This window comes from Tenrec ecaudatus, chromosome 3 (assembly GCF_050624435.1).
Source record: "Tenrec ecaudatus isolate mTenEca1 chromosome 3, mTenEca1.hap1, whole genome shotgun sequence".
In the NCBI taxonomy this organism is placed as follows: domain Eukaryota; kingdom Metazoa; phylum Chordata; class Mammalia; order Afrosoricida; family Tenrecidae; genus Tenrec; species Tenrec ecaudatus.
Window position 1 is genome coordinate 4938317 of NC_134532.1, and position 144179 is coordinate 5082495.

Below are 144179 nucleotides of genomic sequence, written 5' to 3' on the forward strand. Positions count from 1 at the left end.
GTGATAGTGTATCAATCATAAGTCTACTTTTGCTGTATAGCATAGGTATTGTTACATTGTATTCTCATTATCATTCATTCATTTCTAGAAATTTCCTAATCTCCTCTTTAATCTGGGCCAGTACCCAGAAAATAGCTATTCATCATCCAATTGTTTGATCTTGTTTTTCTGCTTGTCCTTTTCTTTATCTTCTGCTTTATGGAATTGTGATTCAAGAGAGACCTCTGGGTAATTTCTACGTGTTTGAATTACTCGGACTCAACTTGTGTCCCAGCACACGGTCTATTTTGGAAAATGAGCATGTGCACTTAAAAAGAACGAGGGGTGCTTTTGTTTTGTTTTTTGTGTTTGGATGAAGAGCTCTATAAATGTCTATCAAGTCCAGTCACCTAATTGTAGTGTTTAGCTCTGTAGCCTCCTTGCTGAGTTTCTTTCCCAGTGACTTACCTTTCTCTGATAGCAGTGTATTAAAGTCAACTACTGTAATTTTTGAATCTGTGATTTTTCCCCATCTTTTGAATAGTTTGATAAATTTTGTTCATTTCTCGTTATATGTTTATTATGCTCACTGGCTCCTGGTATATTCATCCTTTGAGCACTATATAGTGGCCTTCCTGAATTCTTGTTATGGTTTGTACCTTGAGGTCAATTTTGTAGGTGATTAGGATTGCAACCCCTTCTTTTTAAAATTTGCCATTTGACTGGTATGTTTTTTGCCAGCCTTTTATTCTTGATCTATTTTTGTCTGTGAGTTTAGGATATGTCTCTTGCAAGAAATAGATTGATAGGTTGATTTTTGAGTCAATCTGCTAACCTTTGTCTTTTAATTGGTGAGTTGAGTTATTATCAGCATCTGTGGATTTATTGCTGCAATCTGTACCTTTAGTTTTGGGTGTTTTCCTATCTCCCTTCATATCAATAGCTGTGTTTGTGTGGGGAGTTTCATTTTTGCATTATTTTCCCTCTGAGGCCATGCTATATTGGTAATTGTTTTTGGCATGTTGGCTTCTGGGTGGAATTTGGCTATATGGTGGTTTCCTGCTTGTGCTTGGGGGACGTTGGTCTTCTGACCATAGTGAGTTGTCAAAGATTTTCCGCAGGGTCGGGTGTCTTATGGCATGTTCTTTGAGTTTCTCCTTGCCCTGGAAGACTCTTACCTCACTGTCTATCTTAATAGATAGTTTGGCAGGGTAGAGGATTCTCAAGGTGGCACTGTTTTCTTTCGGCTTTTGAAGCTGTGACTCTACTCTCTCCTCCTCTTCATGGTAACTGCTGATAGATCTGAGCATATTGTTGCCTGAACACCATTGTATATAACTGCCTTTTTTTCTCTTGCTGCTCTTACAATTTTTTATTTTCCTCAAAGTTGGATAATTTAACTATTATAAGTCTTGGTGGTAAGCGCTTCCTGGGGTTTAGTCTACTTGGTGTTCTATCTGCTTCCTGTACAGTTGTCTGATTCTCATTCATTACGGCGGGAAGTTGCTTCCAGAAATTCCCTTGCTAATTTAGCTGTTGACTTCTTTGTGTGCGAGTAGACCAATTATTCGAATATTGTTCTTATTCATAGCATCTGCCATTGATCTCGGGGTTTTTTCTGCCTCTTTGATTATCTTGTTTGACTCCTGTTTGTTGAAGGCAACTGGATTATGCTTGATATTGATTCTACACCTCTTCTAGTCTGCTGCTGAGGTCTGTGATCTTGTGTTTTGTTTCTGTTACTTCATCCATTAATTCTTGTATTTCTCTTCAGTGCGTGGACTTCATCCCATCCATTTTGGAGTTCATCTCCTCTATCACTGCATCCTTATTCTGCATTGCTTCTCTCATATCCTGCATTGCTCCAAGTAGCATTCTGAAGATTCTTTGGGTGGCAGATCCATGTCTGAGTCTTCTATGAGCATTGTTAACTTTATGACTTCTTCCACTGTTGCATTTTGTGTGTCTTGTTCTCTTGTTGAGGGTATTGAGGTGTGTTGCTATTTGCATGTAATTTTGGAAGAACTGGGCACAATGTTTCTGGGAAACCAAGGGCCCTGAGTTCATTGTCAGTGTGACTGGTAAAAGTGTTTTTAAGGATTAACAAAAGTACTATGGTGGTGGGTAAAGTACTGTGGTGGTGGGTCAGATTGCTATTTAGGCAGGGTGCTGAAGTGTCTCAGAGGCCTGTGGTGGTGGGGGTCTCAGAGTCTGGGCTGAGATAAGCTACTATAGTTATGCCACTGGCTGGTTGGTGTGGGGCAACAGTGTGAGCACAGATCTGGTTTGAGCTGTCAGGCCACAATTTTCAGCCTTTTAAAGACACTGTGGAGCCCCAAACTAGTTGAGCCAGTTTTAGGTTTAGTTTGTGATTATCATTCCCTGTTGACTTTTCCCATTTGTTATGCTTTGAAAATTAGCCTTCTGGCTACCTTGTTATGTTAATGTTATGCTAATGAAAGAGTTCTGCAGGCTTGCATTCAAAGTTTCTCAAAGGACAACAGCCTGAAATTGAAAGCATTGAATAATTTAAAGTTTTTTCCCTTTTTATAATGAATGAGTAGGGTGCCCTGGTATTAAGACTGTGCCTTCCTGTCCCACAGGGAAGGGGGACCAGCTTAACAATGTGGGTTTGGGGCTGACTGAATCTGAATTGGCCCCCTGCTGGATTCCTTTGTTACTCCTGGTTGTGCTCTGGGGAACTGCGTTTTGTCACAGGTAAATATACCAGAGGCTCTTCAATTGCTATAAATTATTGCATAATTATCTATCATTACCCACACTGACAGGTATGAAGCTGGGGAGAGGCAGAAAGGGAATGGTCAATGTAGTCACTCTGTTCCTAGTTGGGGAGGAGGCTTGCAAAGCCCTAGACTTCAGTCACAGGGTGGATAGTAGTAAGCAGAACTCTAGTGTGAGGTCTTGTGACTAGCTCTTGGAGGATCTCTGTGAATCTGGGATTATGGCCACTTTTAGACAGCAGCCTGGGAAATCACTGCTCCTTGCGAGTCTAGGGCACAGAAAGATGTGGTAGATGCTGTACTGCTTGACCTGGTAAGAGGTTAGTGCAGCCTGCAGCTAGATGCAGTGCATTTCAGCCAGTTCTCAAATTGTTTAGTGGGTGAAAATCAAAGGTAAATGTCTGAACCTGACCATAGTACACTGAATCTACTTTTAACACCCAGCCTCCCAATATTGGCCTCCTTGCCGCTTAATTTTTTTGGTCTAAGAGCAGGAGTGCTGGCCAGGTGATTCTACCTCCACACCATCTTGACTTCCTCTAGCATTGTGTTTAATATTAGTAAAGAGAATATAGTTTGTTGGGCATAAAAACATCTTACCAAAATAAGGAATACATAAAGCACATTTAAATCATACCAAGAGTAAAGATCTTGACAATGAAATAAAATAACTAAAATGGACATATTAAAAAAGTGAATATTTCAAACTATAATAACAAACTTCATGATATATAGGGATCTATGGATATTCATAATACCGGTATATTATACAATAAAGTGAAATTACACGGTATGACTTTTTGATCCATAATCTTCTAAACTTCTACCAAATGACTGGGAGGGAACATTCAAATGAAGTGAAGAAAACTATAATTTAAGGACTGGGTGATTTTACCATTATACTGAGTATAAAGTGGGCCATTTCAGAAGAAAGAACAAATCTCACAACCAACAGAAAAAGCAGCCACGTTCATCTGGGATACCTGTGTGGTGAACTGGTAGAAGCAGAGAACATGAAACAGGAACCATGTCAGAAACAGAGATTATGAGAAAAAGCAGCAGGGTTCCCAGCCCACAGAACAAGTAATTTGTGTGCTTCGAGGTAGGATTCTGCTTTATAGAGTGGGGTACCCTTTGAGTACTATCAAAGACTTGGGTACCTGCAAGTCTAATGATCAAAGATCAGTCTGGCTGATGCACGGTGCCATGAACCAAAGAGCTGTGTCCTTACCATTCTGTAACATGCTAACGTATCTAATAAACACCGATAATTGTGAATATTATCTGTGAGTTCTGTGTGTGTCCGTAGCAACAGATTATGGACACCAGAGTAGCACAATGTTGTTGACGGGACAATTGGTGTAAAAATAGCATAAACGAAGTTGAAAGGTGGAGGCATATCTGAGATCTGCCTCATAGGAATCATCCTTGAGCAGATGTGAGATGGATTTTTCTTTCCCTTGGTGTACCCAGAGGAGGTAAGACATGGCCAGCATGCCATTTCCTCAATTCAAAATAGTAATATAATGAAATATAGCAAGAAGGTATTTGTGTTATGAAGAATACCAAGATAACTTCTCTGATAGAGACTAGTGAAACCGCCAAGATGTAGTCCTTAGTCACCCTTCAAGTCTGGACATTCACTTACCTATATTGTTCAAATATAAGTCCAACAATACACAGGTCTTTCAGGGGGATAGTAACTAGGGAGGTACTTTCTCTATTGAATAACCAACCATTTGAAGTAAAACTAAATGACAATGTTTAGAAGGGTTAGAAAAGAAGGTCGAATGAAAACTAAAACATTATGGAGAGAGTGAGATAAGTAATGTTACAGTAAGCCTGTAGTCCATGAGACCCAACAAAATAGCTATGGATTGTTGTAACATGTTCTGCTCTATAACGCTTCACTCAATTCACAATATAAATTTTTTAAAAGATATTTGTGTTACACCTAGAAAAGCTTAAGAAAAAAATAAATTCTTTGTGAGAATGATGAAAAATTGATTGCGATTTTTATATAGAGGAAATCTAACTAAATATTCTCAGTCTATACTGGAAAACAAAATCAAAGTAAAAAGACATTGAAGATTTAAAAATATTTTTAAAATATTACATTGACAGATATATTTAAAATACTCCTAGGTTAGAGGAAATGCACCCATTTCAATGACTCGTTTAACCATTCCCAAATATTATATAAAGCAATGCATATTTCAAATAAGCACTAAAGATAAAGGCTACAGTAAAAGGACCAAGAAAATCTTCATGTTGTAAAGTTGATAAAAACTGCTTTTCAGAACTATCATCCAGTTACGTGAATTTACCTTTAACAGTAACTCTTTGATGTCCATTTTGCTTGTTATTCCACTTGTATCATTCAAAATTCATTTCATCCTTTTCTAAGCTCTTTTTGCCTGTTATATTTCATTTTTAGTATTTTAATTCACTTTCACATTACCAAGATATAGTCCATTTCATGCTACATATGGCTCAAATGACCACAGCAAAGGAGGAGTCACTACATGTTGTATCTGTAAAATTGGAGCGAGAGTGCATGAGCTCTTTATTTTTCCCTCTGGCGATGTGTTTCATTCATTTATTCCTGGCACCCCTACTATTGGAGAATCACTGACTTTTATATCAGTGTCTTAGCTGAGGGGATGTAGCCTTCTCAACTCCAAATAAAAATGGAACATAGGCTAGGGTTTGGATTTCTTGGACTAACTATTTTATAGACAAATATGGGCTTTCTTGTTAAATATTGGATGAGGTAGCATATTTCTAATACCCACTTTTAATAAAAGTGTTTGTTTTCTACGGTCCTGACTATACGGAGTTTTGATTCAGTCTTTTACTCATGATGAACCCATGTGGCAGAGGAAGACTGGCACTCAGGGTTTTCATAACCTTTTAGAAATAGAACACCCAGTCTTTCGCCAACTGAGCCATGACGTGTGTTATTTTTCACTAGGGCTACTGAAATGTCTCTTAATGTACCCATCCACCTTCCACTCTTGCCTGGCCCCAATTTATTCTCCATGAAAATGACAAAGGAAGTCTCTTATTTTGTTCATTGCTATAACAATACTGATATCACAATATTTTCCATACTAGCAGGACCTGGAGGCTGGGATACATGATGAGGGCCTTCTCATCTTTTTCACCAATTTTTATGCCATTTCATCATACATTATTGCCTTCTGTCATTTTCTGAATGGTACTGAGCATTTTTTTTCTACTTCTAGAACTCTTTCCATGCTATCTATCCTGTCTGCTTACAATACTCCTTTAATTCTCAGGATACTTATTCTCAGCCTTGAGATATCAACTTAAATATCTATTCTGCCTATCCTGAAGCATACCCTCCTTTCTCTCTCCCATAATATTTATTATAACTTTATTGTGCATATATGCTTCACTAAGTGTATGTTTCATAAAATCAAGAACTATATCTTCTGTGTGCACTTCTTATAGGACTTGGAATATAGGAGGCATTCATTCAGTAAATATTTGTTGGAATGATTTGTTAATAAAAGGCAGTTGAAAACATTCATGTAAAATTTTTATTATCTTTTCATTCCATTTTACACAAAATTTTCAGACTGCTCTCACATGTATCAGAAACTTGACAGTTGAAGAATCTCTGTTAATTTTGAATTTATAAGGACTGTACATTTTAGAGGAATATGGGGGAACACAAACTATGAAAAAACTATAAAAAGTCACTAAATAGCTCATGTAATATAAATACATAAATGTATATAACATACACACGTGTCATACAATAGTATACATGTATTACACACATTTATGCATATGTCCATATATGTATAAAATGCATACATGTTATATGTAATTTTAATCAGGTGTTAAATTTGTGTGAATTATATATAAGAAACATCTCATTAACGAAATATCTCTATGTCTATAGGTTATATAATTGTATATCATATGTGAATTACAATTAAATTCTACTCTTCAAAACAAATTTTGAAATAGATGAAACTTTTAGGTAGTTGTTACATTAGCAATATCTTTCCCAGGTGTTCATCAGCCCTTTTTCACTTTGGTTGGCCTGATCCTGAATCATCTTCTGTTTGTTTGTTTTCCCCTATGTTTCCTATATTTGGTACAATGTTGAAAGCATTCACACTCTTAGATAACCCATTAACTATACATTGTAACGTTTAGCTTCTTCATGTTCATGACAGATGGCTACACGAAGAATTTTTAAAAGTTAAAATTTGTGTTAGCCTAAAAATGGTAATATGTACATATTTATCTCCCAAGCCTCAATATAAAAGTCCACAAACTTTATAGCAGCCGAACAAATTGATGTTGAATTAGGTATGTATTAGAGACTCGGTGCTAAATTAAGCTCAAAAGGCTCTGTTTAAGGTCATGTCACTGCTATGACTGTGATAGCAATGCAAAAAAATTTCCAAAGTCATGGTGGCAAATTTATAAAGCATCACTCTTGGTCATGAAAATAAGCCATTTTTATGACCCTAAGTAAAAGTAAGAGTTCTTCCCTAGAGCAGAGCTGATTTTGTGTGAGTTAAACCTTTTTGTGTGTTTTGTTCTTTCCCCCAAACTATTATTTTAGAACAGAATAACAGTTGGTCAAAGTTCAACTATGTGGCCATTACTGCAAGCTGGCAAATTCAAGTTTCAATATAACAAACACAGTAAAATGAAACGGAAGGTCCGCTTTTGTTCTGTGCACGTTGCCAGCTTTCACAACCTAACCGCCATTTGTTCAGACTCACAGCACTGAATGTGAACAGTCGGTTTCCGTTGGGATTTTCTTACCGGAAGGATCCAACAGCATTAAATAAAATGCTCAGCAAAACTTGGGAGAGAAAGAGGTATTTCTTTTGCATGTGCCTGCGTTCTGCGTAAATCAGCACAATAGGACGATGACTTGGGATGGCAGTGGGAGTCTTCTTTCTTTCCCACGAATCATCAACCTGAACACCTGTGCCAATGTGCACATTTCTTTAACTATTAGGTGGTGGTTCATGGGGAAGTTGAAAATATAGCATCTCACCTACTTGAGTAGAACAAGACTCGAAGAGCAAATTGCAGATTTGAGTTACTGATTCTGTCAGCTCTGTGAGATAGCTATTATTCCAAGTTTCCACTTGAACATCTGACCTAAATTCTGCAATTCACATCCCTGTACATATGAAAATGCAAATACAAGTTGATGTGACTGTTCAGACAGCACTGGCCAGCACTGAGATACCTGTTTCTTTCCATTGCCAGGGGCTTAGGCGGAGAGCAAATGTTTTGAGAACAATGAGGGCAACGTATGTACAAATGTGCTCAACACCATGGATGTATGTGTAGATGGTGATATGAGTTGTATGAGCCCCTAATAAAGCGATTTAAAAAATAAAATACTAAAAAAAAAATAAGTACAGCTGGAGCCAAGCTGATCTGGTTATTAATCCTAGTTTGTTCACTTCCTCTCTGTGTGATCACAGACAAATGATTAACCTGATTACAGTCACTTTTCCTATTTGTCAGATAGAATGGGTGACTGGAGATCCCCTCACAGAGGGGTTTAGGAGAGGAGATGGGTCAGTCAGGGTGCGATGTAGTACCGATGAAGAACACAGCTTTCCCCCAGATCCTGGATGCTTCCTCCCACCAACTACCATGATCTGAATTCTACCTTGTAGGACTGGATAGGGCAGAGATTGTACACTGGTGCATATGAGGGCTGGAGACACAGGGAATCCAGGGTGGATGAAACCATCAGGACCAGAGGTGTGAGGGGCGATACTGGGAGAGTAGAGGGTGAGTGAGTTGGAAAGGGGGAACTGATGACAAGGATCCACATGTGACCTCTTCCCTGGGAGATGGACGACAGAGAAGGGGGGTGAAGGGAGATGCCAGATAGGGCAAGATATGACAAAATAACAATCATCTATAAATTATCAAGGACTCATGAGGGAGGAGGGAGCGGGAAGGAAAGGGGAAAAGGAAGAGGACCTGATGCAAAGGGCTTAAGTGGAGAGCAAATGCTTTGAAAATGATTAGGGCATCGCCCCTCACACCCTTGGTCCTGAAGGTATCATCCACCCTGGATTCCTTGTGCCTCCAGCCCTCATATGTACCAGTGTACAACCTCTGCCCTATCCAGCCCTGCAAGGTAGAATTCGGATCATGGTAGTTGGGGGAGGAAGCATCCAGGATCTGGGGGAAAGCTGTGTTCTTCATCGGTACTACCTCGCACCCTGATTACCTCCTAAACCCCTCTATGAGGGGATCTCCAGTGGCCGACACTTGGGCCTTGGGTCTCCACTCTGCAGTTCCCCCTTCATTCAATATGGTATGTATATATATATATACATAAAAGGGGGAACTGATTACAAGGATCCACATGTGACCTCCTCCCTGGGAGAGGGATGGCAGAGAAGGGCGGGAGGTGCAGGGGGCAGGGAGACTCCGGATAGGGCAAGATATGACAAAATAACGATGTATAAATTACCATGGACACATGAGGGACGGGGGAGCGGGGAGGGAGGGAAAAAAAGGGGACCTGATGCAAAGGGCTTAAGTGAAGAGCAAATGCTCTGAGAATGATTGGGGCAGGGAATGTATGGATGTTCTTTATACAACTGATATATGTATATGTATGGATTGTGATAAGAGTTGTATGAGTCCCTAATAAAATGTAAAAAAAAATGAAAAAAAAATCAAAATCACAGCCATGGAGTCTATTTTGACTCATGAAGACCCTACAAGACATGGTAGAACTGCTCCTGTGGGTTTCTGAGATTGTCACTTTTTATGGGGGTATAAAGCCTCATCCTTTCCTATAAAGCTGTTGGTGGTTTTAGACTGCTAACCTCAAGCAACTCATGAGCAGAGAGGGCAACAGGGCCGGCTCCAATCAGAGCCAATCTGAACACCTCCCTGGAAGTATATTATGCTAGATAAGGTTCTCTAGAGAAACAAAAATAGGAAACATATATATATATATATATATGTATATGTATATGTGTGTGTATTTATATATGTATGTTATATATATGTATATATACATATACATAAAGACATACATATACAGCACAAAGGAATATAATAGCTAATTAGTCCACACAGCAGTATATGTGGCTCAGTTCAACTCACTTACACGGAACAATTAATAGTAGCAGCCCAACACATAACCTATTACACCATCAGGGCCTCAGGCAATGGAAATAAAAAGATACCATCGAAGTGTTAGTCACAGTGCTTACCACACAGTAAGAGCTCAATACTTGCGTTGTTAAGCTAGGAGATCTGCCATATCATTTCTCAAACGTTTAGACATCAGATATAATCATTTGAAAAATGCAAATTAAAAAACTTATATTGCATAAGCCCAAATAACCTAATAAGATCTCCAATTGTATATTCTATTCATTATTTGCCTCGTGCCTTTTAGTTTATTTAAATTATATTAAAAATTACTTAAAATTATTTTTAAAATAATTTTATTGAGGGAGCTTACAGCTCTTATCACAAACTATACATCCATCCATTGTGTCAAGCACATTTGTACATATGTTGCCATCATCATTTTCAAAACATTTTCTTTCTACTTGAACCCTTGGTATCAGCTCCTCATTTTTCTCCTCCCTCCCTGACCCTTCCTGCCTCATGAACCCTTGATAATTTATATTATTTTAGTTTTGTTCATATCTTAAACAGACTGATATCTCCCTTCACCCACTTTTCTGTTATTCGTCCCCCTGGGGATGGGGAGAGGGAGTTTTCCCCCTTTCTACCCCCCCATATTCTCCCTACCCTCCTGGTATTGTTACTCTTATTATTGGTCCTGAGGGATTTATCTGCCCTGGATTCTCTGTGTTACAAGCTCTTTTCTCTACCAATGTACATGCTCTGGTTTAGCTGGGTTTGTAAGGTAGAACTGGGATCATGATAGTTGGGGGAGGGGGGACAGAGGAGGAGGAAACATTAAAGAACTAGAGGAAATTTGTATGATTCATTGGTGCTATACTATACCCTGACTGGCTGGTCTCTTCCTTGTGACCCTTCTGTAAGGGATTGTCCAATTGTCTACAGAAGGGCCTTGGGTCTCCACTCTGCCCTACCCCTCATTCACATTGATATGATTTTTTTAGTTCTGGGTCTTTATCTGGCCTGATACCTGATTCCATCGACACATCATGATCACACAGGCTGGTGTGCTTCTTCCAAGTGGACTTTGTTGCTTCTCCGCTAGATGGCATTTATCTTCAAGCTTTAAGACCCCAGGTGTTATATCTTTTGATATCCTGGCACCATCAGCTTCTTCATCAAATTTGCTTAGGCACCCATTTGTCTTCAGCGCTCTTGTAGGGAAGGTGAACATCACAGAATATGGGGGTTATTAGAATAAAATGTTCTTGTGTTGAGGAAGTGCTTGAGCAGAGACTCAATGTCCATCTGATACCTTAATAATTAACATATAAATATATGTACATAGATCTTTTTGCCTGTAATTATATATAAATATATTTACAGGTGTACATGCCTGTATTTAGAACTCTATAATGTCCTTTGCCGCCTAGTTGATTCCTCTATTTCCTTTTACTTTCCTCTTCTCCCACTATCATGTTTGACCTTCATTCAGCTTTCATTAATTTCTCTTGGCTACATTGTCTTGATTACGTCCCACCAGGCAACCTACATCCTTCTCACCAACAATTTTATTTCACTTGTTGCGTCCTTGTCCCTGGGTTTGTTGACTTCCCCTCTTCCTTTCCCCTGCCTTCACCTCTCCTGTGTTCCACAGAATTATCACTCCCATTGCGTTCTCCTCTGGATTCTTTATCCTGCCTATAGTATCTATATAGACACGAAAAAAAAACAGTGAAAAACACCAAATCACAACAACAACAAGGAAAAGCCTATAAATAGCTCCGAGTCTGTTTGTTGACCTTTATGAGTGTTTTCTGGTTAAGTCTGAAAACATTTTAAAGAGTTGAAATTCAGTACAGAGAGCTCTGTGGAGGTGTTCAATGAGAGAAACACTAATTTAGGTCCTTTGCTGAGGTGACAGGACCACAGCAGGGATCTGAGCAATCGTGCAGAGAGAATGGAGTGAGGAGCTTTAAAGGGAGTGAGGGAAGAATGAAAACAGGAAGAATATTGAGTAGAACATCTTTCTTTGTTCCAGCGAACAATGGAGAAGTCAGCCTTCGTGAAAAAATGGAAAAGAAGCATCTGAAGTGTTATTAAGACGAAAAGTCTGGTTATTGCAAAACATTATTTCATAACATTGGGAAAATTCTGACATTTTCAAAATTGTGGAATTCTGAAATTTTGAAAATTCTGACATTTTCAAAAATGTCAGAAACTACCCTGAAGGGTCTTTGGGGAATAATAAAATGAAGGTAGCAATCCTGCAGTGCACTCAAAGCCATTATGTAAATAAATAAAAGAGAATTTCCAATAAAGGTGAGAGCGGTATGGGGTGGTGCTGACCATGGAAGGGGATTGTGTAACCCACGGAGAAGCAGGCTTAGGGAATGGCTTCTTAACCGTCACTGTTCGAGGCCCTTTGCTCTTCCTTTTCAAAAGAAGTCATCCATTTCTTTGAAGGCAGGCCATTTTGTCAAGTGTTCTATTTAAATATTGATTTTAGAACAATTCCTTGATTTGATAGTACACTCCCAAGATTGGCAACATGCCAAATTATATTTTTCCTGTAGTCTTTGTCATATTTTATACCAAATATATCATTTTTTTCTACCAAAGACAAAATTTTAAAATGCCGAAATAGAAAGCTGCGTAGAACACACAATTCCTGACAGTAAAGATGCATTGGCTAGAGCTATTGTGGAGGATATCTGAGATATAACTCAAGATATTTTTTTTTAAATTGACACACAGGTGTCTGGAAAGCCATGCGTCTTTTTAAAAATTGGAACATTTGAAGGATGGATAAAGAAGTTTAAAAGAATTGTATATAAATTTAGCTTTTCTTACGTATGAGAAAAGTTTGCCTTCTGTTTCTGATCTCTATCATACCACATCTTACATGGCCTCTAATGTTTACAATTTCATGATCCAAAGTTGGGAGAAAAGAAGCTGTTTAAGAAAATGCTTTCTTTGTTGTTCCTACTTGTATATTAAAACCTAGAGAAGTATATGGAACATAGAGATCAATAAATATTTGTAACGTAAATTGTAAACATTGAGTTGTAAATAAATCAAATCTGCAAGTTGAGTGCTAACAAGAGCAGAAAATCTTGAGGCAAAGATCGGATTGGGGCAGCCAATCTGAATTCAGAACCTCAATTTTGATAACAGGAAATAATTTGATTTGTATGAAAATAAATTATCCTTTTAACTAAAAAAGAACAAATTAAAAAATTCTAGCTCCTTAATTGAATGTATTGTTTTGTGACTGTTGGTGATGTGTGTATATTCTTTTGAATCTTTCTCAGTGACATACTCTGGTCTAGACAAGCCTCTTTGGGGTAAATTGCCACTTACAACTACAAGTGAAGTAAGTACATTCAAAACCTGAAATGGCCTCTGTTGGTGTTGTTGTTTTTAAATCATTTTATTGGGGCTCTGACAGCTCTTATCACAATCCATACATCCATCCATTGTGTCAAGCGCATTTGTGCAGATGCTGCCATCATCAGTTTCAAAACATTTTCTTTCTACTTGAGCTCTTGGTATCAGCTCATTTTCCCCTTCCCCACCCTCCTGAACCCTTGATACTGTATCAATTTTTCCATGTCTTACACCACATGTTTATTTTTAACTAATTTGAATTTGAATCATTTCAGAAACTATACCGACAGTCTCAAAAAATATTTTAAGATGCTCTTAAAAACTCATTAAAATTATGAAAGATCAACAAAGAGAAGATATGACAGCAAAAGAACACTGAGCTAAAAAAGCTTTAAAAAATTCCAAAAACATAAAGCATGAGATTAAGAAAATTTTTAGAAAAACAAAGTTGAAATGCTTTCAAAAGAGTTAGAATAACAGAAAATTACAGAAGTGTATTCATATAGGCAAATGCAATGGGTTTGGAGGAAGATGGTAAAGAGTCCATTGTTCCCATAAACAGTTTTCTCTATTCCTGCACACGGAATACATAAAAACTGAATAATTATAGAATACATAATTGTGGTGAAATAAAATTGCTTAAAGATAGAAAAAGAGAAGGCTCTTCTTATCATTCACTACTTGTCTATCAGTATGTCATACTGTGGTGACTTGTGTGTGGCTGTGATGGGGGATGCTATGTCACTGGTGTTTCAAATGCCAGCAGGGTCGTCCAAACGGAATAGGTTTCAGTTGAGTTTCCAGCTAAGAACAGAGTATGCAGAATGAATTGGCTGCCCTCTTCAGAGGAAGTAACCTCTCAAATCCTTATGCATAACATAGAAACGTCGTCAGATATTGAAAGCCTAAGGAATGGAAGCAGAACACTGTTGGAGCTAGGGCCCGAGGATGGGCCCTTGGAATCAGAGGGCCCTCGACATGTGACTGAGGAGGAGCTGCTTTTTCAAAGTAGCGTAGACCATGGTGAAGTGAATGGAGTAAATCCACTGGGAGTAAAGCCTTTGGGATCTTCGATTCTTGATGGGGTACAACTCAAAATGAGAAGATACAGCTGAAAAATCTCCTAATAGTCATAACTTAGAATGTAGGAAGTATGAACCTAGGAAGATTATAAATTGTCCAAAATGAAATGGAATAAATAAAAACTATATCCTAGGCATTAGTGAGCTGAAATGGACTTATATTGGTCATTTTTAATCAGAAAATCATATGAAGCAATCACATTATTCTCAAAAAGAGCATCTCAAGATAGATCTTGAAACACAATACTGTCTATGATAAAATTATACCTATCCACCTGCAAGGAAATCCAATCAGGACAAGTATTAGTCAAATTTAGGCAGCAGTCACAGGAGCTAGTAATTAAGAAGTTGGAGAATTCAATAAGTGACTTTAGTAAGAAATTGATCAAATGTAATCAAAATGAATTGATCATTAGTGGCCCCTGAAATGCAAATAAAGAAGAAGGAACAGTAGTTGGAAAATATTGTCTTGGTAATCGAAACGAAGCTGGAGATAGAATTTATTAATAGCAAATACGTTTTTGAATAATACAAAAGCCTACTATATTGTCTGTGGGGAAAGACTATAGAGAAGTTCACTGTCAGCAGTTAGAACCAGCCCAGGGGGGCTGACTATGGAACAAACCATTAATTACTCATATGTAAGTTCAGGTTGATGTTGAAGAAAATCAAAATGAACCCACAAGAGCCCAAATATGATCTTGAATCCATCTCTTCTAAAGTTCAAGAATATCTCAAGAATAGACTTGCTGCATTGAATACTAATCAGAGAAGACCAAATGGGCTATGGAAGAACATAATTCATTGGAAAAGCAAAAAGTCAATAAAAAGGACAGATGATAAAGAAAAGATCAACGTGGATGTCATCCTCAAGTGACTAAAGCAAATGGAAGAAAAGATGAGGTCAAAGAGCTGGACAGAAAATTTCCAGTGGCAGCTCAAGAAGACACATTCAAATATTAAAATGAATGCAAAGACCCAGGGTTATGAAACAAGCAAGGAAGAACACACTCAACATATCTGAAACGGAAAGAACCAAAGAAAAAATTCAAGCTCAAGTTGCAATAATGAGAGGATCTATGGATGAAATATTGTACACAGGAAACATCAAAAGAAGATGGAAAGAATACGCAGAGACACTCTACCAAAAGTAACCAGTCGATATTGAACTATTTGCAGAAGCAACATCTGAGCAAGTACCAATGGAACTGAAGGAAGGAGTTCAACCTGCACTGAAGGAATTAGGCAAAATCAAGCCTCCAGGAATAATGGAATACCAATTAAAATATTTCAACAAGCTGATGAAGCACTGGAAGCACTTGATTTTCTAAATCGTTTTATTAGGGACTCATACAACTCTTTTTACAATCCATACATACATAATTTGTGTCCAGCACATTTGTACATATGTTGCCATCATCATTCTCAAAACACCTGCTTTCTACTTGAGCCCTTGGTTTCAGCTCCTCATTTTCCCCTCTCTCCCAGCTCACCCCTCTCCCTGAACCCTTGATAATTTATAAATAATAATTATTTTATTTGATCTTACACCATCCGACATCTCCCTCACCCAGTTCTCTGCTGTCCGTCCTCCAGGGAGAAGGTTACATGTAGACCTTGTCATCTGTTTCCCCTCTCTCCCTCACCCTCCCTCCACCTTCCAAATATCGCCACTCTCAGCACTGTTCTTGAGGGGCTCATCTGTCCTGGAGTCCCCATATTTCCAGTTTCTATCTGTGCCAGTGTACATCTCCCGGTCCAGCTGGTTATGCAAGGTAGAATTGGGATCATGATAGTAAAGGGAGGAAGCATTCAAGAACTAGAGGAAAATTGTATGTTTCATCGTTGCTACACTACAATCTGCCTGGTTCATCACCTCCCCACAGCCCTTCTGCAAGGAGATGTCCAATTTCCCCCAGATGGATCTTGGGTCCCCATTCTGCACTCCCCCTCATTCACAATGCTGTGATACACATACATGTATATATTGTCTTTGATGCCTGATACCTGATCCCTTCGATGCCTTGTCATCTCACAAGCTGGTGTGCATTTTCCATGTGGGCTTTGTTGTTTTTCAATTGGATGGCCCCTTGTTTATCTTCCAGCCTATGGGACCCCAGATTCGATATATTTTGACAACTGGGTACCATCAGCTTTCTTCACCGCACTTGCCCATGCACCCGCTTTGTCTTCAGCATTCACGTCAGGGTAGGCTGGTGTGCTTCTTCCTTGTGGACTTTGTTGTTTCTTAGCTAGATGGTCACCTGATTGTCTTCAAGCCTTTAAGACCCCTGATGCTATATCATCTGATAGTCCGGCATCATCAGCTTTGTTTGCAACTTTTGCTTATGCACCCACTTTGTCCTCAGTGTTCTAGGCGGGACAGGCCGGTGTGCTTCTTCCATGTGGGTTTTGTTGTCTCTCATCTAGATGGCTGCTTGTTTATCTTCAGGTCTTTAAGACTTCAGGTTCTATATCTTTTTGTAGCTGGGCACTATCAGCTTTCTTCACCACATTTGCTTGTGCATCCATTTTCTTCAGTGACCTCAGGTGTTATATTTTTTGGTAGTCGGGCACCATCAGCTTTCTTCATCACATTTTCCTGTGCACCCATTGTCATCAGCAATCGTTCCAGGCAAGTGAGCATTCAGACTGCCGAATTGTTAGAACAAAGTGTTCTTGTGTTGAGGGAGTACTTGAGCAGGGGCCCATTGTCCATCTGTTCCCTTAATACTAAACCTATAAATAAATGTACATAGATCTATTTCCCCCTCCTTGTGTATAAATATATTTACATCTTTATATGTCTGTATTTCAATCTCTATGACTACCCTTTGCCTCCTAGTTCTTTCCTCTGTTTCTTTGTACTTTCCTCTTGTCCCACTATCATGTTCTGCCTTCATTTGGGTTTTAGGAATTCCTCTCAGTTACATTGTCCTTGATGCAGCCCTGCCAGATCTCCCACATCCTCCTTGAGACTGATTTTGGATCACTTGTTATTCCCTTGTCCCTGGTCTTGTTAATGCCATCTTCCCCCCTCCCCTTCCCCTTCACCCATGTTCCCCTGGAACTGTCACCCCATTGTTCTCTCTTCTGGCTTCTTTATTCTTCCTATCCCTTCCAGGTAGACATGCTATATACTATCACAACATTGAGTACCATGAAGCAACATCAGAAAGTAAAAAAATAGCGACAACAACAACAACAACACACACATAAACGTATGAATAGTTCAGGGTCTGTTTGTTTTCCTTCACAGGGGCTTTCCAGTCAAGTCTGATGGGGTGCCATGCCCTGGCACCGCCTCTATCCCTGGGGACTTCATTGCTCTGCTTCCCCCGCTACTCTGCTGCATGCCACCAGGGGCTGGCTTCAGCATGGTGAGCTCATGGTGGGCACAATTCCCACAGTGTGTCTCTAGTGGTGTCCCCAATGGTGCTATGGGTCAATGAGGAACGCTGTGTCCCACGGTGGGGCCGGCCCTGTGGTCATCTCTGTGCATTGCTTTTCTGAGCAAGAACATTGTCCTCAGGGTTTGGTGAGCCAGGATGTGCGTCACTCTTTTCTTTTTTTCCCCCTTATGCCCATTCATTGGCTCCTGTGTGCTCTGAACAGACCAGCTCCTCTTCCCCTCTTCTTGAGCTGTGGTGTCAGTGCTGTCCTCTGTAGTGAATTCTTCTTGCGGGGAGGGTGGTGCTGTCCACCTAGTTGGTAATGGGGCCGGCCCCTCAGGCCTATCGGTTGGTTCCCTGCTTCATGTCAGTGTGTTGCGTTCTTGTCTTGTCTTGGTTGAAGTCTTGTCTCTCTTTCCCTGTGGAAAAACGATCAACACCCTACCCCCTGTGTGGGTTAGTGCCCTATTACCCTGGCTACCCATACCTTTTTCCATCCTCCCTTTTAATGGGCTACAATATGTATCCCATATGTATCCCTGAGTTTAGTCTGGTCCCTGCCATATTACCTGGGCCTCACTCCAGGGATGTATGTATACAGCATCTTCTTCCCTATGCCCCTTTTGAATTTTTTTTTTTGAGCTTACCTCAGCAGACTCATGCAGTACTTGTCCTTTTGTGCTTGGCTTACTTAGCATAATTGGAAGCACTTAATTGTCTACATTAGGAAACTTGGAAATCTGCTACTTGGCCAACTGACTAGATAAGATTAATATTTGTATCAATTCTAATAAAATGCTCAAATTGGACAACCATGTTATTGATATCACATACTAGCAAAATGTTGCTGAATATTATCCAACAATAGATACAATGACAAGGAGTTCTTAGAGATTCAGGACAAATTCAGAAGAAAACCAAGCATACCATTGCCCACTTCAGACGGATCTTGGTTGAAAGCAGAGAATATCAGAAAGAGAGTTTATGTTCGTGTGTGTGTGTGTGTGTGTGTGTGTGTACTATGCTAAGGCATTTGACTGCTTGGATCATGACAAAGTATGCATTGACTTGAAAAGAATGGGAAACCCACACCACTTTGTTGTGCTCATGTGAAAAGTATACATGAATCAAGAGATAATTGTGTAAAAAAGAATAAGGGAAGAGTAAGTGTTTATAATCAGGAAATGTGTGTGTTGGTTTTATAGTCTCTGAACATGAGGAGGTATCCCCCCAAAAAAACCAGAATGGTGCTGGCCAGAGCAGAGCTTCTGTAGCATGCATTTTTCCTGCTATGAGAGCATTGAGCAACTTGCTGAGTTAATGCACCCAGTGGCATCGCCTGGGAAGGTTCTCTCTGGTCACAGTGAAATTTTTCATAAAAGCCATCTCAATCAAGTCTCATTTTTTGGGATGGGCGATTTAAGAGAACAGCAGTGCAGCTGTGACATTTTGTGTCCTGCTCGGGAAAAGTGCTGTGACATGGTTGTGATGTTGAACACAGTTTACAAGGACAGAACTATGGGGAAAACTCGACTGTACAAGTGTTTTTTTCATTTTAATAAAGATGAAATGTCGATTGATGACAAACCTCATTCTGAACATCCATCAACTTCCAAAATGGACAAAAATGTCAACACTCGGTGCATTTGAAGTTCTTTACACCAGGTCAGACTGTTAATCAAGCTTTCTATTTAGAGGTTCTGGAAAGATTACATAAAAGTGTACAACAAATAGGCGACTGGTTTTGCCACCACGATAATGCACCTGCTCACACAGCCACCTCAGTGCCCCAGTTTTGGCACAAAAAACAAACCACACAAAAAAACAGCATTCATCACTTGCCCCACATACCTTTACTCATGAATGCTGAGAGACATGAAAGGACAGGGATTTGACATGGAAGAGGTGAAGGAAAAAATCAGGGAGGTGCTGTCAGCCAAATGATTCCAAAAATGGAATCACAGATTTGACAAATGTGTATTAAAATATTAAGTGTAATGGAGAGTACTTTGAAGGTAATAGGGTTTTTTGTTTAAAAAAATGCAAATACAATACTTTGAAAAAAATCACTTTTGGGGGATGAAGGGTATCCCCTTGTACTTACTTAATCTATAGGCCCAAAAAATCATCAGAGAAGCTGGATTATATGAAAAAGAATGTAGCATCAGGATTCAAGGAAGGCTTATTAACAACCTGGGATACACAGATGACACAGTCTTGCTGGCTGAAAGTGAGGAAGACTTGAAGCACTTTATAATGATGATCAAGGATTGCAGTCTTCAGTGTGTATTGCAACTCAATGTAAAGAAAGCCAGAATCTTCACAACTGTATCAATAGGTAACATCATCATTAATGGAGAAAAGGTTAACGTTGTCAAGGATTTTGTCTTGCTTGGACCCACAATCAATGCTCCCGGAAAGAGCAGTCAAGAGATGGAGCAATGCACTGCATTGAGTATAGCTACTGCACAAGGTCTTTTTAGAATGTCAAATAGCAAGGCTGTTACTTTGAGGACTTAGATGAGTCTGACCCAAGCGATGGTATTTCTTTCTTTCTTTGCATAATTATGGGTGTTTATTAGGGAAATTAGCAGGTTACCACAACCCAGGATCAGAAAACATTGAAGGTACAGTCTTGCGTCTATAGTAATACCTCTTCGCAGCCAACAACCGATGCCCCTCTGGTCTCAGCACACAGTCCCTTGGCCTCTGCCTCATTCTGTAGCCAGGGAATCCACCAGCTGCTCTGCCTCACACTTTCATGGTCTCTAACCTTAGTGCTGTACTACCTGGTCTCTTGGCAATTCAGACTCCATGGTATTTTCTATTGCCTCATAATGCACATGAAAGTTGAATATTAATATGGAAGAATCATTGTGTTTGAATTGTGGTACTGAAAAAGAATATTGAAAATACTATAGACTTCCCAAAAGATGAAAAGATCTATCTTCGAAGGCGTATGGCTACAATGGTCTTTAAAGACTTTGTCTTATATTTACATAACATGTTGTCAAGAGAGACCAGTCCCAAGAAAGACATCATGTTTAGTAGAAGGGTAGTGAAAAAAGAGGGATGTCCTGAGGAGATGGATTGATACTGTGACTGCAACAATGGGATCAGCAATAGGAACAATTGAGAGGATGGCCTGGACCAAACAGTGTTTTATTCTGTTGTACATAGAGTCACTATGGGTCAGAACAGACTAGATGGCACCTAACCGCAATAATTAATGCTTTTGGGTGGGAACTTGTAAATAGGGTGTGCGAAACACTAACAGAGGGGATTGGTCAATTTAGCCACTCCTCTACTTATAAGAAAGGTATCTTAGGAGCAGAGAGAAAACAATCCAGTGACCACTGGTATTGAAGAGACACCAGCACAGCACAGGTGAGATCCCTGCCACAAATGATAGGGGATCAGAGACACAGAGGCTGCATCATCTAAATCCTGAGACAGCACAGAGGAGCAGTACTGAGACCATGTTGCCAAATGGAGGTTGGGCTTCCTAGACAATGGAGGCGGAGGCCAAGGGAGTATGTAGCTGAGAAGCCAAAGACCAAAGACATATGTCTGCCAACATGGCTACGAAGAGGCACTGAAGACAAAAGAACAGTATCCTTATCATTTTGTTACCTGGTGTAGCTGCCTTAATAACCCCCCATAAAAATGAATATTATCATGATTTCCAACAAATTATAGAACACAGTAATTGGAGGGAAGGGATGGTTGACATCAGAACAGGGTAAAGAGGCATGGAGTGGGGCGACATGTCAGATTCCTGCCTTGTGGCCATAGGCCTGGAGCAGGTATGAAGTTGGATTCTCCTTCTCCCTTGCACAGCCAGGAGATTAGACTCAGCTCCCATGTTATTAATATGCAACCACCCCAGCCCCCCCCCCGCCCCGCACACACACACCTCATGCCATCAGTCGTTCTGACTCATAGTAGAACTTTCCCTGTGGGTTTCCAAGACTGTTAATCTTGACAGGTTAGAAAACTTCATCTTTCACTCTTGGTGGTTTAGCATTGTGGACCTCGGGGTTAGCAGCCAATATGTACCCAGTACACCACAGCTTCTGCCATTTACACAGTGGTATGTTAAATTCTTTCCCAAATGATAGAAAACAAAGCTTTGTAGGTTTCACAATAGGTGTCAGGAGAATTGCCCTAGGAAATGTAATGCTGAAAGATCAACTTTAAGACAGGTCCTGGGAAATTTACTAAAATACTATCATAAAGAATGAATTCCATAAGTGCCCAAACTAGAAGAGCGAATTGCATACAAAGAAGAGCGAATTGCATACTAGAAGAGCGAATTGCAAACTGCAGGCTGACTTCTGTAATCTCAGCCACAGTTTTCCATGTCAAATGATGGTCTCATAGGTTGACCGATGTCTATAAGGTGTATCTGAGTGAAGGGGCGGTCCTCAGCTTTAGCCCGCATCTCTAACCCCTTCTTTCTCCTTCCCACTGAGCATAGAATGACACCTCCCCTCCCCACTCAAAGGCTCACAGAAACTTTCTCCCCCTCTCTTCACTGTTCACAGGTGCCACAGCCAATAAGGGGTGGGGTGGAGGAGCATGGGATCCTTTTAAGTAACATTTATTTACTTCTGTCCTAACTGTTTAGTAGGGCAGGAGTCTTTTTGTCCCTCTCTCTGACTTCCTTCACCTCTCTTGCAGTGGAATGTCCCTCTACCTCTTTCTTCACCCTGCTCCTCTTTTTTTTTTTTTAATCATTTTATGGGGGCTCCTACAATTCTTATCACTATCCATACATACATCCATTGTGTCAAGCGCTCCTCTTTTGGCACACTCTGGACCCCTCTTGTCCTGCCTGGTCATTTTTTGGCACTCTGCTTGCTTTCAGCCAGTTTCTCTGTCTCTGCCCTGCCTACTGGCACCTCAGCATGCTGGTCAGAGGTTCCACCTGTTTCTTTAACTCTTTACTTGCCAACCCCTATTACAGTACTATATTGAGTCTGTATTAAAACCTGTTCTTCCCTTCTTTTCTACATCTGCGGCTCTTGTGGTCTCTGCACCTTTTAAATAAGCTCTCTCTTGTTCTTCCCTCCGGCTCTGGTCTGTCTCATTTATTCTAAAACCTTTTACTTCATGTCATTTGAGCTCTGTATGTCTCATTACCCCCAAATAAAGTCTATTCATTAAGATCCTGTTCTGTCTCTGTCTCTGGTTGCTGAAAATAAAAAACAAAAACCATTTCAAAACTGGGAGAAGTGTTTGGGAGGAGGCAACAGATATAGGCTCTAATATTTTTATTAGACTGTTTGTTAATTGTTCATAAATATGCCAGGTTGCTAAGGCAAGAGCCAGTGATGGTAAAGATCATGATGTGTCTGAAAGGTTTCTTGATGCTGAAATCTACACACAACAATAATAAAAAAATTGAACAAGGAAACGCACAAAATTCACGAATGAATAAGTTGAACATAAAGGTGGACAGTAGATCCAGTCAAATCTACAATCCCTGCTTGTGTGACAATTGAGGTAGAAAACAGCAGGCAAATATAACGAAGCCTGAAAAAGGGAGCATAATAATTTTTAAAAATTTATTGTGAAAGGAAGGAATTCAGGACGAAAATGTAAGTGCGCTAGGATTTTAGCTGTCTTAGGAGAGAAAATCATAATACATTTCTCTATATCTGATAAATTAGAAAAAGACCCATTTGCTTCCAAAGGAATCTCTGGGTATTGTGAATGTTGACACAGCTGTTAGCTGCACGATAAATTTTGGCAGGAGCAAATCTCCAGAATTTTACCCATTATTGCTTTATCTACAGTCATAATTTCATTTTCTCTAATTAAATTCTAAAATCTCTGAGGGAATTATCCACATGTTCAACTCTGAGTCAAAGAATTCTGCTCAATTTTGAGAAGAAAAAAATAGTTCAAGTGTTCAATTTGAACCAAATAAATCTTTATCACAATTAAACACTTCCCTCGGGAAAAAGTTAATAGTAAGCTCTGCAATTTGTTCATTTGAGTCACAAGTATAAAACTGATTTATCAACTTTGGTCTGGAAACCAACATCAAGACAAGTGGGGATGGAGGCAAGGAAGGGAGGTGGTCCTTCAGAGCATCCACTGGCACATCCACTCCCCAATCTGTTCCTGCTGCTATCTTTAAGCTTCAACATCCCACCTGAAACTTGATTTTTTTGCCCATATACATATATGTTTTTGCTGGAGAGCCAAGGTGATAAAAATTCTTGGCGCTCAACTATCTAACTTCTTCAGTTGTCAAGTAGGAAAATCTCTGTACAGCAAGTCCATCATGAATAAAACTCACCGAAGGAGAGAATTTGAGATTCCTCATCTGTGCGGAAGAGAGGGACACATGCAAAAGATAGGTGTCTCCTCTCCTTAAAAACAGTTATTAAGCCAGGTGAACTGGTCCATAGGTAACGGATCCTTGTTTATCATCTGTTTTCTGTGAAAAGTTAACTGGCTTTGTATTAAAGCCTATTTCTTTCGAGTGTCTGGTTTGAGCAGCTCTAGTAGACTTAGATGTAGTAGCCCTTAAAGAGTGATTGATACTACTGGGGGAGGTCCTCAACTCAGTCGTCTTGTGGCTGCTTGGAATTCTAGAACCAATGCATGTGTTCCACATGGAACTCCCAGAGGCATATTAGTAGAAAAACAGCAACAGCTTTAGGTTATATTTGTCTAAATTTTAATGAGCTCCACCACCTATAGCTTTCTGTTGTAGTATTCACCTGAATTTCTAGTTTATCTCCTTTCTAGGCCATATTTGGCCAATGAATTGTGAACGGAAGTGCAAGGCTCATCAGAACTTTCTGTTAGGCATGCTGATGGAAATTTTTTTAAAAAGCATTTTATTGGAGGCTTGTACAACTCTTATCACAATCCACACATAAATCCATTGTGTGGAGCACTTTTGTACATTTGTTTCTCTCATCATTCTCAAAACATTTGCTTTCTGCTTAAGGCCCTGATATTTGCTCCTCATTTTCCCCCTCTCCCGGCTCCCTCCTACCCCTGCTCCCCGCTCCGCCATGAACCCTTGATAATTTATAAATTATTTTTAGTGTGTCATATCTTACACCATCTGACAACTCCCTTCCCCACTTCTCTGCTGTCCATCCACCAGGGTGGAGGTTATATATAGATCCTTGTAATCAGTTCCCCCCTTCTCCCCCACTTTCCCTCCTCCCTGTGGTATTGCCACTCTCACCATAGGTCCTGAGGGGTTCAATTGCCCTGGGTTCCCTGTGTTTCCAGTTCTTATCTGTACCAGTGTACATCCTCTTGTCTAGCCAGGTTTGTAAGGTAGAATTGGGATGATGATAGGTGGAGGAAAGGGGGGACAAGGAGGAAGCATTTAGGAACTAGAGAAAAATTGTATGCTTCATCATTGCTATACTACACTCTGACTGGCTTGTCTCCTCCCTGCAACCCTTCTGCAAGGGGATGTCCAATGCCCACAGATTGGCCTTGGCTCCCCCACAATGCACTCCCCCTCAATCACAATGCTATGATTTTGTTTTTGTCTTTGATCCCTTAGACACCTCGTATTCTCACAGGCTGGTGTGCTTTTTTTCCATGTGGGCTTTGTTGTTTCTCGGGTAGATGGATGCTTGTTTATCTTCAAGCATTTAAGACCCCAGACTCTATATCTTTTGATAGCCAGGCACCATCAGCTTTCTTCACCACATTTGCTTATGCACCCGTTGTCTTCGGTGACTGTGCCAGGAAGGTGAGCAACTCAGACTGCAAAATTGTTAGAACAAAGTGTTCTTGTGTTGTGGGAGTACTTGAGTAGGGGCCCACTGTGCTGATGGAAATATTTTCAATGTTTTTCCCTCCATCAGCCTGAGTCTCAGAAGGAGCAAAGGCTTCCTGACAACATGACATAGACATGTGATAGAGCTATTTATGTTGTCTAAAACTGGTGTTTGCAATGGAGAAGTCGTGGATCTTCCATGGTCTATCATGCTATCCCCAGTGTGGTCAGTCACCAAGGCCATGTTTTTCAATCGCTCATTTTTCTTTGTTTCCAGATTTCCCATTCCAATCATTAGTGATTTTTAATACATCTTGATCTTGATTTCATGTTTGATTAATATTCACAATACACAATTCAATCCATAACACTCTCCTATGGTCTTTTCCAAAAATCCATCAAATTCACCAAACCTCCAAGACTTCTTAATGAAGTCATGCAATATGTCAATAAATTTTATAACAAATACATTTGATATTGAAAATCTTTACAAAGTAGATGTACATGGAATTTTTTAAAAGATTTATCTTTTATGAAGGACTTTCTATTAATGAACTAATTAAACATGAAGTAGTTCTCAACGAGGCGATTTTGTTCCTCAGAGGATATTTGTAATGCCTGGAAAAAAAAAAAGTTAACCATTGGGGGTAAAGGAGTTTTGCTATCAGCATCTAGTAGGCCAAGGCCAACGAAACTGGCAAACATTCCACAAAGTAACAAGATAGTTCTCTACAGCTGATGATTGTCCAACCGAGAATTTATTATTTATTTATTTAGAGCTCAGATTGGGAAAGCCTAGGCAGAAAGCTGGCGAAGGAATCTGAGATGGCATTGGGAATTTGTCACTCGAGGCCCGGTTATGACACTCCTTTTTTAAAAAGCCCATTTTTAGCTATTTTGCTCTTATGTGTTGTAATCACTAAAGGAAATGACACAACACTAACAGCAAATAATATTGCTACAATAACCACTAAAACGCTTGGGAAAGTCTTGCATATTAACTCTTCCCTGTGACTTGGCTGAGAAAAAAAGGATGAAGTTCTGTACCTTTTGAAGGAGAAACTGTACATAGTTTATGTTTGCTCTTAGAAGAGCCTTAATTGCTTTTAATCATGGTGTATTCTCACAAAGATTGAGATGCCAACTGAAGTAAAGTTAAAATAATATAGTGCTCTGAGATTTTTAAATAGCTGACCTCAATTTTTAATACTCCAGAGGGTCTGAAAGGAGGACACAAAACAAGATCTCTTGTTCTCCTAAACAGAAATTGAGTAAATAACACAGAATACTTTATGAACCAAATAATATCTAGTTCCTGGAGCTAAAGAAAATGTTGGCACATCTTGCCAACCCACAGCTGCTTTAGTCTCATTTAGTGACTGGTTTCGTTCTCAGTATCCCAGCTTGCCTTTTGAAACATACCACACATAGTCCACAGTATATCACTAAAGCAAATGACAGCTGGTGGGTAGGGGTAGGAGGTGGGCGGGGGTGGGGGTGGGGGTGGGCTCCTTACAGTTTCAACTCTTTATCTCAATAAGTTTCGAAATCTTAACAACTTTTGGTAGGAAACACACATTAGCTTTTTATTTTTTTTTAAAGTGCCTAGGGATTCCTAAGTGTTAACATTATTGGGCCTATTTTTATCAATGAACTAAATGTACTTTGACTCATGGTGTATAAAAGTACCTTCCTAAGATTAAGGGAGAAAATCATTGAGCTAGTTTCACTATTTGCGAGGTTCTGTGAGAAAGGATTCTGTGACTTTATTCACTTACCGTGTCCGTTTTCAGACTGTGAAGCAGTCTGCCAACTAGCCTGAGTCAGGCCTTTCTTACACCAGAATCCCACCCCAGGAGACTATGAAGCTTAAAATTTAGGGAAGATGTCATATTTTGATTTAACACAGCTATGTGTGAATGAGAACGTGGCCAAAAGGTGAAATTATTACAGATTATTGTAGACACATTGAAAGATGCTGACAACCCAAAGGTACAGTTGAGAAAAAGCTCTTTGAATAATTGCCAAAGAAATCGTGTCTTTAGGAAACTTTGTTTAAACTGCTTTAAGAAATGGTTTTATGCAACGCAGAGCACATGGTCATGCCTCCAAAAGCAAGCTCACTGCTATCAAATCAATTCTGACTTATAAAGACCCTATAGGAGGGGGGCAGAACTAATGTAAACCTGCTTCGTGTGTAACAGGGCAATAAATGGCAACAATAAAGACTATCTTTTCCATCAGATGAAGATTATTTGTATCTCTATGGGAATTGACCTCTACCCTACATGGTTATAAAACACATCTCTCAATAGACTCCCAAGTCAGCATTAAATGAAATCCGGGTGTATCTCATTGTATTGGGCTTTGCTTCCTTGTGCTTCACAGATAGGAGGCTTTCACAACGTCACGGTGTGTAGCAGCACTGCATTGAATGCCGCGGATGCGAACCACTGACCCTGTAGTGAGCAGCTCAACATATAACCCCCCAATCCACCAGAGCTCCTTATCAATCTTTAAGGAAGCAGGAGTCTTCAAGTGACTCCCATGAAGAGGTTTCCAATGATTGAGTTTGTGGTGAACAGCTCAATTTCTGACTGGTTTTAACCCAGTAAAACACAAACTCACATCAAAAAAATTTGTTTTGTACTGCTATGGAGTCAATGCTGACTTATGTCAACCCTACAGGACAGAACTGTCCCTAAGAGATCCTATTAACCATCAGAGATCCCGAAATAAAGTAACATCTAGATAAGTTATTCATTAGATGAAATGAAATGCATACAATTACAATAAAGAGGCTGTTACACAAATTCAGAAATTATAAATACTTTGAGGGTAAGCCTAAGACATTTTATTAGGTTCCTTGAGTGTCTAAGTCTTTAAGGAGCCTGCTCATTTAGTAGTTATGCATTGGGCTGCTAACAACAAAGTCAGAGGTTCCAAACCACCAGTTTCAGAAATGCATAGGGGCAGTTTCAGGCTGTCCTATAGGCCCACTGTGACTCAGAGTTGACTCAATGGGATGAGTGAGTGTGTGTCCAATAAGCACAATATACATTAATTTAAAAAAGAAAATTATAAGTACAATTGTAACATGCACTCCAAGCAAAGGAAGCCAAAATCTAATCTTTTTTAGTCTATAATATCCTTGTTTAATTTCCATACTCCTAAAAGAATTTTATATATTCACCAAAGCATATCATATATATCATTAATTATTATATATATAATGTATATATAGTGTGTAATATATATAATATGTATATATATCCAAATACAATCCAATAACATTCCTATTTGTTTCTTTTCTTTTTATTTTATTTTTTGTCATGAACAAAGGTGGCTAATATATTCTGTAACATAACTGGTAAAAATTAAATAATAATAATTTATTAAAAGGAATGCTTCTATATATATATATATATATATATACGAGAGAGAGAGAGAGAGAAATGTTTTATCTTATCTTTAGGATATTTATTTTTAAAAATCTATCACATATCTACCATAGCAAATTTTCTGTTTGTAATTTGTTATTAAGTATAAATAAGTCATATAATCTGTTATGTCAACCAAACCACAGCACAATCTCAGTGAATTCAAAATACAAGTCTTAAATATGAGAAAACAACTATGGTAGTTATATAATTGTTTGTCAATTTGAGAGAATTAAAAGTGAAGGGGTGGAATTGAGCCTGTCAATAAGGTCATAGCCAATGAGGCCTCTGTGGGAGCATAGCCTTATCCTGAGGATTCTAAAAACTTCTGTATTCCTCCTTGGAGGTGGGAGACTCTCAGTCTGCTCAGTCCCTGCGAGACATTCTTGGTGACAAGCCACATGGAGACAGGCTGATGGCAGCCAGAGACTTGGAGTTGGAGAAGTCACATAGAGATCCCTGCCAGCACTGAGATGTTTATACTGCCATTGGATTCACAAGACTTCCCAACCACTGGCCTGTGATTTCCCTGTATTCAGCATCATGGCATGTGTTTCATGAGTATCAAAAGGAATTCATAGATTGGTATCGGACATGTGGGCTAGTACCGGACTTAGAGCCTTGATCTGGGCTGGGCCAGGATATTTTCCCAATATTCAGTTGCTCCTACACATAAAGCTCTTTCTTATACACATAAGACTGTCTATGAATTTGTTTCTCTAATCTACCAGACTAACTCAATAATAGAATTATATGGGAGCTGAAAATCTGTGCACTTGGTTTATGGAAGACTTTATGTATTGGGAGCCCTAGTAGCACAGAGGTTACACATTGGGCTGTGATCTGAAAGGTCAGCAGTTTGAAACCACTAGCCGGTCCTTGGGACAAAGACAAGAATTTCTACTCCAATTTTAGAAACTCACAGAGTAAGTACTATCCAGTCCTATGGGGTCACTATGAGTTCAATGGTAGTGGTAGTGAGTTTCCTTGGTTTCATTATGGTATGTTGTCTCCACTTAAATTCAGCCATAATTGAGATCTTTCTGATCATTGATTATCAACTGCTGAGACTCCCCTGTCAAGCTGAGAGGTGGGCAACCTCTCCATCAGAAACTTTCATGGGCATATCCTTATGGAATTGAGGTACTAGGATCTCATGGCCAAGGTGATTGGAGGGCTCTAGAAACAATCCTGTAACTTTCCTAATTTATAATAGAGTATATATCTCAATCACATTTCTTTTTCTATTTTTTATAGTCTTCCTGCAACTCTGATGAATTGATCTGCCATAAATCATGATTTTTTAATGAATTCCTTTGTTTTACATGGTTTGTAATTTAGCCACATGGCTGCGAATTCTTTGGACACCATTATGGCCTTGAATTGTGGTGCTGGAGAAGAATATTAAACATACCACAAACTGCTAGAAGGACAACCTTATACGTCTTAGAAAAAATATGGCCAGAAGCAATGATGGCAAGGCTTCTATCTTACATACCATGGACATGTTTTCATGAGAGAGCAGTCCCTGGGAAAAGCACCATACTTTGTAGAATGGTGGAGCACTGGAAAGAGGAAGGCCCTCGAGGGGATAGATTGACAAGGCAACTGCCACAATGGACTCAGGATGGCACAGGACCAGACAGGATTTTGTTTGGTTGTGCGGAAGGTGGCTATAAGTCAGAAACACCTGGATGGTACCCAACAACAGCAACAGCATGGTCTCATGCTGACGATCTCCCTCATTGGACTGATCTGTTTTGTTTTTCTCTTGTCCTGGTCCTGTTTAAGAGTGAATAAAGGGGTCTCTATCAAATATATTTGAATTTGAGGTTTTTTAATCTCTAGGACAAGGAGTCATACCGTAGTGGGTTATAAGTTATGTTTCTAAATGAAAGTCAGCAGTTCAAAACGACCAGACACTATAGGGGAGAAAGAGAAACGTTTCTGCTTCCAAAAATATTTAAATCCTCAGAAATACACAGGGGGCATTATTATTATTATTTGGTTTTTAAAATGAAGATATATAATTACAGTTCATCTCAAAAAATGAAATCAACAACAATATCCTATTAAAATCTCCTCTTTTTGTACTTTCCTTTTCTTTTTTTCTCCAGATTCTTCATCCCTCAAACCTAAATAGTATTTTGAGTGTCATAATATTTTTTTAAGAGGAGGAAAAGTAAAATGGAAATGGAATTAGACTTTTCGGTGACAAACGAGCTCATCTCAAACAAGCAAACAAAGAGAAACACACAAGGGCGGTTTTTTCTTGGTGCTATAATGTCCCTATAGGGTCAGAATGGACTTGATGTCAATGAGTTGGGTTGAGCTGATTCTTTAAAACTGACTTCAAATAAAAGATTGAGGGGGACAATGGCACCAATGTAGAATCACCTACCTGGAGACCTCATTGTTTGACCAGGAGATCAACAGGTGAGGAGGCCAACTCTGTGAAATAGGATGCAAGACTTAGACTCTCGGGGTTTTTTTCAGACATCCCTCTCTGGTTATTGCCCACAGAAAGCTCAGCAGAGCTCAAAGTGGCATCCTCTTCTTGTGCCCATTCCCGTCTTTCCTCTCCCATCCTGTAGCTGGGTCAATGTGGTGTGGGACTGCAAGACTTCTACCCTCACCTCACTCGCACTGGCCAGTGTGATGAAATATCCCCAAACAGACTGTCCCCCAAATGTAGCCCATGGCCCCACATCCTCATGGACTTCTGGAAGCCTGCCTGCTAGAGCCTGTGGTGGTAAATGAGCAGAGCTCCCATAACTGCAGTCCCTTACCAGAGTCCCACTCCCTCTCCTATTTGCAAGGGGACAACTCCAAATAGATAGTCCCTCCCATCCCCCAGCTAACTAGGAAAGGGTCTGGCCACAGTAAGACAGAAACAACCTGAACCTGCATCAGGCTCTAAGAATTTATTAGATTTGTTCCTAACAAAGACACAGTTAAACTACTCTCTCTCACACCAGCACCACCCCCACACACTACCCTATAAAAGGGGAGGAAAGGAAAATATCAAGCACAGATAATAGGAGATGACAGTGACTGAGCTACATTTAGATTTGAATAACACAGAATGTCAATGAACTAAATGTACCAATCAAAAGACAAAGAGTAGCTGACTGAATTAGACAAAATCCACGAACCTGCTGCTTTCAAGAGACACAGCTCAAACTCACAGACAAAAATAGTCTGAAAATCAAAGGTTGGCAAAATACGTACCAAGTTAATGGCAAACAAAAAAGTAGGAGTGGCAATATTAATCTCTGAAAAAATAGACTTCAAGGTACATGATATATTGAGAGTCAAGAATGGGCATTATATAGTTCACAAGGGATCAGTAGACTAAGAACTCATAAGCATAATGAATATATATGTGCTCAAACAAAAGACCCTTGAAATTAATCAATCAAATTGAATATTAAGAATTTGAATATCTCCATGGTAACAGAATAAATGGATAAGGTCATCAAGAAACCTCCGTTTAAAATAAAAAGCTCTGGTCCAAATGGATTCACAGGAGAATTCTACCAAGTACTCAGAGAAGAGATGACACCAATCCAACACAAAGTCTTCCTACACAAAGAAAATGACACCACACATCTATACATCATTCTATGAAGCTAACATAACCCTGATACACAAACTGTGCAAACACCCAACAAGGATAGAGAAGTAAGATCTGTATCTCTCATGAACAAAGATGCAAAATCTTGGTCAATAGAATCCAACAACATATCAAACAAATAATACATCATGACCAAGTGGGATTTATACCAGGTATGCAGGGTTGGTTCAACATTTAGAAAACAATTAACATAATCCACCACATTAACAAGAAAAAAGGATAGAACCATATGATCATATCAATTGATGTAGAAAAAGCATTTGACAATATCCAACACCCATTCCTAATAAAAACTCTCAAGAAAACAGGATTAGAAGAGAAAATCTTCAGTACAACAAAGGCCATATATGAAAAATCAATAGCCGATATTACACTCAAGGGAGATAACCTGAAAACATTTGGAGGGTTCCCTGAATGAGGGAACCTGAGAAGGATATCTCCTATCTCCACTTTTATTCAACATTGTGCTGGAGGTCCTAGCCAGCACCAGAAGACAATGGCAAGAAATTAGGGGAGTACAATTGGGTAAAGAAGAAGTGAAACTTTCATTTATTTGCAGACAATATGGTTCTATGCATTAAGAATCTCAAAGTGTCCACAATAAGATTGCTGGAAACAATAGAGGATTTTAGTAGAGTAGCAGGATACAAGATTAACAAACAGAAATCAATTGGATTCCTTTATATCAGTGATCGAATACAGAAAAAGATATCAAAGAAGCAATATGATTCATAATAGCAATACAAAAGCTGAAATAACCAATTAAAAACACCTAACCAAAAAAAAAATCAAAAGACCTGTACAAAGAAAACTACAGAGCATTGCTACAAGAAACCAAAGGGGATCTGCACAAGTGGAAGAACCGCCTCTGTCTGTGTATAGGAAAACTCATTATCGTGAAAATATCAATACTACCTAAAACAAGCTACAAATTCAATGCAATCGCAATCCAAATTCCAGCATCGTTCTTTAAAAAAATTGAAAAATCGACTACCAACTTCATATGGAGAGGGAAGGGGCCAAGGATAGGCAAAGAACTCCTTAAGAAGAACAAAGTAGGTCTCCCTACACTACCTGACCTGAGAGCCTACTATACAGCCACAGTTGTCAAAACAGCCTGGTACCGGTATAATGATAGATACACAAACCAATGGATCAGGACAGAAAACCCAGAAATAAAAAGATCTGCATGCAGACAACTGATTTTTAACAAAGGCTTAAAAACCATTCGATGGGAAGCAGACACCTGCTTTAATAAATGGTGTTGGAAAATCTGGATATCTGCCTGTAGAAGAAGGATACAAGACCCATATCTCATCCTATGAATAAAAACAAACTCAAGATAGATCAAAGATTTAAGTGTGAAACCTAAGCTATCAGCATCATCAATGAGAAAATTGGGATAAATCTAAGTGTCCCAGTGCAGAGAAGACACGGCTATCACAGAAAACAAAGGAAACCCATTCCATGGAGCACAAAGTAAATGAGTGGGACACAATAGAACACTGTATACACTGAAACACTTTGCTAAAAGAGTAAAACACAGAGCCTACAGACTGGAAATTATATTGAGTAATGCCATAACAGACAAAGGACTAACCACTAAAATCTGCAGTATTTTACAAACCTACAACAAGAAAAAAAAATTAACAACCCTCTGATAAGAGTGACCAAGGACCTAGACATATGATTCACAAAAGATGATACTCAAATGACTAATAAACACATGAGTAAATGTTCCCATCTTCTAGCCATCTGGGAAACATAAGTGAAAACAATCAAAACTTCAGCCCAATTTAAAAAATCAACAACTGAGAACAACAAATGCTGGAGAGATTGGGACTCTTAGCCACGGTTGGTGGGTGTGTAAATATGTACAGCCACTGCGGATAGTGCTATGGTGATACCTAAAACCATTGAAATACCATAGGATCCAGCAATACCATTCCCGAGTATAAACCCAAAAGAGATAAGGAACAAAGCATGAGCAGACATGTGTTCCCCCACGTTCATTACAGCACAGTTCACAATAGCAAGAAGCTGGACACAGCTCAAATTCCCATCAGTAGAAGATTGGATAAAAAAAACCCTCTGGTATACACGCACGATGGAATACTATGCATCCTAAAAATCAGTGATGAAACTCTTCAAGACGCTGAGGGATCTGGAAGACACTATGCTGGGTGAAGTTAGTCAATCACACAAGGACAAATGCTGCATGAGTCCACTGCTGTAGGTACAAGCAGCAGCACAGACACAAGCTCAGGCTTGTACGGCATCCGCTCTTCTGGCTGGGGGGGCGGATAGCCAGGTAGAGAGCCTGACCGGTGCCAATGAACCAGACCCCATCCCTGATAGGTAAGGATTTTGAAAGTCACTTGGCTAGAGGGCACCTCATAGCGGCTGTCAGCAAATGGTCAAGGGATAGGAGGGGATGTTGTCCACCGAGAGGCTGCCATGCAAATCTATGATGAGGTTCCCCAGACAGGTAGACTGTCCTATCAGAGGGATGAGGCATGCGGACAGAAACACATCTCAGGAAAGAGGGATGGTAGCAAACATGTCTGGGGAACACAAATGCATATTAGTTGGTAGGAAAAGAGGAAGGCTGACCTCCAGCTTAGGGGAAAAATGACTGAAAATGCTTTCAGAGACACTAGGGACAGAGTGTCTTTGGCACATGCAAGGATTCTCTTTTCTTGACTGTTTTCTTGACATTTGTACCTATTGCAAACACCTGGGTGAGTTTTAATCATTACAATTTTGCTCAATATGTTACTGTTAGTTGCCCACGAGTCCGCACCTACCCTTGTATGACCAAAATAGGACTGTGTTTCATAAAGTGTTTTTGGAAGCGAGTTTCAGGTCTGGTGTCCATGGAAACTCTGGATGATTTTAAACCAATAACTTTTCAGCTTGTAGTGGAGCATTTAACTATACAACCCATGGACCCTAAGGGAAAACTAAGTTTCCCCAAAGCAGTTAACCTGATACGTAAAAATAAAACTAGCTTCAGTGGAGCCTGGAATTCCTACCATTAATAGCACGCGCTTGGGTCAAGATGTTTTATTTCCATTAAACAGTGTTAATATGCTACTTCAATAAGACAAGATGAACACAGAAGTCACTTAAAAGCCAGTGGTACATCAGCCAAGTACTCAGATCTGAAAACTTTTGTTGGAGAAGATTTTCACTATGAGGCCTGCTTATGAGGGAGTGGGAGCTGGGAAGATTGTAAAAATCCAAGGGAATTTAGGTGAAAGTTGGGACTTAGAAAAGTTAGAAAGTAGTAGGAATCTCTGGGAACAGGAGGGGATATTTAGTCTTATATAGAAAAAATAAAAAGAACGGGCATTTGGAAGATAAACATTCCCAAGAGCAAACCAAGCAAATAAGGTTGCTAAAAGTAGTATTTGAATATGAATGTGAAAAAATTATAATTTAAAAATTACTCCATTCAAATTGTATGAAATAAGATCAAAAGGCACAATTGTTGTTTCATTTTGCATTGGTATTTCCTGCCTTTAATCAAGTCTTTATTATAATACCATTAATAATTAAAAGAAATTATGTAATATCAAAATAATTTTTAAAATATCATCAAATTGGTATTCAATCATCCTTTATCAGAAAACAAAAAATAAGGAACACTGTAATAATAACAGATTTGACAAAACAGGAAACATTATTATAAACATTCTTAAATTGAAATATTATATTTTAGGGAAAAATATGGGAAATTGCTTTTCTAAGAAGGATAGGGTATGTGCAGGTGAGCAGGTAATAAAAAATATTTTTACAGATTTGAAACCAGTATGCGTGTATTTATAATAAAATGATCTTGGATATTCTTATAGTAACACGAGAACCCAATATATAAATGCAATATGTCAAGTCCTCCAGTCTAATAAAACAACACTTGGTAGAGCATGTTTAAGGTGGAAAATTAATATTCATTGTCCAACTTCAATGTTTCATTCTTATCCATGTACTTTGCTGAAGAGAACTGGCTAGGGGCTTGTTTTTACTTACTTTTTTAATATCTCTTATAGTGAAATAAACCAGATAACACATCTAGATACATTCAATATTTAAAACTATTGTCAATAACTTTTAATAATCATAAAGGACATGAAAATTATGGTATATTCTTCTCTTAAGTAGAAATATTTTTTAAAACAACATCCTTTTTTTAAAAAAAGATGCTCTATAATACATTTTAAAATAGGTAACTTTTAAAAATAGGAAACTTCATAGTTCAGAACAATTTAATTTGTAAATCAGTAGGCATGAACAGCTTGGTGATGCTTTTATGTAAAACACTCCTAAATGCAAAGTTGGTGGTTCAAACCCACCAGACACTCCACAGGAAAAATATGAGGCTGGTTACTTCCCTAAAGATGTACAACCTCAGACACCTTACACAGAGTCACTAGGAGTCTGAATTGACTGTATGGCAGTGGGTGTGTTAGACACAAATTGATCCAAAATTGAAAGAGTAAACCTAATAGTATATGAGACTAAGCAAAAGAATATATTGCTACTCTTCAAACAGAACGTGTTTCAATATGTCTCTGTGATCTGATGTGAACTGTACTAGAGTTATCTCAATTCTCTGAGCCTCATCAGAGTGTTAAACACAAAGTCCACTCAAACAATACTTTCTAAAGATATCTGCTGGGGCAGTTACAGTCAAAGCAGAGAATTCAGCTCAGATAATATCTCATTGCCATTGAGTCATGCTGACTCATAGTGATCCTAGCGGGCAAGGTAAACTGGTCCTGGGAGTTTCTAAGACTGTGACTTCGATTACAGAGGTTGGTGGTATTGAATTTCCACCTAACCCACCAGGGTTTCTTTCAAACAGGATAGCAACTCTTTTTTGAGTTTACAAAGGGGTAATCTTTTTTTAAATCATTTTATTAGGGGCTCACAGAACTCTTATCGCAATCCATACATGCATCAATTGTGTAAAGCATATTTGTACATTCATTGCCCTCATCATTCTCAAAACATTTGCTCTCCACTTAAGCCCCTGGCATCAGCTCCTAATTTTTCCCTCCCTCCAGACTTCCCCTCCCTCATGTACCCCAGGAAATTTACAAATTATTATTTAGTCATATCTTGCACTGTCCAATGTCTCTCTTCACCCATTTCTCTGCGGTCCATCCCCTAGGGAGGAGGTTATATGTAGATCCCTGTAATTGGTTCCCCCTTTCCAACCTACCCTCCCTCCACCTTCCTGGTATTGCCACTCGCAGCACTGATCCTGAAAGGATCATCCACTCTGAATTCCCAAAGGGGTAATCTTGATGGGTTTCATCTAAGGATACAGGAGGATTAAAAGAGCATAATATAAAAGCTTTTAAAATCTGCATTGGTTGGGGAAAAAGACAGAAAAGTTGTTCCCAGGAGTTATTTTCCAATTACAGCAAAGCACCTGCTTACTCTTGGAGGGTAGTAATGTGTCCTCTGAGAATTTTGGGGGGGAAACCCTACCCAACTTCCAGTCCTGACCTTGCCCAGCCAGATTTTCTTTGTTCCCCAAACTCAAAGAACATTGGAAAATAACAGGATTTGAGTCCCTGAAGAATGTCCAAGCTCCTTCCTTTTGATGAGTAAATCGAGACAGATGGAAGCATGTCCTTCAGAAGTGCATGTTAGGCCTTGACGGAGAATAAACAAGTGTCAGATTTTGATATTCTTGTGTAACAAACATTTCTCTGATCTTGTAGCAATGCATTTCTACTTACTCTCATATAAATAATTTTATCTTTAGTAGTAAAACAGATTTCTGAAAGGGAATATAAAATATGATTCTTGCCACTTACAGAGGGATAATTTTGGAAGTATATATATATAAATCATCTTATCGGGGACTTATAGAGTACTTATCACAATCCATACAACCATCCATTGTGTCAAGCAGATTTATACATTTGTTGCCCTCATCATTCTCAAAACATTTGCTTTCTACTTGAGCCCTTGGTATCAGCTCCTCATTTTCCCCTTCCATCCTTACCCTCCCTCCCTCATGAACCCTTGATAATTTATAAATTATTATTATTTTGTCACATCTTACACCATCCAACATCTCCCTTCATCCATTTTTCAGTTGTCCATCCCCCAGAGAGCAGGTTATATGTAAATCCTTGTAATCAGTTCCCCCTTTCTACCCCCCCTTTGCTCCATCCTCCAGGTATCACCACTCTCACCACTGCTGGATTTCCTGTGTTTCCAGTTCCTATCTGTACCGGTGTACATCCTCGAGTCCAGCCAGATTTGTAAGGTAGAATTGGGGTCATGATAGTGGCGGAGAGGAAGCATTTAAGAACTAGAGGAAAGTTGTATGTTTCATCGTTGCTACACTGCACCCTGACTGGCTCATATCCTCCCCAAAGCCCTTCTGTAAGGAGATATCCATTTGTCTACAGATGGGCTTTAGGTCCCCACTCCGCACTCTCCCTCATTTTCAGTTTTATGATTTTTTTTCTTTGATGCCTGGTATCTGATCCCTTTGACATCTCGGGATCACACAGGCTGGTGTGCTTCTTCCTTGTGGGCTTTTTTGCTTCTGAGATAGATGACTGCTTGTTTACCTTTAAGCCTTTAAGACTCCAGATGCGATATCTTTTGATAGCCGGCTGGGCACCATTGGTTTTCTTCACCACATTTGTTTATGCACCCGCTTTGTCTTCAGCGATTATGTTGGGAAGGTGAGCATCATGGAGTGCCAGTTTAATAGAACAAAGTGTTCTTGAATTGAGGGAGTACTTGAGTGGAGGCCCAATGTCCATCTGCCTCTTTAATACTAAACCTATAAATATATGCACATAGATCTATTTCCACATCATAATTTATAAATATATTTACATATGTACATGTCTGTAATTAGACCTCTATAAGTGTCCTTTGCCTCTTTGTTCTTTCCTCTGTTTCCTTTTACTTTCCTCTTGTCCCACTATCATACTCAACTCTCATTTGAGTTCCAGTAATTTCATTGGTTACATTGGTTACATTGCACTTGATCAAGCCTTACCAGGCCTCTTACACTCTTTTCACCACTAATTTTGGGTCACTTGTTGTTCCCTTGTCCCTGGATTGGTCCCTACCCCTACCCCCATTTCCTTTCTCTCACCTCCCCTTCTCCCGTATCGCCCTGGAACATTGGTCCCATTCTTTTCATCTCCAAATTATTTGTCCCACCTATCTTTCTAGATAGACATGAAGGCACATTAATAAGCTCAAAAACCAGGCAAAGCCAAATAAAACAACAAAAGAAGTCAAAACCAACAAAATTAACAACAGCAAAAATAACACACAAAATAACAATAACAAAAAGAAAGCCACTGACAAAAAATGTAGAAGCCTATAAATAGTTCGAGGTCTGTTTATTGGCCTTTACAAGTGTTTTCCAGTCGAGTCTGATGGGGTGTCGCACTCTGTCTCCCAAGTCTATTTTTGGTATTCCCTGGGGGTTTCATCAGTCTGCTTCCCCTGCTGTTCTGCTGCATGCCCTCAGTGCCTCACCCCAGTGTGATGGGGCCAGACTGTGGACTATTCCTGCACTGTGTCTCCAGTGCTGTCCCCTGCAGCACCATGGTTCAGCGAGGGACTCCTTGTCCTGTGGTGGGGCCTGCCCTCCAGTCCTCCCCCATACATTGTCTGCTCGGAGCTGGAACATTGTCCTCAGGGATGGGTGGGCCAGGATGTCCTCTCCTTCTCCATCCCTTTGCATTTCTCCTGTGGGTTCTAATCAGATACACCCCTCTCCCCAAGCTGTAGCCCCAGTGTTGTCCTCTGAAGTGCATTCTTCTGGTGGGGTATGTGTGTGTATGTGTGTCAACATAGTCAGGATTGGGACTGGTCACATGGACTTCTTTATTGGTTCCCTGATACATGGCACTATGTTGTATCCATTTCTTGGCGCATCTGGTTTGAGGCCTGGTCTCTCTCTCCTTCCCCTGTGGAGATATAAACAATAACTCCCCATGGGTGGATTAGTGCCCTACTTCCCCTACCCATGTTTTCTCTCTCTCTCTCTCTCTCTCTGTCTGTTTCTTTCCCCCCCTTGTATTAGTTGGCTGCTGTTATGTATACCTGGATTGGGTTTGGCCCCTGGCATAGTTGCTGGACCTCACCCCAGGGATGCCCATACACTACATCTTTTGATAGCTGGGCACCATCAGCTTTCTTCACCATATTTGCTTATGCACCCACTTAGTACTTAGCAATTGTGTTGGAAAGGTGAGTATCATGGAATTCCAGGTTAATAGAACAAAGTGTTCTTGCATTGAGGGAGTAACTGTGTGGAGGCCTAATGTCCATCTGCTACCTTTATACTAAACCTATAAATATATGCATATAGATCTATTTTCCATCATCATGTATAAATATATTTACATATATACAAGCTAGATTTAGACCTCTATAAATTCCCTTTGCCTCCTAGTTCTTTCCTCTATTTCCTTTTACTTTCCTTTTGGCCCACTATCATGCTCAGCCTTCATTTGGGTTTCAGTAATTTCTTTCGGTTACATTGCCCTTAATCAAGCCCTCCCAGTCCTCTCACCACCCCCTTGCCACTGGTCTTGGATCACTTGTTCCCTTGTCCCTGGGTTGATCAACACCACTTCCCTTCCCCCCACCTCCCCCTCTCCCATGTACCCCTCTCCCATCTGTCCCATTGTTTTCTCCTCCAGATTGTTTATCCAGCCTATCTTGTCTAGAAAGATCTGCAGAGATAATAATATGCACAAAAACAAGACAGGAAAATAAAGCAACAAAATAAAACAGAACAATGACAACAACAACAAAAACCAATCACCAATAAAAAGAAAAACCTGAAAATAGTTCAAGGTCTGTTTGTTGACCTTTAGGAGTGTTTTCTGGTCTGGTCTGTTGGGGTGCCACACCCTGTCCCCAAAGTTCATTTTTGGTACTCACTCAGGACTTTCTTGTTCTGTCCCACTGCTGTTCTTTTGCATGCCCTTAGTGTTTTGCCTCAGTGTGATGGGGTCAGATTGGGTGCCATTCCCACGCTGTGTCTCCAGTGTTGTCCCCTGTAAGGTTATAGGTCAGTAAGGGATGTCGTGTCTCATAGTGGGGCCGGCCATATGGTCTTCTCTGTGCATTGGCTGCTCTGAGCGGGGATATTGTCCTCAAGGCTGTGTTCCAGTCTCTCTTCCACCCCCTTCATTTGCTCCCCGTGTGCTTTGATCAGGCATGTCCCTCTCCCTGAGCTGTAGCTTCAGTGCTGTCATCTGAAGTAAATTCTTCTGGGAGGAGGGGCAGTTGTCCACGCAGTTGGGATTGGGGCTGGGCCCTCAGATCTCTGGACTGGTTCCCTACTTCATGCTGGTATGTTGCATTCATGTCTTGGAGCACTGGGTTGTAGTCTGGTCCCTCTATCCCTGTGGAGATATAAACATTACCCTCCCCTTGGGTGGGTTAGTGCCCTATTCCCCCACTTTCATTTTTTTCTTTATTCCCCCTTCTTTTTTAGTTGGCTACCATATGTACCCCTGAATTTGGTCTGGGCCCTGCCACACGACCTGGACCTCACACCATGAATGTTTGTATACATAGCTTTTTCCCAAAGCCCCTTTTGCTTTTTTTAAGCTTACCTCAGTAGACTCAATAGACTAGTCCTCAGTAGACTCAATAGACTTGTCCTTTGGTGCTTGGCTTACTTCACTTAGCATGATATCCTCCAGCTCTTCCCATGCGGCGATATGCTTCATGCGTTCATCACTGCTTGTTAGGGATGCGTAATACTCCATTGTATGTATGTACCACAGTTTTTTAATCCATTCATCTATTGCTGGAAATCTGGGTTATTTTCAACTCTTTGCAATTGTGAACTGTGACAGGATGGACATTGGAGCACAGATGTCTGGCCGTGGTTTGTTTCTTGCTTCTTCTGGGTATATGCCCAGTAGGGGAATTGCTGGGTCGTGTGGTAGCTCAATTTAAATCTGTTTTTGATATCGCCAAATTGGTTTCCGAAGTGGCTGTAAATACCTACAGGTCCACCAGCAGTGCATGAGAGTTCCTATCTCACCACAGCCCCTACAACACTTGTTGCTTTCTGATTTTTTGATTTGGTCTATCTTTGAGGGTAGTAGGTGGTATCTCATAGTTGTTTTAATTTGCATTTCTCTTATGGCTAATGATCAGGAACATTTTCTCATATGTTTATTGGCCATTCAGGTTTCTTCCCTATGAAACTTCTTTTCAAGTCCTTTGCCAACCTCCTCAGTGGGCAGTTAGTTTTTTTTCTTTTTGTTAGCTTGCAAAATATTGGAGATTTTAGTAATTATGTCTTTGTCTGATGTGTCATTGTTAAAAATGTTTTCCCAGTTGGTGGGCTCTCTTATTACTCTCTTGGTGGTTTCTTCCGATGTACACAATGATTTGTCTTCAGTATATCCCACATCAATTTTGGACTCCTCTGTATTTGTGTCCTTCCCTATTTCTGATAGCCTATGTATTCCCAGGTTTGTCCCAATTCCCTCACTAATGGCCCTAATTGTGTGGGGTTTTACCTCAAGGTCTGTGATTCACTTTGAGTTTATTTTTGTGCATGGAGTGAGATAAGGGTCTTGCTTCATTTTTTGCCAGTAGATATCCATTTTTTCCAGCACTATTTATTGAAGAGGGCATCCACTTCCCATTTGATATTTTGGGGGGCTTTATCAAAAAATCATTGTCTGTATGCTGATGTTTTTATTTTTGTGTCTTCAGCTTTTTTTCCATTGATCTGAATATCTGTAGTCATACAAGTACCACACTCTTTTAACCACTGTGGCCATATAATCCATGCTAAACTCAGGTAGAGCAAGTCTTCCCACTTTGTCCTTCTTCTTGAGGAATTCTCTGCTCATTCTGGGCTTCTTCCCTCTCCATATGAATTTGTTAATCAGTTTTTCCAATTCTTTGAAGAAGGGTGCTGGTATTCACATTGGGATAGCATTAAACTTATATAGTGCCTTAGGCAGAACTGACTTCTTTACTATACTGAGTCTTCCAACCCATGAGCATGGTATATTCTTCCATTTGTTGGGGTCATTCTTGGTTTCTTGTAATTGTATTCTATAATATTACTCACACTAGTCGTTCATATTTTTAGTCAGGTATCTCCCTAGATATTTCAATTTGTGCTTGGCTTTTTAAAAGGGTACTATCTTTTTAATCGCCTCTTCCTTGATCTTGTCTGATGTGTATAGCAGACCATAGACTTCTGTTTGTTGATCTTGTATCCTGCCACTCTGCTATATTCCTCTATTGCTTCCAACACTCCACTTATAGAGTTTAGAGGTTTTTCAATGTATAGAATCATATCGTCTGCGAATAATGATAATTTAGCCTCCTCCTTCTGCAGATGAATACTTTTCACAAATACATTTTATAAACAAATGATTTTATCATTGTCTAATTAATATCTAGAAAACGTTCTCAATTTTATTTCAGAGCCACATATATGTACTGAAATAATAATATATGGCTTGAGAGTCACCGTTTGCTGGCCTCTGGTATAGGCAAATCCTTGTGGTATTCTAGTGAGTCTTAATGATGAAAAGATAACTTTGAAATCATACCATATTATAATGCCATTGATATATTAAAAATTCTTGCTGAAACAATATCCCATAGAATCATATCACCTGTGAATGATAGTTTTGCCTCTTTCTTCCCCAGATGAATGCCTTTAATGTCTTTTCTTTGTCTCGTGTTATTAGCTAGGACCTCCAGTATGATGCTAAATAGGAGTGGGTACAAGGGGCATCCTTGTCTGGTCCCCTTTCTCAGTGGAATTGTTTTCATCTTTTCTCAATTGACAACCATATTGGATGTTGGCTTTTCATATATAGCTTGTACAATATTGAGGAATTTTCTGTCCATTCCTATCTTCTTGAGTATCTTAAACAGGAATGATGTTGGATGTTTTCAAATGCTTTTACTGCATCTATCGATATTATCACGTGGATATTATAATTAGTCCTGTCAATGTGGCAAATAATACTAAGGGTCTTTCTTGAGTTGAACCATTCCTGCATAGCTGGTATGAATCCCACTTGATCACGGTGAATTATTTTTAATACACATTTGTTGTCTATTGGCCAGTGTTTTGTTAAGTATTTTTGCATCGATATTCATTAGCGATATTGATCTGTAGTTCTCAATTCTTGTGGGATCTTTCCCTGCTTTAGATAACAGACTTATACTAGCTTCATAGAAAGAGTTTGGGAGTGTTCCATGTTTTTCTATGTTCTGGAAGAGTTTGTGTAGGATTGGTGTCAGTTCTTCCCAGTATGCTTGTTAGAATTCTGTGAAGCCAACTGACCTGGGGAATTTTTGTTGGTAATCCCTTGATAACCCTGTCAATCTCTTCCATTGCTATGGGTCAGCTGAGGTTGTTGATGTCCATCTGGCATAGTCTAGGGAGGGATTGTTTTTCCAATTATGTGTCCATGTCTTCCAAGTTGTTGAATTCTTAGAGTACAGGCCTTCATAGCACTGTGTAATTATCCTTTTGATTTCATTAGGGTCCATTGTAATTTCCCCCGTTTCATCCCTCATCCTTGTAATTGACATGTGTCCCTTCTTTTTTTTTTTTTTTAGGTTTGCCAGCAGTCTATCAATTCTTTTAATCCTATCAAAGAACCAACTTTTACTGCATTTTCCCATAGTTTTCTTGTTTTCCCTCTCCTGCATTTCAAGTCTGATTTTCATTATTTCTTTTGCTATTAGTAGGGTTGTTCTGATGACTCTACTCTAATTAGCGTAAGTTTGGTGCCACCATATCAACCAGAAATCGCTCTTCTTTTGTAAGTGTGCCTTTATCGCTATCAGCCTTCCTCTGATAAATGTCTTTGCTGTATACCAAAGGCTTTGGTACAACATATTTTCATTCTTCTTGGTTTCTAGAAACTTCCTGATTTCATCTCTGCTCTGGAGCAATACCCACTCCTTTTGCAATAGATAATTATTCATCCTCCAATTGTTTGCCCTTATTTTCTTCACCATCTTTCTGTTGATTTCCAGCCCTATGGCACATTGATCAGAGAGAGACGTATTTATAATCTATATGTAGCTGAATTTACTCAGGTTTGACTGTGTCCCAGTATGTGGTAGATCTTTGAGTATGTGCCATGGGGGCTTGAATAGAATGAACTTTTTCTGCACTTGGGTGGAAAGCTCTGAAAATATCTGTCAGGTCAAGTCGTCCAATTGTGCTGCTTAGATCTGTAGCCTCCTTGTTGAGTTTTTCTTCCCAGTGATCTGTCTTTTTCAGAGAGAGGTATATTAAAGTCACCTAATATAATTGTTGAGCCTATAATTTCTTTTTCATCCTTTAGAGTGTTTGATTTATGAAATTCACCAGTCTCTCGTTGTGTATGTATATATTTATTATGCTCACTGGTTCCTGGTCTACTGTTCCCTTGAGCATTATATAGCGTCTCTCCTCGTCTCTTTTTATGGCTTGTACATTGAGATCAATTTTGTCGGGTATTAAGATCGCTACCCCTGCTTTTTTTGCATTGCTGTTTGCTTGGTATATTTTTCTCTAGCCTGTTTCTGTCTGCAAACTCTAGATGTGTCTCCTGTAGGTAGCAGATGGATGGGTTATGTTTTCTGAGCCAGTCTGTTCCCCATTTCCCCAACAATAAGACAGTGTCTTATATTAATTTTTGGTTCCAAAGATGCACTAGGTCTTATTTTCAGGGTTTGTCTTATTTTTGCATGAAGAAGAATACGGTACACATTTATTGTTGAACAAAATAAAAAAGGAATTGTATCACCTGAATACGGTATGGTAGTAGTTGTCATCACAAACCAGCATAGCCAGACAAACTGTGAATCCTCCAGTATCAAGGATTTCTTGCTACTACCATTATTTCCATGTACTACAATCTATGGTACATTGACTCATTTATTCAATGACAGTCATGTCATCATCTTCTGGAACATCAACATAACCATCCAAACCCTGAACTTGTTTTTCTTTCAGAATCAGTGGACCAAATCTCTCATGTTTAGCAATAGCACTCTGCTTAAATGAGTACTTCTTGTCAGCGTAGCCTGCTCGTGGTGCATTTGCAATGCAACTCTCAGTGATTTTCTCCCATGAACTCTTCACCCAACTCACAACCTCTTGCAGTTTAGGTTTCATAAAGTTTCTATGCTGAATTCTCCATTTTATTTTCAATGTAGTCATTAATTTCTATGGGCAAATTGTCCTTGAATGGCTTGTTTATTGCAATATCAAGAGTTGAGGTAGGCCGTCATTCCTGCAGGAATCATTATTTGATCTATTTTTTCTTTCATGAAGAAGTGTCCTCATGCCTTTAGCGTGGTGAGTGCTGGCTGCATCGCAGACCAGCAGACCTCTTTGGCTCCCTCGCATAACAAGCGGCAGCATTACATTGACCCACTTCCTTATAACCGCTTGTGTGACCCGGGCTTTTTCCATTTCAAGAATAAAAATGCCCCAAACACGTTCAATCTTTTCTTTCTTGCCCTTAGGAATGATTAAAGGTGGGATTATAGTGCCATGCAGATGAATTGCTAAAATACAGGAAACACGTCCACTTTGTAAGCAGTGAAGGGGATGTGCAATGAGGAGGCACCACACTGTTCAATTGTTGTTTGAGATGATTGGACCATAAACACTGCAGTGTCATCCATCACAATCATGTTGGAAAGACTGTATTTAGAGAAGTCAGCATTCTCAATAAAGGACTTGAATGCTAGTGCTCGCTTAATAACTTGAGCATCTACCAGCCTATACAATGTTGTGGATCTTCCTGAAGACAGTTAACTTTGCTGAAGGAAATGATCCAGCCAGTGTTGTGATGCTTTGAAGTCTTCGGGGGCTATGTCAAACTGTGGTGCCATTGCAAGGGCAAATTCTTGAATCTGAGCCCTATTCACAACCAAAGCCTTTGCTCTCCTGTCAAGAATCCATCCACAGATCAGGTCTATCAGCTCGGAAAATAATGGTTGCTGACAAGATCCACACTTGTGCTTTTTAGCATTTCGCTTGTCCACTTGTTCAATGAGGTTACTGTACTCTGCTCGCCATTTTCAGGCCAATTGGATATTCAACATCTCTTTACATAAAGCAGTAAGATTTTGGCCCTAAGAGTCTTCCACAATTCCTTTCTTGTACTCCATGGAGTAGCTTTTTCTTTTTGCGCTCATGTCTAGGGGTAAAAAAAAAATGACACTGGGGTATCAGGGTTGGGGGGAAGGGGATCACTTAAAATGACACAGGAGGATCAGAGGAGGGAACCAAAATGACACAGGAGAATCATGGGGGGGGGATTGCCATTCTGCCACCCTTCTGATCCTCCTGTATCATTTTAAGTGATACCTCGTGCCATTTTAAGTGATTGCCCTCCCTCCATCCCTATGACAGTGGACACTTTCACCAGACAACCCCCCACCCCTTTACCAGACATTTTCTCCCTACCTCAGTCACCTCTGTGTGTCCACAAAATGTGCCTGACTCCTGCCCTGCATGACTCGTTGTCTAATTGTGAGTTAGCCCCACTCCATCAGGGCAGAGCAAGCAGCAGGTGGCAGCTTATCCTGGTGGTGTTGCGGGCTATCTGATTAAAAGAGACCTCACACTTCCTGTCTGATCTGGCCAGCTGCACTGCAACCAACATTGAGCTGTGCAGCAGCGCCCGCCTCTATAGTCCAGATTCCAGAGTTATGGCAGCTTCAGGGGGCTTATTATAGGGGAGGTCTTATTTTGGGGGGTGTCTTATATTTCAGTTCTTATATTGGGGAGGTCTTATATTTCAGCGAGAGGCAAAACTGTAAGTAGGTCTTATTTTAGGGGATGTATTACTTTTGGAGAAACACAGTAGCATCTCCCTTTTCATGCCTGAGGCCATTGATATTCAGTGTCATTACATCTATCTGTGGACTGAGTGATGTCATCTTGTGCCTATTGTGCTGGGTGTTTTCCTACCTACCTATCTTATCAGTTTGTGTTGTGTGTGTGTGTGATTCATTCTAGCCTTCTTTCCACTATTAAGCCAATGCTATGTTGGCGGCTGCTTTCTTTTTGTCACCCCATGGGTGGGGTTGTTTATGTGATGGTCTCTTATTTTCACTTGGTCAGTGTTGATCTTCTGCCCATACTGGATCTGCAAAGATATTTTGTAGGGCTGGGTTGCTTTTTCCTTGTCTGGGAAGACTCTCACTTCTTCATCTATCTTAATAGACGTGTTAGTCTGGGTATTTTACAGAAACAAATCTACAGAAAATCATATGTAAAGGAGATTTTTAAAAGGGTAAGTGCATATCAAGAAAACACCCCAACCCCATGCTAACCAAGTCCACAAGTCCAACATTAGCCCATATGTCTGAAACCCACCCACAAAGTCCTCTTCCACCTCACAAAACACATGCAGTCATCCCAAATGCAGGAGGAAAACCGGATCAGTGCTGGCAGAGGTCTCTACACGGGTGCTCCAGCACCCAGGGCTGCATCAGGGTAGGTCCATGTGGCTTCTCCTCAGGGATGTCTTGCAAGAAGTGAGCCTTGCCCCCTGAACCATAGATGGCTAAGCCAGCTGCACTCTGTTACAACCATCACAAAGCAAAAAACCTGAGAACCAGAAAGGAGAGGCTCACCAAGCCATCTATCTGTCTGTCTTCAATTAACATCATGTGTTTATTGGCCAGGTAGGCACAATAAATAATAACTGTCTCAATCCACCCCTTGCCAACTTGGCACCTGAACACAATTCTTTAATCTAACTATTCTAGTTAAGTAACAACTACACCTTAATCTTATGGATATATCCCTCACCTAGGAAAGTTTTTAAGCCAACCACTTCATGCTGTTATCCCCCCAATTTGGGGTATCCAATTTCTACACTGCCCACTTACAACAACCCAGAGCTCTGAAGGGACAATCATGTTTGTTGACAGGAAGAATCTTCATTCCAATTGGAACCTTGTGAAGTCCGCCTCCATAAGCAAAGTCAAATCCAGACAGGCCATCCATAAAGTGAGCAACAATGTGCACTAGTTCACAGGTTCAAAACTATCTTCATTTGGTCAGATTCTGGTCAACTCATGTAGGCTGCCTCGCTTAGCCTCCACAGGGTGCCCATTAATCGTCTTGCCTTTAGACCATGGGTTCTCACCAATACTCAACAAGCTTAGCCCCCTCGTGATAGGTCATGAACTTTAGACCAGTCAATCTGCTCATCTTCTCCTCCCCACCCCCTATAAACCAAGTCCACAGGTGTCAGCAGGCAAACTCAACCCGCCTCTTTATGGTACATTTCTCCCACTTCCACTCAACAAGTAGATCCAGGTGGTCACCTAGCAAGCATCTCAGCCCCAGAGAGGAGTTTTCTTCATGGTTCCAGATTTTTTTTCCAGCTTCTGACAAAGTCTACTGGTTCCTGAGTACTCCAAAGCACTGGGTGAGGCATATCTTTTCAAAGCTTTCTTTGCAGGAGTGGCCTGAACCTATCTAAAGATCAAATATTTATAGCTGAGAGCAAGTGGGTTTACAAACTTTCTATTTTCATACTTCCCATATTTTCCCAGAAAACAACTGAGTAAAGAGTGTGGCTTTATTTGACCTCTGGCTAGACAAAGAAAAAAACCTACCACGAGGGAGAAGTCAAATAAACATCTAGTCTCCATCTCATGATTTGCGTCTCCAATATTCTACTCCCAAGGTACCACATTGTGTCAGTCTGGGTATTTTAGAGAAACAAATCCACAGACACTCATATGTATAAAAGAGAGTTTTATATAAAAGGGTAAGTGCACATCAAGAAAACATCCCAACCCAGTGCTACTCAAGCCCATAAATCCAACCTTAGCCCGTATGTCAAACACCAATCCATAAAGTCCTTCTCCATCTCACAAAACACACACAGCGATGTCAACTGCAGAAGGAAAGCCAAATCAGTGAACATGTAAGCATCTTAGCACCAGACTGGGTCTTCACACAGCTGCTCCAGCACCCAGGGCTGCATTGGGGTAGGTCCATGTGGCTTCTCCTTAGAGATGTCTTGCGGGAAGTGCCAGCTGAAGCAGGGAACTGGATAAGGCAGCTGCACCTTGGTCTGACCATCAAAGAGCAAGAGACCCGAGAACTAGAAAGGTGAGGCTCACTGAGCCATTTATCCCGCCACCCTTCAATTAGCTCCACGTGTGTTTATTTGCCTCCTCAAGTTTATTGGCAAAGTCCAGTAATTTTCCTATTTCATCCCTTACATCTTGTAATTCCCTTTGATGTGTTGCCTTCATCTCCACTATCATTTCGTCATTTTTCTCTATTGCTTCCCTTATATCCTGTATGACTCCAAGCAGCATTCTGAAAATTTCTTTTGTGGCAGGTCAATATCTGCTTTTTCTATGCACATCGTTAGGTTCATGACTTCTTCCAGCATTTTCTTCTGGTTCTCCTGCTTTTTGTTGAGGCCATTGGGACTCGTTGTTTTTTACATGTTGTTTTAGAGGAGCCCGATGACATCTTCCAGATTCTAAGAGTGTGGGGCTCTCTCTTGTGGGACTCATGAGTACTTCTACGAACTACCTTTAGGTAGCTGTCCTAGCGGGGAGGGGGGCAGGGGTCAGCCTACTGCTGTATCATCCCATGGTTTCATTCTTACCCTAGCCGAACAGTGTTTGGTTATTTACAATATGAGTTAGATAGTCCTCCCAGGGGACGCTGGGTGGGTGGGTGTGGGCCCACGAGGGTGGCGTTTCACTTGCTGATCTCTAAGTAAGCCAGAGTGGTTTGTCTCAGAGTGCTTGGAGCACCTCGGGTGGCATGTGGTGTTTACCTCTGCCAGGGGAGTGCCACAGAGAGTGTGTGGGTGCACCTTCCTAGTTGTAGGGCACCATAGATGGCAGGCGGTATTACCCTAGTCAGAGTGATTGCCATGGAGTTTGTGTGAAGGTTCAACAGTGGGCAGGAGTTCTCCCAGTCACTTAGGGCCTCGAGGTATAGGCTGGAGTTCTTCCAGAGGTTTGAAGGGGAGACTGCCCCCCCCTTCCGAAACCTGGGGTATGTAAGAGGTCGGGCATGATTTCCCCAGCTGCGTGTAAAGCCAACAATTGTAGGTGGAAGCACCCACATTTGGGCCGTCAGAGGTGCCCTAGGCAGAGGGGAGTGCTCTGCAGGATGGTGGTGGCTTGTGAGAGGAATTAGAGTATGAGGACAAGAAAAAGAGAGATAGTATAAAATAAAGACAAGATAGAGATAGTATAAAATAAAGACAAGATAGAGATAGTATAAAATAAAGACAAGATAGAGATCGTATAAAATAAAGACAAGATAGAGATAGTATAAAATAAAGACAAGAGCAAAAATAAACACATGGACCCAAAATGCAAAGAGAAAACTTTAAAAACATAAACAGTCAGAAACAACAACCAAAAAAGGAAAACGGAATCTGCTGAGACTGTGGCAGGAAAGAGAGAACACATAGCAAAGAGGAGAAAAGAAGAAAAAGTGAAAAAAGAAAGAAAACAAAGGGGGAAAATGAAGAAAAAATAAAGAGATAGCTGAGCCCTGTGCCATGCTGTGTGTAGCATGGCCTTGTGCCGTGTGTAGCACTGCCTCATACTGTGTGTGGCACTGTCAAAGGGGGCAGGCTCTAGCTCTCCCCACTGGGTGGGCAATTGCCCTAGGCAGAGGGAGGAAACCCACGGCGGCATGTGGAAGGAAAGAGAGGGAGAGGAAAGAAACCGAAAAGAAGAAAGAAAGGAGAAGAGAAAACGGAGAGATAGAAGAAAGAAAAAGAAAAGGAGGAATAAGTGGGAAACACCACAACTGTGCTTGCTAAGATTGACTGTGATGGGAAAGAGCGAATAAAAAAAATAAAGAATAAAGAGATAGCTGATCCCTGATTGCCTGAATGTGGGGCCAGAGGGGTTTAAACCCTGCCCCAAGATGGCAAGTTGGTGTGCCCTTTTAATGCAGGCACCCAGTGGTGCTGGGTGGAATTGCCCTTCCTGGTCTTGGCAAAAGGGACTCCACTTTAAATCCGGTGCCTTCAGCTCGGCTCTTAGAATTTACCTCTCATCCATCTTCCTCTCACTGACCTCCCGCCTCCCCTGCTCAACCCCAAACACCTGGAACCAGCTCGTCCTGGAGCCAGAATGTTTTCTGAAGATAAGTACACCCCTCTCTACCCATCCTGGACGTATAGATAAAATTAACAACCCCTTCCCTGCTGAAGCCCAGGTGTGCACACATCCGCCCCAGCTTTGATCCTTCCCAGCTGTGCCTGCCAGCAGGGGTATAAAAACGCAGCCTATATTCCCCAAGGCGCGGTTTCAATAGCTCAATTCCTTGAGTTGCTGATTCCGCCCACAAGCCTCTCAATAAAGCCTGCTTCTAAACTTTGCCGATTGGATCTTTGATTCTGTTTCCTGCCCCAGAATTCCTTAAAGCCCTACTTGGTGAGATCACCTTAGAGGTCCGATGGAGGTTTCCTCAGCAGCACGGAGCGCTGTAGAGGGCTGTCACAGCTGCTTTGTGTGGTGTGCAGCCCTCCCACAGAGGGCAGGCTGGAGTTCCCCCTGCTATTTGGGTTCAGTTGCTCTATGTAGAGGGTAGTAGCCTCGAAGCCAGGAGTGGCGCATGATAGGAAAGAGTGGGAAAGAAGCGGTAAAGGAGAGAGAAAGAGAAAAAGAGCAACAAAAAAAAAAACAACCCTGGACCCATTAAAACCTACTACGGTGGGAAAGATAGAAGGGTGAGATTATAAAAACAGAAGAAGAACGAAGAACGTAGTAAATAAGGAGATAACTGAGGCTTGATCACCTGACCTTGTGGCTGTAGGAGTTCCAATTCTGCCTCAAGGTAACCTAACGGGGTGGTGTGCCTGCTTGGTTAGGATCCCACAGATGCTGGGTGGAATTACCCTTGAAGGTAAGATCACAGCAGAGGCCAGGTGGTGGCTCCCACAGTGGTGTTGAGCACTGGAATTCACAGCCGTGCTGTCTGTAGCACTGCAGCCCGGGAGGGAGGGGGTGTTCCTTCACCCCCATGTAAAGCTCCAGGACAAGCAGGACCTCCCCAGCTGTGTATAGAATCTCTAAGAGGGAAGCTGGCCTTGTCCTAGCTAGACTACTGATGCCCTAATAGCTCAGAAGCCCCCCCCCCCCTTCCCTGCCCCCTGCCCAGCTGGAATTGAATTGAGTTATGCTGAAACTAAGGCTTGCTCTTTGTTATGTTGAAAGCCTGTGGGCTATGTAGCTAACTTCTGGCCTTCCTTAGCATGGGCTCCCCTATTATGCTAATGTATGTTAAAGGACTCCTTCTACCTGTTGCCTGGGAGTTGAACAATGAGCCTGGGATTTTCAGTTTTTACCAAGAAAATCATTTTTCTCTCTTTTTTTATATTGAGTTTATGGAGTACCCTGATTTGGGGGCTGTCACGCTGACCCCCAGAAGGGGAGATCAAGCTTATCAGAGAGGTTGTTTTCTCCTCAGCCAACTGGAACTGAATTCGCCCCCTGGACTATGACGATCCACTTATTTTCCACCACAACTAGACCTGACTCAGGTCCTAAGTTTTCTTCTTTTTCAATTGTTCCAAATCGATGGCTGGCTGCTGACTCTGATCCCCAGGCTATGAGCTGAAGGAAGCCAACAGCTTGGGGAGCTCTGGCGTGGGGTCCTGTGACTAGCCATCAGAGGTTCTCATGTCTGGGATTATGTGTCCTTTAGGGTGTCACCCTGAAGAAATCGCTACTCGGTGCCAAACTAGGGTGCAGGTATTTCTTCAGCTAGAGACAGCATGCTGAACCTAGAGTGATTTACTGCATCCTTGGTTCACTTTGTGAGTGGAAATTTAAAAAGTAGGCTTCAGGACAGGTACTGGTACTGATTCTAATTTCAGAACTGTGCCTCCCAGTACCCTTCACCTTACCTCCCAATTTGCTGGTCTGGAAGCAGGAGCTCTGGGTGGGTGAATCTAACTAGATGCCATCTGCTTCCGCCCCCATTTTTCGGCTGATTATTTTTTAAATACTGTAGGGTTTATACTGGTAATTTTGCAAATAATCCACCATCTTTATTTAGAATGTGTGACAGGCTTTGATGCTTTTGCAAACGGTGTGCCTCTCGATGTATCTGGGCCTTGCCATGTGGTTGGGACAGCCCTCTGTTAACAAGCAGCAACAGTTGAAAATCAAGTATCATTGTCATCAGTAATCAGTCAGACTAGTTAAAATGGCACAAAACGTGGTTTATTAAAGGCGTTGGTATGATATAGATTGAATTCTGCCCCTCAAAGCATATGTTGAGATCTTAACACCTAAATGCATGGATTTAATCCTGTTTGGAAATAGGATTTTCTTTGGTGTGTTAATTAGACTGTAACTGTGTAGGGTGGGTATTTACTCCAATCACTTCTGTGTTACAAAAAAGAGCAGATTACTCTCAGAGAGACATGGACATGGAAGGAAGACAAGGCAGTGACTACAACCTCACAGTGCTAAGGATTTCTGCCTATCAGAAGTTAAAAAAAGGAAGCATTGTAACGACAGCACACAGAGTTTCGTTTCGTTGTCTGTCGGGTCACTCTGCGTCAGAACAACAAGTTGAAATAGATAATAAGGATCTCTCCACAAAGTCAGACCCTGAGTTTGAGCTTCTAGATTGACAAAATCAATCTCTAATTTTTAAAGCCATAGACTTAAGTTATCTGTGGTACAGCAGGCCTAGGGACCTGAGAGACGCAGTACCTCTGGTTTATACTGTTCTATTACATGGCATGAAAGGTTTTTTAAAAGCTGAGTAGAACAGGACTTGGAACTGTTCTGTAATCAGATATTGAGATTCGCATGGTTTAATATTAGAGAACAATATTATGAAGAGTTTTGAGCAGTATGTTTTTAAAATCCCTTTTAACTATGTTTACAGGGCTCAAGTTTATTGTATGTACTTCATCAGATTCATTTATTGTTATGTATTCATCCACACGACCTCAAGTCCAAAAAGGATTTGAGGTTGGTGTACTTCGGGAAGACCAAATACACATAAATACCTCCAGTGCTCCAGTCACGTGTCATTCATTCATAGCCACGTGTCATTCATTCATAGGTACTACTTTAGCTCCATGCGCATTGATGTAGGTGAGAAGAATTTTGGCTCTCTGTTCTATTACATCGATAAGTTTTTCCATTCCTTGTCTACCTCCTTGGCTCTCCCAGTAAACCTTATCAAGAAACAGAGATTGAAGTAGTTTCTGCCGTAAGTGCTGGCTCTTCAACACAGAAACTGCAGATTCAGGAAACCTGAAAAGATACGATGATAGTACTCTCTTAGTAATGACTTGGAAATAGAATGCCTTACCCAACTTCTCTGGCCTTCCTTAATCTGGCATAAATTGCATGATCAATCGTGTTGTTGTTTTTCTGAAAACCCAAACATTTTAGTCACTGTCACAACTCTAAAACGCTCGGAGAGCATGGATCAACTGAACTAAATTGTCTACACCATTTACAACTTGACGTACTAATATCTCACAGAAGATCGTTAAGTGTAGGCCAAAAAAGGGGGGGGGGCGTTTAGGACTAGAAAGGATTCTGTTCTTCTGGCAAAATTATTTTAAAAATCTTAAATTTCATTTTGCCCATATGAGCCTCTTTCAGCTGTCAAGTAAAATAGTGTTCTCCTAAATGTCAAGGTGAGGTTTCATGCAATGAAATGCTCAGGAGGATGGTGATTTCAGGAAAGTAATCATCCTGAATAGAAGCGAGACTTACTGTGAAATAATCTTTAATGTAGTAAAAGTGTAAGTCATCATTTGAAAATACCCGTTGGTTCAGATTTTACTTAGTAATTCTAAGGATTTGGAAGCATCAATTAAATAATAATGGTTTTTAAATTGTTTTCAAAGATATTTAGCACAACTCAGACTTTTGAGCCAGGGCATTTCACCATGAATGCTCAGGATTTTTGATTAATTACCTTATTAGAGTGTGCTGAAGTTGCTTCAGCTCTTCATTTACTAAGTATAAAACCAGGGGTCTATCATATATAGTAAATAAAGGACTTAGCAAAATTTCTTGTTTAAATCATAATTAATATTTTCATATGTCCCCAATTTGCCTTCTCCCAACTTTCCTTAAAATGCTTATGAAAACACACCAGAATAAATCAGATTTAATAATTTTAAGTGAAGTCACTTGTTCCTTAAGAAGTAAAACAAGAACATACGCTTGTTAAAGTGTATGTTTGGCCAAGCATCTCAGGCTCTCATAAGCACCTTTCCCAAATTGTGATGTGGCCAGGTGGGAGTAATAGACAGACACATGGAATTCAAGCTGCAGACACATTGAAGAAAATACAGAGGCCACATATCTGGAAATGTTCAATAAGTGTGGAATTAATATTATGAGCTGCTCTATACTCTCTAAAGACATGTCCAAGATCCCTGCCATCGAGTTGATTTTTACCTCCTAGCAACTCTACAGGGCAGAACTAACTGTCCCTCCGAGTTTCTGAGATTATAACTTTTTCATGGAAATAGAAAGCCTCATCTTTCTCCCATAATGCAGCTGGTGGTTTTGAACTACTAACCTTGGGGCTAGCAGCCCAACACATAACCACTATGCCACCAGAGCTCCTATTCAGTGGCTATAGAATAATTAAACAATATAATTTATTTATTTAATAAATTAAGCATTTTCCAGTGTGAAGTACTTACCATGATTTGTGAATTCCAAACTGCGACATTTGAGGCTATCTTTAGTGACTATGTCTTTTTATAAAGACCAAAAAAATTCTAGGGACATTTTTACTCTGTATTATATATTTACATTACACTGGTAAATTCAATGCATTGATCAGGATTAGTCAAGTCTTCATTTTTACTTTTCAGTGTGCGAGTTATACATTCAAAGAAAAATTAAAGTAAAGCCCATGACTTGTTCTAATGCAAAAGTATTTCAAATAGCAAATAAAACATTTCCATATTTATATGAAGTTATAGGATAAATACAGGTGCCCTGGTGGCATAGGAGTTATGTGTTGGGCTGCTAACTGCAAGGTCAGCAGTTCAAATCCACCAGCTGCTCCTCGGGAGATAGACGGGGCTTTCTACTCCAGTAAAGAGTCACAGCCTTGGAAACTCACAGGGAGTAGGTCTACCCTGTCCTTTAGGGTCACTATGAATCAGCATTGCCTGGATGGCAGGTAGTTGGGTTTGGTTTGGGGTGTGGATGGGACAGTGGACTGTATTCTCCAGAAATTATTACATCTAAGTAAAAATGTAGGGGCCCAAGAATATGTACTTAGTAGCAACTCATAAACGTAGGTCTTAGGTATCAAATGTTCCTACATATTAAACCCTCTCAGCTTATACATCTAAAAAGAGAAACGTGCCATGTTCTGCCTTAATCCATAGGACATGCAAGGAAGAAGTGCCAACAAGACAAGACATTGAAAAACCCCATGAAACCGGGACTCAGGAAACTCTCAGCACAGTTTTACTTCTAATGTTAAAAGTGCATAAAATCAACATTAGCTAATTTATCATTCCAACTCATTAAAATATATCTATAATGCTTATAGAAAGAATACTGAAATATTCTGCCAGAATATTAATGAGAATCATATGAATACTCTAGGAACACCACAAGTTAATTTAGAAAGAGTATTTCCTTTTGATTTCAAAGAGCTGGATGTTAATGTCAGTTCTAGACTGAATTGTGCTTCCCAACAAGTCATGCCATTCCACTCATCTGGTTAGTAACTCATCTCTCCATATGTTGAAAGAAACCTATCCCCAATTCCTTAGTCAATCTGATTTTTGACTAAGCCACGAAATGTAGAAGGTGGCCTAGTGTAGGCCTGTGATAGAGGTAGGGATCCAGCCACAATCCCCATAGCTGGCTCCTAGTCCACTGCAGGGTTCTGCTGTCACCAGCTTCATTGTTGCACTAGTAACCATGGCATTTTAACATCTAGGATGAAGGACTACTCCTTCCGTCGCACATTGACCCCATCTCTGCTCTGTATTTCCTTCTGAGCCCTCCCAAAACTTTGAAGGTCTCCCCTGAATTTTGATTTCTAAATGCTCAAAACCCTCCGACCTGAATAAATAGCAGCCTTTGAGATTGGCCCACCAGACTGGCTCTCCTTTTCCTCTTCATTTCCTAAAATTCACAGAAGTTTATTCTGCTCTTGGGTGTCCTGCCGTGTCATTAACTGTCTAAGATTTCTACCTGCAGCCTATGCAAGGCCTTCAGAAGGAAACCAGTACCACTTGTACTTCTTGCTCTGCCAGGACCCCTGCAATCTTTCACCCTGACCCGAGGGCTGCAGAGCAGTGGGTGTGACATGTAAAGGATGATTTAAATGTTGGCAAAGATACTGTGCTTGAACTCTGGTTCTGTTCCATTTGGGTTTGTTCCCTTAGGTCACCATAGAAGACGGTACTACAACATCAAACTTACTCTTTGATGCCTTCTAATAATTTGAAGTTTAAGTTGTCTTCACTTCGGTCAAAGAAGCCCTTATTGTCCACGAAGACCAAGTGCCGTGGGTCATGCTTCCGCTGGATGATGTGTGCTAGAGCCACAGAGTCTTGGTCTTTGCATTTTGACCTCAGTCCACTCTGTACACAGGCATCTTCTTTGCGTGGTCTGAATCCACAGCAGTTTGTATCTAAGCGATTGTAAATCTGAAAACGAAAAACAAAACTAAAATCCTGGATGCTGAACAGAAATAAAACTTAGGAAAGCTAGAAGATGTCCAACTAATTTTAGAATAGCTGACTTGCTAAAACGGAATGGGGCCAAGCTCATCTAATTACAGGTTACGGTCAGAATAAGCCCAAGGTTCTCATCCCTCAGACTCAGCTATGGTTATAAGCATTTCCAGCTTCAAAGTCATGTCATCCAAGTTAGGCATCTCCACCCTTAATATTCAAAGTTCCCACTGACCTCGCATGTAGACACGTGGCCAAAAGAGCCTCTACCTCCATTCCTGATGGAAGAGACATTGGAGTGCTTTCATATAGCCATGAGGCTGGATCTTGTTTTCTCTATAACAGAGTCTTTTAGGGTGTGTTATAGAAAAATTGAGGCATCTCAGTACGAGTGCCCGGAATCCCCCAACCCCTCATCTTCAGTATTATAGAGCCTAACCTAAACGTAACACAGAACTAGTATATTACAAATAGGTAAGGTCAGGGATTGATACCCAAAACACTGCGATCGTAGGGTCTGCCGACTTATTCTGAATAAGTAAGCAGAATGGGGAGAATTGTTGAACTGATTGGGACTTCCCATGAATGATGGGATAGCGATTGCATAGAATAGAGAACATATCATGGAAATGATCCTGTTTACTTTGCACGCTTGGTTGAAAATTTAAGGAACAAAATTGTATGTACTCTAGCCCCAATGCAGGCAGCTGGGAGACACTTGAAACATGGAAATTTTGATCAATATTTTGGAGATTGACTGCACATTCTAGGAAGGAACTACGTCACAAAAACTTTCCCAGGTAAATAGAAATGCATCCATTTCAAACCAGGCACGGTGATCTCAGAGAGGCTAAATAAGCTGCTCTGCTCGGGGTAAAATACTGGTCAATAGCAAAGTTAAAATGTAGACACTGATATGATTGATGAAAAGAACTCTTGTTTGATGTGTTCTTCTCACTAAGTCATGCTGGATTGCTCAAAGATGGGTGGGTTAATGGGTGGGTTGATCAAAGATTATACATAAGTATATGATTGACTTCCCATTTGTTTCCTCTGTAACCCCCTTGGGGTTGCCAGTGTAGGAAGCAGGAACTAAGAAAGGCATGCAGAAAAAGCAATGCCAAAAATGTAACCTACTCTGAGATGATGTTTATTCATTCACCCAACAAACATCGTCTATGCCGCACGGCTGAGCTAGGCACCAAGGCCAGTGTTGATGTTCCTTCCCACCAACACGTCAAAGTGGTCATTGAATTTTATCTCCCTATTACAGCAAACCTCTTGGACTGGGAAAATAAGTTTCCTCTCTGCTTTCTGCATGTCAGTAGACTCCATTTCAACTAGCCAGCTTTGAGAAATACGGAATGTGAAATCATTTTGCATAATCCACTCTGTGTGGTTTGTACAGAATACCCACGTTTAGTAGCTGCGGCTAAGGAGACACACGGCTCAGACACACTGCTGGTGTAGAAGCAATAGTGGAAGGCCTCAATCAGGACTGGTTCTAAGCAGCTTCCTCATGAAACTGGAAATCTAACCCTTTCTTTATCCAAATAGTCATATAGGCTAACCCCCTGAAGCAGTACCCGCTGGTTAAAGCTCCACATAGATAGGCTAGGACCCCAAGAGTGAGCAAGGCCATCCCAAGCAAACCAGTAGACACATAAAGCATATAAGAAGTATAAATGAAAAATGATCAGTAAATGCACTGAGTATCTTATCCACAAATAATTCCATTCATGGTATACCGGATCATTGACTGGTTTAGAATAAAGAAATCAAGTGCCATAAAGGAAACTGTATCTGATTTGTGTTTAGGTCACAGAGAACCTGAAAACACCTCTGCTAGAAGCTGACTCCTATCCAGCCTCTTCTCCTTTTCTATGCTTTCACCTACTAATCCTCAACGAATCACCACGTCATTTTGCCATAATCATATTTTATATTATTACAATAACACTTATGTCTAGAAAGAAGAACTTAATTCTATTTAAATTTGACTATAAGATCATGGTCTGCTGTGTTGGAGATCCATACTTAGAATTTACCCCTTCAGGACAAATTCCTAACCACCTCTTAAATAAATACTCAGCATGCTAAGCCCTTTCTTCCTTGTTGACTTAGCCTTAGGGAAATGTTCAAGGACACATAGCTACACTTGTGTTATCTCCTCAGCAAATCCTTAAATCCCAACTGCTATATTAACATTCACTCATCAACACGTTAGAATTTAGACCCTAACTTTCAGCTCTTCTGAATATACTCAACTTTTAAAAATGAAATGAAAGCAGTAAAGGGTAGAGGTCAAAAAGGCCAATTGAGGTCATCTTTTTATTGCCCAAGCAGCATCAGATTGCTTCTTTCTAAGTATTTGTTAAGTGCTTGGTCTGATCTAATTTTGAACCACCCGAGAGTCTGAAGTGCTTTCACCTCCTCCCTGACAGACTGGGGTGTCATTCAAGTCTCTCAGCCTTATTAGTAAGACTAGGGTGTGTGCTTAGCTGTGCATCTCTTCCAGAAAATGCTTCTCACTCAATTTACTCAGATACACATACATACTTTGGGATATGCTAACAAGACACCAAGTGTGACGAAATCTCTATGCATGGGTCTGTGCATCTATAGATTGTAAGGCCTCAAGTAAACTGAGGGTCACTTTTGTTCTTATCTTCCAACAGTATTAAATGATGTCTTTGTATTATTACCCGTATCTAACGATAACTCAAGTAGCTCTTAAATCTTTTTCTCTGAATGTTGTTTATATTCTGCCTTTTGGGTATACTCAAATAAGTTGGCAATGAAGCCAAACTCATCTCCCTTAAATTTAATGTAATTCTGCTTAGCCGTGGATTTATGTCTATTTTGAACATATTTCTGCCTACTTTTAAGATAATTTGCCTATTTTTAAAGCCTAAAACTGCATGTCATAGATAGCAATGAATTCAGAATACAGCTTTAGTATACTTGTTTATATTATAGTAATATATGCATGAAAACAATTAACATTCACATTTTTTCTACATATTACATGATTAAGCATTGCAGTGTGCATCTACATGCCAAGATTGTTAAGTATTTATACTAAATATATACATTTGGGGGTGTATTTGATTTAGGTAAATCAATGGAAATGAGTGCTAATCATTATTGCTACAACTTGTTCAAATTTGCATATTTTCATTCTTTTAAACTAGGAAACATTTTTGTAAAATTGATCTGCATTTGATTATTACTGCCAACCACAATTTTCCATAAAATCACCCTTTCCTCTTTTAGGAAAACGTATGTTTTCTCTGTTTACCTAACTAAAATTATACTCAGAAACATTCAGGTGGTCTAGCCAAAATTTTTTGTTGGTTGAGATAATTTTAGATATATTTCTTTCTACTTTTTTATGCCGTTTTCCTTTTGGTAATGTTAGTCATCTCTGTAGGAAAAAATATCTTGGAAGTGACTCAGGTTGTGTTCATAATGCCTAACTAACCAAGGAGGCCTCTACTGCTTGATGCTAGTTCCCCACTGCGCATTTGCAATCTGCAGACACACATTGCTTTCTTCCTCCCATGAATACCTCTCTACGGCTTCAAAAGAGTGATTCTACCAAAGCAACTTAAGATGGTCCTTCCTAGCTCCTGTTTCCTCCTCAAACCGGTATAAATAAATGAGCAATTTCAGGCAATCTGAACAACTCAACTGTCCATTCCCATGGAGTCAATGTTGACTTACAACAGCCTTACAGAAGTCCCGAGGCTGTTCATCGTTATGGGAGCAGATAGCTCATCTCTCTCCTGAAGAATAGTTGGCGACTTCTGAACCCCTGCCCTTTGTGATTATTGGTCTAACACTGACCTTACAGTGTGCCATGAGAACCCTGACTGTCTGAACACAGACACAAAAACATCCTAAAGGTGCTGTGCACACTGATCATGAAACACCTGATAGCTTTCCCATTGGGAATACTTAGAAACCCTAAATGTAATGCTTTGCATATACTACTTCATTCAATCTCACAACAACTTAAAAAAGTAGGTACCATCACTAGCCTCAATTGACAAAGGAGAAAACTGAGGTTGAAAAATGATTAGTTGAGTTCCCCAAGATCTTCAGTTCATAAATGAAAGAATTTAGGATTCCAGCCCTGGATCCCTCATGTCCGATTATGTTTTGGGCTGATAACCAGAAACTACCACTAGAGAAAGGTGAGGCTGAGACTTTCTGCTCCCATTAAAAAAAAATTGTCTCGGAAACCCACAGGAGCTGTTTGCCCTGCCCTAGAGGGTCACTGTGAGTCAGAATGGACACATGGCAGTGTGTTTTTAAGAACTCAGGTGTCTATGGCTCAAGTATCCATTCTCTTTTCCATTCTTACAGTACTGCTGACGGGTAGCCTCTACGGCTATACTACAAAAACGGTCAGCACATTTATGCAACAAGTTGTATAATATTGCACTCAATAACATGTTAGCACGCTAACCGAAAGGTTAGAAGCTGAAGTTCACCCTACACACAGCAGAGAAAGAAAGCTATAGTGATCTACTACTGAAAAATCAACTACAGAAAGCTGCGCAAGGCACAGTTCTACTCTGAGAGGTCACCACGATTTAGGCAACTTCATGACACCCGCTTGTTCATTCTTTACCTTTGCTTTGTTTTCATTTTTAATAAGATTTCTGCAAAAAAAAAACCTTCAGTATAAAAGTTCAAGAGAAAATTCACGGAGGCAACGTTATTGTAGTCAGATTTGAAGAGGTAGACAGAAGAGAGGAACTCAAAAGACTTGGTGTTCTAAATGCTTACTTTGGATACTTGTGCTTAATTTTTCATGGACTGGTGTGGACTGGCATCAGCCCTGGGAACACATTTTGAGAGGCACTGGATTAGATGATGGTGTTGACAGACAGGGCACAAAGTCAGAGCAAATATGAATAAGATCATAGAGGCTGAAGCCCAACGGAATGAACTGAACCCTACCTCAAAACTACCTGTCCCTTTGGACTTAGGACTGATGGGAGAAGAAAAGGATGGCTACCCCAAACTGTGGAAATGATGGTCACTGGACCTTGGGTGGGATGCCTGGCTTAGTGGTTGTCCAATGAAAGGGGTCTCGAATCACCATATATTTAGTACCACAAAGCTTTAATTACATTGATATAACAGCTACCCTGTTTCCCTGAAAGTAAGACATCCCCCGAAAATAAGACCTACTTACACTTTTGCCTCTCGCTGAAATATAAGGCATCCCCTGAAAATAAGACCTCCCAGAGAATAAGGGTTTGGATTGTTACGATGATGTTTCAGAAGATGATGACATGATCTATGAGTAAATGTACCATAGATTGTTGTACATGGAAATAATGGTGGTAACAAGAAATTCCTGACACTGTAGGATTCACAGTTTGTCTGGTTATGCTGGTTTGTGATGACAACTACTACCGGGCCATATTCAGGTAATACAATTCCTTTTTTATTTTGTTCAACAATAAATGTGTACCGTATTCTTCTTCATGGAAAAATAAGACATTCCCTGAAAATAAGACCTAGTGCATCGTTGGGAGTAAAATTTAATGTAAGACACTCTGTTATTTTCAGGGAAACAGGGCATTAATCTTCTAGGCAAGTATCTGCCCTTGTAAGAAGTAGTACAGGGAATTTTTCCCTAGTACCACCCCCCACGCTCAATGTAAACACAGCTCAATCAATCAAGAAACCAAACTCTACAAAGCAACAACTCATAGATTGCAGCTTGCAGTTGTACTACACAAACTCCTCATATCAACAGTACCTTAAATTATATGAAATTGCATAAATTATTGATGTTATCAATGTAATTGTTTTATATGCCAAGGGGATTACTAACAATGTTTTTCTTTTGTTTCTTTTTTATTATTATTTTGGGAGTCTTTTGTGTTGGTTTTTGTTCTTATTGGTTTTGTTTTTGTCATATAATGGCCACCAAAATAAATCAGAGTTGTTAATAAGTCATAGACAATCAGATGGATTCTGGACTGCCACTTAATTCTAGCCCTAATCCAAGAACAGTTAGTTCTTATAATATGGCCCTGCTTTATATTTGCCTTCATGAAGAGAGCACTGAAAATTCAGGTGCAACAGTGTAGTGCAGAAAGCAGATGGGGGCCATCTATCAATTGAATGATGCCTGGGGTCTTAAAGGCCTGTATTCAAACAAGCAGCCATCTAAGTGAAGTATCAACTAAGCCCACCTAGAAAAAGCACACCGGCCTGTGTGAGCCAAAGATGATGATAACAAAATCCAACTATGATGAAAAAAAGGATCAGAGATTAAATTGTGAACCCTCACAATTAAGAAGGCCATGGAGGAGATTGGGAGCCCCAAATCCACCTTCAGAGTGGGCCTCTTGAAGATCCCTTCTAGTACAGGTGAGGGACCTGACCAACTTTATTATCAGACAGAGATTGTCATAAATTTAATTATGGTGGAGTGAACCATGGTATGTTACTAGGTGGGTTGACCTCCCTCTTGACCCAACCTGAATTTTCTCTAAGCTCTAATATTTTCCATGTCTTCCATGACAGAAATTTCTTCTCTGGTATTATATATATATATATATATATATATATATATATATATATATATATTTTGCTTTAGAGTAACAACTTTTAAAAATCATTTTTATTGGAGGATCATAGAACTTTTATCACCATCCATCCATCCATCCATCCATCCATCCATCCATCCATCCATCCATTGTGCCATGCACATCTGTACATTTGTAGCCATCATCATTTTCAAAACATTTTCTTTCTACTTGAGCCCTTGGTATCAGCTGCTCATTTTTTCTACTTCCTCCCCCACCCTCCATCCCTCATGAACACTTGATAATTTATTTTAAAAAGTTTTTGTGTCTTATACTGACAGATATCTCTCTTCACCCACTTTTCTGTTGTCCATCCCCTTGGGAAGTGGTTATACATAGGTCATTGTGATCGGTTCCCTTTAAATCCCCCCAACTTCCCCTTTCCTTCCTGGAATGGCTACTCTCAATATTGGCACTGAAGGGGTTGTCTGTCCTGGATTCCCTGTGTTTCCAGTTCTTATCCGTACCCGTGTACATGCTCTGGTCTAGCAAAATTTGTAAGGTAGTATTGGTATCATGATAGTGGGGAGGGGGAGAGGGAACATTAAAGAACTAGAAGAAAATTGTACATTTCATTGGTGCTATACTGCACCCTGACTGGCTAATCTCCTCCACATGACCCTTCTATAAGGGGATGTCCACTTGCCTACAGGTAGGCTTTGAGTTCTCACTCTGCACTACCCCTCATTCACAATTATATGATTTTTTGTTCTGGGTCTTTGATGCCTGATACCTGATTCCATCGATATGTCATGATCACACAGGCTGGTATGCTCCTTCCAAGTGAACTTTGTTGCTTCTCAGATAGATGACTGCTTGTTTATCTTCAAGCCTTTAAGACCCCAAAAACTTTATCTTTTGATAGTCAGGCACCATCAGCTTTCTTCACCACATTTGCTTATGTACCTGCTTTTTGTCAGCAATCATTTCAGGAAGGTGAGCATCATGGAATGCCAGGTTAATAGAACAAACTCTTCTTGTATTGAGGGAGTATTTGAGTAGAGACCCAAGGTTCATCTGCTACTTTAATACTTGACATATAAGTATATGTACATAGATCTATTTCCCCATCGTCATATGTAAGTATATTAATATATTTTCATGTTCTGTATTTAGACCTCTATAAATACCCTTTGCCTCCTAGTTGTTTCCTCTATTTCCTTTTACTTTCCTCTTGTCCCAATATCATGCTCGGCCTTCATTTGGGTTTCAATAATTCCTCTGAATTACATTGCCCTTCATCAAGCTATACCAGGCCTCTTACACCCTCCTCACCATTGATCTTGGATCACTTGTTGCTCCCTTGTCCCTGGGTTTGTTAGCACCCACTTCCTTTCCCTGCCCCCCGCTTTCCCCTCTCCCATGTCCCCCTAGAACTGTTGGTCCCATTGTTTTCTCCTCCAGATTGTTTACCTTGCCTATTTTACTAGATAGACATGCAGAGATAATAATATGCACAAAAAACAAAATAGAACAAAACAAAGCAACAACAGAAAATAGAACAACAGTGAAAAGAAAAGCCTGTAAATAGTTCAAGGTCTGTTTGTTCGCCTTTAGGAGTGTTTTATGGTCCAATCTCATGGGGTACCACCCCCTGGCCCCAAAGTCTAGTTTTGCTATTCCCTGGGGACTTCGTTGCTCTGTTTCCGTTACTGTTCTGTTACACACCTAAGCGTTGTACCTCCGTGTAAGGTCAGATTGGGCACAATTCCTGAACTGTGTCTCCAGTGTTTTCCCCTGTAACACAATCGGTCAGTGAAGGATGTTGTGTCGGTTGGTGGGGCCAACCCTATAGTCCTCTCTGTGCATTGGCTCTGAGCAGGAATAGCATCCTCAGGGCTTGGTGGGCCAGAATGTGCTCTACTCTCTCTTCCTCACCCTTCATTTGCTCCTGTGTGTCTCTTCCTGAGCTGTAGCTTCAGTGCTGTCCTCTGAAGTGAATTCTTCTGGGGGAAGGAGGGGCTGTCCACGTAGTTGGAATTGAGGCTGGCCCCTCAGACCTCTCTATTAGTTCCCTGCTTCATGCTGGTACAATTTTTAAACTATTGTTGGTTGTCTTTTCTTTATTACTTTTTTATTTTTATACTTTTTGTTTCTTCTTTCTATTTCATTTTGGTTTTTTTTCTTGTTTCTCTTAGGTTTCCCAGCTTATAAAGAACAGAAGGAATGGGTGATTAGAGACAATAAATAGCTATCAGGGATGGGGGGGGCGCTGGTGGGTGCATGGAGGTTGAGGGAAATTGGGGAGAAAACAATGATTGCATGTAAGATGAGAGAGTCCTGAAACTGCTTGTGATGATGTATATACGACTTTTTTTAGAAGTGGTTTAGCTAGGGAAGCCTTTCATATGTTAATATGTAAAAAAAAAAAAACTACTAAAATAAAAAGAGAAGAAACCAAACTTGACCAATGGTTACCACCAGTGAAGGAGAAAGAGGTTTTAGGGGGCATTGAGTTTATGTTAATCATGGTAAAGTAATTTGGCAAAGAATATCAATAATGGTTGTACAACATGAAGAGCATAATCAATGGTGCTGAATTATACATGTAGAACTTGTTAATGTTTTAGTGTGTATATTTTGTCATGATTTAAAAATAATTACCCAAATAACAGTGAGTACAAGGAAGAAGAAAACATTCTAAAATTGATTGTGGTGATCTTTGTACAATTCATTGATCTGATTGAACTACTGAATTGCATGATATGTGAATGAAGTTTCAATAAAACTGTTAAAAAAGATGATAGAGGCTATGTATCCCTCTACAGCTCCCTAATGTGCACATGGATAACCGTGTGCACATGGATAACTGTGTGCACATGGATAACTGCATCCATCTAACAGTAGGAGTAAATCTAGGCACACATATGTGTCCGGGTTTCCAGTTTGGTAAAAAGGAATCTTAAGGTTATCAACATCTCTTAAAAGTTGTTTTGATTGTTTAAAAACCGTACTTTTAGGAAGCAGACTACACTTTTAAAGAGAACGCTAAAGGTAAGCAGTAAAACATGTCATCTGTGGAATCTAAAAATTCACCATAGGGACTCACGCAATGCCTTACAAAGAGCAGACATTGAATAACTGTTACTGAGTGAACTGAGTGAACATGGAACCACCTCTGTTTGCTTACTTACAAAACTCTTTCAAAACACTGCCTTTTATTGGGAAGAGTCCAATGAGCAAAAGCATGGTAGCAGAGCAAGACAAGAGTCTTTTATATGTGTATCCACTGAATGGAGGGTAAACAAGAGAACGGCCAATGGTGGTTATCTACTTTGAGTAGGCTTGTTTCCAAAGTTATAGTCTCACTAGCCATGAATTCTTAGCTGCTGCTGAGAGTCTGTCACCTGGCTTTGCATGGAACAGGCATTCAATAAATACTAAATAGGCAGATGTGGAGAAATAACAAATAGAAACTCTTTTCCAGAATTCTCAGTTCTCCAGATGACTTTTGGAATCTTGGTTACTTCATTGAGTACCACCTTTGTTCATTGAAAATACATGCAGAAACAATAATTCCCATTTTCATCATTTATCTCAAATTATTTTTAAAAGAAAAAAAAGACACAAAAGGAATTATTACCATTACCAGTCTCACCCCAAGCCCAGAGAGAATAAGAAACCCAAGGACTTATTTATTTATCAGCTAAAAACTCTTTTTGAAAAACCTTATTATGCAACTGTTTCATGACTTAAATCAATATATGGCTGATATGTTATCAAAGAATTTAGAAGTAGAAGTGTGTCATCTGATGGACATGGGAAAACAAAACAGATCACAGAGAAAAACAACCTGACACAAATCCCACCATCCTCAATGTGTGTGTTAATGTGCATAAACAAAAACCCTTAGTGTTCTTGCTTCCCTGCACATTTATCACCTGTGAACTTAAGACTCATGAAATGACAGATTTCATTTTCATCCTGTGCTACCATGGCAACAGGTGCCTGCCAAATTAACATCCATTTAAATGTGATTAGCAGAGCAGATGATGAACAATGAAAAGCATAAAAAGTCAGCAACACTTCCATCCAACAATGAGCTCTCTTCCTACCCAGCCCCCTTTGTGCTTCTGCTTCCATAAATTACCACTCTATGCCAAATATCTTAGAATTCCACATTAAAAAATAATGGTACAAAAAAATAACAATGGTACATATGCCCCAGGTGACAGCAAAATCCTTAGTTTCTTACATATTGCTGAATCACAAGTAGAGAAAGCAGTCTTTCTTAAATAAAAATATTTTCAAACGATGACATATTTGGATCTATTTCTATAAATGCAATCATTAGGTTCTATAAACTCTCCCTCCGAGTGAGTACCAGATGCTAAGCATCGCTTGCCACAGAAAGACTCTGGAGAGAGTCACTAGGCAAGTAGCAGTCTATTTTTAGGGAAAATTCGTGTTCTATAATTTGCAGGAGCAGAGCTGCATGGAAATAGTCTCTGCGAGAGGCACACCCACCTTCCTGCAGAGGTTCACAAAGAGCAGAACTGTAGTCAGACTAAGACAAAAAGTAATGTTGACGTTTTACAAAATTCAGACTTACAAAATAAATGTATAAGAAGCAAGCAAGCCTATATTAAGTAAAAGTTTTTAATGTTTTCCTTCAATAAATGAAAGCCCACTTTTTATTCCAATCATTAATAGGTTTATAAACGAGTGAAAAAACAGCATCTGAGGAATAATTCTGTGGAAATCTTTCATTTTTCTTGACTTGACTTGGACAATGGCCTTCAAAGATTCCTAGAAAAATTTCATTTTCTTTCTTTCCATTTATTCATGGAGCTTTGCACATTAACTTTTAGTACTTAAATACAATACTACTGGTTTCAAATGTCCCTGGTTGATATCATTCCTATAAATGGAAATCGACATAATTAATTATAGTAAAACAATTGTTATTATAATTAAAACCATAATGTAACAAATCCAATAGTTATATAGAGATTCAGCAGTTTTGTTGTAATTCATTTTAGAGAATAAATTAATTCTGACAGACTATTTGCTGATGACACTACAATAAATTTAGATGGACTGAATGAAACTCTGTACACAGTACATAGAGAGTTTGCCATTATAAGACGCCTTCGTTTCTGTGCTCCCAAGTTAACAAATGACCATAAAATAAAAGGATGCCATTGCTTAAATCTGATGAATCTTGGATGACAGCAGAGACTAACAAAAAGATATTTACCTAATGTTGCATGGATTAAACAAGGCATTTGACTATGTGGACAAATAGTAAATTGTGGATCACATTGCAAAGAAGGGGAATTCCAGACCTCTTAATTGTGCTCTGTAGAACCTGCACATAGAGGTGGTCATTCAAACAGAGCAACTAGGGTTTAAATCCGGGAAAGGTGTTTGTCAGGGCTATAGCTTTTTACTGTACTTACTATACTTTTACTCTGCTCGTTCAATGTGTCTGCTAAGCAAATACTCCTGAGAAGCCACAAGAAGAGTGTGGCATCGGGCTTGGAGGCTGACTAGCACTCTGCGCTGTGCAGATTACACAACCTTGATTGCTAAAAGCTAAGAGGAGTTGAAGCACTTGCCCAGCAAGATGAAAGACGAGAGTTTTCAGTGCGGATTACAACTCAATGTAAACAAAAACAAAATCCCCACAAATGGGCCAATAGATGATATCAAGGTAAAAGAAAAAAGATGGAAGTTGTCCAGGAATTCATATTATTTGGATCCACAATCAATTCTTATTGAAGCAGTAGTCAAAAAAGCAAATAACATACTGCATTGGATAAAACTACTACAAAATATCTCTTTAAAATATTTAAGAGTGAATGTGTCATTTTGGGGAGTACAGTGGTGCCCCTGACCCAAGCCACGGCATTTCTGCTAATCTCCTATGTATGCGAAAGTTGGAATCTTATTGAAGACAGAAGATGAAATGATGCCATTGAATTATAGTGCTGTCCAAAAATACACTGAATATATCATGGAGAAATTGTCAGAAAACAATTGTCAGAAAAACAAATAAATGTCTTGGAGGAAGTGAGAGAAACCAAGATGGTGAGACTTCATCTTATGCAATTTGGACATATCAGGAAGGACCGGTCTCTGGAGAAAAGCATCATACATGGTAAATAAAGAGCCAGCAAAACAGAGGAACCCCTTTACAAAATGGGTTGACATAGTGGTTCCCAGCAAAGGGATCAAAGAGCCATGATTGTGAGGACGGCACAGGAAGGGGCAGTGGGTACCTGAGTAGGAACTGACTGTGGCCACCTCACAACAACACGCTGTCAGACTGCAAAACTCTAGTACACAACTGAGACCATTTATACCATAAAGTTTCTAGTCTTCATAACAAATGCGAGATGTAACTTTCCTTGTTTTACAAATGAAGAGAAAGACTAAGAAAAGGTAAAAAGCCTGCCCAGAGTCTCTTTCTTGTGGCTGATGTGACTTGCCTCATTGCTTCTGTGTTAGAAATGAAAAGGTCCTGGCTTTCACAGATCTTATCATGGAATGCCTCTAAATACCAGTATGGTTCACTGTGTATTCTCCATTTCAACCAGATTGCATTGTGTAGAGTGTAAAAGTTCAAGAAATGTTTGTTAATTAAAAAAAGAAAAATATTGGTTCTAATCAGATTCCCTGTGGAATGTAATCCTAATCCCAACTCCTAAGAACCTCTTATTTAAGAGCAGACACCAGGTTTTCTTCTGTCCAATGTCTTAGGTAAAAAGCCCAGAATCTTGAAATCATGTAATCCAAGTAAAACAGAAATATCAGGACACCTTCATAATATGAGGTAGTAATTAGGCATCCTAGGGTGGCACAGTGAAGTCTCAGATTGTAACTGAAAGTATGGTTGTTCTGAAAGGTTGATATTCAATGTCATCAAATCAATTTTAACTCATGGCAATCTTTTAGGATTGAGTAGAAGTGTTCCCATAAGGTTTTCAAAGTTATAAATCACCATGGAAGCAAATTACTACCCTTTCCTCTCTCAGTTCTTCCCTCAGAGTTCTCTGGAGGGTTCGAACTCCAGACCTTTCCAGTTAGCAGCAGTGCATGTATTCACAGAACCACCAGGATTCCTTTTCAAAATGTGCAAAGGTTTCCATGGAAACCTATGGAGCAAGATGCTAACATACCTGGTCTCATCGTGAGTTGGAATGAACTCCGGGGCAAGTGGAGAGGTCCAAATAAATGACAGCAATGGTTCCCCAAAGCTCTGCAAGCCCCTGGGTTGTGTGAATGTTGCATGCGCTCTGTCTCTAACGAAAAGGGCAGATGTTAGAGTTTTCCCAGTGACTATCGGAAGAAAACTCAAACATTAAAATGGTAGGCAGTATAATTCTACCATGCCACAATGGGATCACCGCAAATCAGAACTAACTTGAGGGCAATTGGTTTTTTGTGTTGTGTGTGTTTTTTTTAAGGTTCTAAATGAAGTTTGATTAAGAAACTATAGAATAGGGGTTCTCAAATGTTTTTATTTGAATTTTATCATGCTTAAAATTATTGAAAACTTCAAAGAGCATTTATTTATATGGCTTATTTATAATGTAGACATTAAAACTCATAAATTATTTTAGATAAATTTGTATTAGTTAATTTTAAAACAATACCGACAGACTCATTTCTTGTTACTAGAATAAATAGCATTTTAAAAAGAAATAGATATACTTTCAAAAACTATGAGAGGAATGGGATTGTGTTTTCAAGTGAAAATGGTGTGTCTTATTTTTTGGAAAACGGTATTTCTTGAAAAACATCCTTCAGCTCATGATTCAAACAACTGCATAAGTGGCTTTCCTTAAGAGAGTCATTTCAGTAGAAAAATGCTTTATTCATTCCTTCCACTCTATCATCCAGAGTACTAAAAAGCTGTGTACTCATGGGTAACAATTTCATAAAACCGATGTATTTTGCAGGACATACTTCAGTAACCTTGTTTGGGTTTTGTTTGTGTTTTTGGTGAGAAGCATGAAAGTTGCATAACTAGCAGTCCAATATTTGGGGCCATGCTTTAATTTATCCTAAGGTGCCCAAAGTTTTACCCATACAGCCACGTGTCAATGCAGTGCATAAAGCAAAGATAGCTCAATGCTATTATGAAACTAAATTGGACTCCCTGAAAGGCCCTAGGGAACATCACTCCCTCAGTCAGACTAGTTTCGTTTGTTGGTACAACAGTAATGATACTCTAAAGCTGAATATGTCTTCAGTGATCTTTGCTAATGAACAACTTGAATATGGTGAAAAATAATATGAGAATACTGGAATTTTTATCCCAGTTGTTCCACTGAGTGAACACAAGCTGTCACTTCATCTTCACTCATTCTGCTCTTTCATGGGCCAATAAGGAGCCATAAACCTTTGAAAAATAATTAATTGCTGTTATTTACCATCAAATGAGTACCCACTCAGTGTAACCGAACAAAACACTGTGCAGTCCTGCATCTTCCTCACAATTGCTGTGTTTGAGCCCATTGTGGGAGTTATGGTATCAATCAGTTTCATCCAGAATCTTCCTCTTTCTGTTGCTTTTACCCTTTATCAAGCATAATGTTCTTTTCCAAGGACCGGTCTCTCTTAATAACATGTCCAAATTATGATATGTGAGACAAAATTAGGCTATCCTTGCTTCTAAGGAATATTCTGGCTATACATTTCCACATTTCCATTATACATTTCCATATACAGATTGACTTGTTCTTCTGGTAGTTCATGATACTTTCAATATTCTATACCAGCACACTTTGATATTCTATACCCGCACATTTTCAATACTCTATATACACTTTCAATATTTTCAATTCAATATTCTATACACATTTTCAATATTTGATATTCTATACCAGCACACTTTCAATTCTTCTTCAATCTTCCTATTTAATGTCCAGCTGTCACACATGTATGAGGCTGTTGAAAATACCATGAGTTGGCTTGGGTCAAGTGCATCGAATATCTGCCTGCTTCCTAATGAAATGTTATCATATTTACTTCTCAAAGATTTTGCTTCCTCCCAGACTTGCTGAGAGGTCTAGGGCATAGCCCTTCTGTTTTCCTGGCTAACAATAGCCAAGGTTTCCATGGTTCAATAATAAAGGGGGAGTGGGTATGCTGATCCAAAAGGCCAGTTCAAACAATATGTTAAGCACTCTTGAACCTCAAGTGATTATTTACAGAACCAGGCCCACTCAAATTCCTACTCACCTCAGCTCAGCTATGGATACAGTTGAGTTTAGGAATGAACGTGCTAAACATTTTCAGCACAATCTTAAAATTCCTCTGCAAGGGTAAAAAATAATCCACAAAAATTTATAATTAAAATATGATGCCCTTTTGATAATAATAATAGCAACAGAATTGGCCTAGAAATGCTCAATCGGTTGTAACTTAGCAATACGGTGGTATATGACTATAACTCATTGTTCAGACATTTCCCCACTGATTCTGGCTGATGAAGACCAGTGACCTTTGTGAACCAATTTGCTAGTCCACGTTTCATGCTGATGAAGCTGTAGCACATCATTGCTAGAAATCTCTGAGAATGCGAACATCAGATAACAGGTGGAAAGACAATATGAAATCTAAATGCTTTCAAATTGGAAACAGACATTTGAAAAATATATATGCCTCTCAAACGGAGGGCTGTGCTTTGAGACACAGGCCATTCTTATCAGGAAGCAGGCTAGGATCCAGGGATACTTCCTTAGATTAATGGAGGCCAGCGTAATAAACAGTGATGAGAACCAATGAAACCAACCCACTTTTTCTGTTCAATGGTGCTTTTGTGAAAAGAAAAAAAAAAGGAAGAGCTTAAACTCTAAGAAGTGAGAGAAGAAACTCTCTAAAAGATATGCTAGAGAAATTATTCCAGGGCCCAAATTAGAAAATCATTGGTCTGTGAGTTTTTATTTCCTTTTGTACTATATGAGGTTTTGAGAGAGATGTTTTAGCATCAGAAAGTGTATTCTGTTGAGGGTCCCTGCTATAGTTTATTGTGCCAGCCTGGCCGATAAACACAAGTAGGATTAACTGAAGGGCAGAGGGATAAATGGCTCGGTGAGCCTCGCCTTGCTTGTTCTGTGCCTCAGTTTAAAGGGGTACACTACCTGTGGGATGCCTAGCCTGTGGACTGTGTCGCTGTAAGGTGAGGTCCCTTTAAGCCCACACGATTGGAATGTTCATCTCTGGAGCTGGGAACCGACAGTTGATGACAGCTGGGGACCTGCCTTGCTGTTTGCTGCCTGGATATATATAGCCCAACTCTCTTTACAGAAGGGGACTGGCAACTGGAAGCTCTCAAGCCTTAAAGGACTGCTAGTGTCTCACTGCTTTATAATTTAACTGTTAATTTCTTGTATTATCTATCTGTATATAATTTAACGATTCATTTCTTGAATTATATATCTATCTTTATGAATATATTTATATATAATTACTACAAATCTGGTCTGTCTATCTAGAGAACGTCCAATACAGTCCCTAAAACATGAAATGGCTTGCTTTTTGAAGTACACCAACTAGTACTTCAAATGAATGAACTAGTTATGAATTCACTCCATCTCCTTGAGGACCCTATGTGCTGTAGAGATGTCTGTAGCTAGCTTTGAACTGCCAGTCTTTCCTTTCATAGTCAAATATTGAACTATTTGTCTCACTCAGGCCCTCCTTTTTGAAATAAGTTTGGTAGTATTATTAGGGGACATCTAGTGTATTGCAACTCATGGATCCCACTGTTCACCCCTTGAAACAGAGTACAACTGTTCTATAGTGTGTTAAGGGCTGTGACTTTTCAGAACCAAATTGGCAAGTCTGTCTTCTAAGGTGCCTCTAGGTGGGTCCAAATCACCAAGCTTTCAAATAGTGCTTAACTATCTGTACCGCCCATCGAATGTACTGATAGATTTCTAAGTGCTTACAGGTTTTGTGAGTGCCTTTGCAAGACAATTATAAAGCAGGTCTGTAGAGAGAGATTTTACAGACTACATAGGTCCGATTCCCTTTGAAAGGATTTAGAAGTTGGTACATGTATAAAGGGGTCATCTGAGTGCGTTTAGACGGAGGAGGTCAATTTGAGAACATATGTGAAAGAATCACACTGAAAAAATAAACAACAAGAAAACGATAGTTTCCAGGGATAGAGATGGTTTTGTTAGAACTATGGGGTGAATCCCATAATCTTTAATCATGACCTAAGGACTATATATTGAGAATTGTCCAAATAGCTCATAGAAAAACCTCAATTCAAGTTCGTTGAATTTAATTGAATCCTTTAAGCAGTTTTCTGTAAGTTTATGATTCGTGCTTTTGTTTACAAAGTAAAAGATAAAATAAAAACACTACGCTGTTCTAACAAGGATGAGAAAATAAATGGTTACAGTCAAAACTCTGAATAAAACTCCCACAAAACCGAGCAAACCCTTTCACATGATGTTCAAATAAAGGAAAATAATTCGTAACTGCTCTGTACCATCTTTCACATCAAGATTCTGGTTCCAAGAAAGCCAGCTTCTTCTGGGCTGCTGCGATAGAGACATATGTGCTGGAGAATAGACCCTCCTAATACCTCCTAGCACACACTTTGTTTCTGCATCCAAAAAACCCATAGTCAAGTTTGAGTCGGTCCCTCCCAATTGCTAAAGGCAAAAGAATAGCAAATTACAGAAAAATACATATGGCCAACTGCATGTTCAATATGTAAGTTGGGGGGAGGGGAGCTGATATTTGCATGTGTTTGTGTGTGTGCAAATGGATTTTTAACTTGACTGGAAAGGTAAATACTAATAAGTGCAGTAAGGGAGCGTGAGGATATAGAGGGGACTTTAGCTTGTTTGTAATATTTTTATATCTATAAAATACTGATGGCAAGTAAACATTTTTTAAAATATAGGCAATTCTTTGAGGTGTCTACATAGTCATTTTTGTGTTACTATTTGGTTTTTGAGATATTTAAAAATGTTTCAACAAAGAAAATGGAGCAGCATCTGAGCATGAAAGTCTAGCAGCTCCTTAAATTTTGTATGCTAAGAACCTTGCTGTTCAGAAGCACATCATGTCTTCCCATGTATACAAATGACTACCATCTGGCCCAACCTCACCAGCACCACGGAGGCAGAGTGGTTGCACATTGGGCTGCTAATCGCAAGGCCAGTTGTTTGAAATCACCAGTCGCTCCTCAGGGGAAACATGAAACTTTCTACTCCCTTAAAGAGTTACAGTCTCAGACACTCACAGGGGCAGTTTTACCCTCTCCTCTTAAGGCACTGTGAGTTGGCATCGACTCGATGGAAGCGAGTTTGAGCTTTGGTTTGGTTTCAAACCCAACCTGAGTGACAGGACTCAGTTTATGAAATCAGACGCACAAGAGCAGCTCTTTAGAGTGGCGAATTCAAAGAAGAACCATGCATAATTTCAACCAGGATAAACTTGCAGTATTAGGGATTCATGGGAGCACCGCTATTATGATAGGTTTTGTGTCAACTTGGTTGGGCCAGGAGTCTCAGGTTTTTGGCAGTTGAGGCCTCCCCTTCAATGTGATCTAACATCATGTAATCAACTCCATAATGGGGTCCTCTATGAGCCAAAAAGTTACTCAGACCATAGCATTGATGATCTACTCAGGAGTGTGGCCCACTTGATATTTAAGTAAGTGCTCTGGAGAACTGCTTTCTTCTTGCTGACCTAGGTAATGCATCTTTTACATTGATCTCTAGTTCTTGAGCCAATGGTCCACCATATTGCCTGAGGACCCTGGAAGCTATCAAAGGCCTGCCACAACCTGCTGACCTTGGGTTTGTCCAACTCTGTTGGCCACAGGCCTGATCTGATCTCCACCAGCCCGTGGTTTCCTGCTTTGCTTTCTGCTTCTGTGCCCATCTGCCCTGGCAGCTGCCTGATTGAGGAGGCCCCTTCTGCTTAATGGATGACCCACAGGTGAACCAAATTGCATATACATGTTCCTACAGCTCTGTTAGCCATTTATTGTTAATATAAATGTCTTTATAGATCTATGAAAGTGTCACCGATTTTGCTTTTCTAGTGAACCCAGTATAACGTAGCGATGAACACATATTCATTTTTATAACAAGTCCAAAGGAGGTGGTCCTAGATGATGAATTTGCTGATCTATTATGTACTTACTGTATGCTGGACATTCTGGTAAGTATTTGATATACATAGTTTTATGCTGTTCACACACACACTGGGCGACTGAGCAAGGGAGAAGGGTAGAATTCTTTCCCCATTGAACTAATAAGGAATTGAAGTTCAAAGAGAATATGAATTTGTTCAAAATTACACAGTTCACAATTCAAACTGGGATTTAAACCCAAGTCTGCTTTATATAAATACTACTCTACGATGTTAATCAAGGAATTTATTTATTAATCAAAATAAGGGTAGAGTTTTACAAAAAGTTATCAGATATCCAGAGAAAAGAGAAAGCACTGGTTAAATTGTTCCAAGAAGGCTTTGCATACAGGAAATTTGTGCTAGGCATTAAAAAATGGATAGGCTATGTGATTGATGGGGGAGAGCAGGAGTGGTGTTATAGTGATAAGTACGAGTTTAGAGTCATGTTCATTGGACAGTAAATCAGCCAAACTGCAAAATGAATATACTGTATGAGGGAACCATGCAGATATGCATGAGACAATTTTTAAAAAAGAAAGTCAAATCATACTGTTTCTAAAATATAATGCCAATTGTACCATAAAATGGGTACCACTGGGTAACAAAAGAGCAGGGGAAAAAATCCTTCATAGAAGTCCTCAAGGGCATACATGAAGTAATGATAGAAATAAATATCACTATTTTGCAATATCTAGTGAATTCATGTATCCATAGTGATCATCATGAGCTGCTAATATCACATAAAGAAAAAACTAAGCAGTCAGCATGTGTCTTCTGGCAAACAAACACAAAACCACTACCTATTTAAAAAGAAGAAAAAAAGAAAACTTAACCCCCACCTTACGTGTGAATCTAATGAAATCTATAAATCCCTTTAACCATGTATAGTAACATAGTGAGTCACTCACTCACTGCCGTTGAGTAGATTCCGACTCACAGCAATTGCCAAGTGGGTTTCGGAGACAGTAATTTTATGAGAGTAGAAAGCCTATTCTGTCTTTCATGGAACAGCTGGTGGATTCAAACTGCTGACCTTGTAGATCACAGCCCAAACAATGTGTAAGTACTATACCACTAGGGCTCCCCATAATATGGAGAACATAGGGGCAAGTTAATGACACCCTAGAATTCAAATAGCATGTGAGCTTTCTACAAAATAGAATTACACAAAACATTTTCAACAAATAGATTGAAAATGGAGGAAAAGAGACAGAGAACTAGATGAAAAGAAATACAAACCAATATACAGGTTGTCTTTGGGTCATATACACCTGGCCTCTATGCGTCAGAATCTAAACACGTAACAAACCACATTTATTAAAATCAGGTGACTGTCTATCATCTCAAAATTCTGCGCCAGTGTGTATGTGTATGTTGCATAATTAAATCAAAATTATAAATATCCTTATTCCAAGAAATAAATATATATTTTATATTATATACTGTTATAGTTAAAGGTTATTTTCAACTGAACCAGAATTCTCAGTGGTTTGTCAGTTAGCACCTAGAAATCCTCTGTGACCTGACCTAACATAACAATCACAATCAAACATAAAATGCTGTAATAGGCCAAGATGAGAGTAGGAGGCAATATCCTTCCTGAAGCCATGTCCCCGACACAGGAGAAGGACGTTTTCTTGGGAGCAGGATCTCCTTCCAATGTAAGGGTGCTATGGAAAAGCTGGTTTTGCTTTTTGTTGGTTCTGGATCCTGCATCTGGCTCACTTAATCTCTGGTTCTTTGAACTTGAGTCAAAGGCCATATTGACATATTGTTATGTTTTAACCACTTTATTTATATCCTTTTATCTGAAATATATATATTTCTTGAGATTGAAAGCAGATGTGGATGTTTCTTTTACATCATTCCCTTGTCCCTACACACCTAAGTATGTAAAGAAATAAACACTTTGTAAGTATTCAGTAAGTAGCTTGATTTATGGATAATTTGCTCACTTATTGTAAGCAGAACTAAGAATGAAATTGTGATATCATGAGGTAACTTGGAAGATGATTGAAGTCTCTTTAAACAAGATAAGCCTGGTGTTTTAGTGCGGGAGTAGCTTGTCGACAATGAACTTGAGGAAAGGCATTCCTGGGCTTCCAAGTAACAAAGTACATGCACAGGGCAGTAATGCTACACTTCCTGCTGCAAGTCCTACAGGACGTCCACACTCATGGTTCAGGCAAGGCCTGTGGAAAGGAGTTGACATTGGATGGTTTGACCTTCAACCAATGTGAGTAGACACTTCCTCTCCTGTTTCCTGGGAAACAGCTGAAGCACATCATTCTGCAGGCGGCTTTATTTTCCCCTCCAGATGATAGATTAATTGGCTAAAGTATTCTTGCTTCGTTTTTGCCTCCAAAGAAATTGTCTACAACCTTAGGAGATTCCCATGGAATGCAGTGTACATAGAATGCAAGGTACATGGAATGCAGGGTACACGGAATGCAAGGTAGATGCATATAAGCCTGCCTCGAATAAAGATCTGGGTCTTGGAGTCTCTTCTTGAATCCCCTGTACCCCTACTTTGTTTCCTCTCTTTCTTTTATGTCTACTCTCCTTTTTCATTGCAACCATACCCCTCTCAACCCGGTTCGATTTGGGAGCTGGCTCTCACATTTTAGTATCACTAATACTGAAATCATTTCTCTTAAGGACAAAAAAGGAGCATACCTATAATAGATGCTATGTCCAACCTTTGAATTTCATATATAACATATATTAAAAAACATATGGATTAAAATTCCATGGGAACCATAATACATGCTCATGATCAGCATGTTTAAACCTGTCCAGTTTGGAGCTTATCCTTTTGAATACCGAGACTGACAATAGTCTTCTATATGTATATTACTTGGTTTTTCTTTGTGACCAATAGGCAGCTCCAATCATCACCACGAAAAGAAGTGAGGAAGATGACGGCACACTACAATCAGGAAGGTCTTGCTCTCCGAGCCCTCCGATCACTAGCATTCTTTGATGGCGGGCACGGTTGAGTCTTTTCTGTGTGTAGCAGAAAGGAAACCGTGATCACAGAAAGAAACACTACCCAGTCCTATAATACTGCTAGATAAGCCAGCTAGATTCAGGGGGTGGAGACTTGGGGGAATAATAGAAAACAATCTCACCACAGAGGGAGGTGAAGGGCAAAAGAAGCACTTTTTCTTTATTAATAGTTTTCAAAAGGGAAGGAATTTCCAACACTGGGGAAAGGGCATTAAAAGGCAATGGACTAAATATGTGCACTCAATTCAGCTGACTACCATTGAATCAATTCACACTCAGAGTGACTGTAGGACAGGGTAGAACTGCCCCTGAGGGTTTCTGAGCCTGCAAGCCCCAGGGCAGTGGATCTCAACCTTCCTAATGCCGCGATCTTTCATACAGTTCCTCATGTTGTAGTGACCCCCCCAACCATAAAATTATTTTTGTTGCTACTTCATAACTATAATTTTGCTTCTGTTATAATTCTGGAAACACCCGTGAAAGGGTTGTTTGACCCCCAAGGGGGTCATGACCCACAGGTTGAGATCATTAATTACACCCATGATATTGTATAACAGTCACCATTATCTGTTTCCAAATCCTTAAACAGTATCTCTAAGTCTAGTACAGCACTTGATCTAGTTTGCTCTGATTGGACTGCATGACAATTGAGGGCAGATTGAGTACCTCATGCATCTTTGTATCACCAGCACTAAGTCTACTTCTAGAATAAGTAAGTCCTCAAAATACATCTGGAAAACTAAAATTAAAAAAATTTTGTTGCTGATGGAGGAAAACATCTCCCTAGACATAGCTTCATTGGTCTCCCTCTATATAAACATCCCTTAATTTCTCACTGACTACACAGTTATTCTTAAAGTTTATGTTTTTGAAGGACTTCAGTAAACAATACAAGTATTAGATATTTTGTTCATTAGATTTTTTTCATTCTATAAACTTTCAATTCTCTTGCTTTAATGAAATTTTAATTATTTCTGTATTGCAAGTGTACTTTTGTTTCTTTCACTGCTATCACTTTAAATTTGATACTTAGTATTTAAAATTTTAATATACTAGGCAGTTTTCTTTGATCAACTAAACAATGTCCAGAGTAACTGAGACATATCTAGACATTATACTGCATAATAGAAAGGTTGTACCACTGAGTAATACAAGCACCTGCTCTTGAGAAAATCACAGCTTATTGGAGAAGACAGACTAGTCAAAATTAATTAAAATCTGATTGCCTGAGACCTACAAAATAAATATGGAATAGAGAAAGTGAAACGATTTGTAAATGACTGTCATTTAATGAATAAGAATGATGGTAAAATATAAGAATAAGAATAATGTTAAAATCAAGTATATATATTTGATTCATATATTAAATGTATCTCTAGGATTATTTCTAAATGATCAACTACCTAATAGTGAATAATCATTGAACACCTACTATGTACATGCATAAAGACACTGAGTCATCAATAACCCTTAGTCAATATACAAATAAAAACTATTATTATTCCTGATTGGAAATGAGGAAATTAAGACAAAGGAAAGTTAAGTCACCTCTCAAGGTCAAGAGATAAGTAGTGGCAATTTTGAGATTCAAATTTAACAGGCTGACTACAGACTCTTAGCTATTGAATATCATCTTGTACTGTCTCTCTTGTCAAGAAGCACATTTTCTTCGTTCTAAATTTCCTCTTCTTATTTTATGTAACCATTTGAGAAAACTTTGCCCAAGTCTTGACAAGTTAAAAGTTGTCCTGAATACTTCTCATTGTCATTTCAATGGTGGCGAGCTTTTGTCTCTGAAGTTCATACCCCCACACTTCAAGAATAAAAGACTACTTGTGATCCCATCACATTTTACAGACACAGTAAATGACATGGTCTTTGTGAATGTAGATGCATTAATTGGGCAGAACAAAAAGAATGCTGTGTACAAAAAAAATAACAATTGGGTTCTGTATTTCTCACTCACTTTAAAATCATAGAGTAAGTGGTTTGAGTTGGCATCAGGCATAGCCCTTCTAAGATTGCACATAAAATGTATCATACATTCTAATACATCCCCCAAATGTCATTAAATAAGGTAGTCTGATATTTTCAAAGTTGAGTATCATCGATGAGAAAACTTTCTGTATAGAACATCATAACTATACATACTAGGTACTCAAGAAAAATAGCCTCGGTGAACATTTTCTTAGGCATGACACTAAACATAGGAAGTAAAAAATTATGAAAGTATTATCACATACAGTAAAAGGAAACAATTATATGGGAAAAAATACCATAAACAAAATGGCTTTCTACGCCCATAAACAGTTAGTCTTGGAAACCCACAGGAGGTCACTGTGAGTCAACATTGACTGAATGGTGGCAAGTTTGGTCTTAGGTTTTGCATTATGAAAAGATTGAGGATATAATTTCAAATGTTTTCTTATTCATAATGCAAAACCAAGAACCAAGCTCGCTGCCATTCAGTCAAAGTAGAAAGGCATTGGAAATGAAAGGCCTGCAGAGTAAAGAGAACCCCATTATCTTCCATCGGACTGTCAAACATTCAGTGTTCTTCCTCACTCGTTTCCTCACCATCTGATCTCAGGGAATCCTAGTTCCAGCCTTTAGTAGCTGTGAGAGCTGGGGCAGGGACTTCGCCTTCTCCAGTGAAGTAAGACTGCCCAGCCACAACCACGGCAATATGAGTAGTACGTTACTTCTCCAGAAATTAATAAAAGAGCTTAGGGGCATTATACGTACGTAAAATTACAGCATCATAAAGTTTGAACTCTTCATAAAAACTCAAGGTAGTAACAATTTCTTAGTGTGAGAGTTATCTAACTCAATGTCAGTCTTACGTACATAACTATTTGCTTGATTCACAGCGCTTACCTGTAACAAAAAATCGAACAGTGCCATCTTGGACCATTCATGGTGATGTATTTCAGTACAACCCCATTCAGGCTTGGGGACTCGGCCATTCTGCCAACATTTCTGCTTCAGCGATTGCTGATACATGCCCCAGGTGAGTTCCACAGAGGAGTGGATCTCCTGATTTGTTTCAGATAAAGATGAGTCCCAGAGAACAACAGGACAAGGGCGGCCATCTAAGGAATCATAGGGGAAAAAACACAATTTTAACATATTTGGGTAGGTTATTGACTTTTTCTTACCTTCAGTTTTTCATCTATTGAGAGTGGGAATTTGATTAGATGACATTTTATGATCCCTCTGTCTTCTGGGGTTTTAATTTTATGTTTATATTTTATTGATGCTTTCCCATAGAATACTTAGAACATGGAAACTTATTGTTAGACAGTGAAATAAAAAATTCTTCCTAAAAAAAAAACCGAGAAAAGCAGGATACTTTCTAGATGAGGCAGGAACAGACTAACCATCGATAACAATGGCCTCTGCTTAATGTGGTTTTATCTCACATCTAAAAGTAGTCACCACAAAAAAGGAAAGAATCCAGACCTTTATAATTGTCTTTCAGTGACTGAGGAGAATTGCTCAGTATTTGTAATAACAACTGTCTGAGTTCACAAGTCTACATTATAATGTCAGGATGAAAAAGAATTTTTAGAAGTTGTGAATTTTAAAAGTGAAATCGCATACCTCCCACCACTTACTGTAATTGCTAAAGACGAAAATAAAAAACACAGGAGAATTTTTTTCCTTTTCTGATAGAAAATCTGCGAGTTCAACGGCATGCTCAGTAATGGATCAATTATACACATTTAACCTCACACGATGTACTTAAGCAATGTCATTTCTTCAGCTGTATGTGCAGAGATTTTTTTTTAAGTCACTCGAATTGTTACTGCCTCATTTATCACAATGTATGGGCAAATTTTCTTTGATAAAACTGTGAAAAGAGGTTCCTAAAGGTGAAGTTGAGATGATTACCCAAGAAGAAGCGAGCTATACTCACTAAGATCTGCTTGAGTTTTCAAATACGTACAAGCAGAAGCCTGGGGAATATGCCTGGGAATGGTTACTAAGGGTGTGGGATACTGGTGCAAGAAATGTAATATTAGACCGGTCTGAGTTTCTGGATATGGGACCCCCAAGCACAGACTCTTCTTTCAATGTCTCTGTGAGACAGGGTAAGAAAGGATCTAATGTTGGACAGGGCAAGATCTGACAAAATAATAATTTATAAATTATCAAGGGCTCATGAGGGAGGGGGAGCAGGGAGGGAGGGGAAAAAAAGAGGACCTGATGCAAAGGGCTTAAGTGGAGAGCAAATGGTTTGAAAACGATGAGGGCAAAGAATGTACAGATGTGCTTTATACAATTGATGTATGTATGGATTGTGGTAAGAGTTGTATGAGTCCCTAATAAAATGTTTTTTAAAAATAAAGACTCCTGTAATTGCCATTTTATGTGTACCAGGGCACTGCCCTAAGCGAACTCCGAACTCCAACATTTGCCCACAATGGTCTCCGTGGTGGTAGAGGGCAGGTGCCAACACTGAATCAACAGAGACAGGGTGGGCATGGTTATAACAGACCAAAAAAAAAAAAAACTGAAAAGAATGTTAAGTGCAAGTGAAGTCATCCTAAGCATTCAAGGTCGCGATCAGTGCACGCGAGCAACGCCGCATGCTTCACATTCATCCCATCACACATAAATAAAGGCACAGAGATGATGACTAGCAGCGTGGTTTATAACTTGTTAAAAATCAGAAGGAGGCGGGGAGGTGGGGGAGACAATGACATCAACAAGCTCTGGAGAACCCCGCTCCCCCCTTTTTACAGACCTGGACAATGAGAGACTCTGAAACTATGACTAATAATAGGCAAAAAATCTCAAGAATGTCTAAGGGAGTTTTCGAACATCCTCAGATGCTCTCAGTCTAGAGCTTCACTCAGTTCTTGTTGCGTTATCCCACCACCTTTCTTGCTGGCCTGTGGGCAGTGTGCTCATCGCTGGTCTGTAATGCAGGAAATAGTCAACTCCTGTGGCCATTCTTGACTTTGATGTAGCGTGACATGGATCACGTCAGGAACATTTGATTTATTTGGATCGCCTGCACCAGAGTTTTCTTACAAGTTGGAATTGACTTGATGACAGTGGTTTGTTTGTTTGTTTGTTTGTTTGTGGGGTGAGTCTCTCTATAGTCTTGCAACTCAGGCCAAGGCCTGTAGAAAATCCTTTAGCATGTGGAAAATATGCCACCACCATTAATTAATACTTAACTAAATACTAACTAAAGATATTATTTGTTAACATTATTTCTGTCCTTTCTATTTCCTTTTATTTTGCTACAATGTTTGGGGCCACTGTAAGCTAATGATCATTTTAAATATGAAATAAATACATTTTAAACTTATGCACTCTAACTAGTCTGCCAATTTAAATAATCATGATATACTCCAAGTAAAAGCAATCTATTATGTGATGGAGACATTTTAGAATGATTTATCCCAAAGTGTTTAGGATATAATGTTTTTATTTTTCCCAAAAGTGTTTTTTGATATTATAAAATGAATTTACCTGAAACGGCTTTTAAAGACAGGTGTATTTCAGATTTCCAAATATAATTATCAAGAAGCTCTCTGAGTGCCTTTTGACTAAAGCTATACACAGATAGAGAAGGTCTAGCGGCTATGTCAGGTAAGCGTTGGACTACTTGCTAGGTCAGCAGTTCAAGGGCACCCTGGAGCTGATGGCAATGGGCTGGGGTTTTTTTTTTAGCTATACACAGATAAAACTCACATTCTCAGGGATAGGAAGTATTCAAAGGGATTTGCAACCTAACCCTGAACTTCAGTGATGCCCATAAACACAAGGATCAGAAGGAGAGCACCACTTCCTTAGAAATGTATACAGTCTGACAAAGGAAAGAAATGATTTATGTATGTAATTATAACATAACAAACTATTAAATGTCTTCCTTTATCTTTTATGGCTTATTTACAAAATAATTAAAAATAGTGACACTCATGTTAAGAAATTGAAAAATATAAAAATGTATATAACCCAGATAATCACAAATCAGTTTAAATTTCATATCCTAGTAATTGGTTCTTTGTTCTACATGTTCAGTTCCAGTATTTCCTAATACTTCCTTTCTCACCCGAACATGAAAAATTTTAAGGAAGATTAAGAAACACAGCTTGAGATTAAAGCTTAAACTATGGAATTAAATCAACCTTTTGAATTCTGGCCACATTATTTATTTGCATTGCAATATTAGACATGTTATGGAAGCTTTCTAACCCTTGCTTTCCTCTTTTGGAAAATGGTGATGTATTTTCCAAAAAGGATTTTGTTAACATTCATTGTGTTCACGCATATAAAATTTCTAACCTGGCCTCTTACACATATGCATGCCCTAGGAAACAATCACACAACTCAGAAATCTTCAACTGGCTTGTATTATGTGTTCTATGACATACATGCAAAAAATAAATCAATAAATTCAACTTTTTTGCTTTCATTTCCTGTGCATTCCCATTAAGAGTAAAAAAAGCAAGTTTTGTACAAAGAAAAACTATTGAGGTCTTCTTATATACACAGGTTGATACAAATATGTGTATTTTATGCACATACAACTAAATGTTATAAAAACTCCTCTCAAAATTATGATTGTTCTTTAATTATGATATAGTAACAACTATAAGTAGTTTAGCCAAAATGCTCCTTGTAATGGAGGACGGCCAGATTTCCTCTCTTGTATTTTGTCCATTGGACATCAGGAGAGACTGGTCCTGGAGAAGGACCTCATGTTTGATAGGGGTCATTGAACAGAGAAAGACCCAGGGAGCTGGATTGAGGTAGTGGCTGCAGCAGTGGGTTCAAACACAGCAACAAGTATGAGGCTGACACACAACAGGCAACACCTTATTCTATTGTATTTAAGACTACTGCAAGTCAGAGCCAACCTCCCAGTACCTAACAGCAACAAGAATACATTTGACCAACTGGCCAGCAAACATTGCCAAAGGTTGTTCTAGCTGCTGTTAGCCAAAAAATCTACTGCCATTGAGTCAATTCTAACTCAAAAAGAAGTCTCCATAGGCATCTCTGAGACTATAAATCGTTGTGGGAGCTGATATCTCATGTTTCGCCCATAGAGCAGTTGGTGAGTTTGAACCACTGACCTCATAGTCAGCAGTCTAATATTTACCAAGAGGGACATTAGGGGCTGTTAAGTCAATTCTGACTCATAGCAACCCCAGACACTACAGAACAAACGATGTCCTGGTCCTCTGGCAGAAGAGTAAATACTTTAGGGTTGGTGTGTACTATACAGTCTTGATCCTACAACTGCTTATCTGTTGCACAAAGCAATCATAAGCAGTATATAATTAAATGGCTTGGAGTCCATCAGCCTGTGCTTATGTTGTATCTCATTTACCATTCTGTATTTTAGATGACTATTTTTTGACTGCTATATTTTTCTACCCAATTCATTGCCTTCTTTTTTGTTTTGAATTTTCCTTCCAATGGCCAAAGTGAGCTACTTGTTTTTAAAGAAACATCCTGTATTTCTCTCCACATCTCTCCATACTTCCTTTACAAAGTATTTTGAATGTTGACTATGACATAAGCACGCTGTGTCCTGCTCTGGCAGAAATCAGTGCACCCCATGACAAGTGGCTGATCAGAGAGTAGGGAAGAGAAGAGCATCGATGCTCAGACTGAGTTGTGGGAGACTGGTCCCTCCTTGTTACTCCAGTGCATAGAGTCCTTGCCCAAGGTCATAGCGGCCAGTCGAGCGCCAGGGTCTCCGAGGCCTAAATAACACTGTGAGCAGAATTCCACTTTTATAAAACTATGGCTTTTAAAAGGATTAAACAAACTTTGATGGATCTGAAGGGACGACAGGAAAATAACCTCTAAAAACAGGAAACTGGTTAAAGCCGTTTACCGTGAAGTGTTTCAGAGAGGAAAAGCATTCATCTCTTTGTGTTCAGCTTTGTGAAAAATGATGCAGTATTGTGTTCTCTGGTGAAATCTTAACAGTAAAAAAGAAAATGTTGGAGTGGCTAGAAGTCAGGCTTTCAGAAAGATGTCGGTGTTCGGGTGAATTAAAGTTCATAAAGAATTGGACATGACTGAAAAACTTTTCCCCCAAAGTCTACATTATTTAGTGTGGCTCTTTGAGTCGTAGACTCTTTAACTCCCACCAAACCACATTTTCTTGATAGCTTTGGGTGAGAGAAGATGGGGGAAGATACTGATATGATTCATTTGTGAGTGATTGTTAGCAGAGGTAATTGTGATATCTGGGTATAAAATAAACCATCTCAGAAGTAGGAAGGGAATTGCATTACTACCAAGAGAGAAGAGCCAGGTCCTTTGGACTTCAAGATATCTGTGCATTGCACATCATTGGTCTAGGAGACAGCTTTGACACTAAAGGATAGCAAAGGAACAGCAGCTTTAGAACCAAAACTCAGAGCCTGAGAGAGAGCATTGGATTTCCTAACCCACAGAACTAATAAAGTCGCCTGTCTTTGGGCAGGACAATGGCTTGTTGAGGAGCTGCGTACCTTTGGGCTAAGGCTTCTAAAAGTGTAGCATTTCCATAACACGGCACAAGCAGAGCAGAAGCCGAGAAGCCAAAGACCAGAGAAGCTTGCTTGGAGGCCAAGATGAAAAAGGCAGTCCTGCCGGACCAATACTATAATGATATCCTGAGTATTTGTAACCTGTTATCTTCCTTAGTAAACCCCATAATCTGAATGTTGTCTGTGAATTCTGGGTGGCCATTGCAAAACATTGAATAGCTAAAATATGAAGAGTGCTGTGGGGAGGAGCAGTTGGTGTCGAAATTGGTCGGTAGGGCAGGTCTGACCTGAGGCTGTAGAAATCTACCTTGAGCAGTGCTAATGTGGAGATTGGATAGCTGGAGGAGATCAGGCTCGACCCTGATGTCATCCTTTAAACAACATTCTCTTGAAAAGGTGAACAGGAAAATTCACTTCAGAATGCACACTCTTAAGGTAGTTAGTTTGTTGTGCCAACCTGGCCAGTAAACACAGTCCACGGGTTAGGTGTTCCACAGGTTTTATAGCTTGCAAATAGAGACACAGAACAAGCAAGGCAGCTGCACACTGGTCTGATGATCAAAGAGCAAGAGACAAGAAAGGCGAGGCTCATTGAGCCATTCATCTCTCCACCATTCAATTAATCCCACGTGTGTTTATCGGACAGGTTGGCACAATAAACTAACTACTTCAACTCTTCACAATCCCCTTTGCCTAGATTTACTCAATGCCCTTCAATTTACCCATTGCCTGCCTCATTTTGGTGTGAATGCTAAGTAGGTTGAATGGAGTTATGACTGTCTGTCTGCACTTCTCACTGAATGTAAACAAGAAAATACATTTTTAACTATAAAATACACGTAGTTTTGTCACGTAGTTGACTATGCATTGAGCTGCTAATCAAACAGTGGGTTGAACCTCCAGTCGGTTCTTGTAAAGATTTGAAGTCTTGGGAATCCCAGTGCACTGCTACTCTGTTCTGGAGTGTTACGCTGAGTAGCAATCGAGTCAATGACTGAGTTTGAGTTTGTCTCAAAAGGGCCAAAATCTAAGATTTCTTGTGAATATCACAAAAAGGGGAAGCAGAACTCTAGCACAGAGAAACTTCATTAACGACAACTATACACAATTCACTTTCAAACAAATGACACTCCAAATCCGGGACATATCTCAATCACAGAAGGTAAAGTGTGTTAGGCTCCCTGGCAACTCTCAGCAGTCAGTCCATTGCAGAGAAGCCCTGCTGATGCACCTCTAACTCACAGAGGAAAACGCTCACATTGCTGGCGGCTCTGGTGAGATTGTAGCTATCTATTTCTTTTTATTTTTTAAATAATTTTATTGGGGGCTCATACAACTCTTACCACAATCCATCCATCCATCCATCCATGTGTCAAGCACATTTGTACATTTGTTGCCATCATCATTCTCAAAGCATTTGCCTCTACTTGAGCCCTTGATATCGGCTCCTTATTTTTCTCCCTCCCTCCCCCCTCCCTCATGAACCCTTCAGAATTCATAAATTATTATTTTGTCATATGATACACTGTCCGATGTCTCTCCCTGCCCTCTTCTCTGCTGTCCATCCCTCATGGAGAAGACTATACATAAATTCTTATAATCAGTTTCCCCTTTCCACCCCACCTTCCCTCCACCCTCCAGGCATAGCCCTGAAGGGGATCATCTGTCCTGGATTCCCTGTGTTTCCAGTTGCTATCTATTTCTTAATGACCCCTTAAGTACCACCAGCCCTATTTTTCTACACTGTTGATAGTGGAATTTAGGACATTAAAAATGAGAATTTTAAAAAGCGGATAAGCTCTCTTTCTTGGTTCCATATGTTGTCTTTCTTGGTTCCATACATTGTGTGATTGGTGACATGAATGTGATTAAGAAAAGTTCCTTCATTTTTCTACCATTTGTCTGTCAGCTTATCGTACTGTCGTGGCTTATGTGTTACTGAGGCTGAAAGAGATGGTGTTGGTATTTCAAATACCATCAGCGTCACCCAAAGTGAACTGGTTTCAGTTAAGCTTCCGGGTTAAAAATGGAGTAGGAAGAAGCAATAGGATTGTCCAATTCAAAGGAATTCCAAAAACAAACTCACTGATATTAAGTTAATTCCAACTTATAGTGATCCTGTAGGACGAGGCAGAAATGCCCTCTGTGAGTTTCCAAGACGGGAACACTTTATGGGGGTAGGAAATCCCCTCTTTCTCCCACAGAGTGGCAGGACCTTGCAATTAGGAGCCCAACGCATAACCACTACAGCAGGGCTCCTGGGAATTCGCCACTGACAACCCTCTGCAGAGCATGGGAATGTTTGCCATTTACCGAAAACCTAATGAAGAAAAGCAGAGCATGGTCAGAAACCATGCCAGAAGATGAGCACTGAGGGCCAAAGGCATTCCAAATATGATTGAAGAAGAACTGCCTTCTCAAACTCAAGTCGGTCAGAATCCTGTAGAGCAAAGCCTGCAAGATAATGCCTTCAAGGCCCTCATTTGCTGATGTGGCCCAACTCAAATTCAATAGAAACAGCTACAAACATCAACTACTAGTTGGAACTTGGAAGGTACACAGTATAAATCCAGGAAACCTTAATGTTATCAAACATGAAATGAAACAGATGATATTCAATAGTCTATACATCCGTGAGTAGGCTGGTGTGGACCATTTCGAATCATACAACCAGATCACTGAGTATGCCAGGAATGACACCATCTAGAAGAATGGAGCTTCATGCATCATCAAAAAGAACATTTCAATAGCAGCCTTGAAGTACAACACTATCTGTGTCAAGAAAACATCTATCTGGGTACGAGGAAATCCAGTCACTGCAACTAGCATTGCAAAGAAAAACAAAATCCGGAACTCTCGGTCCCATTGTTTTTCCTCCAGATAGTTCATCCAGCCTGTCCTATTCAGACAGACCTGTGGAGACACTAACATGCACGAAAACAAGACAGAGGAAAACAAAGCAACAGTATACAACCAGACAACAAAAACAAACCACTGACAAAGAAAAGTATATATATATACCATAGTGAATGAAGGGGGAAGTGCAGAGTGGAGACCCAAGGCCCATTTGTCAGCCACTGGAGATCCCCTCATAGAGGGGTTTAGGAGAGGAGATGGGTCAGTCAGGGTGCGAGGTAGTACCGATGAAGAACACAGCTTTCCCCCAGATCCTGGATGCTTCCTCCCCCCAACTACCATCATCCGAATTCTACCTTGTAGGACTGGATAGGGCAGAGGTTGTACACTGGTGCATATGGGAGCTGGAGGCACAGGGAATCCAGGATGGATGATACCTTCAGGACCAGGGGTGTGAGGGGCGATGCTGGGAGAGAGGAGGGTGAGTGGGTTGGAAAGGGGGAGCTGATTACAAGTATCCACATGTGACCTCCTCCCTGGGAGATGGACGGCAGAGAAGGGGGGGAAGGGAGACTCCAGATAGGGCAAGATATGACAAAATAACGATGTATAAATTACCAAGGGCTCATGAAGGAGGGGGGAGCAGGGAGGGAGGGGAAAAAAAAGAGGACCTGATGCAAAGGGCTTAAGTGGAGAGCAAATGCTTTGAAAATGATTAGGGAAAAGAATGTATGGATGTGCTTTATACAATTGATGTATGTATATGTATGGATCGTGATAAGAGTTGTATGAGCCCTAATAAAATGTAAAAAAAAAAAAGAAAATGATTAGGGCAAAGAATGTACAGATGTGCTTTATACAATTGATGTATGGATTGTGGAAAGAGTTGTATGAGCTCCTAATAAAATGTTTTTTAAAAAAAGAAAACCGGGCAGGATCTCTGGAGGGTTGAGGAAACTTGCTCCAGAGTAAAGGATGCCTTATTCTGTTTTGGAACTCTTGGAATAGGGAACTCATGTTTGGGGATTTTCCTTCTCCTGTTTAGGGCTTAATAAACACTCTCCTCAAAAAAAAAAAAAAAAATCCTCACAACTAGGCTACCAGGTAACTTCGTGATAAATGAAGAAAAGATTGAAGTTGTCAAAGTATTTGTCCTGCTGAGATCCACAATCAATGCTCAGGGAAGCAGCAGTCAAGATCAAACGGCATATTGCATTAAGTAAATCTGTTGCCCAAGACCTCTTTAAAGTGCTGAAAAGCAAGGATGTTACTTTGAGGATTAAAGAATGCCAGATCCAATTGCTTTGTATGCATATGAAAGTTGGACATTGAATATAGAAGACTGAAGAATCGGTGCACTTGAACTATGACACTGGCGAAGGGTATTGAAAATACCATGGTCTATCAAAAGAACAAGTAGATTTATCTTAGAAGTACAGCTGGAATGTTCCCTAGAGGCTCATTTGTGTCACACTATTTGGACATGTTGTCATGAGGGATCAGGGCCTGGAAAAGAGCATCGTGTTTGGTAAAGTGGAGGGGCACTGAAACAGGAAAGTCCTAAACTGGATGGATTGGCACAGTGATGGCAGCAGTGGGCTCAAACATGAGAATGACTGTACGGATGGAGCAGGACTGCGCAGTGTTTCATTGTGCTGTACAGAGAGTTGCTCTGCGTTGGACTTGAGGGCACTTAGCAAACAAGAAATCCTTATTCATTCAACAAGTGTTTACATCCCCATCCCTATCTAGACCGATTTGATCATTGAGCTTCTGAAAGAAAGAATTCAGAGTGAGACGTGTGATGGAAACCTGAGCAAACTCCAGGTTTGACGGGCAAATTTGACGGGCAAATTCCAGGCCCTACAAAGTGAAGTGTCACGGTTAAAAAGAAGAAGAACATGTGCTGAAAGGGTGCTGAGAGTGAGAGATGAGGTCAAGTGGTGCCTGATGGCAAAGAGCGTCACAGGCAGCTGATTCTATCCCTGACTGCATTGCTGACTCCTAAGGATTTGGGCCTTGCCATTTTCCCTGAGTCACTGATTTCCTCGCTCCTAAGATTCTTAACAAATTCCTGCAAAGTCTCTCTGGCAGAGTTATGTGATCATAAAATACTGAAAATACAGCACTGCCAAATATTAAAAGATTCAAACCTATGCATGAGTTTATTATTTTTCTTAAAAAGGGGGCCAAGTCGGCAAGATTGTATATAAATCATATCAAGCTTCTAAGGCCAATGAGGTTCTAGGTCTAGGAATTGATTTTGAGGAGTTTCAGACTGCATGTGGTCAGACAAAAGAGAAATTTAAGAATTCATTTAACCTTTTTAGTTCATTGTTTGCTTTCTCTAAGCTGGACTGAATTGAAATAACTCCCGTGTTCCTTCAAGAGGGTGAAGAATGTGAAGCTGGTGGAAGAGAAGGATGTCTGTGGCTTTCTCCATCACCAACTGCTTAAATAATCTGTCAGTTATACTTGACAAACAATGTGTCTGTCTTTGTTCTGAACCTTTGATTCACAGGCAGGAACTTCTGCTTTCTAGGTCAGCCCTGGACTTCCCCTATAAGAATGGAAAAATCCCAGATTTTTCCTCCTTTAATATTCCACTTAGGAAAACAGGAATCAGACGTGACTGCAGTGGGTAGTAATGCTGCCGTCACTGTGCCAGGCTCCACAAACAATCACACACTGGGAGTGAGGGTCTGATCATTAGTCTCCTAGGCAGATGCTTATCAGCACAGAGAAAGGAGCCATGAATTCCTGAGCACAGATACCTGTCTAAAATGTCAATCTCATGACATCATTCACCTGTTAAAATCCCTTCCATGTTCCCAGATCATCTGCAAGATAAAATCCAGGTTTCTTGCATGACATAAAGCACAGTACCCACCACTCCACTTTATTTCACTTCAATCTCACCCCACCACTCCCAACAAAGCTTAACCCCTCATTTTTGGGAAATTACTGGCTGTTTCCAGAACACAGTCTGCCTTCACACATTTTTATACAGCTTTTCTCTCTATTCCTTTAACAGCCACCCCATATCGCAAGTACACATACAATAATAAGAGGAAGCTCTGCCATTATGTCTTCTAAAAGGGTTACTTACCATCCCACACACACTTCTACAAGGAGCAGTGGAGCTTCTGTGGGAGAATTTTCACTTCCTGTATTAGAGACACGGGTTTAATACCTGGCTCATGGACCTTTGGAGCAACCACAACCTCTCCTTCAGTAGAACTTGTGTTTTGCTTTGATGTCAAACAGATTTCAGAAGAACATCTGGACTACTGAATCGGAATATCTGGATAGAATCGGAAGCAAGGTCTAGCAATCTACCTTAAAAGAATCAGTCAGTGAAACCCGCTGGATCACCAAAAACCTACCGAGCATTTTATTTTGTGAGGGGAAAACTCAATGACAACTACCAAGAAGACAGCAACACAGTCCTCCAGACACCCGTTACTGGCTAGATCCTCCCTCTCTAGGCCTATCACACCATCTTGTTGGATGGGTTTGATTATCTATCTGTCTCCTTCCCTCCACAGTCAGACTCGGTGAGAACACATTCCTTTTTGGTCATCCTTGCATCCAAAACTCCTAATACAGTGTCTAGATTAAAGTAAGCACTCAACAATTTTGAAGGATGACTAAATGAATTGCCTCCCAGAGGTGGTCCAGAATTCCTCATTTTTCATCTTATAACCCTAAGTCCTAAGGCTCCATCAACGAACCCATAATAAAAGCTTAAGCAGTGAGACATTGTGGTAGGTGGTGATGTCAGTAGTCTCACTATTAAATGGATGGATGGAGGAGGAGGAGAGAGAAACTTGAGCTACCATTTGGTAATGGGCTGATGTTTCTGTGCCCTTGGTGTACCTAGCTTGTGCTCTGTGATCCACTTCTACATTTTCTGGAATAAGCAAAAGCACGGCTTCTCTTCAGCCGGGCACAGATGGTTGATATGAGAAAGGGACAAGTTGAAGCCGTATGGCTATATTGAGGAATCAGATAAGGAGACAGTGGTAAAAGCAGGTTGCAACCCAGATGTCCCGGCCACAGTCACAGAAGGCTGATCTAGGCTAAAAAGCTAATAAAAGGCAGTACAGCACAATCATGAAGAATTCAGCTATGGAGTCCTTGAAATCCCGATCTGAATTCAAGTGGGCAAAGAGTATTTTGGGGGACTCCTGACAAACTTCTCTGTCTCTACATCAACCGGTTTCCTCGCAGAATATTTTGAGATGAACATCTAAATCATGGGTTATTGTAGAGTTTAGTGAGAACCTGAATATGAAACATTAGTTGACCCATTGCTGACACATAGAGCTCTTCCCTAAGCTGTCTGAGACGTAAGTGTTTATGGGAGCAAAGAGCCTCATCTTTTTCCTGCAGAGATGCTAGGGGATTCAAAGTGCTGGCCTGCAGTTAGAAGCTCAAAGCATAATCTACTATACTGCCATGACTTCAAAGCTGGATTAAAATAAATATTTATTGAATATTACTATTGGCTAGGTGTTACACAATTTTCATATGCAGCAATTCATTTAAATCCTACAACAACTCTGTGAGGTAAGTCCTACTATTATCATCCTTAGAATTGTTACTGTAAAGGCAAGCATCCTTGTCTGTATTATATTCATCAGGAGACAGGGTGCAATGAAACCCAGTAATTTGCCCAAGTCACAAAGCAAGTGGCCAAACCAGGCTTCAAACCCATGGAGTTTATATCATCAGTTTACGGTTTGGGTTTTTTAAAATTTCAATAAATCATTTTATTGGGGGCTCGTACAGCTCTTATAACAATCCATACATCCATTGTATCAAGCACATTTGTACATAAGTTGCCATCATCTTTTCCAAAACATTTTTTTTCCACTTGAGCCCTTGGTATCAGCTCCTCTTTTTATTCCTCCCCCCACCCCCCTAGTGCAATTTGTGTTTTAACCACCAGGCTATTAGAGTAAATGGGGTTAGGATTTCTCCATGTCCCGGGATACGGTACGGCACCTGAAAGTCAAATGCAGCTGAACTGACTTGGACTGATTATAATTAGATTGAAGCTGCAATATTTACCCATTCGCTTATATAGAAAGGGTTGTCAGGTTCTAGCACAAGTTTGTGACCCTTAAACTAACTCTGGGACAGCAATAGATTCCTTTCCAATGGAGAAGCCATAGTCTCGAGGTCCAGGAGATACTGGGTGAAACTTGAAACCAGTAGCAACTACAGAACTCTCACAAAGCCCCCTAGTGTCAGCTTCCAGAGGGCCGGCACTCTTGTCCTTTTTGTTCATTGATAGGGCTGCAATGACCGACACAGAGCAGGTGTTAAGTGCATATTTATCAAAAGGATAAAAGATCAATGCAACACCGTACAGGATAGGGAGATTGAAGTTGAAGCTTATGCCTCTTTTATAAGATGATTTTGTAACAACCACTCTTTTATTCTCCCCCGAACATGGGATCCAGGAGCAAATTCCAGAGGCCTAGAAAGGACAGTTGCCCACTTTGTCTGTGAAGGAATGTAGAGGGCAAACAAGAAGACACAGAAGTGGAGCTTAGCTTTGAGTAAATGTGCAGGAAACTTTAGTTCACTGCTGGGTGAAAATTTTAAATTGATTAGCTCAATTTGCTTGCTAAATGAATATCCTTTCATTTTCTCTGGTAAAGAACACAATAGGTTTTCAATCCAGATATCTGAGAATAAAACATGATTGATGTCCTCTATTGGACCAATAAAAACCTCACGATAAATGAAAGAACATTTACCATTGTCAATGGCTCCATTCACCTTTTATGATCAATCAATGTCCTTGGAAATACAAGCCAACAAATCAGAGAATGCCTTGTGTTGGGCAAATTTGCTGCAAAAATATCTCTTTAAACTTTTCAAAAGCAAAGATGTCCCTTTGAGACCAAGGTGAATCTGACACAAGCCAGGGTCTCTTCAATCACCTCAAATGCATGTGAAAGGTGGTTAGTTGAGAGAGAAGACAAAATAACTGGTGCATTCAAATGTAAGCGTTGGCAGAGAATATAAAACACTATGAAAGTTTGAAAGATCAAACAAATCTATCTTAGAAAAACACAGGCAAATGATCATTAGACGTAAGAATGACAAGATTTTGTCTTGCTCATTTTGGGAATGTCATTCAGAAAGACCAAATATTATAAGACCAACTGTTCGTTTGGCAAAGAAGAGGGTCAGTGTAAAAATATTAAAGCCCTAAGATTTTTTAACACAACGATGGGTTCAAATATACCAAAGATCAAGAAGAAGGCACAGGACCAATAAACATCTTGGTCTGTTGAAAATAAGGTCACCATGTGCTGGTATTTATCCACTAACAACAACAATTTTACTCCCAACTGAATATGTTAAGAAAGTTATCAGTTATGTCAAAGGATTCTAGGATTTGGAATCCATCATGCTCCCAAGTTCTGAGGGCATCTATTTTACCCTCAAAGTTTCCAGCAAAATGATTCTATCCTTCCTTGAGAGCTCAAAACCACGTGGATGTCAAAGCTGACTCCACCTCCTGTGGCAACCACACCATCTCGCAGCAGCTCACAGTGCTGCTGGTTTGGAACTGAAAACAGAGCAAAACACACAAGGTATATTTCTCTTGCCTTATAATATGAAGAGACCATATTGAACACCTTGGGATCTACAATGAATTTAAATGGAAGTTTATGGAGGTGCCTGCAGCTTGTCATCTAAGCAAACGACATACAGAATTCCTGGAACCAGGCTGCCTTAATTCAGTATAACAGCTCTGTGGCAATAAAGCAGCCTCCTAAAAATAAAGCAAACATAATGCATCTTCCATGCTGGACATGAAAAAGAGCACAGCGCTTAAATGCTTCCAAACCCAGGTCCCCTGGGCTCCATTCACATTACTGTGTAAGTGTCTAGAGGAGATTTACGATGCTGCTACTAAATTGAAGATCACACATGGGTGCTGGATAGTCTTCTCCCATGTTCTCAGCTTTTACATAGACATAATCTGTTTTTCCCCAGATAGCTATTTTAAAATACCTTAAATGCTTTATCATTTTCCTTTAAGCATATTTTAAAAAAGTATTTCAATATTTTAATACCACCAAGGGGCTAAGGACCTCTGTAATGGCCTGACACTCTTAGCAAGATAATAGTTTGGCCCCAAACACAGAAAGATGTTTAGTCATGTTTGCATGCATATGATTTTTCTTTACAAAACAAGAAAAATCCTTGTAATAGGTATATAACCTCCTCCCTGGGGGACTGACAACAAAAGAATGGGTGAAGGGAGATGTTGGACAGTGCAAAATATGACAAAATAATAATTTATACATTATCAAGGGTTCATGAGGGAGAGGGGAATGGGGAGGGAAGGGAAAAATGAGGAGCTGATGCCAGGGGCATAAGTGGAGAGAAACTGTGTTGAGAATGATGAGGGCAATGAATTCACAAATGTGCTTTACACAATTGATGTATGTATGTATTGTGATGAGTTGTATGAACCCCTAATAAAATGATTAAAATAAATAAATAAACCAAGAAAAATCTTTTAAAAAATAAATTAAATTAAACAAGAAAAATCTGGTTGAATATTGACTTGAGAAAAGTAGTTGGATTTAATTTGATATAGCAATACTAAATAATATATGTTTGCTTAAGTGAACATATAATCAACTTTAAATTGTCAAAGAATAATTTGAATAGAAATGTTGGCATGAGGATAGAATCAGAGGCCATCCACCATGTTAAAATTTGTACATTTTTGTCACTCCTCTATAATCAGAGTTTCACTTGAAGATCTCTGTGTTAACCAAAGCAACCTGATGAGGGTTTAGTGTATGATTCTAATATTTAAAATAATAATAATTCATAAGACATACACTAGAAACAATGCCAAATTTAAAATAGGCACTATGTGACCCAAAGCACTAGATTCTTCATAGAATTCTTCTAGCAATTAAAGAAGTTTCATGCTGCAAAGCTTGATTTTTTTATGTTCCTTTGACATGAATGTTTCATTCTCTTTTGCATAGAATTAGAAATTGCTCTTATGATAATTGCTTGATAGTGTAGTATGGGATACCGTTGGTACTCCCAGCCCCCAAGTACATCCTTGCCATTTTCAAAGTACACACACCCTTCTCATTTTTAAAAAGAATATCTTGGATCAACTCTTTTGAGAAAATTGTCAGGGATACATTATAAAGTCAGTATGTCTACTCATTTTTAACATATATATTGATATTAATAAAGATCCTAACCCACCGCCATTGAGTTGATTCTGACTCATAGTAGTCCTATAAGACAGAATAGAACTGCCCATTGGGTTTCCTAAAGAGTAACTCTTTACGGGAAGAGACAGTCCCATTTTTGTCCCATTGATCTAATACTGATCCATGCCAACTGCTGACCCAGCCACCTAGAATTGATCACCTAGAATTGTCCCAGTCTAACTTGAGTTAGCAGCTCTGTGCTGAGTGCATTATCCACATCAGTTTCCACCAAAGTGCAAAACACTGAAGACCAACTTTATCTTTGCCAACGTTCATCTTTAGGCTGGATCAGCAGGACTCGTTAATGATCGACTGAGGGAAGTCACAGGATTCGAATCGTAGGACTAGGTTCTCTTTTGCATGTCGCTTGGGACTCTTCCTTTCCATATATAGGCATTTGTATGGCCTTGGGCAAAGTAGTTCATTCCTCTGGACGCCTCTTTCCACAGTTATAAAATAGAATCCCCCACCTCAGTACAGTTTGGTGACAAATTCATGAAGTCATGCAAGTATGGCTTTTACAGCAGTGGCTGGTCTGTAGTCATAGTCAATAACCCTTATAGTTACTGTTTTCTTGAGCAAAGCAAGGATGCTACAGCCTGGACCTGGGTTAAAACATCAGTGTGTTTAGCATGTCTTCATTAGGCATAGTTTCACATAACTACATACACTACTAGGGTTCAGTCAGTCGTATGATTACACACAGCAATGCACCTTAAAGGACTTGGTGAGCAAAGGGGCTTGATGAAATGAGGAAAGGCCTGGCTGTTAGAAAGGATGGACTTGAATCCTTCACAGACCCATAATGCAGGTGACCTTGAGAGAGCTTATCGACTTTCCTTCCTATGTTAATTGACATAAGCATTCCCATTGTATAAGATTTATCGACTTTCCTTCCTATGTTAATTGACATAAGCATTCCCATTGTATAAGATGTTTGGAACAATGAACTGAGACAATCTAAATGTCTACATTCAACTCACTAAAGACTAGCTATGTTCTTAGTATTCAACTTGAATGTATCTTCATAAACATTCATCGAAAGCCAAAAAGCTAAAACAATATTTAGGAAAAAGAGTTTATAGGTCACCCACTCTCCAAATTATAGGGTTCAAAACTTATTCCTAGATAAACCAGATTATCAGAGAAATACCGAACTAAATCCTGCTTAGAATATCTTTTATCAAATTATCCTATATTGTGATACCAAAAGACAATATTGATGGTCCTCATAGAAACAAGCCTCGTAAACCTTATCATTTGCATTATAATGTGGCTGACAAGAACATTTTTCATTACCATTACAATAGCACTTTTAAAATCCCACAGAAATCCCAACATGGACTTAGGACAGAAAGCAATAATACTTGTTGTGAATCCTGGAAGCAGGAGGCAGAAATGAACATACTATTTAGAGGTAGTGCAGCAGGCCAAGAATGCATTTCTACATTCATTCAAAAATATCCTGTGAGTGCCTACAATGCGCCATGTACTCAGTAGCAGCATTCAGAAATGCATCGTTAAATTAGATAGGCAGCATCCACTCCTCATAGATTTGAACGGTTGAAGGGACCGGTGATGAAACAAGTACTTATAAAATAAAGTGATGAGCCAGACACAGATATCGGCGTGAGATAATGAGATAAAAACAACTGGAAACACAGGGAATCCTGGGCGGATGATCCCTTCAGGACCAGTGGTGTGAGTGGCGATACTGGGAGGATAGAGGGAGGGTAGGCTGGAAAGGGGGAACGGATTACAAGGATCTACATATAACCTCCTCCCTGGGGAATGGACAACAGAGAAATGGGTGAAGAGAGACGTTGGACAGTGCAAGATATGACAAAATAATAATTTATAAATTATCTGGGGTACATGAGGGAGGGGGAGGTAGGGGAAAAATGAGGCGCTGATGCCAGGGGCTTAGGTGGAGAGTAAATGTTTTGAGAATGATGAGGGCAATGAAACGTGCTTTACACCATTGATGTATGTATAGATTGTGATAAGAATTGTATGAGCCCTAATAAAATGATTTAAAAAATAAAATTGTTATCAGCAGCCAAAAAACAAAACACCCCACCACCTCTTGGCTAGGCAAGGAGACTCCAGTACAGTTATGCTTAGACCGAAAGGAGAGCTTAAGGTGGTCATAGGAGAACACATACTTCTGTGGGAATCAGGCAGAAAAAAAAAGTTCAGAAAAGCACCAGACGCAAATGGATGGTAAAAGATACTGACAACTTAAGACTCTTTACAAATGTCTCATCTGAACTATCAAAATAGAGAGAAATAAATTATTTATATTTCTCATAAGGATACTGAAAATGGCAGCCAGAAGCATTGGCTTTTAAATCTAGCTCAGCTGAGGAAGCTATGTGAGTGAACTAGGACTGGATCCTGTGGAAGAAGGAACTGTACCAAAATCATTTCTAGGAGTCTTTCCAGGGATTTACACTCCACCATCACAATTGCAGGCACTGGAGATTTTCACTTAGTAACTCAGTGACCTTGCCACCTCATGTTCAGTGTGATCATCGCAATAGCCAATATTTAATAATGGTCAATAGTGTATCATCATTTTACAGCGGGCCAAAGCGAGGTAAAGAGAGAGACACTAACATTTCCAAGTTGCAACAGGGGATAAATTCAAAAGCAGTCAGTCCAGGGACAGAGCCCTGGGACCCGGCCACTGCATGATTATCCCATTCCGCATCTAGGAGCTTCGCAAAGAAGCTCAAAAAGCACATGCGGGTTCTGAGCTGCAGGCCACGTTCAAGGATTCGCCTTCACTTTTCTGGAGATTTTATGACATGAAACCAGACAGCATCGTGCTCCGACAAGAAAGCTACTTCGTCCAAGAAAGCTTCAGCATTTAACTACCGTACCTATGTCCGTCCACACATCTTTTTGCTCCAGTGGTTCAGGTAAGATGATAACTAATCTTGACACCTCAACCCAGTGCTTCGGGGTTTGTGTTCTGAAGTTTTCTAGGCTTGCTTTTGAAACTGAATGCGGCAATTTTTTAGCTGTGAACGTTGTGGCCGATTACATATTTTCTACTAAAAGGACATAATAATGCCAAGTGGTGGTTGAGGTTGTCTATAACCTTTCAAAGAATGGGAATTCCAGAGCACATAAGCAGCAGAAGCAAAGAGCGTATCTGGAATGCAGGAGAGTTCTGAGGACATTTCTTAGTACTTCACGCCCTATCAAAGACCACGGGACAGTACAGCAATCCAGTGCTGACATGAGTCCTAATGGCCCAGACTCTGTAGGAATGAGGGTTTTGGTCACCAACTAGGCAAAGAACTGACCGGCTAAGGTGCTTGCTGAGAGCTAAGGGCAGATGAAATGGATGATTAAAACGCAACATAAACATGAGCTATAGCCACATGGGCAACTTCAGAAGCAAGGCTGTAATTGTATCCCTTGTGTGTGTATTTGTACAAATATAAAAGTTTATACATGGCAGTGTCTCAGTCATCTTCCCTCCCTTATTCTGTTACTTATATAAACAGAGCTAGTGTGCTTTCTGTGGTGTGGATGTTAGTTGTATCGTGTTATGCACAGCATAACTTTAGAGATGATGTATGATTTAAGATGTGTATAGGTGCCAAGTTGATAAGACGTTGACTTATGATAGTTAATGTTATGTGTCAACTTGGCTCGGTTAAGATTCTCAGTGGTTTGGTATATAATCAGCTTCCATTTTGTGATCCAATGTGAATAGGAAATCAGTGTAAAAAGGAATTTCTTTGGGGTGTTACCTGAATCCATTATACATTGGTGTTGTCCCAAAGCTCACCTTCTCTAAATGCTGCATCTGACATCATCCTCTGACCTCTAGTTCGAGGGATGTCAGTCAGGAGTCCCAAATCTGACATGTACACTTGGGGATTCCTCAGCTTCTGCAGCCCTGTAAGCCGGGAGCTTGCCATTTACCAAAATGCTGCTGAGTTTTCGTTTACCAGCCCCTGCTACTGTGTCAGTCAGAAGCCATCCCCGCTATGCTTCTACAATTGTGTGAGCCATTTCTCTGAAAGAACACTATTTATCTATCATCTATCTGTCTGTCTATCTAACGTCACTGGGTTGGTCTCTAGAGAACCCAGTCTAGACATAACACCTACATCAGAGAATTGAATTGAGAACAATAGAAGTCCTACATAAACTCTATGTAGGAAAGAGTAAGGGCTCAATTAAAATTAGTTTTGTTTAGTTTTTTGGTGTTCTTTTTGTTTGTCTTGTTTTTAATCATTTTATTGGGGGCATGTACAACTCTTATCACAATCCATACATACATCCATTGTGTCAAGTACATTTGTGCATTTGTTGACATCATCATTCTCAAAGCATTTTCTTTCTATTTGAGCCCTTGGTATCAGCCCATTCCCCACCACCCCCTCTCCTTCCCCGCTTCCCTCTCTCACAAACCCTGGATAATTTATAAATTATTATTATTTTGTCACGTCTTACACTGACATCTCCCTTCACCCACAGTTCTGTTGTCCATCCCCCAGGGAGGCGGTTATATGTAGATCGTTGTGATCAATTCCCCATTTCTACCCCACCTTTCCCTTCCCCTCCTGGTATGGCTACTCTCATTATTGGTCCTGAGGTGTTTATCTGTCCTAGATTCCAGTTCTTATCTGTGTTTCCAGTTCTTATCTATACCAGTGTACATCTGGTCTAGCCTGATCTGTAAGGTAGAATTGGGATCATAATACTGGGGGGGAGGAAGCATTAAAGAACTAGAGGAAAGTTGTATGTGTCATTGTTGCTATACCGCACCCTGACTGGCTCGTCTCTTCCCCGCCACCCTTCTTTAAGGGGCTAGTAGCCAACAGGTGGGCATTGGATCTCCACTCCACACTCCCCCACATTCAATGATATGATTTTTGTTCTATGTTGCCTGATACCTGATCCCATCGACACTTCATGATCACACAGGCTGCCATGCTTCTTCCATATGAGCTTTGTTGCCTCTCAGCTAGTTGGCCGCTTATTTATCTTCAAGCCTTTAAGACTCCAGACACTATATCTTTTGATAGCTGGGCACCATCAGCTTTCTTCACCACATTTACGTATGTAATCACTTTGTCCTCAACGATTGTGTCGGGAAGGTGAGCATCATGGAATGCCAGTTTAATGGAACAAAGTGTTCTTGCATTGAGGGAGTACTTGAGTAGAGGCCCAAAGTCCATCTGCTACCTTAATACTAAACCAATAAATATATGCACATGGATCTATTTCCCCATCATCATATGTAAATATATTTACATATGTACATGGCTGCTTTGTTTTTTACCAGCTGTGATAGTTAAATTCTATGTCAACTTGATAGTACCTATGTGGAGTTCTGGATGGAGATCAACCTATTAATAAGGCCACAGCCTGATGATGCCTCCTTGCAAGTATGGCCTTTTTATAAGAAAGAGACTGGGAATTTCTCTCTCTTGTCCTTTACCTTCCTTCTGGTTTGGATTTTTTTCTGCCTCCAGGGGTGGCCCTGCCACGCTCCCACCAACCTTGGATCCACAAAACTCCGCACCCACTGTCCTGTGATCTCCCTGCCTCTCCCTTCACCTTTTTCTGTGTTTTGGGCCTGCAGCTAAATGAATCTGAGGAGGACTCCGGTGAGCATTGAACCTAAAGACTTGAGTTGGACTAGACAGTGGTGCCTTCTTGATAAAAAATTACTCTTTGATATGAAGTTCTATCATATATATGAGGATCACTGATTCTGTTTCTTTAGACAACCCAGCTTATCAGAGCCAGATGTGTTCTGTTTAACTTCCCCAATTCTCTCTCTCTCTCTCTCTCTCTCTCTCTCTCTCTCTCTCTCTCTCTGTCACACACACACACACACACACACACACACACACGGTTTACAAAGGATGAAAAAAGAGGCCTTCTTACTCCTTTCTGGACTTGAGTCATCAAAAATTACCTTTGGATCCAAGACACCTAGATCCAAGCAGGATAAGTAAGGAATGCCAAATCATTCTAATTGCTTGAATTTCCTGGGAGTTCCGTTGGAAATATAGTTGGTTCTCATTTGCTGAAAAGAGTTGTAATCAACTCCCACCTTGGTGCCATGAGAACCTCAGTGAAATTATGAAATTTTATGTAGCCAGGAAGTAAGGGAGTATTCTTTAAGTTTATTATCACTCTGGGATTACTCTGACTTAGAATAGACTAGACAGCAACTGGCAACTCACAACAACAATAAACATTGTAAAACTGAAGAGCTGAACAGATTTCATATGGACTGGCTCTGGACATATTTAAAAGATCCCATCTGTTGAGAAAAGATAACACATTTCCCCCTTACTTTTCAAAACTCCCAGCGAATGAAATTCTATTTCCTCCCACAGAAAACCTATCTCAGAATATGCCTGCTTGTCAGCAAGTTCTTACCCTCCATTTTTGCTTCCTCTCCTATTCGTGTAACTTGCCACTGGATTTACTTAGATTTACTAAGCCGCTGGGGAGTGCAGTGAGGGCCCCAGAGAACAAAGATTACAGTGTGGGCTTACTCTTGCCTGGTGAGTTGAGTGCAGCGCTTCTCTGGAACGCTCATGTCCTCCCAGAGCTGGGAACATAATGAATGCCAAGTGTATGGAAATACAAACTGCTGCTGCCCAAATGTGAAACGTGGGTGGAGAAGATGTGTTAAGAAGATTGCTGGAAAAAAGAGAGAAAACCAACCCGAACCTCTGACAGCGGCAAGTAACAAAGCGTGTGAAATCTGTTACCTTGGATGAACGCTGGTTTCCTGCCCACTGATGGCAGGGTCCTGTTGAGCCCTAGGATCCGATCCAGGTGGAAGGCGAACACCTCACTCATGTCCAAGGGCGACTTGAGCAGAGCACAGGCACTGGAGCCGCAGTGGGACCCCGAGCCCGATGTGCCCCTCCCCAGCAGCAGCAGCAGATGTGCCCCGTGCCCAGGGGACGCGGGCTGCAGGCCTGCCACGGGGCTGCTGACTAGCAGGCGCATCGCACGGATGTCGTCTTTGCTCAGCCACGCGGGGGCGCGCTCGCTGTAGATCCTGATGCTGTCCTCCCTGGTCCAAGGGGCCTGAAACTCCGCATGCCCTGCTCCCCTACCCAGATCCAATCTCCAGGGCTGCACCCCAAGTGTGTCCAGGCTTCTTCCCTGGGGGTACCCAGGCTCTTTAGCGCCTGGTGTCATGGCAGCTTCTTGAGGCTGGAGGGATGGTCGCGATAGAAGGTCCTGCCCAGGGGCGGGAGGTGCGATGGCAGATTTCCTCCTGAGCTTTGGCTTCACTGTGCCTCGGATATTGGAGGGCTTGCTGCGCTTTGCGCGGAGGGTAATGTACACCACGTTGGGCTGCAGGGGGGTGCCGTTGCCAAGGGATTCAGGAGAGGTCAGGGTACCATCCAGAGGTACCTCTGGGAAAGGTGCCTCGAGGGCATCGGGGCTCCAGTGCTGCCCCTTCGCTGGTGTCCCTCTGTACCGGGGAGAGGCGCGCCCCACCTGGCTGACCAGGAAGCCCAGGTAGATGGCGCAGGCAGTGCCCAGCAGGAGGTTCCTCCGGGTCCTGGGGCGCCGACTGCTCCAGAATTGACACAACCGTGGGATGCACAGCGAGCAGATGAACCAGTTTCTGAGTTGTCGGGGCTTGTCTGGGCAGCTCATTGCTCCACGGCATCCACATGTTGAACAGCGTTCAAAGGCTGCATTGACTCCGGCTGACGTGATGCATGCTTTCCTGACTTGGGCGGACCTGTCCGCTCCGGGGTCGAAGTGGTCTCCAGGGGATCACTGTGGGAGTAAAGGGTCGGTCACCGAGTTGGCCATGTTTCTGGCACTTGGCACAATAGATCTTTGAAAATGTAATCAGCCTCCCCGGGAGACGTGCAGTTTCTTCCTGGGAATGAATGTCAAGAGAGTTGACTGACTCACAGTCTCAGACAGTAATTTTTCCAAGAGTAATGAGAAATAAAGTAACCGTTTCCTTTCATAAATATCACCACAAAATGCTTTTGTAAAAATCAAGTGAGGACAACGACACAAGTTAGATGAATAGTTTCATATTAAGTTCTAAAGAGTGAAAAGAAACCACACAACTCAAGAATATTTTCTAACTCATAGCTCGTCATATAATTAGGTTCCAGAGAAAGATTGTTAAAGTTTAACAATGCCCGGCCTTTTCCTTTTTAAATTCAAAAATGACTTACAAGTAAAGCAATAGATAATTTTTAAAAAAGCAAAAGCTGTCTCTTAATTCACTTTTAAACTCGTGCATTAATTAATTGAGCACAAGTACCAAGTGTTAGCATCCGAATTTAGAATATTATTTTCTTAGCTCATGGTGCAATTTTTCTTCAGATATGTCCCATTTATCTTTCATTCAGATTTAGTAAAACATAAAGCCATAAACCCCCATACATCGTGTAAGCAGTTACATTTACTCAAACACAGGCATATCAAGCCGGCTTTTAAAAAAATGCCTTTTTCTTTCCAGCAAAGTAAACTGAAAGAAACTAAATTGACATTTAGCTCCATTTTTTCACATTACTGAAAAGAAGAAACTCAAAAGCAACCTCACTTACACAGCTGGCCCCGTGCGTGGCTCCAGGGAGAATGCAGTCCCTGACTCTAACTCAAAGAGCTTTTAAAGGCTGAGGCATGGACGGTAAGTAGAACATATTTCATGGTCAAGAGTCTTCCTCGGCTCAAGTATTTCAGCGCAGCTGTGAAAGCTCCTTTGAAAGCTACTGATTGAAAAGCAAAACAGTTACTTATAAACTGGCTACTGATAACTCAGTTTTAAACCATATACTTTTCTTAATAGTTTAAAACATAAACTTCCATTTTAAATTCCTGGCGAGGGAAGAGAAGAAAAAAAAAAGCACCCAATTATGTTCATTCAAATGAACTTTTCATTTAATTGTAACTCCTGCTCGCCCTCTAGTGGCCTGTTTGCTAACAGACAGAGAAAGGTCAGCTTCATGGAGTCTTTGCATCGCCTGGGGGGACACCTCAGCCCCACAGACATACTGTGACTTGAGCGGTGGCACAGCCCCTTCCACCCATGTCTCAGGGCTCCCAGGGATGCTACTCACCTTGGTTGGGTCTTCTACAGAGAAACATTTGTCTTCCGAGAAGATAAGGAAGGCTTAGAAGTTGTTATAAAAAGGGAGGAAAGAGTTAACGCAAAGGAGAAAGAAAACAGACCAGGAAAGTAAGCGTTCACTTAGATAGGGATAGAATTCCCGTGTGAAGTAATAGTGCAAGCGCTCACCAATAAAGCAGCTGTGGGTTCCTTCTAATAGGGGGTGGCTTTAACGACTGGTTAGCAATTGACTTAATGGTTTGCACAAAGACGCAGAGGGGTTGATGACCGTCAGGTCTCAGGGAGGGGGTTGATGACCTCATGAGGTCTCACGTTGGCGTACTTCATTTGATACTGTGGCAAATACAATTAGAAAGCAGGAAAAGGACAGGATTTTTTCCCCACTCTGGCTGGAAAAGATTTTCTGGGGGCAGGCGGTAGTGTGGTAAGAAATGAGTACAGCCTATTATCTTAAAAATACTCCATTTTTCAAAATCCCTAAAAACTAAAGAGTGAAGAATTAGATCATATCTAGAAGAAAATTATTAACTTGCCATTGGTAAGATGTGAAAATTCATAGAACTGTTACATCGGTACTCTTAAATGCAAACCTCTCTTCCCAAAAATCTGCTTACTGGAGGGAGGAGAAGGAATAATTAATTCCAATACTGATAGTGGTCTTAATGTATGAATGAACCCCTAGTTCAACTTCATGGGTTTTAGTGAACTTTGTGAGAAGTTAGGCCTCAAAAGAGTTTTCTATAAGCTCTTGAAGCATACTTTCATAGCAAAGAGTTGTTTTCCAGATAGGAAATGTCATTTCTTAAGTAAGAAACCATGACAGAGCTTTGTTTTTTTATAACATCATTTTCATAGATTCAGAAGACTAACAACCTGTACCTTTGAAAATAAAAGCTGAGGCCCAGTAATAATGTTTAACTGTTTCTTTTTGTTTTGTTTTGTTTAACTGTCTCTAAAGCAGTATTTTCCATGGAGAAGCATTAAGGGGGTAGGTAAGAGTTATTTATGTTAACTTTTTTGATCCCTCTGCCTTCACTCTCCACACATATACAAAAATATGCATATTTTTGTGTTAGGCCGGAATGACTAGAGAAACAAATCCAGAGACACTCATATGTGTGTAAGAGAGAGCTTTATATCAAAGAGCAATTGTATATTAAGAAAACATCCCAGCCCAGTCCAGATCAAGTCCATAGTCTGATAATTAGCCCATAAGTCCGATATTAGTCCATAAATTCCTCTTCAGACTCACACAGCACATGCGATGAGGCCTGGTGCAGGATGATCACGGGTTGGTGGGTGAAAAGTCTTGTGGATCTAATGCTAGTGGAAGAATCTCAGTGCTGGCGTGGGGCTCCATGTGGCTCCTCCAGGTCTCTGAGTGGGGCTTCTCAACAGGAATGTGAAACAGAGAGAGAGTGGCTCTAATGGGACTCCCCAAGTGGCTTGTCAACAGGAAGACGAAGGCAGAAAAAGAGAGAGAGGAAGTTCCCAGAATCCTCATGGGAAGGTCATGCCCACAAGGAGGCATCATCCGGAGGTGCCCTGATAGACTCCACCCATTCATTTATTTATCAAGTTGACATGAAATTGAGTAACTATCACATTTTTTTATTAGAAAAAGACCAATATATTGGCTCCTCCTACAGTAATAATAGGGATTAACCAGTAGCAAGTTGCCCCTGAGTCGCTTCCTATTCTTGGTGACCTGTTTTTTTTGTTTGTTTGTTTGTTTGTTTTGGTTTTTAAACGATTTTATTGGGAGCTAATGCAGCGATCACATCATTCCATAGTTCTATCACATTAAGCGGTATGTACAATTGCTACCACGATCAGTTTCAAAACATTCTCTTTCTTCTTGAACTTCATATCAGCTCCCCCACCCCACCCCCACTCTACTCCCCAGGAAACCTTATTCTACTCGCTGTCTCTATAAGTTCATCAATCCTGGATTTCATATACCGAAAATGTGCAAGTAGAATTGTGGTCCATATGCTTTTCAAAATGTTGAATATTTGGAAGTAGATAGCCAGGTCTTTTCTCCTATGTGTCTTTGGCTGGGCTCTACCCACAAACCTGTCCATGATCAGTGAATGCACCACCCAGGGGTCCCACAATAGCGATTGACAGCGGCTCTAACATGTACAATGTTCAGAGAACGGGCCCAGTTAGGGAAAGCCTAGGACTTGAGTTCTCTGTCCTTTTATCTTTGCGTGATCATGTTGAGCCTACGTTTCTTCTCTCCCAGGAGCCAACATCGTTCGATGGTTGAGTTAACCAAAAGGTTAACGGTTCAAACCCATTAGCCACTGGAGGGAGAGAGAAAAAATCCTGGTCACCTGTCCTGCCCAGATTAGAGCCTATGACACCCTTTGAGGAAGCCCTGCTGTGTCTTACAGAGTCCGTGAGCTGGAATTAACTCTCCAGCACACAACAAGAAGGGGAATCATATTAATAGTGCTTATAGGTTTCTCGCAATTATTGAGATCATGATCGATGATTTACAAGATTAGACAATGTGCTTTTGTTTCCTGGATCCTTGTCAGACTTCACAGACTTTTTTGAAGTCACTGTCCAAACACCTTGAGGGGTGGCTGCTATTGTTTCCTCCGCCCCCTGCAGGGATGGCAGCTCATTGCACTTTGGGGATTAACATCTCTGCACATACCCTTCTTTGGACAGCCCTCACATTGACAGCCGGGCAGTGCCCTCCTTTGAGATTATAAGTAGCACCCACTGGTGGAGCCATGGAGACAATCCCCTCCTCTGTCCCAATTGCCATCGGCCATTCTGTGGCATGACTTCCCTTCGCATGGGGCCACGCCTCATTTTGGAATACGAGAAGTAGCAATCTTTTGTCTCATGCTTTGTGTTGTAACTGAATAAAATGAATTAATTTCTGGCATGAGGTGATATGGGAGCCCAAGAAAGAATTTTAGTTTTTATGGGGGGGCGGGTAGGGGGGTGGTGGAAATCAACCAAATCCCTTGCAATAGAATGAACAATGGCTATTGGAAAGTGGATTGTGGCAGATGCAGTTAGATTAAAATTTAGCACCCCATCTATCATTTGATTTCCCTTAGGATCCATTTAAATTTGTTCTAATTTTAATAGTTCTGCTTCCTTTTTGATGGAAGTTTAAATTTCTTTTAATTTGATTGTAATTAGGTACTTGTTTGATTAGGTATTTGAAGTCCAGGATAGGAAAGTCTACAGAGCGAGCAACTGGATTCATGGGTTCTGGGGGGAATGGCAGGGAAGGTTGTGGGGAAACAGGGAGCTAACTAGAATGAAGACAATGTTCTAAAATTGATTGTGGTGATGATTTCATAACTCTTCGTTGACTTGTGATTGAATTGTAGGATACGTGAATTATATGACAATAAATCTGTTTCCAAAAAAAGAATGCGCAATGGCTTGAAAAGTGACATGATGCAATAACAGGATGCACATATAACATTCGATGTCCGTTATCGTTGTTGTTATTAATGTTACTTCATTTTTATTGTGCAAAGAGAATAGTAATCCTTGGGCCTAAAGCATTTTTCAAATGGAACACAAATCTATGAGGGAAAGTGCAAACAAATGCAAATATATGTATATATACATACACACACACACTAAGACACAATAGTAGGCCCATCAGTGTAACTTGGGAATTTTTGGTGACTTTACAGTGTTGAGAATGAGTGGAGTTGGAGACCTGAGTGAGGTTTTATTTCTTAGCCAGGATGGTATTAGAAATGTATGTTCATTTTGGGAAAATTCATTAGTTGTACATTTATGATTTTTATACTTTTCCTGATACTCTTGCCTTTTAAAAAAATAATTTTTTACACTTTTCCGTGCAATTGAATAAGGCAAACAAACAAAAAAAAATCAATGCCTTTGAAGTATGGTATTGGCAAAGAATATTGAAGTCCCGCAGACTTCCAAAAGAATAAGCAGCTCTGTCTTAGAAGAAATAAAAATAGAATGCTCCTTAGAGGCAAAGATGGTGAGACTTCCTCTCACGTATTTTGGACATATTATCACAAGAGACTAGTCCCTGGAGAAGGATATCATGCTGGGTGGAGTAAAGGCGCAGTGAACGAGAGAACGATCCTTGCCAGAATGGATTGACACAATGGCTTCAATGATAAACTCAAACAGAAGCACAATGGTGAGGATGGCTCAGGAGCAGGCAGTGTTTAATTCTGCAGTAAGTGGGGGAGCTGTGAGTCAGAGCCCACTGATGGCACCTAGCAGCAACAACAATAAACAATCAAATTGAAAGAGACAATGGGCCAACAGGAATTCATTTCACAGTCTGTACACTTGATATGAGCATAGCAAAGTCCTTGAATCCAAGAGCAACTCGCCCTCTCCCCACTCCTGCCCGCCTAGCCCTGAGATATTTCTGAAGATAAATCGACAACCCTGACATTCTGCTGCTGAAAGGTCATGATGTTGAAAATACTATGGGACCAATTTACTCTGCTTTCACGGAGGTCACCATGTGTTGGAATCAGGCCCATTCACAACAGCACACCTTGAATATCTGTAAATCTATATAGAAAAAATGCATTTACATATTAAATGCTGCATCTTTTTTTACAGTGAAGAATTCATATTATTTTAGTCATTTGAAAAAAATAATTTAAAATTCCATCACTGATTTTAAAAATATATATGGATGCCGAGGCATTGCCCGTCCCCCCAGATATTCTCATTTAGTTGACCTGGGGGAGAGCCCCCACATGCATAGGTTTAAAACATTCTAATGAACAAGGCTATACTTAACTATTCTGAGAATTTAAATGCCTAGTGTCAGAGGCAAATGAACACCCTTTTACAGTACAGTGATAAGTATTAGGTTTCAGGGGGAGTAAAATAAATCTGTAAAGCTTTCAAGCTTCCCACTGACAGGTTCAGATGTGCTGAAAGTTTGTCTTCTTCAAGCTGGGAGGTCTCCAGGGCCAGGTAGGCTGGCGATGAAGGTTACAGACTGCCAACTCCCAGGACTCCCACTCACCTGCTCCTGTCACATATTCTGTTCGCTTCCTCTGTGGCCTCAACTTCTCCTACCTCCTGCGAGCAATTCTGACACTGGCAGGGACAAGAAATATCTAGGGACTCCCTTCATGGAAAAACTAATAGGAAACTTTTCCTTGTTGCTGTTGACTCATGCTGTTACCGGAACGAGAGATGGACAGATAGAGCCTTTGTCCTACTTCAGTGCAGAGCCGACCTTCCCTCTAAGTCACAGAAGCAAATGCCAGGTCTTTTTCCCAAGGAGCAGTAGGTGGGTTTGAACCACCATCCATTTCATTCACAGCTGAGCGTTTTACTTACTGTGCCATTCTGGATCCTTTTAGATTATTAAAAACATACCAAAGATATGTATATTTTTATGAGACACTTTGTTTTTCACCTCTGATTATACATCTTTTCTGTTACCCTATACTGCTGACTTGTGGCTAGAGATGCACTTGAGGAGAAACTCAACTGTCTCCTTAGAGCTTGCATTAAAAATCTATGAAGTGCCCCGAGTGTCAGAGATTAATCCTTCATATTATACCCAGATGCCTGTCTCCTGGGGATGACATGCCTGCCATTATTTTTTCTCAATCATTTTATTGGGGGATTGTGCAACTTATTCATAACCCATCCATCCATCCATTGTATGTCAAGCACATTTGTACATTTGTTGCCATCATAATTCTCAAAACATTTGCTTTCTACTTAAGCCCTTGGTATCAGCTCCTCATTTTTCCCCCTCCCTCCCCACTTTCCCCTCCCTCATGAACCCTTGGTAATTTATAAATTATTATTATTTTGTCATATCTTACACTGTCTGATGTCTCCCTTCATCCACTTCCCTATTGTCCGTCCCTCAGGGAGGAGATTATTTGTAGATTCTGGTAATCTGTTCCCCCTTTCTACCTCACCTTCCCTCCACCTCTGGTAATGCCACTCTCACCACTGGCCTAGCAGAATTTGTACGGTAGCATTGGGATCATGATGGGGCGGGGGGTAGAGGAAGCATTTAAGAACTAGAGGAAATTTGTATGTTTCATCGTTGCTACACTGAACCCTGACTGGCTCCGTCTCCTCTACGTGACCCTTCTGTAAGGGGATGTCCAGTTGCCTACAGATGGGCATTGGGTCTGCAATCTGCACTACCCCTCATTTACGATGATATGATTTTTTGTTCTTTGATGCCTGTCACCTGATCCCTTCAACACCTCATGGTCACTCAGGTTGGGGAGCTTCCTCCATGTGGGCTTTGTTGCTTCTGAGCTAGATGGCCGCTTGTTTACCATCAAGCTTTTAAGACACTCTATCTTTTGTTAGCTGGGCACCATCAGTGTTCTTCACATTTGCTTATGCACACATTTGTCTTCAGCAATTGTATCGGAAGGTGTGCATCATGGAATGCCAATTTAAAAGAACAAAGTATTCTTGCATTGAGGAAGTACTTGAGTGGAGGCCCAATGTCCATCTATTACCATAATACTAAAGCCATAAATATATGCATGTAGATCTATTTTCACATCATCATATATAAATATGTTTACATATGCACATGCCTGCATTTAGATCTATAAATGCCCTTTACCTCCTAGTTCTTTCCTCTATTTCCTTTTACTTTCCTCTTGTCCCACTAGCATGCTCAGCCTTCAGTTGGATTTCAGTGATTTCTCTCAGTTACATGGCCCTTGATTAATCCCTACCAGGCCACTCACACCCTCCTTGCCACTGATTTTTGGATGACTTGTTGCTCCCTGTCCTTGGGTTGGTTAACACCACCTACTTTCCCCCAGCACCCCCTCTCCCAGGTCTCCCCCAAACCATCAGTCCTATTCTTTTCTCCTCCAGACTGTTCATCCAGCCTATTTTATCTAGATAGACCTGCAGCTAATAATATGCACAAAAGCAAACAAGACAGAACAAAACAGAGAGACAAAAGAAAACAAAATGACAACCAAAAAACCAATGACAAAATCAATAAATAATAAAAATAATTAAAAAAGAAAAGCCTGTAAATAGTTCAAGGTCTGTATGTTGACCTCTAGGAGTGTCCCCCAGTTGAGTCGGATGAGGAGCCATGCTCTGGCCCTAAAGTCTACCCTTGGCACTCGCTAGTGACCCCTCTGCTCTGCTCACCCCATGACCTGCTGCAAACCCTTAGTGTTTTGCCTTGGTGTGGTGAGGTCAGACCAGGCTAATCCTGACACTGTGTCTCCAGTGTTGTCCCTGTAGGGCCACGGGTCAGCAAAGGACCTCGTGTCTCCTAGTGGGGCCAGCAATATGGTCCTCTCTCCTCATTGGCTGTTCTGAGTGGGGATATCGTCCTCCAGGCCTGGTGTGCTAGAGTATGCTCCACTCTCTCTTCCTTCCCCTTCATTTGCTCCCGTGTGCTCTGATTCGACATGTCTCCCCGGCATGCTGCATTTGCATTCCAGAACACCAGGTTGAATCTGGTCCCTTTTTCCCTGTGAAGACATAAATAATAACCTCCCCTATGGTGGGTTAGTGCCCTATTCCCCTGCTACACATTTCTATCTTGGTTCCCCTCCCCACCCTTTGAGTTGGCTACCATATGTACCCCTGGATTTGGTCTGGCCACTGCCATACTATCTAGACTTCACCCCAAGAATATTTGTATACAGTCTTCAATCCCCAATCAATGCTCACGGAAGCAGCAGTCCAGAGATCAATAGACGATTTGCATGGCATAAATCTGTGGCACAAGAGCTCTTTCATGTATTGAAAATCAAGAATGTTAATTTGAGGACTGAAGTGTGCCTGACCCAAGCCATGGTATTTTCAATGACCACATATTCATGTAAAAGTTGGATATTTAATAAAGAAGATCCAAGCAGAATCAAGGCATTTGACTATGTACTGGAGAATATTGAAAGGACTGTGGACTGCTGAAAGGACGAACCAATTCGTCATGGAGAAGGTATGGCCAGAGTGCTCCCAGCAGGCAAACACGGCGAGGCTTTGTCTTACTTACTTTGGACATGTCTTCCTTGAGGGAAGACATCATGTTTGTTACATAGAGGGGCACACAAAAAGGAAGACCTTCAAGGAGATTGAGTGACTCCGGGGCTACAACAATGGGTTCAAGCATGGGGACAATGGTGACGATGCCAAGGACCAGGCGATGTTTCCTTGTGTTGTGCATCAGGTCACTATGGGTTGGAATGGACCCAAGGGCACCTGTCCACAACAGCATAGGTCTCAGAAGAAGCCCTGGGGACACAGTGGGTTCTACATTCATCTGCTCACCAAGAGGTCCTTAGTTTGAATTTCCAGCCACTACACAAGAAAGAAGAGGCTGTCTTCCCTGAAGATTTATTGTCTCAGAAACTAGGTATAATCCTCTGTGTCAAATAGGGTCACTAAGGGTCAAAAGTGACCAAAGGGAAATAGAACCTAGCCCCTGAAAGAAAAATAATTACAGGCAAATACTGACAGAGATACTATTGTACCTGTAGCATGACTTTGTTTTCTAGGCAAGGAATAGTGATGTGGAGTCAGGGCCCACTGCCCTACCTCTGCTTCAGGCTGACAACTTGGAGGACAGTGAGGGCAGCTCTCTTGGCATGGCACTCGTGGTACCCACAGAATCAGCAGCCAGAGGTCCGGCTTTCAATCTCCCTCGAGTAGCTGGACAGGCAAAACCTCCAGACATCCCAAAGTGGGCCTGGGACAATCCGAGTGTATTAATTGTATTAAATGCACAGGAGCAGCAAGCCTGGCATCCCTGAAACACAATTGGGTACACCCCAGAAGCACAATTAAGATACTCTGGAGGTTTTGCTTTACACAAGGGAAAGTAAGAGTAATGTAATTTGAGTCACTCTTCATTAAGGAGCGCTTGGCAATCATAGGCTGATGAGGTTTGTGAAACACACACTGTACAAGTATTAACACTTATTAAAAATGTACTTTCCCAACTGAAAGGGTCGTGGTGGTGCAGTGGTTAAAACTCTTGGTGTAGTGTTTAAACCTCTTGACTGGTAACAGAAGGTCGGTGGTTCAAACTCACTAGTTGTTCCACAGGAAAAAGATGTGGCAGCCTGCTTCTGAATAAATTATAGCCTTTTAAACCCTATCGTCAGTTCCATTCTCTACAAGTTAGCTATGAATTAGAAACAACTCAACAGCAATGGAATGTTTCATAAAACTGGGTTCTGTAGAGAGAATATGATGTTTGAGGTAATTCCTGGCCCCCCTAATGTCATAATCATTATTGAGTAAATCAAAATAATAACTACTGAAATGGATAAAACACATTCCCTAGACCAGTATTTTCAGTGTTGCTGCCGACCAGCACTATCAGCTTCACCTGAGAATTTTTTTAGAAATGCAGATTCTTTAACTCCATCCCACACCTACTGAATTTGAAGCTAAAGATAAGTCTGTAATCTCAGTAACAAATCTTCTAGTATACTCTAATGTATCCTAAAGTTTGAGAGCCACTGCCCTAGGTGTTAGACTAAGTTTTCTAGAGAAACAAAAATAGAGACATTCATATATGTATAGGAAAGAATTTTAAATGAAAAAAGCAGTCAAGCCTAGTCAAACTCAAGTCCATGGCCCAGATGCTAGTTGGAGACTCGTACAACTGCTGGTGGATGAAGCATGCAGGTAAGTAGGAAGCTGAAAGATCACAGGCTGGTAGGTTCAGAGGCTCCTGTATCCAAGGTAAGCAGGAACATGACAGAGGGTCAACAGCTCCCCGGGAGAGCAGGCCACACCAGCTGCCCCTACAGCCAGGTGAAGAATCCAAGCAAGCAGGAAAGCAAAGATGTGCAGGGCAGGGCTTATGCCTCCAGTCTCTCTCTTATATAAAGGCCACCCTCCCAAGGAGGCATTGTCAGGCATGATTGATGGTTGGATCCTACCGCTACATCCCCACACAAGAACACCAAATAGACATAAAATATAATTGTCTCATCCTAAATGAGAAACTCAGTAAAGAATGATGCGGTCCAGGGAGAAGCTGTCAAGAGGACGGACAGACAAAGCAAAAGGTTGGAAGTCAGCTCAAAACAAGAGGTGAGAGCTATTTTAGGTAGACCAAGAGTCCCCTTTACTCTCTGACATCTCCCAATTTGAGAGTCTTATTTTTCCCCTGGCATTTTAGCTACTGTCCTTTCTAAAGGTGAGGTGATTGCACAGAGAGTCTGGGAAAAGAAGGCCGTGCAGAAAGTCTCCAAATAGCAATCTGCAGGATGATGACACAAGCGTTGGTGACTTGCTGTGGAGGATCTGTCACAGAGAAATTGCAGGAAGAAATAAAATCCTCTTCAGGAAGTCCCTGGTTATGCACCCATAAAGAATGCCCTTTGCAGTGAAATAAAAAAGCAACAAGCAGGTCCCTGTGGCCTCAATACTTGTCACATAGCCGAAATTGATATGCAGAAATGTTTTCATTAAAAGCTTACCATGGATTCTTAAATGAAAAGATAGAAAGCAGTATAAGACACTGACAAAAATTAAATATTTTATTACAATTAAAGCACATATCATTATTTTAACATGGGCAATGACTAATTCTTTGGTTCGAAATGCACATTAATTTGTGATTCCAAAACAGTTTGCTATTCCATGGAGAATGAATAAGTTCTTTATTAAGGTAGCTATCAGTTCTGAGCCATTTTCTCATGCGTGTCTGCCTAATTGTTTATAATCTAGAAATGTCTGTAGAAAGTAGTTTAAAATCATAAATCAGCCCCAAACTTAGTGAAATCATGGAATTTGTAAACAAAATCAACTGCAACAATAAAAAAAAAAAAACTTATCTCATCTGGGCACTTTGGGCGAGATATTTAATGCCACATCTGAAAAATGGAGATCATTTCACTAGTTCACCAAGTTGTTCTAAGAAGATATTATATGTTCAGCACTTAATAATAAGAAGCACTTAATAATAAGAAGTCATTGTTGCTCACATTTTTTCTTTCCTTGGGTAAAGCTTCCCTTTTTATCAATAGTTGGTTATTCCAGTGCTGGGTGAGTTGAAACAAATGTGTAAGAACTGTTGGATAGAAAACTGATGATCTGTACTGTCAACCTTCACCTAATTCACAATAAAACGTTTTGCTTTTGTTTAAGGTGATGATTGATGTAGTCTCTAAAGAGACCATACGTAATAAGACTACAGTGGATAAAATGAATTCATCAACATATGATTCCAGGTACAAGAAATAATGATCAGTCTTACTAACTTACTAATGCAGCAAATTATACAGCCTTTGCTTCACTATCTCTGGTACTTAACAAATGTCTTAAAATATAATCAGAAGTGTATTCTATATTATTTAACCTTGGATTCCACATTTGATCATTTAAAGCTAGTGTAATGTAATTAATGTGAGATTAAAGTAAGGTGGCTATCTAGCAATGCAATGGAAATGAGGAGGTATTTGTTATAAAGATAACAAATGTAGATGATTTATAAATGTTCCTCTTGGGTGATAGGACGCCTTCCGGCTGGTTATACACACTTGATCTAAGTCTCGGACAATATTATCATAAAAATGATGATTGAAAACAATAGTATAATAGCTTGATATTAGTGATGTTATTATTAATAATAATATCTCATACATTTGGTGTGAGGATTAGATTATTTAAATGTATAAACTTTTGAAAAAACCAAAAGGAGAGTCAGGGTTGATCATGCCCATTTATACATTGATCAGAGAAGAAGTCACTCATGTATTGGGTTAGTTAACACAGCCAATCCTCTCTCAAGTATCTTGCAATTGTAGATAAACATGTATGGTGCTATCACAGAGGGAGGTGCCTAATGCTATATTTTTAAGTTTCTACATAATCATTTATTTTTTCCCTTAAAATATTTTTGTAGCCACTACTATGAAACAGGCACCTTCAAGTGACTTTGTATATAGAAATATAAAAATGGCTACTAGTACATAACAGAGCACTTAGGGGCTAACTTATGGAGCATTTCAAGCTCGATGATCATTAACTAAGCTATTTAAGGAAGAAGTCCAAGAGGCATAGAAGGCAATTGTGAAAAACAAGGCGCCAAGAATTTACAGAATACCAATTCAACTGCTTCAATAAGTTGATGCAGTACTGGTATATGCCAAGAAGTTGGGAACACCGCTACTTGGCCAACCAAGTGGAAGTGATCCATACGTTTGCCCACTCCAAAAAAAGGTGATTCCGACTCAGAGGCATCCTGTGTAGATCAGAATGAAACACCACCTGGTCCTGTGTCATCCTCACAAATATTGCCCTGTTGCAGATACCGGGTCAATCCATCTTGTCAAAAGTCTCCCTATGCTTTGTTGACCTCCTGCTTTACTAAGCATGATGTCGTTCTCCCGGAACGCCATCTTTTCTGAAGTTCTGCTGGTGCCTGTTGGACTGTTACCATCAAGGTCAGCACTTGGAAACTACCAGCTATACCTCAGAACAAAAGATTTTTTTTTTCTGGTACCATCAATATGTGCAGCCCCAGAAACCACGGGGGTGGTTTTCCTAAACCACTGCAGTCACTGTGTGTCAGAGTCAAGTTTGTGGCCGCGAGAGAGAGGTCATGCTTGCTGGCAACAAAGAGGGCTTGACACACTTACTGATGATGAAGCTCCAGGATTGCAAGCGTCAAGGTAGATTTCAGCTCAATGTAAAGAAAACCGAAATCCTCACAACTGACAACATTATGATAAATGAAGAAAAGGTAGAAGTCGCCAAGGATTTCATTTTGCTTGAATCCTCAATCAATGAGCAAACTTTGACAAGATTTCTTTACCATGTTGCGAAGTAAGGATGTCATGTTGAGGACTAATACATGTCTGACCCAATCAGCATATTATCCTTCCCCTCATATGTATGTGAAAGCTAGAAGAATTAATGACTTTGAATCATGGTGTTGGTAAAGAATATTGCTAAGAATCATGGACTACCAGGAAAACAAACAAATATGTCTTGGAAAAAATATAACCAAAATACTCCTTAGAAGAGAGGATAGTGAGATTTTATTTCCTGTACTTTGGACTCGTTATCAGGAGAGGCCATTCCTTGGAAAAGGACAATGTGTTTGGGTAGACTAGAGAGAGAAATCCAAAGACACTCAGATGTGTGAGAGAGAACTTTATGTCAAAGAGCAATTGCACATTAAGAAAACATCCCAGCCCAAGTCCAGATCAAGTCCATAAGTCTGATATTAGCCCATATGAACGATACCTGTCTGTAAATTCCTCTTCAGACTCACGCAACACATGCAATGATGCAGAATTCAGGAAGATCATAGGCCAGTGGGTGTAAAGTCTTGTGCATCCAGCGGTGCTGGAAACATCTCAGCACTCGACATGGGTCTCCACGTGGCTCCTCCAACTCCAGGACTCTGACTCTACCAGTGCAGCTCCATGTGTCTTGTCAGCAGGAAGATGACGCAGAGAATTTGTACGTAGCTGACCTCCAGTGAACTATTTATCTCTGTGGCACCTCCACATAAGTTCATCAAGCTGCGACCTGATCGACAGGCTAGACTCCACCCCTTCGCAAGTTGACACCAGATTATGTGACTACCAGAGACGCCATGCTTGAGAGCAAAGAAATAAAGGAAGACACTCAAGGAGATGGATTTGCACAGTGGCTGTGACAGTGGGCTCCAGCATTGAGAGGATGGTGCAGGACTGGGCAGTGTTTCACTCTGTGGTACATAGGGTCACTATGATTCAGGTCCAATTCAGTGGCACTTAATAACACCAATAACAAATGTGTAGACTGTACTTCATTCTCAGCTCTATCATCTGTCAAGTTATGGCATGGGGCTAGTTCCAAACTAAAGCCACTGGCATTTCCTCTGTTTCTACTCATGGCGACATTATCTAGGATCTCCAAGGCTATCAATCTTTACAGGCCCAAACAACCTCCTCTTTCCCCCAAGTAGCTGCTGGTGGGTTTGAACAACCCCCCCTTGCAGTCAGCAATAGAGCATTTAACTGACAGGACGCGTCGAGGTAATTTTGTAGGTAATTCATTATAGTTTCTATGAATAATTCACCTATCAATCAGGGATAGCCTTCAAACTGAACAGGTGCTTATTTTCACTTACTCACTTATTGAATCATGGGACCAAGAAAAGGTACTTTCCTTTTGCTTCAAGAAAAGAATCTTTAACATTCCTCAGATTTCAGGTAGCACGTGACTAATGTTCCCTGTAAATGGTGCAAACTTATACAATCAATGTAAAGTTTAATCATCTGAATATCTGCAATGATGGGGTTTTGTGTCTGAGAACCTTGATAAGTCTAAGTTAATCATTAAAATACTTCTATTTTCTACCACATGTGTCAGAATTTGGGAACAAAATGTTGAAGAGCAAAAGTTCAACAGTGAATGAGTAACTCTGCTTCAGTGGTATGGCGTAACAGCTACTTGCAAGAGTTTAAAAGTATATCCAGTATAAATAGGAGAAAACTTACATAGTATATGTCCACAAGTTGTCTATAAAAAATGCCTCCTCACTTTAGGAGTTCTAAAATTTGATATCCATTATTATAAAGGAACAAAATAAGTTTCCAAGCACACAAAGATATCATTTTCCAGGCCTTTCTTCTGCAAAGTCCCTAGGTGGGATTGAACAAACAACCTTTAGGTAAACAGCCAATAGCAAACAGCTTGAGCCACTCAGGCTGTGAAAGTGAACATACAAGAGAGATAAAAAATAAATCTGCTAATATTAAAGTAACTCCTAGAAATAATAAAATACTTCCTAACATGGAAATTCAATAAATAAAATGTAAGAGAAACTTGCACTATATTAAATATTCTGCCAAAAATTACTTTAAATGTAGGAAAATATGTAAACACCACTTTTGAAAGCATTGAAGGCCTGTGTTGGGAGCTCCTTGGAGAAGCGCAGTAAGGGATTCCAGACTGTCAGTTAATCCCCATGACAACAAATAACACTTCCCGAAGTGGACACTGGCCCTGCCACCCCACCTTTCTGGCTCCCGCTGTGGATCCCCAGAGATCCGCAGCCTGGTGCAGGGGCTGCTCCAGCCTGTGTCAGCTGCGCTGCTGTGGATCTCTTCACGGCTGCCACCCCAGTCATCCACCCGCATCCCAGAAGCCATGCCCCAAGCTTGCCAGCCACCAGTGTTGGCTCTTGAAGCTTTGGGTTGAAGCCACAAGGGGCCTGGGACTATCCTTCCTCCCACTGTCAGATTCCTTCCTCCTCTTGATCAGCATTCTCCTGCACTTCCTCGCTGCACCCAGCACTCTCCCAGCGCTCACACCTAGAGACACGTGTTAAGCTGACAGCCGTGGCTGAGGCTTCCCCCACCCACATGGCACATACTCGAAGATAGACCGTATGCTAGGACGCAAGTCGAACCTGTGTAAATTCAAGCACACACCTGGGGTCGTAAAGGCTTGAAGTTCAACGAGCGCTCATCTAGCAGGGAAGCAAATAAGCCCACATTGAAGAAGCACACCAGACTGTGTGACCATGAGGTCTCAACGGGATCAGGTATCAGGTATCAAATGATCCAAAACAAACAATTACATTGATGTGAATGAGAGGGGTTGGAGTGGAGACCAAAACCCATCTGTGAACAATTGGACACCCCCCCCCCCCACAGCAGGGTTATTAGGAAGGTACAATTCAACCAGCGTGCAGTAGAGCACTGAGGAAACACACATCATTCCTCTAGGGCCTGAACGCTCCCTCCCCTGACCACCATGGCCCAGTTCTATTTTACAAATCTGGCTAGATCAGAATACACACATTGACCTATTGACACATGGAATTCAGGGCAGATAAAACCTTCAGGAATAGTAGTAGAAGTAGCCAGATGAGGGAAGGTTTGGGGTGAGGGAGAAATGGTGGGGGGGGATGGGAGAAAGGGGGAACCCATCACAAGTTGAATATATAACACCCCCCACCCAGGAGGTTGAATAATAGACATGTGGGTGTGGGGAGACAACAGACAGTGTAAGACATGGAATAACAACAATAATATACAATTGATCAAGGATCCTCGACAGTGAGAGGGTCGGGGAGGGATGGGGAAAAAGAGGAGCTGATACCAAGGGCTCAAGTAGAAAGAAAATGTTTTGGAAATGATGATGGCAACATATGTTCAAGTGTGCTTAATGCAATTGAATGGTAGATTGTCATAAGATTTGTAAGAGGCCCCGAATAAAATGATAAATAAATAAGATAAAACAAAATTTAAAAGGCAGCATTTACTCAAGGACTAAGTGCAGAGCGTTAGAAAAAGAGGAGGAAACAAAAAACAGAGGAGGAAGTAGGATACATGATGGTCCATTGATGGGATTGCCATAGATGAGTTGAATCAAAATGTGAGGAACTGTTGAATGTACAACTATGATCTGCTCTGTAAACCTTCACCTGATTCACAATAAAAGGTTAACAACAGCAAAAAGATGTCAATTATTTGCACATAAAAATGTTTTGGCCAGTGCAGAGATTTGTGCCTAATCGAGACATCTTGCAAAGTGTTGTTCAGAGCCGTTAAGTTGATTCTGTCCCATAGTGGTCCAGTGTCCAACAGAACAAAAACAGTCTGATCATATGCCATCCTCACTTTGGTATTATGTTTGAACTCATTATTGCTGCCAGGTGTGTGAGTACTTATACTAAATTTCTCCAGGTTCTTGCTTAGATCGTATTTCTTGCTTGGAGGCAAGCGCTCAGAGAATTCTAAAGATTCCACACAGCCTGTCTAACTTGTCAGGTTTCACACACCACCCCATACTAGGCTTGTGATGTGAAATGCGAGACAGTCATGAAGCCAAATTTTTAGTGATCCAGACAGAGGTATTTTTAGTGGATTCAAAGACAAGGTCTATATATTCATTGGGTTCCAAACAGAAGAAAATTACCAGAGGCCAGGCAGATATAGAAATGGTTTTGGGAGCCCAGACTCACTCACCCATTTCCCTGTATCACCATCATAATTTAGCATGACCTCAAGCTGAGTCAGCCAAAGTGCTAATGTGCACCTGGGGTTGCTACTTCATCTCTAAGTATGAGTGAGGAAAATGTGCATTTAGGTTTCTCTAAGTTCATAATATCTCTCTTCTGTGGTTGGGTTAAGAGAGACTCTTCCTCCAGCAGCCAGTAATCTGAGAGATATGGACAATGGGAAGCTGTGCTGACAGGGAATCTGAATTCTCTACTTCACAGAATAGAAAACTTGAACTTTCTTGTTCTTTTTTTTTTTTTTAATTCCAAGACTGGTGTGTTAGGCAGGATTTTCTAGAAAAACAAAGGCAGGACAACTATGAAGATAGATAGATAGATAGATAGATAGATAGATAGATAGATAGATAGATAGATAGATAGATAGATGGAGAGAGAGAGAGGTTTACACAGCAAGAAGGAATATATCCCATTGGTCAATTTGTGCCTCCTCCGTGTTGGTGTCCCTCCCGATTTCCATAGCCTATGTAATCCCTGTGCCAAGGTTCTCAGGCTTGTCCCAATTCCCTTGTTGATGGCCCTAATAGTTTGGGGTTTTACCTCAAGGTCTGTGATCCACCTTGAGTCTATTCTTGTGCATGGAGTGAGGTAAAGTTCTTGCTTCATTTTTCTGCAGCTACATATTTATTTTATCCAGCACCATTAATTGAAGAGGGCATCTGCTTCCCATTTGATATTTTTGGGCCCCTTATCAAAGATCAGTTGTCTGTGTGCTGATGATTTTATTTCTGGGTTTTCAATCCTTTTCCATTGGTCTGAATATCTATCGTTATACCAGTACCACACTCTTTTGACCACTGTGGCTGTGTATTAGGTGCTAAAGTCGGGTAAAGCAAGCCCTCCGACTTGGTCCTTCCTGAGGAGTTCTCTGCTAATTCTTGATATCTTCCCTCTCCATATGAAGTTGGCAATGTGTTTTTCCAACTCTTTGAAGAAAGTTGCTAGAATTTGGATTGGGATAGCATTAAACTTATATAGTGCCTTGGGTAGAAATGACATCTTTACAATATTGAGTCTGCTGATCCATGAGCATGGGATCTCCTTCCATTTATTGAGGTCATCCTTGGTTTCTTTTAATAGTGTTTTGTAGTTTTCCTCTTACAGATCTTTTGTTTTTGAGTCAGTTATATCCCTAGATATTTCAATTTGTGTTTGGCTATTGTGAAGGGTACCCCCTTTTTGATCTCCTCTTCTGTGCCCTTGTCTGATGTGCATAGTAGTGCAATACACTTCTGTCTGTTGATCTTGTAACCTGCAGAAGGGCTGTGGGGAGGTGACAAACTAGTCAGAGTGCAGTGTAGTAGCAACTAAACATGCAATTTTCCTCTAGTTCTTTAATGCTTCCTCCTCCCCCACTATCATGATTCCAATTCTACCTTGAATAACCGGCTGGACCGAAAGATGTACACTGGCATGGGTAGGAACTGGAAATACGGGGAATACAAAACAGATGAGCCCCTCAGGAACAGTGGTAAGAGTGGTGATATCAGGAAGGTAGAGGGAGGCTGAGGGAGAAAGGGGGAACAGAAGGCAAGGTCTACATGTAACCTCCTCCCTGGAGCACAGACAGCAGAGAACTGGGTGAGGGAGATGTTGGATGGTGTAAGATCTAATAAAATAATAATTATTTATAAATTATCAAGGGTTCAGGGAGAGGGGTAGCGGGGAGGGAGGGGAAAAATGAGGAGCTGATACCAAGGGCTCAAGTAGAAGGCAGGTATTTGGGGAGTGATGATGGCAACAAATGTATGAATGTGCTGGGCACAAATGATGTACATATGGAAGGTAAAAAGAATTGGATGAGCCACTAATAAAATGATTAAAAACTAACTAACTAAATAAGATAAACCACAAAAAAAGGAATATAACAGAAAATTAGTCTACACAGCAATACAGAGGATTCAGTTCAACACACTTTCGTGGAACAATTAATGTACTAGAAGTCCATCAACTCACATGCTGTTCCAATCACCAGGGAGCAAGAGAGATATGGGTTGCCATCAATCTTCATTTATCTCAGTCACTCTCCAATCAAGCTGAAACCTGATCAAACTTCTCCCACATGTTCCTATTGGCCTAGTTGGCACAATATACATAACTATCACAGTCCATCCCTTGCCAACTTGGCACGTGTACACAATTCTTTAGCCATATATAATATCCAGACATAAGTGAAATCACACTTACATCTATCATATATATAAATGAAAACATACTGAATCTATTTGTATCTGGTATACTGTACACGAACAAAGGAAAGATATTCAATAAGTGCATATAAAGAAGAAATACTGACAATCACAAACCTTGCTTTTGCAATTGATCACAAGGTCATAATTGATAGATAGAACTACCTTCTACTACTGATTCTGTAATCCCTTTGCCCTTGACCAACTCCTCAGCTGGCCATGGTTCTTTGCCTGGTGTGTCCCAGACCTTCATTCCAGAGGGGCCTGAGTCATTAGATGTCCTGTCAAGATCGGGTTGCTGTAATTTACCATTTACTTTAATCCTAGGGTGGTGTCTAGGGCAGTGGTTCGCAACCTTCCTAATGCTGCGACCCTTTAATACAATTCTCATGTTATAGTGACCCCCAACCATAAAATTATTTTTGTTGCTACTTCATAACTGTAATTTTGCTACTGTTATGAATCATAAAGTAAATATCTGCTATGCAGGATGTATTTTCATTCTTACAAATTGAACATAATTAAAACACAGTGATTAATGACAAAAACAATATTTAATTATATATTGTGAAATATTTATTTCTAATTACAAATGAATGGAATTTGGTCTTGAAGGGTGGTGTAGCCTGGGTAACAGTCTTAATATAAAAACAGTAAACTACATTGCTACATTTTGTGATAGTGTGCGTAAAAAACCAATGCCTTGGTTCCTAAGACCATCGGAAATAAGTGATTTCTGATGGTTTTAGGCAACCCCTGTGAAAGGGTCGTTTGACCCCCAGAGGAGTCGCGACCCACAGGTTGAGAATCACTGGCCTAGGGGATCTCCTGAATTCTAGACATATTCTTCTTTGCCTCCATTATGTAGCACCAGTCCAATTTCTCCTTGGTAACCAGGATCAATCACTCCACTTAGTATAGTGTCACCCTTCTAGTGACACCTGTTGAACTAAAGGAACGAAGAGCCCAAAGTGGCCAAGGGACATTCTTAGCTGCCAATTCAGTGGAATCAGTGCTGTGTGTCCAGGTGAGAAAGTCCTTCCTTCAGAACGAGGATCTCCAAGCCTAAAGAGTGTAAAGTTTCTGGGACAGGAAGCAAATAAATATGCTACAAGTGGATCACTAGGAGTAACAGTGAGTGGTGTCACTCCCTGCTGCCACCCCTTGGTTCCTGGACCCATGAATTCTGCCTATTGGAGACACAGCTCCATATATTGGCCACTGATTTAGAGTGTATACAGCTTCCTGGGATAACACTGCCCCAGGCCCGCAAGATGCTGCTACCTAGCTTTCCCTGTAATTGTGTCTTTAGGAGGCTATTCCATCATTCTGTCAAGTCAACTGCTTCAGGAAGATGAGGAGCATGATATGACCAGTGGATTCCATGGGCACGGGCCCATTGCTGCACTTTATTTGTTGTGAGGTGAATTCCTTGATCTGAGCCACGTGATGCTATGTGGAGCCAGTGTCCAGTAATCCCTGAAAAGTTTGATTATTTCCTTTCTTCCAATGAACAGTCACTCATGTGAAAGGCTACAGGTCCCTTTAGGTAAGGCTAGATGAAAGACTGGCAGTATAAGGCTTCGGTGATATAGCAAGGGTCTTCTCCAAAGGGACCCCGCCTTCCCCTCATTCAAGGGATTGTGAGTCTTTAAATGAACCGAGGTCTGGGAATTGATTAAGGGTATTGACTATTCTGGTAATTTGAATTGAACTGCTATTCAGCTGATTTAGCATCCTTCTGCCTATGTAGATCGTGTAGGTATTTAGTAGGTTTTTCCATGTATTTCACTCATAGGGACACCATGGCTAAGAAGCCAATGCCGTAAGTCCACAAGAGACAGGTTTCTCCGATTACCGTGGAAAACTTGCTATCCATTATGACAACCATACTCACCCTGTTGCTGTTAATTCAGTACTGACACCTGCCCCCTACCACCTCAGTCCATTATAGGCAGATGTTGGGGTTCACTTAGGGAATTTCCCACTGTTAAACCCGGTTTATATATAATCACAGGAGTCTTCAGAGATGCTGGGACCTACTTCATAAACTTATTTCTTATGATTTTGGTGAAAGATATGTCCTCAGGGTACTCTTTTTTGGGTCTATGGGATTATCCTGATAGATCCATTCCAACATACCAACTTCCCTAAGCTCTTGGATACCTTCTTCTACAGAGTACCAAGGTAGGTCAGGTACCTCAAGTTGGTCTAATCTAGGCCATCTGGCAGTCCATGAACCAAATAAGCGATTAGATCCTCTCATAACCTCTCTTGCTGAGACGTTGAAAGAAGAATCTGTGTTTAGGGACCCCATATCAAGGAATTTAGACTGTTCTAATGTTGCATTCCTTGCACCAGTGTCCCACACATTTAGTAACCATTCCCAAGGATAGTCCCCAGGCTTCTGTTTGTATTAGCAAATTTGAGCAGATCTTTATGAGTATAGGGCACTTCTTCCTGAGTCATCAACTGAACCTCACCTCTAAGAACTTTCTGAGACTTAATTCTAGTTACAGGTCTAGAAGAAATTAATGGGTGATGGGGTGTTTCCTGGGGGCTCTCAGCAATATCTTGTAAGGCATCTCCCCCAGGCAATGCGCCAGATGCAGCCCCAGGTGGCTTTTCAGATTGAGCAACGTGGTTAATCTACTCAAGTGTGATTTGCTTTACTGATAACGGATTAATCACCTCAGTTGGGAGGGGTGAATCTATTGACAACGGTGGCTCATTAGACTCTCGGGGCTCAATATCTTCTGATGGATCATCAGCCCATATGTTCCCTTCCCAAGTTTCAGGGTCTCATTTCTTTCTGATTAATGCCCTTATTTTAATATCTGACACTGTTCTAGACCTGCAATTCAGCGGAACTGTAATTCAGCTACTCGTACGATGAGACTCTGGATTTGGTTTTCCACAATGTCAGTTCCATTAGTAGAGGAGGGAAGGATGTCATTACCAGCACATGCAGAAGATTTTAGGTCTGTTATGCGGCACTTGAGACATGCTTCTAAGATTATCCCTTTCCTTAATTACGTTTTCTATTGTAAGGAGGACCAGCCAACCAGTTTCCCTGTACTGCTCATTCTTACAAAACTGCTGGAAATTATCAAACAAACGATCACCCAGATCCTCTCCTCTCACCAGCACTTCAACTATTGGTGGTGATATTGAGGATATTAACTTTGCTACTTCACACCATGGATTAACACCACCCTCTCCAGTAATAGTAGTGGACTCACCTTTGATGTGATTTACATAAGTGATGTGTGTGTGGATTGTGATAAGGGTTGTATGAGCCCCTAATAAAATTATTTTTTTTTAAAAAGGAGTAGAGGCAGCATGCTCATTACTGTTAGGCCTAATTTGGCTGGAGAATGAATTCAGGAAACCCATATTTATGATTTTGTTTCTCTAGAGACACTCCTGGTACCAATTGTGTTAGGCTAGGCTCTGGAGAGAAACAAAACCAAGGCACTTATGATTTTATATATAAAATGAGAAAGAAAATAACAGCTAATTAGTTCACACAGCAATACAGAGGTCTCAGTTCAAGTCACATTCGTGGAACATTTAATATACTGGAACCCACATGCACTGCCAAGTCCAAGGTCAAGGAAGCAAATGGCAGAGTCTTCCCTCATGCAAGACAGAGAGAGTCTGCCTGTGGGCAGCAAACAGTAGTGTGGTCAGCAACAGATGTGATCTGTAAATCAAGAAAGGCATGGAGACAGAACCCAACAGTCTCAAACGATGAATGCACCAGCAGCATGGTGAAGCAGGTCTCAAAGGAGCCTCAAGCTCTAGTGACAAGATCCATGGTTTGACTTGGCCCACAGGTAGTGTAGCACACAAGTTGTGGCAGAAAACTAGCTTAAGCAGCCACGCACTGGTCCAATCACCAGGGAGCAATAGAGAGATGGAATTCCTGCCATCTCCATTTTTTTGCTTGCTCTCCAATCAAGCTTTGACCTGATCAAACTCTGCCTACATATTCCTATTGACCTATTTGACACACAAAAAAATCTATCACAATGGGTTAGTTTTTGGCTCCTATCTCGCCTACATTTTTGTTATTTCTCAGTAATTCTCAATAATGCTCAGATAATTGTTTGCTCAGTTATTCAATTATGCTGTCAGGGAAAGCCAGCCCCTAACAGATCATTAAGGGTCCGGTAGGTGCAATTGTACAATGATAATAAGTAAAGTTCATAGTAAAGTCATAGAAAGCATGAGAGATGGAAGTGAAGTGTTGAAATAAATGGAATCAGACAACGATTCATGGTAGCATGCTCACCTCAGCTCCACTCGATGGTCCACGTGGAGGGAGAGAGTTTAATGGTAGCCCTGGCCCCTTTTATATTCTCTGGGGACATGCAAGCCCCCTAATTACAGGTGAGGACATACTTCACTGGAAGGGGCTGTCCTATAGGTAATACAGTAATGAGAGGGGGGTGGTCTAGGGACATACACGCAATAGGAAGGGGAGGGATCCTAGGTTCAGGATGGCGGCCTAACTTTGACCTATTCCCTAGATCTCCATAGGAACCATTATCAGTAGGGTGTGAATGCTTGGTCTCAGGCCTCAAGGAGGAATAGCTTATTGTCCCCTGTAGCAGGGAGTGAGGCCTGCCATATAGTCTGATGGACTAACTGCCCTAGAGTCCTACCCTGTAGTCTGGTGACTAACTACCCTGGGGAGGATGTCTGTAAGCATTTGACCTCTCCCCACATTATGCCATATAGTTGGCCTTGTAATTAGTTGTATTTTTTTTTTTTACAACAGCAGCAGGAAACCTAAAAACTCAATTTGAACAGAGAAATGTAGTGGGTGACTAGTATCACTTGAAGATCCAGAGAGAGGGCATGCTTCAGTGGAGTTCAATTTGTGTCAGGCTCTGGGATTCTTTTGACTTTTCCCTTGTCTGCGGGATGGTTTCAAGCTCAGGTTGACTTTCCATTTCATCAAGGTTGGTTGTCTGCAACTATTAACCATATATGCTCTTTTTCCACAACTAGATTTAAAAAAAAATTATACAACCACCAAATAAAACTTCTGGCATTTTTTCAGGAACCAGTCACTGTAGATAAAATAATCACTTGTTTTTTTGTTGTTAGGTGCTGTCTAGTCAGGCCCAACGCATTGCAGCCCTACGTACAAAAGAATAAAATGCTTCCCAGTCCTGCACCATCCTCACAATTGTTGTTGCTGCTGAGGCCATTGTTGCAGGTACTGTGCCAATCTATCTTGTTGAGAGCCTTCCTCTCTCTCACTGCCCCATTTACTTTACCAGCATGATGCCCTTTCCCAGGATCTGGTCTCTCCTGATAACACATCCAAAATATATGCCATGAAATCTCGCCATTCTTGCTTCTTGAGAACATTCAGGTTGTACTTTTTCCAAAGCAGATTTGTTATTCTATTGGCAATCAGTAGTGCTTTGAATATTCTTCACCAGCATCATAATTTAAATGTATTGTCTCTTTCTCAGTCTTCCTTATTCAATGTTATATGTTTATTGGTGAACCGATCATTGCAATAAAGTTTTTTGAAGAATCCCTGCAGTTAGATGTGGAATCAATTCCACAGGGACCCTAAATCTCTGGTGGATACACAGTGGGGAATGGTTAAAATGGATTTCAGAAAGGAAAAATAGTCTCATATTATCATGGTAGATTTTCTTGTCTGCTTCTCCAAGAAAGCATGAGATCCTGAAGGGCAGAGGTAGTAATAACTTATATAACTTAAGGCACTACTTCATAGCTGGCATATAACTGGAATTTAGGAAACATTTGAAAGAATAAATAAAATATTAATTGTTTTGAGAAAGATATTTGTTACTGTGATTCCTATAAAAATGATTGTCGTTGCAATTATATTTACATAACGTCTTACTGTTCGAGCCCATCCTAAATCATTGTCATTTTTACCTATTGCTTCTTGGATCTTTCTTTTGATTTCAACACATTACGGACTATATTTAGAGTTGCCACAGACTTCAATTGCTATACTGTTTTTATCTTGAGCAGTGAAGCAGTTGCCATAGAAACAGAATCCAATCTTTCACTCTCCGGTTTCATGTCAATGGAGTTTGATGATAGGGACTAGCATGCTATTTCCTACCTGTGTTTCATAAATCTGAAAATCTATTACTTGAAAAAGATGCAAGTTATCTCTGGGGGAGGCTTACTTGAAGAAGTAGGGTATGACAGCTTGTTTTTAAAACTGTCAGAGCTCTCATCTGGAAATAATGCCCTAATCAGAGAATTGGAGAGAGGTTTAAATGCTTGAATTGATTAGAAGTATCAAGACTCAAGGTAGTTATTATCAAAAGATAATAGGGGAGATCATTTTACTTGTCACCTCTCATATAGAACAATGTTTCAGACTAGCAGTCTTTCTTAAAGAACAGGGATACCAGTTGTATGGGAGAAGGTACCACTACCCCCTCTACTATCCTCCCTACAATGTGAAGTCTACCCAGGTAGAGTCGAGGTGGAGGTAGTGGAGGGGAAGGTTATATAGGTTGTCAGCCACAGTCTTAAGAAAGTTGTCCATCTACACCATTAGCTTTAGCATTCTTAACAGCTGAAGGAAGAACTTAAAGGAAAAGTAGATGAGGACTCAATTATATATAAAAAGGATTGATCACTGAGACAGTTAAAGTTTATTGGGCCTACCTAGCCAATAAACACATATGGGGTTGATTGAAGGGTGGAGAGATAAATAGCTCAGTGAGCCTCGCCTTTCTAATTCTCGGGTCTCTTGCTCTCTGATGGTTGGATCATGGTGCAGCTGCTTTAGGCAGTTCCCTGCAAGTTCAGCCAATTCAGCTTGCAAGGCTCACTTCCTGCAAGACATCCCCAAGGAGAAGCCACATGGACCTACCCCAGTGCAGCCCTGGGTGCTGGAGCACCCGTGTGGAGGCCCCTGCTTGTGCTGAGATGTTACACATTCACTGACTTGGATTTTCTCCTGTAGTCGGCATCATTGTGTCTGTTTTGTGAGATGTAGGAGGACTTTGTGGATTGGTGTTGGACATATGGGTTAATGTTGGACTTCTGGACTTGGGTGGCACTGGGTTGGGATGTTTTCTTGGTGTGCACTTAACCTTTATATAAAACTCTCTCTTCCCCCCAACTACCATGATCTGAATTCTACCTTGCAGGGCTGGATAGGGCAGAGGTTGTACACTGGTACATATGGGGGCTGGAGGCACAGGGAATCCAGGGTGGATGATACCTTCAGGACCAAGGGTGTGAGGGGCGATGCTGGGAGAGAGGAGGGTGAGTGGGTTGGAAAGGGGGAACTGATTACAAGGATCTACATGTGACCTCCTCCCTGGGAGATGGACGGCAGAGAAGGGGGGGTGGGAGGGAGACTCCAGATAGAGCAAGATATGACAAAATAACAATGTATAAATTACCAAGGGGACATGAGGGAGGGGGGATTGGTGAGGAAGGAGAAAAAAAAAAGAGGACCTGATGGAAAGGGCTTAAGTGGAGAGCAAAGGCTTTGAGAATGATTGGGGTGGGGAATGTGCAGATGTGCTTTATACAATTGATGCATGTATATGTATGGATTGTGATAAGAGTTGTATGAGCCCCTAATAAAATGTAAAAAAAGAAAAAAAAACTCTCTCTTATACATGAGTTTCTGTGGATTGTTTCTGTGGATTTGTTTCTCTCTAATGTACCCAGACTAACACAGTCACCAATTTCTTTATTCTCTTCACTGTACCTCATAGAACTGATTCACAAGAAGGCTTCATTAAAATCCAAGTTTTCAATGCACAGTTAGAACAAGTCTTTCATACTATAAGACCGAACTTTGACCTTTCCAGTGCTGTAAAATCTTTGGTTTGAGGGCTGGCTGTGTTGTGATGAAAGGTTCTAGCATGACATGAAACCTTTGCACAGAGGTGTGGAACAAGCCAGGATGGGGAAGATAAAGGTAATAAAGGAGTAAGGGAGGCAAGATTAAAATATTATAGTCAACTGTATCAATTTCATGTGCCTAAAGCAATGGAATCTAAATAAGACTGATATGCTGAGTGGATGAGCAACCGCCCGTTAATCACAATGAGAATTGGATTCTATTATCTAAGAAACAGGCAGTATCAATGAGGTCATGGATGAGAGAAAAGCCAAAAATACATGTATAGGCCAGGGCAGGCTAACTACACTGAGATCCTTTACCTGAAAGAAGCAAAGACATAGGTGAAGTGGTCAGATTATGAGTGAGCCAAAATCCCATCGAGAATTTACCATACGATCTTTGCATTGGTTTTATGCTTGAGAAACGAAAGGCTTGGGGGTTTTTGTTTGGTTGTTTTTTTTTTGTGTTTTGTTTGGTTATATATTTGCTTTGTTTGTTATATGGTCCTAGCATGACGATAGTGTAAAGATGTTATCCTGATAAAGTGGCTCAGTGTAGCTGCTACTTTTTCTATCTCTGAAAATATAAGATTATCAATGAATTACATCAAGGCAGATTATTTCAAGGGTCCTGATTCCCACAATTTCGTCATTTGCTGTACCAACTCTTGCCTCGTCCCACCAGACTTCTTTCTAATTAATGTTTTGTTATTCATAATGTATCCATAATTTTTGCCCATGGGAACCAGGTCAATATTATTAAGTTTGTTTCACATAACTCCAGGTTTGGAAATGTTTTTCTGTCAAAACATGCCCAGGCTTTCCCAACAATAAAAACCTCTACAACAAAGCCAGACCATCCTTGGCCCATTTCTCCTTAGGGCTTACAGGTATTCAAGGTTGCCAGATTCTCTGCAGGGCTCTAGGTGAGGCTGCTTTCCTGTTGCTTTCACACAAGGCTCATTTCCAAGTGACTGGGCACTGATCCTGTTCTTACTTGTTTTATTTTGGACAAAATTCTTGAACTGCTTCTACTTTACCTCCTATTCCTTACTCTATGGTTCCTCAACCATATCTTCCACGGAAAAGCCATTGACTTCACTCTGTCTCCTCCTGTTTTATCACCTGTTTATATTTTAGCAATTCTACTACTGTCTCCTCACTGACTCCCTCCTAGGATGTCTAGAATGGCCAGAGTGGATGTCGTGGGGGAGTACCATAGGAGAGGTCAGAGGACTGATAAAGTTGGGCTTTTTGAGGACTTTGGATTCTACTTCTGGGGAAATGGAGAACCGTATATCTATACAGCCTTCTCCAGACTCATAAAACACATGTGATGACATTGAATGAAGGAAGATCACAGGCCAGTGGGTGGAAAGTCACGTGGATCCAGTGGTGTTGTAAGCATCTCAGTGCTGGTAGGGGTCACCACCTGGCTTTTCGAGCTCCCAGGGCTGCATCAGGGCAGGTCTATGTGACTTCTCCTCAGGGTGTCTCACAGGGATTGTTCAGAGTGTGTCTCCCTCCTCCAAAGAGGAAATACAAGAGTTCCCAGAATCCCCAGAAGGCCACGCCCACACAGAGACCACATTGGCTATGACCTGATTGACAGATTAGACACCACTCCTTCACTCTTAACCTTCTCAAGTCCCAAATTGACACCAGATTATGTAAATGCCACAAATGGGCTCAAATATAATAGTGTGTAAGGATGATGCAATGTTTTGTTTTGCTCTATATGTTGCTATGAGTCGGAACTAAACAGCATCTAGCAATAACATGATTATAAATGATATTTAAGTTGCTAGCATGATCAAATAAATAGAAACAGACACATCCAGAAATATGAGGTCTTTTTTTTGTTATCCATCAGCTAGCTCTGCTTTTCTCAACTTTTGTCTTGTCCGAGGTTGGGCAATTAGGCATTCCCTATGGAACCGAGGAAAGCGTTTCCTATTTTGATCCTAAGAGATAGGCCAAAGTTCTTAAAAAGTCTCTCCTAGCTTTAGCTCTATCAAAATTACTTCATATGTTACCTAAATGGCTTAATCTAGGTTTCATGGCTACTTCTAAACCAGCCACTTAGACCACATGCATGGGATACTGTGAGGAGCCAGATGCAAGCCAGATGCTGCACCTATCTGTGGGTGGTACTATAAAGATAGTTGCACTTAAAATGTGACAAGCGTGGGGTATTTTTAATAGCAGGAGTATCATAATTCAGTCTGAGGGAACAAACATGTTTAGCTACCTCAGCTTATTATACTTGGTTTAATGTTTTTTTTAGGTTCCATGCAGCAATTAGAAAAAATGCAAGTTGAATTGCTTTTCCTGATTTGCAATCAAGAGTCCTGAATATATGAAGAATATGTTTCCCATTTCTCTTTCTCTTCCTAGATTCCCACCTTCCTGGATGACACCTTTCAGAATAATTCTATTTGGAAATGTGATCATCTTTACCAATTTCTGCCCATCCCTTTCTCTCCATCCTGAATCAGTGATTCTGTTATGTCAATTTTAATACTAATATACTCTACCACCAGCCTTTCTACTGTCACAGTCATTCTTCATGCCTTCATTATTTTTTTTCTTTGCTTGGCTAGCTGTTTTGCTCAATTAGTTTCCCTACATTTCCTTGGTTCTTTGCACTGTATCTTCCAACCTATTGTGAAAGTAAATAGTTATGCCATTCCCTTGAATGAAACTCTCTCTTAGTAGGCATTGCCTTTAGAATCAATGACAAAATATTCTGGTGAAGTGTATCGAATCCTATGTGAATTTTTGTTTAAGATGCCTGGAATGGGGTGTAGGATTCAGTTATGCATCTTAATTACTTCTATGCTGTGTTATCATTGTCCTATTTCCTTCAGGCATTTCTGTCCCATCTCTAAACTCGAAGCATCTCACACACTCTTAGGCCTTCTTCACATTCTGTCTCTTTCTGACTTTCAGAAAGGAAGTGCTGTCCTATGCGTCCCAAACCCAGGATATATATAAATCACTCACACAACCTTTAAGAAGCACATATTTCTTTGACCCAACCCAGATACATGATATCAGAAAGTTTTATTAAAAAATGCCTCCAGGAGATTCAGAAGCCAACAGTTTAAAGATCGTCATATTTAATTTCTTAAAGACATTTTTTGTCTTTCTTAAAGACCTCTATTGCCTGGTAGTTTTCGGTGGATTTCTTCCTTTATCTACACCTTCTGATTGGTTTGCCTGACTTTTAAGGCTCTTCGGGCTTACTCCTGCTTATTTCTGCTCTGTACTCATGTGGCATCAAAAAATAAACTTTAATCACACCCCTCTCTTCATTAGGTAGGTGCTCTAATTGTTGTTATGTATTGATGAGTGTGTGCTAACTCATAGCAATCCCACATACAACAGATTGAAATGCTGCCTGGTCCTGCACCATTCTCACAAGTATTTCTATGGTTGAGAGCAATCTTGTAGCTACTGTGTCTCGCCATCACTTTGAGGGTGTTTCTTCTTCTTCTTTCTTCTTCTTCTTCTTCTTCTTCTTCTTCTTCTTCTTCTTCTTCTTCTTCTTCTTCTTCTTCTTCTTCTTCTTCTTCTTCTTCTTCTGATCTCTAACTTGTTCAAGCTTGATGTCTTCAGGGGCTGGTTCCTCTTGTACAAAGGACATGAGATCAAGTTCAATGTACTTGGATCCAAGAAGAAATCATCCTGACTGTACTTCTTCCAAGGAACATTTGTTCAGTATTGTTCTCCTTCTGCTCATGCTGCTGGTATTCCATGATATATTCAATAGTCTTTGCCAATATCATAATTCAAATACATCGATTTCTTTAGGGCTTCTTTGGAATATATGAATGAACCTCTCAAACCTTTCACCTGATAGTGAAAACATCCCAGAGGGAGCCTTGCTATTTCCTGTCTTCAGTGAAGCTTGGACTTCTCCCTTAAGTGCCTTGGGCTCTTGCTTGTGTTACCTCTTGTCGTGACTCACCATCAGCCAGTCATTTCCTATACGTTGACTTTGCGTATTTCTTTTCATCTCCTTTTAATGCTTCCTGCATTATTCAACATTTTGCCCATGGATAATTACATACTGCATCTCAATACCTGAATGTTTCAGCTTGAGAAATATAGAATGAGAGGGTGTGCAAAACAAGCAAGCAAACAAAAACACCCGGAATGTTTTCAAGGTTATTTGAAATTTCTTTACAAAACAACTTTATTGCCTTCAACGTATGCCCCATTACACTTAATTGATTTGTGAAGTCTGCAATTCTGTTCTTGGAAACATTTTTCAAACTCATCTATTTGGGTGAATGACCCCCTCGATGTTGTCTTCACCTTTTCTTTGTCTTTAAATCACTTTCCCCTTGTCCGTCTTCATTTGTGGAAAGAAGTTACTCAGAGAGAGGTCAAGTAAGTAAGGTGGCAAGGCAAGAGAGACAAGCTGGTTTTTGCCCTAACAGGTGCACTGAAATGGCGACATGAGTAGGTACATTGTCAAGGTGCCACAACCAGTCTGTCATCTGTCACAAAGTGGTTCTTTTTGTGTCGCACACTGTTATACAATCTTTTCAGAACTTCTAAATAGAAAGCTTAATTAAGTCTGACCCAGTAGAATGAATTCCAAATGCACTATGAATTTATATTTTCATACATTTTAGAAGTTGGTGGATGTCCAGAATGCGGTTTCTTATCTACTGACATTTCACCTGTTTTGAAATGAGAAAACAACTCATACACTTGAGTTTTTCCAATAGTACTGTATTAAGTATCACAACAGTTTCTGTGGCATTTTTTTCTGAGCAGAAAATAAAATTTCACAGCAGCACATGTTCTCTTAAATTGGCCATCACAAAAAACAAAGTTTAAATGAAACTGGTTTTATGAAAAAAAGTCACTGTGACCAGAGAGAACCTTCCCAAGTGATGCCACTGGGTGCACTAACTCAAGGCGAATTGCTTATGCTTGTCTTGCAGGGGGAGGGGAGGGTGCATACTATGAAAGTTCCGCTTTTGTGTTTTTTTTTGTACTCCCTATATGTTCTTCAATTTTGTTTTTTTAACTCAAGATTTTACACATATGATATTAATACTATATTTTGATTTCTCAAGCCACATTTTGAAATATTCTATTGAGTCCTTGCCTTCATTTCTTCCATTCACTTTAGTTAGTCTATGTTCCAGAGCAAGTTTCAGAGTTTCTTCTGATACTCATTTTGGTCTTTCTCCATGTATTATATCTTTGATGTCCTCCCACAAGTGTAACTGTCTCTAGTCATTATTGTTCAGTGCATCAAATCTGTTTTGGAGATGGTATCTAAATCCAGACTCAGGGTTGTACTTTAACTTTTATGGATTTATTTTAACTTTCTCCTGCTTCAACTTGAATTTGCCTATGAGTAATCATTAGGCTGTTATGCAGTTGGCCCGTGGCTTTGTTCTGACTAATGATAATGAGTTTATCCATCATCTCCTTCCCCAGATGCAGTCTATTTTGTTCTTGTGTATTCCATCTGGCAAGGTTCAATGATGTTGTTGAAAAATGTATTTCTAATAAATATGCCACCGGTCTTTTAAAATTCTATCTTCTGATCTCTATTATTTCTATCACTAAAATCATATGACGGTAGGTGAAAAAGTATTGCTTCTGGCTTTCAAGTTCATCAATGCACAGGTTTATTCCAAACAAAACATAATTAAACACGTCTATTCAATCCATGTATGGCTACAGACAAGTTCTGCCTGTAATATCCTTAACTTAGTCTCAGTAGAGAGTCTTCAAAAAAAAATCCAATCATCAAAACATGGGCCTGTTAAATTCAAAGCAGAAAAATTAGCCCAAACTTTTATGAGAACTATCTTTAGGAATCCTAACCCAGTGATCTTGATAGATCTTCTCAAATAACACAGGATTATTAGCAAAATGGAAAGCTGCATTGGTGAGAAAGGGGGGAGTAAAGTTGTACCAAGGAATTTTTCCCCATCGCTAATGGAATGGGAAAAGCAAGAGCAGTCCCATGATAATTTCTTGGGAAACCATACCCATCCATCCTGTCTTCCTGATCTGGCTCCCTCAGATTTCTTTTTGTTCCAAAATGAAGATAATATTACAAGTAAATATGATTTCAGTTCTTCAAAGATGCCAGATCAGCTGTTTTCATGTAAAGGAGTGCAGAATTTTTCAGGAATTATTAGAGAGATGATTAAACACTTCCTTCAGAAGTTTATAGAACTAGATGGAGGATATATCAAGAAACAATAACTTCATATTTCAATGTTTAGTAACACAAAGGGTTCTATTATCTTGTAACAATTCGTTTTAGCCTACTTTATTCCTGTAGTTTTCTACTTTTGATCTTCAT

The 144179-nt window shown here is 40.3% G+C and overlaps 1 protein-coding gene across 1 annotated transcript; it reads right to left on the bottom strand.

The window, feature by feature from the left end:
• Positions 1-50339: 50339 nt before the first annotated feature.
• Positions 50340-110446, bottom strand: GASK1B (golgi associated kinase 1B). The gene is made up of 5 exons (XM_075543637.1): positions 110253-110446; positions 108429-109567; positions 84906-85120; positions 59033-59259; positions 50340-55867 (listed from the first exon to the last, which is right to left on the bottom strand). The coding sequence occupies exons 2-5, from the start codon at positions 109333-109335 to the stop codon at positions 55660-55662; spliced, it is 1557 nt and encodes a 518-aa protein (XP_075399752.1). The 5' UTR covers positions 109336-109567; positions 110253-110446; the 3' UTR covers positions 50340-55659.
• Between the last annotated feature and the right edge of the window lie 33733 nt (positions 110447-144179).

Coding starts and splice junctions, on each gene's coding strand:
- GASK1B (XM_075543637.1), bottom strand. CDS start 109,335: ATGAGCTGCCCAGACAAGCCCCGACAACTCAGAAACTGGTTCATCTGC. Junction 85,121..108,428: donor GAAACCAGCGTTCATCCAAG/GTAACAGATTTC, acceptor ATGATTCCTTAG/ATGGCCGCCCTTGTCCTGTT. Junction 55,868..59,032: donor TTATTAGAAGGCATCAAAGA/GTAAGTTTGATG, acceptor GTATCTTTTCAG/GTTTCCTGAATCTGCAGTTT.